This window comes from Taudactylus pleione, unplaced genomic scaffold (genome assembly GCF_031769625.1).
Source record: "Taudactylus pleione unplaced genomic scaffold, aTauple2 ptg000706l, whole genome shotgun sequence".
NCBI classification, from domain to species: domain Eukaryota; kingdom Metazoa; phylum Chordata; class Amphibia; order Anura; family Myobatrachidae; genus Taudactylus; species Taudactylus pleione.
This window is the reverse complement of record NW_028285108.1, coordinates 910,795-1,054,973: the sequence shown is the minus strand read 5'-3', so window position 1 is coordinate 1,054,973 and position 144,179 is coordinate 910,795. Positions and strand designations below refer to the sequence as shown.

At 42.6% G+C, this 144,179-nt stretch overlaps 1 protein-coding gene and 1 pseudogene across 2 annotated transcripts; one reads left to right on the top strand and one right to left on the bottom strand.

The window, feature by feature from the left end:
• The first annotated feature begins 23,490 nt into the window (after window positions 1–23,490).
• CNTN2 (contactin 2) lies at window positions 23,491–142,289 on the top strand. Of its 2 annotated transcripts, XM_088456464.1 has the most exons (24): window positions 23,491–23,592; window positions 40,267–40,352; window positions 59,929–59,990; window positions 61,279–61,420; window positions 65,755–65,930; window positions 66,021–66,116; window positions 73,364–73,573; window positions 83,744–83,843; window positions 95,002–95,177; window positions 95,983–96,119; window positions 101,726–101,855; window positions 103,768–103,918; window positions 104,073–104,200; window positions 110,711–110,886; window positions 113,003–113,123; window positions 113,278–113,436; window positions 114,745–114,894; window positions 116,450–116,520; window positions 126,775–127,009; window positions 130,822–130,931; window positions 136,930–137,116; window positions 137,303–137,415; window positions 141,033–141,201; window positions 141,859–142,289. In XM_088456464.1, the coding sequence occupies exons 1-24, from the start codon at window positions 23,530–23,532 to the stop codon at window positions 141,963–141,965; spliced, it is 3,255 nt and encodes a 1,084-aa protein (XP_088312590.1). In that variant the 5' UTR covers window positions 23,491–23,529; the 3' UTR covers window positions 141,966–142,289. The 2 variants fall into 2 exon arrangements, with proteins under 2 accessions (XP_088312590.1, XP_088312591.1); XM_088456465.1 differs by lacking the exon at window positions 23,491–23,592 and having other exon boundaries at window positions 40,270–40,356.
• Window positions 76,872–76,990, bottom strand: LOC148477616 (5S ribosomal RNA; annotated as a pseudogene).
• Window positions 142,290–144,179: the final 1,890 nt, after the last annotated feature.

The window sequence follows — 144,179 nt, the reverse complement described above, 5'->3', positions numbered from 1 at the left end:
GACTGGAATCATTATAGTATTTGAGATTTTGTCTACCTGCAACATGAATTTGTGACTATTGTGACTTCAGTCTTGGATTGGCAGACAACCTTTATCTGGTTTGGATTATTATATTTTGACTAAAGATCCCTCCTTTTTTTGTTGAATTATTTACATATAAGAGTCAAATTACTGTTGTGGTGAAATAATGTGCTTATTTTCCCTTGTTTTACTTGAAACATATACCAAATAATTTTTTTTAAATAAAAGTATCTATTAAAAGTTATATTTTATTACATTTCTATAATTTCTACATTGAAAGCTGTGCCCTCACAAAGGGTTCTTCCTTGGCCTTTGTTGTCACTCTTTACATCAAATGCCCTTTAGTATATGTTTGTACTGCTGTTAACCTAGGGGAGCACCACCAACCTACATAATTGATAGCTAGATCCTAGCACCTCATTATATAATCTATAAGTTGGTTTACCTTTATACATACCTTTCCAAAATCTTCTTGGGCAGGATAGCCCAAACCTTTTTGACTAAGCTAAGCTACAGCAGTGTGTGTCACAAACATGTGGCAGTTCAGCTTCCAACAAGGCACAGAGTGGCACTGCAGTGGTAGACAGTATGGCAGTTTAATAAACAATATGACCCCATAGAGAAACCAAGAATGTTTTCATTAACCAAGAACTAGATTAGAGGCCAGAGGGAGTTGGAGTATGTTTATGGAGTAGTTGAAGTCAGGGAAGGATGGAAGGATTGATTAGTTTGTACATTTTTTAAATCACATTTTTTGATTCTGAAGAAAATTTATGAGGGAGCATCAAGTTTTTCAGTTCCTGAAAGACATCTTTGATTTGGAGGAGGTTTGGTATTTTTGAGCATGCAGAGCCGGCCCTAGGCATAAGGGAACTAAGCAAATGCCTAGGGGAATCCAGGCCCACCAAGGCCAGTAGAGGCTTGGGGTAGGCACAGCCGGGGCACCTGCTGCCGGGTGGGCAGAGACTCTGGCAGCTGCTACTGCCACTGCGAAGGTGTCCACGATTGGAGCTCAGCCAACAGCTCCAATCAAGCCTGAGATCAGCAGTGAGCGGGCAGCAGCAGTTTGTGGGGATGGGTCACCTGGAGGTGGCTAGTGGTTAGTACTGGGCCAGCTCTGGTGACAGTGGTTGGTGGTGGCCGCGATCAGAATGAGCTTCTGTGCATGGGCAGAGGCTCATTCAAAACTATAAGTAAATGGCCGTGGGAGGGCTGCTGTACCAACAACAGCTCCTCCCATAGGCCTCTGCAGAGCTTGGAGTAGTGACTCCAGGCTCTGCCTCCAGCAATCATCACACACAGCTGTGGCCTGCCAGACTGAGCAGGAAAAAGCAAGTCCGCTGCCCGCAGCTTGCCATACCTCAAGTCTGGAAGGGGACTGGATGAGGGTGGGTGCTGACACTGTGCTGTGTTGGGAGAGGGGGGTGCTGTGCTGGGTCAGGGGTGTTGGGCTTGGTGAGGGGGGGTGCTGTGCTGGGATTGGGGTGCTGTGCTGGGATAGGGGTGATGGGTGCTGTGATCTGTGTCATTCTCTGGGAGAGATGATGTGTGCTGTACTGTGTTTGGTGATGAGTGCTATGATCTGTGCTGTGCTGGGAGATGGGCACTGTGATCTGTGCTGGGAGAGGGGTGAAGGGTGATGTGATGGGTGTAGGGTGCTGTGCTGGGGGAGAGGTGATGAGTGCTGTGATCTGTGTTGTGCTGGGAGAGAGGTGATGTGTGGTGTAGTGTGTTGGGTGATGAGTGCTATGATCTGTGCTGTGCTGGGAGATGGGTTCTGTGATCTGTGCTAGGAAAGGGGTTAAGGGTGCTGTGCTGGGGGAGTGGTGATGGGTGCTGTGATCTGTGCTGTGCTAGGAGAGAAGTGCTGTGCATGGTAAGGGGTGCTGTGATCTGTGCTGTGCTGTGAGAGGGGTGTTGTGCTGGGTGCTGTGTTGTGCTGTGAACTGTGCTGGTAGATGGGTGCTGGGAGCACAGCACAGTGGGGGAAGAGGCTACCGCTCAGTGAGGCCACACCCCTTTTCAGGATCTGACTGGGTGGGGCACCACCCAAAATCTTGCCTAGGGCACTAATTATGCTAGGACTGGCTCCATGCTCGTGGATAGTTTCTCAGAAGATATAATGCAGTGTCTGCACCATCGCACAGAGATGGTTGGGGCATATATGGAAGCAGGCTCACTGAAGCCCACTTGTGTCCAATCCTATGTGAACCAACTACCTAAAGCCTGATCACCGGAGTGACATCTGCAGAGCATCTATCACTAACAAACAGTGAGGGCAGCCATTTTGTACCACATCCTCACTGAATATTGTTTCAGCCCATATATGCTGTATATTTTTTATACATCTAATAAAAATGTGGTGGCCTTGCTTGTGGTGGTGTTGCTAAACAGTACACATTGTAAATAGGCATTTACTTTGTGCTCAAGGAGGTTGTTGGGGATAATGGGACCAAGACTTGCTCTTTGCATCATAGGAAAGCAGCCTGTGGCTCTCTGGCTGAACTACAACTCCCGTCATCCGTGATGTTTGCGGGTCTGCTGGAAGTCGTTTGTCAGGTTACCTCAGCCTGCTTTACTGCACTGTATGTAACATGTAAATATGTATGTAATGTGACCAATATACAAAACTAATTTTGTATTAATTGCACTTTATTGCAAACATCCTGACAGGAAGATGCTCTGTGCTGCTGCTCATATTTCTGGACTCTCACATGACACCCACCATCTACATTATACAGTTATTCCATTTAGAGTCACCTACATACAAAGCAGGGCAGGGGTTTATTGAGCTTATTTATAACAGCCTATCAAATGACCAGGGTCCTGGGGCAAATGGATAAGGTTTGGGGGGGGGGGGGGGAGCTATTAAAAAAAGTGGGTAAAATTGAAAATCTACCATGTTTTGCCCACTTCAACAACTTGGTGGTTCAGAATTGGAAAAAAAAAATGAAAGGGGCATATAGGAACTGCTGTCTGTGGCCATAACAATTTCTGGAAATTTTTGGGATTCATCAACTGTATGTAGAAGATCTCAGCGGCTGTGGCAGTGCGATTTCATGGCCCGTATAGGAAACAAGAGTGGCACTGCAGTGGCAGACAGAATGGCAGTTTAATAAACTATAAAAGTGTTTGTCGTCTATACAAAAAGGCAGTTGACAATGCCCCAAGCAGTGAATAATGCAAAGAAAAGAGGTGCAAGATGGAATTGTCCTTGGGCCCTTCCACCCACCCTAATGTTGTATACATGCAAAATTTAACAAACGAATCAGTTCAGTGACAGGGACTGCCAAATGTGGCTAAAGTGATTGGTTTGTTTGGGCCCCCACAAAACAAGCTACCAATGGGCAGCTGACATTGCTGGCAATGATCTCTATGTACACAAACTGGCTCTACAGATGCCATTATCATCCTATTCCTCACCCTTATCAGTGTGTACATCATCTTTACACGGAATGGTATTGTAATGCTAACACTGTAAGCCAGACAGATGGAAATCCTGACAGCGTGAAGTAAGTACTCTAACCCTCCCCTCTCCCCCCTATCCCTAACCCTCCTTTAGGAGTGCCTAACCCTAACCTCCCCCCCTAGTGCCTAACTCTAACCTCCCCCCAGGGGTGCCTTAACCTAACCCCCCGACCCCGCACCCTAAACCTAACCCTCCTGGGGGGGCGCCTAACCCTAACCCCCCCTTCCACTACCCTAACCCCAACCCTCCTTGGGGGTGCCCAAACCTAACCCCCCCTCCCACGGCTAAAAGGTAACAGGACGGGCGCCCCATACTCACCTCGTTCAGGCCCGCGTTGTACTGAGTTCCGGCGTCGGGATTATGACAGGCATCGGTATCTCGACAGCTGTCATAAATCCCTAGCTGGCATTCTGCTGTCAGGGCAACATAACTACATACCCTTTACACAATATTAATTTTTCACCACTGGAATCCACCATTACAGGTGCCTCTGTATTTTTTGGACGTAATTGGCTTTAACGGTTTTCCTCATGGAATTTGCAGATTATAATGAGCATCATCTTTTCCACATTTTGAGGAAGTAGCCTCCTACATCCATTGCTGACAAGGTTCCCGGCTATACTGAATACTCTTTCTGAGTACACACTGGAGGGTAGGCAGCTTAAGTAGAGCAAATCCAGTTTGTGCAAGGGCCTCCAAATTGCCTTTGCAAGCTGTGTTTTTTCCTGGCAGCCGCACTTGCTGGAGAAACTGATAGAGAAACAGCCATCGCTGCATCATGTGTTGCTTGAGCTGAAAATTTGCTCACAACAGCTCTTTGCATCTTTTCAGATCTGTGGGCCTGATTCAGTATGGGTCACTATTGCGATCGCAGTTGCGATGACACATACCTTCTCACTGCGAAAATATGCTAATGATTGCAATCGTGATGACATTGCAGCCAAACATAAGGACACCACCTTTGCCTTACACACATCCGTAATACTTTGCAAGACTGCAAAACCATCGGTAACATTGATTACAATTGGAGCCTCACGCACACTTGCAAAAGCTCTGACCCTACTCAGAAATTGCTAACCTCATCGCATGCAGTGAGAGCCCAAGCTGTGTATGGCATCGCAATGGCTAATATATGCACACCCTGTAACGGCGTTCAAATTCACTGCCATGCCTACATTTCGCTGGCCACCCCCTGTCACCACACCCAAATTGTCACTTCCTGTCAATCACTCTGCGATGGGTCTGCGTAGTCACTACGTTCACAGTCCCAATCGCAGTGGATTCTTCGCGCATGTGCACTGCGATGCATACGCATGCGCAGAACATAACAATCAGCTGATTGCATGCGTAATCGCAGTTGTGATCAGTAATAAATCAGGGCCTGTGTTCGTTGGGAAGAAAGATACAATGTATGACTTAAACCTAGGATCGAGCATGGTCACCAAATGTATTGCTCCGATTGGAATATCCTGACAACCCTTGGATCCTGGCGAAGCGAATTAAGGACTTGATCTAGAAGTCCGACATACTTAGCAGAATAGCTCCATTTCAGCTCCTCCTTCAGTTTCTGCTTTTCCAACAGTCTAATTAGGGGAATTGCCTGACTCAATCCGGCAGTGTCTGAACTCACTTCACAGGTGACTATTTCAAAGGGTTTCAGCACTTTGCTCAACACAGAAAGTATTTTCCACTGAGCTTGAGTAAGGTTCATTCCCCCTCCTCTTCCTTAGTCATAGTTTGTTGTGTAGCTTTGGATGGCTTTTTGCTGTTCCTCCATCCACTGAATCATATAAAGGGCGGAGTACTACCTTGTTACTACCTCTTGCTTCAGCTGGTGGCAGGGCAAATTCAACAGTTCTTGCAGGTGCTGCAATCTTCTACATGCAGCTACTAAATGCTGAATGGTGAAAATGTCCAGAAATTTTTCGGGCCACAGAGAGCATCTCCTGCACAGTCCTGTCATTTAAAAAAAAATTGTCACCACCAAGTTGATAGTGTGAGCAAAACATTGGATGTGTTGGAATTCAGCCAGCTGTGATGCTCTCACAATATTGGTGGCATTGTCAGAAATCCCAAATCCCAAAGAGAGTCCAAGAGTTTTTCTAAGAGGTTGTCAGCGGTATGCCTCTTAGGGAAACCAATAATTCACAAAGCAGCCTGCCTCTAAATGAGCTGCTGCTTCTTAGATGCTGCTGCTGCTGCTGCTGTTGGTGCCGCTGAGGGCAATACACCCACCCAGTGGGCTGTTACAGTCATGTAATCTTTAGTTTGTCCTGTTCCACTTGTCCACATATCAGTGGTTAAGTGGACAGTGGGCACAACGGCATTTTGGAGGACACTAATTAAGTTTTTTTTAATGTCCCTGTACAGGCTGGTATTGCTTTTCTAGTGAAGTGGAATCTAGATGGGATTTGGTAGCCGGGACACAGGACCTCATTTAACTGTCTAAAACCCACTGCATTAATGGTGGATAGCAGTGATCTGCTGTACAACTGGGTGACTGCTGTCATACTTACTCCCCATTGCAAAGGATTGCTGAACAGCCAATTGTTTTTTAAACTATTACTAGTAGTCTTCTTGGTCCCCTTCTGGGATGAAAATCCACTCCCAACAGCAGCAGCAGGCGTAGCAATCAAGGATTATTCTGAGGAATCCTGGACAGGGGAGGATTCAGTTAGCCCAGGCTTGGACTGGGCTGCCGGGGAATCGGGTAATTCCCCGGTGGACCCCACTATGTTGTAGCCACGCCCATTTATGTAAGGGGGCGGGGCTTAGTGGGCCGCAAATAGGGGGCATGCTGCCGGATTAAATTAATGACAATGGAGCGGGAGCTCCAATACTTCGGTTTAGGCCCCTGGGCCCTGCCAAATCAGCCCCTCGGCCGTCTGAAGCACTGTGGAAGGACCAAGCTCTGCCCACTCATGTTAGCCCAAGCTCCGCCCACTTGTGGGTAGCAGGGGCTCCGCCCACTCACGGGTAGCTGAGGCTTCGCCCACTCGCGGGTAGCCGAGGCTCCGCCCACTCGCAGGTAGTCGAAGCTACTGCCATTTACCCCCACAGTCCTTAGTGCAGTGGAGCAGCACAGGCTAAGCTGGCCAGTGCCTACAGAAGGATGAACAGTCAAGGGACATACCGAGTAGAGGATTACTACATACATCTCCACATGTCAGTGTTATATCTGGTGCTGCATCACACATACACATACAGGTGCTGCATCACACATACAGGTGTGTGTATATATATATATATATATTGTGGCACTGAGAGGGAGGGGGGAGGGTACTGATTACCCGGGCCCGGCCATGCCAGGGGGCCCGGGCTGCAGCACAGCAGTAACCGTTTGCATTTTGTTTTTGACCTTTTATTTTAAGAAAAAATCACCTTTATTAAAACCTCTGCGGGCGGCAGTTCTGGTTGGGGAGATGTCTTGGCCACTGGACTGTGTGTAACTCACAGCCGCCGAGCCGCTACGGAGCGAATCTTTCCCGAGCCTGTTGAAGAGTGAGAGTCTCGCAAGATGATGGCATCATGTTGTGAGGCTCTCACTGTTCACAAGGGCAGGCTCCAGGAAGCGGGCGGGGACAGTCTGAGGGAGACAACAAAGAGAGGAAGGCTGGGCTGGGTGATGCGCCGGCGACTGAGTGTGACGGTGCTGTAGTTTGTATATTTTTAATTTATAAATATAATAAATGGATCCATCTTTGTGTATTATATACATAACATATAATCTATATATACACACACACACACACACATATATATATATATGTACATAGATATATCTAAATATGTGTATGTGTGTTACATATCACACATATTATATATATATATATATATGCACATATATAAACACACACATATATATATATATATATATATATATATATATATATACATACATATAAAATAGATGTAGGTGTCACTCTCCGGTCTTGGTAATAATCCACACAGGTAACTCTGTCACATATCAACGTTTCGAGTTTATTATCAAACTCGTCATTATTAATAAACTCGAAACGTTGATATGTGACAGAGTTACCTGTGTGGATTATTACCAAGACCGGAGAGTGACACCTACATCTATTTTATCTACTAATCAGTGAGCACCACGGCAAGCTCATCTTGGATTAGGAGTGCCTACACCCTGGAAATTATACATACATATATATATATAAATACAGTAAATTCAGTGCGCAAATCAATCAATCAATCAATGCATAAACACATATAATACTGTGAAAAGTTTTTTAGAATCCAATAAATAGATGGATTTTTGGAACAAAGTAAATCTGTGTCACAGACGCCAGATATAGCACAGGCCACAGGTACCACACAGGCCGGCGTCTTCCCCACGTTAAAACCCGGATCCAAGCGGGTATTGGTTTATCTGGAATTGAGAGCAAGAAAGAAGGGGCGCCACATAGTGCATGAAACTATTAAACAGATTTTATTGCAGACAGCGGACATAAAACTCGTTCAATGAATATGCATACCACAATCAGCGGTCAGATACCATCGCAAGTAATAAAAATGAAGAAGCCTGAATATCACCCGAACGTCTCCGGGGACTCCGTCGGCTATTCGACCAGTAATGGAAAGCAACGCCAAACCACGGGGCGTGGTTTGGCGTTGCTTTCCATTACTGGTCGAATAGCCGACGGAGTCCCCGGAGACGTTCGGGTGATATTCAGGCTTCTTCATTTTTATTACTTGCGATGGTATCTGACCGCTGATTGTGGTACGCATATTCATTGAACGAGTTTTATGTCCGCTGTCTGCAATAAAATCTGTTTAATAGTTTCATGCACTATGTGGCGCCCCTTCTTTCTTGCTCTCAATTACATATATATATATATATATATATATATGATCGCACTTGCGTGCACATTCTATACCGATCACCACCAGGTGAATAGACACCGTGCGCATGAGGGGAGAGCTTAGGGGGAAGCACAACACTGATGTAAGTTCCCAAGTGTGACGAATAGGGGCATGTCACAAGAACACGCCTCCTCCCCAGCCGGCCACATCCCCATTTCGGGAGCGCGCCCAAGGAGCTCGCAGAGACTCCCTGCTCGCACCCTCAGCGCCCTGCCCGCAGTCTAGCGGGAACACTAATCCGGGTGCTATGCGCTGCTGCCAATCTCTCCCCCTCCAATAGATGGCAGAAATGTCATGTGCTGTGTATGGCTGGGGTGGGCCCCAGGAACTTGCTGTACCAGGGCCCAGAATTTCTCTTGACAGCCCTTTGTAAATATATATATATATATATATATATACACATAGTATATACTGTTGCGAGTCTTAGCTACAACCACAGCCTGGATTTGCATAAAAGTGCTCCCAGCTCCATAGAGCTCCTAGCAAAATTATGCATTTTCGGGCTTGGAGCGGGCTGCCAGGGGTGCGAGATGCCATGCCATTACCAGCGTTTTAATGCTGTGATCCAATTCTGCTGTCATTATTGTTATTATTATGTATATATATATATATATATATATATATATATATATTTGAAACATATGCTGAGAAATATTGATTTGTATTATAATTGTTTTAATAGGGATACATTCAGTATCCTGAAAACAGGGGTGCCGACGGTCATAATGCCAACGCCGGGAATTTCGACACTTGCCAGAATCCCGGCGCAGACATCCCAACCACTGTCATCCCGAAGGTAAGTAGCAGGGTTAGGATTAGGCACTAGGGGAAGGGTTAGGGTGCGGGGAGGGTGAGGTTAGGTGTAGGCACTGGGGAGGGAGGATTAGGGTTAGGGAGAGTGAGAGTGTTAGGATACCGACCGACACCTACATTAGCACTTTGAGAATATTTAGGGACATATTTATCAATTATCAGGTTTTAGACCTGATAATTAAAATCTATTATCATTGCTAATCATGGTAATAAGAAATTGATTACCGCCTGAATGTATATAAAACAAACCACATGCAAAGACAGGGACGCTGAAAGGAGCCCATCCCTGCCATCTATTAGCAATGATGTGATTGCATTAGCAGTTACCTCATTACTATATTGAGACCCCCGGCACGCTACTGCGCATGCGCGGTGAGGAATCCTCTTCCAGTAAATTTTACAAATTGTAGCCCAAAGGTTACAGCGGCTAATGCCATCTTCAAATGGTGTTAGCTTGTGGGACCAAACTCTGGAATGGTAAACCTGACAGTTTTAGACACCTATGGGGGTTGCGACTACTGTCTGAGATATCTGCTGCTGTCCCTACTTTTCACATATGCCTGATACTTAATATTTGCAGGCATTCTACGAAACCGGGTGTTTACGGGGAATATGCCACAAATATTATATGATAATTAGGCCCTTTAATCACTTAACTGACAATTTTTTCACCACAAAACCGTTCAGTAGTGGTCGGGTTTTTCTATTATTCAATAAAGTTTAAAATGTATTTATAATAATATATTTAAATGTGAGAACAGTGTGATTAGGTCAGAGCGCCTCTAAGTGCTTTGAAGTACAGAGAATGTGCAAATATCACTAAATAAATAAATAAATATATCGATGGAACAATAAATACGTCTACCAAATAGATCTAGACCATAAAAAGGTAATTATAAAAATACAAATTTAATAGAAACAATCAACATAGAAACATGAATGGAAAGACATAATGACACCAATAAAAAAAAAACTGTATAAATAAATAGAATAAAAGATAAAGATAAATACAAAGTTTGATAAAAATGAAAAGCTTATCTTATTTCATATATATGGAGGGTATGGTCAGATGGGGTGCAAGCTCCCAACGCGTTTCGTCAACAGCGGACTTCTTCAAGGGAATAGAGATAAACAGCTAGATATGGCTATACTTATACCCCCAAACAATCAAAAACAATTAGCCGCACGTGGTTGTGATCGTAATCACACTTCCTGTGATGTCACTTCCGGTTTCTCTGATCGGCATTATAATCAGGAAAAAACTGACAATAGTAATGTAAAAAATATATAACTAATAAATAAACCCATCTATATAGAGCGGGGAAACTAAAGTAGAATGTAATAAATCAAGTGAGTCTTTGAAAAACATAAGTCCTGAGTCTTAAATTTTCACTTATTTTGCCCCACTTCCTGTTTGGAATATTCCTTGATATCGGCATATTCTGCCCCACTTCCAGTAGTACGCATCATCCTTCTCCGCGATCAGGTGGTGTTGAGTCATCAGTGTGTATCCGCGTGTTCCCATTACAACCCACTGTCCTTCACTTCCTGTCTTGGGGATCACAGAGTACGTCACATCCTATTGTTTGGAATGCGGAAGCGTGGGTGTGGAACGCATACGTCATCCAAATCTTAGCCCTCATGTATTTACGTCGGCCATGTTTTTGGAGTCCTTAATAGATCTTATATTTATAGCGATTAGCTGTAAAGTAAACAATATATATAAGAAAAAAAACATAATCAGTTTTATATTGCCAGATCTTTCTAGTGACATGTAAAGGAAACCAACGCATAGATATAGAAACCAAGAGATAGCGCATAAAAGAAACTGAAACAGGCTACTCTATAGCGCTGTAATACAGGTACATTTTTCAACGAGTGTCGAAAACACACCTACATGTAGGCACACAGACGGCCATAATCCAAAAGGAAAAAAGGTACACAAAGAAAAATATTTCAAATAACTGACAGCAAAATACCAAAGAATCATAAAAATAAAAGTGAAAATGAAAACAAAGATGAAAATAAAAAATAATAAAAAAAAAAATATATATATATATATATATATATATATATAAAAATTATTATATAAAAAAGATATGTAATTAACGAATGTTAAATATAGGTGGACACATGTGAATAGGTGCATGTGTACACATACTATGTATCCACTCTATACATAAACATGTAACACCAAAAAGACCTATGATGTATAACATAAAATAGTCAGGCAGACTGTATAATTTAAAAATGGATATCAAAAAAGTAAAATAATTACACATTATTACACATTATTTAACTTTTTTGATATCCATTTTTTAAATTATACAGTCTGCCTGACTATTTTATGTTATACATCATAGGTCTTTTTGGTGTTACACGTTTATGTATAGAGTGGATACATTGTATGTGTACACATGCACCTATTCACATGTGTCCACCTATATTTAACATTTGTTAATTACATATCTTTTTTATATAATAATAATTTTTTTTTTTATATATATATATTTTTTTTTATTTTTTTATTATTTTTTATTTTAATCTTTATCTTTATTTTCATCTTTGTTTTAATTTTTACTTTTATTTTTATGAATCTTTGGTATTTTGCTGTCAGATATTTGAAATATTTTTCTTTGTGTACCTTTTTTCCTTTTGGATTATGGCCGTCTGTGTGCCTACATGTAGGTGTGTTTTCGACACACGTTGAAAAATGTACCTGTATTACAGCGCTATAGAGTAACCTGTTTCAGTTTCTTTTATGCGCTATCTCTTGGTTTCTATATCTATTCGTTGGTTTCCTTTACATGTCACTAGAAAGATCTGGCAATATAAAACTGATTATGGGTTTTTTTCTTATATATATTGTTTATTTTACAGCTAATCGCTATAAATATAAGATCTATTAAGGACTCCAAAAACATGGCCGACGTAAATACATGAGGGCTAAGATTTGGATGACGTACGCGTTCCAAACAACAGGATGTGACGTACTCTGTGATCCCCGAGACAGGAAGCGAAGGACAGCGGGTTGTAATGGGATCACGCGGATACACACTGATGACTCTTAACATCACCTGATCGCTGAGAAGGATGATGCGTACTACCGGAAGTGGGGCAGAATATGCCGATATCAAGGAATATTCCAAACAGGAAGTGGGGCATAATAAGTGAAAATTTAAGACTCAGGACTTATGTTTTTCAAAGACTCACTTGATTTATTACATTCTACTTTAGTTTCCCCGCTCTATATAGATGGGTTTATTTATTAGTTATATATTTTTTACATTACTATTGTCAGTTTTTTCCTGATTATAATGCCGATCAGAGAAACCGGAAGTGACATCACAGGAAGTGTGATTACGATCACAACCACATGCGGCTAATTGTTTTTGATTGTTTGGGGGTATAAGTATAGCCATATCCAGCTGTTTATCTCTATTCCCTTGAAGAAGTCCGCTGTTGATGAAACGCGTTGGGAGCTTGCACCCCATCTGACCATACCCTCCATATATATGAAATAAGATAAGCTTTTCATTTTTATCAAACTTTGTATTTATCTCTATCTTTTATTCTATTTATTTATACAGTTTTTTTTTTATTGGTGTCATTATGTCTTTCCATTCATGTTTCTATGTTGATTGTTTCTATTAAATTTGTATTTTTATAATTACCTTTTTATGGTCTAGATCTATTTGGTAGACGTATTTATTGTTCCATCGATATATTTATTTATTTATTTAGTGATATTTGCACATTCTCTGTACTTCAAAGCACTTTAAGGCGCTCTGACCTAATCACACTGTTCTCACATTATTTTAAAGTCACTGACCAAGACTTAGACTGATTAGGTTGAGCTGACACCCCATTTGTTGTGGGGGAATAGGCTTTGTATTATTTACAAACTGTTATTTTAGGTACATCACATACCACTGGCGCTGTAAAACCTTATAGACACATAATATATTTAAATATTTTATTAAAAAAAAAAAATCTATCTATCTTTTTATATCTAGGGGGTGTTTTGCAACACCCCCATCCCCCGTGTCCATAGGCCACCATTCTAAAGCAACTTATCACCCCCTATTGGCAATAGATCCCCACAGTGGACATAAATCCCACACCCCATTAGTAGTAAAAAAAAAATCTGTTCTGTAAACCAACCCTCCCCATGCAAAAATATCCTTTATCTTTGCCCCCTTCCTCCTCCTACCCTGTGACTAAAATTTTTTTGTATTATTTTACCCCCTCCCTCTTCCAGCATCATATTTCTATAAATTACATCTCCCACACCCCCACTTATGCTGTATCCCGCCCCCCTGTTTACACCCAAACCCCCATAGGCATACACCCCCACTTACCCATATTCAAAGCGTAGTGGAGTGTATGACAGAAGGGACTGATGATCAGCCCTCCCTGCTGAAGCTGATTTCTGCACTTGCAGAGATCAGCAAAATAGTGCTTGGAGGGGAACTAAGGGGGAGCGATTCTGGGTAGCGATTCCGGATGTGATGTCGGTGGTCACAGACTGCAGCATCACTTCTGGTGGTCCGGGGAGTCAGAGCCAGGGGACAGCAGCTTGGAGAAGTTTTTGCATGTGATGTGACCTTGCCAGCTGAAGTACAGCTGGCTGCTGTCGCACCCATGGAACTAGCCACACCCCGTGGCATAACCACACACCCTGTGCTGACCACACCCACACAGCACTGGTGACGCTCCCACATAACTAGTCACATCCCTTGTAGTGGCACACAATAGGCCCTTAATAAATTTCAGCTCCAGACCCATGTGAACCTTAATCTGGTGCTATGACAACTATTTCTCTGGCTTTTTAGCGGTCTATCGCTAGTTAACTCCTCCTCCATCTATTTGCACATATTATTCCCACACCTTTCTATTCACTGGGTACACCCATTTTGGCAGATGGTTACACCCCTTCAGTGGGCCCCTACTACTGCAATCCCCTGGTGGGCCCTTCATGCCCCAGTCCGACACTAAGTTAGCCTTATTAAATTGGATGATTGAGGATATTGTTGCTGAAGGTGTTGGTGGTGGAGATGCCAGGTGTTTGGAAGTAGCAGAGAGAAGGGATCTAGCTGACACTGGACTCGTTGTTGTTATTTATTTAGCCAAAGTTTCTAAATTTGGCAAAAACTTTTGATGAATGCACTGCAGATGATGTAACAGGGAGGCGGTTCCTAGATGATTAAGGTCCCTACCTCTATTTACTCCTGCTTTACAAATGCTACAGATGGCTTGACAATTGTCCAGATTTGGGTAGAAATAATTCCACAAATAAAAGGTGGATTTTTTTGTCTTATGTCCAGGCATGACAATGGGCTTCTATTTTTATCATGGGCAACAACTGTTTCTACTGGTGCCTGATTTACACAAACAACATCCTCATCAACAACATCCTCATCATCAACATCCTTACTAGCTCCAACATCAGCTACACAAATATCCTCCTCATCTTGGTGCACTTCCACTGCAGCATCCTCATTTTATATGTCAGCATGTTGACTTGTGCTGCTCATCCTCACATTTGCAGAAGGTGCACAAATGTTGGAAGGAGGCTCCTCTTTGAGTATAGTACTGGCAATGTCAAGTTCATACATTGCACCCACGTATACACTTAGACTCTCCTCAGGGATTTGTGACGTTTCCTAGCACACAGCTGGTTCCAGTGCATTAGTGGTTTTAATTTTTTTGACACCTTTTCTAGAGTGAGAAGGGCTTACATCATCATAAGAGACAGAAGAACATGCCTCACTGGCAGTTGCAGAACCACCACACTTTGTGTGGTGGATGGCATATGGGCAATTTTATGTTTTTCTGCAGCCAAGTTTCCCTTTGATGTTTTTTTCTTTACCACTGTAAAATAGTTGCCCTGATTTAAACCCTCTATGCCCTTGGGCATCGGCTTTACAAGACGTTGAAGGACTATTATCGTTATGACTGGTGGCAGCAGCTGCACCAAAAGTATTTGGTTGTTGCTCCTGCTCTTCTCTTCTAAACTGATCATTATCTAAATCACAGCTCAGCTCACACTGAGGGGATTCAAAGGTCTTTGGTACACCACACAGAACAGTAGAAGTAACAATAGAACCAAATATATTTTTTTAAACTTTATTTTCTATTTATTTTTTTCAACTGACACTGCTTGAAGTCGCAGTGCTTATGCAAAGTTAGTAAATGCAGTGAGCTATAGCCTGTGGAGTCACCAGTCTGTGACAGGACAGGGAGTGGTTAGACACAGCCACTGAATGGACAACACAGCACAGCAACTGGATGGAACAGTATAACAAATATGTATTTTTTTTTACTTTGTATTACCTTTTTTAAATCTTTGTTCACAAATGACACTGCGATGTCACACCACTTATGTGAAAGCAGTGGGGTACAGCCTGCAGTGTCACAGTACTTACTGTATATGGATGGATACACTGGGGTATGGCCTGCAGTGTCACAGTGCTTATATGGATACACTGTGATCAGGGATGTTTCAAGAGAGGAGGGGCCCATGTGCAGTCTCTGTCCGGGGGCCCCCTATTCTCTCTTTGGCGGGCGGGTGCACACTGAGTGCAGCGCCGCACCAGTAGACTCTGGGCACTAGAGTGTGCCTACAGTCTACAACACATGTGCAGGTCACCGGGAAAATGGTGCTACGGCCATTTTCCTGGTGTTTTCCCTACTGCGCATGCACAAAAGAAGGTGCTGACACCAACGCCGACATGGGACTCCGGTGGCAGAGTGGTAAGTATTAAAAATATGGGTGCAGCGTGTGCATTGTGGGCCCCCCAAGACCCAGGGGCCCATGTGCCCCTTACAACCTACACCCACAATAGAAACGCCCCTGACTGGCATATGGAAACATACATTGGAGTACAACTTGCAGCATCACAGTGCTTATATGGATACACTGGGATACGGAAGCATCCATTGGGGGTATGACCTGCAGCATCACAGTGCTTATATGGATACACTGAAGTATGGAAGCATACACTGGGATACGGCATGCAGCGTCACAGCATAACAGTGCTTATATGGATACACTGGGGTATGGAAGCATACACTCGGATACGGCATGCAGCGTCACAGCATAACAGTGCTTATATGGATACACAGGGTATGGAAGCATACACTGGGATACGGCATGCAGCGTCACAGCATAACTGTGCTTATATTGGATACACTGGGGTATGGAAGTATACACTGGGATACGGCATGCAGCGTCACAGCATAACTGTGCTTTTATTGGATACACTGGGGTATGGAAGCATACACTCGGATACGGCATGCAGCGTCACAGCATAACAGTGCTTATATGGATACACTGGAGTATGGAAGCATACACTGGGATACGGCATGCAGCGTCACAGCATAACTGTGCTTTTATTGGATACACTGGAGTATGGAAGCATACACTGGGATACGGCATGCAGCGTCACAGCATAACTGTGCTTATATGGATACACTGGGGTATGGAAGCATACACTCGGATACGGCATGCAGCGTCACAGCATAACAGTGCTTATATGGATACACTGGGGTATGGAAGCATACACTCGGATACGGCATGCAGCGTCACAGCATAACAGTGCTTATATGGATACACTGGGGTATGGAAGCATACACTGGGATATGGCATGCAGCGTCACAGCATAACAGTGCTTATATGGATACACTGGGGTATGGAACCATACACTGGGGTATGGCCTGCAGCGTCACAGTGCTTATATGGATACACTGGGGTATGGCCTGCAACGTAACAGTGCTTATATGCATACGCTGGGGTATGGAAGTATACACTAGGGTATAGCTTGCAGCATCACAGTGCTTATATGGATACACTGGGGTACGGAAGCATACACTGGGGTACGGCCTGCAGCGTCACATCGCTTCTATGGATACACTGGGTGAGTACGACCTGCAGCGTCACAGTGCTTATATAGAATATACTGGGGTATAGCACAAAAAAACACTACTGTTTAACTTTTCTTTTTAACTTATCATTTATTTATTTATTTTTTTCCAACTTTTTTTTACTTTTTTGACAGACACTGGACGGACAGCACAGACCCTGGACGGACTCAGGGTCTCATTCAGACCTGCTCGCAAGCATTGAACGCTCGCAAGCGGGTCGATGTTGAGGCCCTGTGCACGCGCAGTGGCCGCACTGCACGTGCGCAAGCCCCGCAGCGAGAGAGAAATTCTCTCGCTCTGGTGCTCACTACAAAAGGGGCGGCTGTCGATGGTGATCGACAGCTCGCACCGTTTTGTAGGCAGGGTGGGGGGGTGGCTGGTCAAATGGAGGTGCTCCCAAAGGAATGCCTGCCGTTTGGGGGTGGCCCCACTGACATCACGAGTGATGTCAGTGGTGAGCATCCAGCTCTATTAGAGCCGAAAGCTCACTGGGGCGTGCGGCAGACGAGACCCTACCACAAGGGTCTCGTCGCAGGCCCCGATGATTGCGATGGTCTTGACCATCGCCACCATCAACCTGGTCCCTCGCTAAGGCTGTGGGTGGTCACCCACAGCTTAGCCAGCAGCCAGGAGGCCGGATTTTAAATGTGAAGCGGCCGCCCTCATTCAGATAGAGTGCTTGCATTCTACGAGCGGCTCTGAATGAGGTCCTCAGTGCACAGCTCCTGGATGGACAGCACAGCACATCCCTGGATGGACAGCACACCCCTGGATGGACAACACAGTCCTCCCTGGACTGACTCAGCAAGCAAATGATGCCAATCACCGCGGGAATCCAATGCGGGATTGATGATATTTTGCCTCGTTTTCAGATCTGAGTCAGGTGGGAAATCCCAAGCCTGACCCGGAACTAACTCAGAGAACCGGACCCGCTCATCTCTACTATAAGGATTTATCAGGCAGAAAAAGGAAAAAGACAATACAGATAAGGACACAGACAAATCACTCAGTAGTTGCAACATACTTACCTAATCTTCTGGAAGGTGATGGAGACTCACGATTTTCTGGAAGAGTGGGTTGATCTCCCGCATCCTGCCCACTTCCTAGTGAAGTGTGCAGTATCGGGAGATAATATCAGGAATCGCAGTTCTGTATGGAGGGGGTGGGGCTAAAATGATACAAAGACCCTGGCCCTGCCCCTGAAATGGTCAGCTGCATCTTCTCTCCAGGCTACTCCTAGAGAGGAGCAACTAAAAGTCAACGAGTATACATTGTAATAGAAACTTCCCAGTTCACCAAAACTTACAAACCAACACTCCTGACAGCTGTCGCTCTCCTACTAACCAATCTAATACTATAAGAACATATCCCTGCTTGTATAGGGCTGATTATGCAAGATTGCAAGTTTTCAGCTGGGTACAGTGCACTGGATTAATTTATTGCTGGATTTACAGTAAGTCGCCAGAAATCAATGAGACCCGCAATCGAGTTTCATACTAACCCTTACATAATTATATACAGTGACTTTGAGGGCCAAATACACAGAAATCCAAAATGTCATTGAAAATTCCTACCCTACAGTATGATATTTTCTCCCCCATAGTGCAAAACAGTGAAATCAAAAAATTCTAAATATAGTCTACAGAAGACGGACTGCAATAAAAAAATAGTACAGTTGAAAAAGTAAAAATTGAGATACAAAAACACAAGTCAAATACATAAAATATTGAGATACTTTAAAAAGAAAAAAAAGGAAAGAATATCCACCCAAAAATGATAGCCAGCTATTCTGACCAACTATAATTCCCTAAATCATGTGTCCCAGCAGTTATCAATTTACACTTGCAGCATGAGCCCCACTCCCTACATTAGTGGACAGGAGTCAAGTAGTGTTGTTCCCAGATATAATGTGAATTTTATAAATCAATGGACAGGAAGTATCCGCCTTTTTTTATTTTATATATATATATATATATATATATATATATATATATATATATACATATATATATATATGGATCCTGTATGAGAGACTGAGGGGTCCTTGGAGAAGATATTTCACTAACGAGCTTTGTCTCCTGTTTATCCATTAAACCCCTTACTCTCATCCTGCATATTCCATTAATCCACCTGCATTATTAATGGTACTGGGAGCAGAGCAGATGGGATGCAGTGTGCGTCCTTGTGACCCCCTGTTATGTTTCCATTGTAGTACTGCCTGTTGACACCTCCTGTCTAGGTCTGGGAGCCTTACACCCTGAAGTGTTCTGAGAATATATGCAAAGTAGGGAAGCAATAGCTCATAATAGGGAGGGAAGATAAGCATGCTGTGCAATGAGGGGCAGAAAATAGAGCTATAGTATAGTAAGCGCACTGATTATTTTATATCAGTTCATAAATATTCATGCATGTATGATTGTGATTTTTACTAAATTTACACTGTATATTCATGTGAGTACACATAAACTATATATACATATGCACTCATATAAGCGGCACTTGTGCTGTTTACATATGTGTTGTGTAATGATGTTATTTAGGGGTCTATTCATCATCACTTAATTTCTACAAAAGCAGGTGAAAATTAACATTCTCACCTGCAATTGTAGAAATTAAGTTATCGGGCCATTCATCAAATGGGTAAAGTAGGAGATATCACAGGTATATCTCCTGCTTACCTTCTTCTGGCAGAATGGCCCGCTGTCCTCATACACTAGTAAGGGGACAGAATTCATCAAGCTTCGAAAATACAATATTTTCGGAGCTTGAAGGCAGGAGCAGTCACCATCTTCAGATGGCAAGTGCTCACGCTACCCGCTCCTTCCCTATGAGAAGTCCAGTGTCGCAAAAAGGTATCCTTTCGGATCCTTCCGCCCCCGTCCGGCTCCTTCCGCCAGACATCAGGGCTCTTGTGCACATGTGTGACCTGTAGGTCACGCATGCGCACGTGTCTCACTTCTTCGAAAAGAGCAGTGAAGCCACTCGCAGAGACAGCTGGTTTTCGGATCAGCTGTCTCCGCGCCGGAACAACGATGAATTGCTCCAGCGCTTGCAGTGAGTTAATATGTCAATCAGGGCCAGTTCAGGCCGCGATAATCAACATAATGATTAGACCCCTTAGTAATTATCAAATAGTGAACAGGCTGTGAATTTAGGGCCTGATTCAGAGCTGAACGCTCTGACCAGAGCGCTCGCTCTAAATCAGGGCCCTCCTACCTGTTTTTGGAGCGTCCTCATGGACGCTCGCATAGCTGTGGGTTACCACCCACAGCTTATGTGAGCATCCATGATGATGGTCGCGATGGTCAAAGACCATCGCGACCATCGGGCTTGCGACGAGACCCTGCGGTAGGGTCTCGCTGCTGCAAGCCCAGGAGTGATTTTGGCTCTATCAGAGCCAAAGTCACTCACACTGACATCATTACTGATGTCAGTGGGGCCGGACTCAGACGGTAGGCGTTCCCATGGGAACGCCTCCGTCTGGCCGCCACGCCCCCGGCACGCCCACCAAAGGGGGCGTGCTGTCAGTCACCATCGACAGCATGCCCCCTTTGGTGCGAGACCCCGAGCAACGTATTTCTCATCGCTCGCCGGGTCTCACGCATGAGCACAACGGAGCTCCCTCCGTCGTGCGCATGCGCATTCGCCAAACATCGACCCGCTTGCGAGTGAACTTTCCTCGCGAGCGGGTCTGAATGACCCCCTTAGGCCCTGATTCAGACCCGCTCGCTAGATGCGATTGCTCACATCCAGCGTATGCAAATTTGTCAAAGCGACGTCATGGGAAGCGCTCGCCAAGGCATAAGCACACCCACTTTGGCTGTGCGAGCGATCGCTCTGTGTATGCGTATGTAGAGACAGGCCACTAGTGCACGTCATCTCCAGGAAGTTTATTAAAACATTGGTACATCGAGCACCATCGGAAGCTAACGCAGCGCTTGTGGTTGCCTTACCCTACCGCAAGCACTGTGAGGACTTCAATGTAAAAAACAGGCATATGACGTGTACTATGACGCTGCCTGTTAATTATGCGCACCTTAAAAACGGCGTTGAAACACCCAGGCACGCTTGCGTTCGCACCTCCACACCCCCGTTATTAGTGTCCTGCCCCTGTTACCACCCACAAACGGCCTCTCCTGTCACTAATTTCATTGGGCTGTCTTTGCTGGGTGAGCGAGCTGCCTGCAATCGCACAGAGTAGTCCACGCACGCGCAGAACGAAGCGTGCACATGCGCGTTCACAAACCATCGGGCCGCTTGCGAGCGCACGGCGCTCGCAAGCGGATCTGAATTAGGTCCTCAGTGTTACTGTGCTTCTCTGTGTGTTTCACACCTATTGCTCGATAATTTCACACCTATTGCTCGATAATTTCGCTCTATAATTTTGCTTATTGCGCCTATGAACGTTCCCATTTTTCGCACAATTGCAAAAATCGTGTTATAGCATTTGCTCGATAAGTCTTCGAGCTTTTACATGCGAAAAGTATAGGTGAAAATGGGGAAAGCTGCCTGTACCCCCAAAAAAGGCAAAATGATATAGGATAACAGTATTGAAGTCTATTAGTGACCCTTATAAAACGTTTATATGCATTTTATTAAAACAGCCTATTAATGATAGAAAGTGATTATTTTTTTTACAAAACAAATGTTCTACTTAAATTGGGGGTGCATAAAAATGCCTAAAATTATATATTTGTGCCATTTAAAGACCTTATAAAAGACCTTCAAATCTTAAAAACACCCACCTGCAATTTTAAAAACACCTGTCCCTCTCATATAGCACCCCCATATACCTATCCCACATCAATTAGGCCATTTTTCTGCATTTTGCACTTTATTACCCCAAAAATGACATGTCATTATTGGCCAAATTAAGCTTATTAAATTTTTTTTTCCTAATTAGTCATTAAGGAGGGTGTCCCAGTGGATCTGAACAAAGGTCCTTATTCAGCAGTGCAGATTCCTGATGTTCGGGAAGCTGCTCAGACGCATAACCCATTCTGCGCATGTGCAGAACGGATCTGCAATCCCGCACGTGGACTGGCAGCAGACTGTCAGTGATTGACAGTCTGCTGCCATTTGTGGGCGGGGAGGGGATGGCGATGGCCTCCGTTTTTCCGAAACGGAGATGTGATGCTGCCGTTGGGGGGGAGGAAATAAGCCAGGATCTACGTCCGCTGATGGAGTTTTCCTGGCTTCTTCCTCTCATCCGCGGCGGCCGGCTGCGTGACCCCGTGGGTCACCTTAGCTGGCCGATGTTCCGCAGAGTATCCGATGCTGCATTGGACAACACAGATTGGATACGTAATGCAGCAGGAAGCGTGATGTCTACATTACCATATCTGCACAGACGGAATTGCAAAGCTGCCTGCGAGCAGCTTTGCAATTCCATTCGTAACTGAATAAGGCCCCAAGTCCTGACATTTCTACCTTAAAATGGGTATTTTGATTTCCCTGCTTAGGAGGTGGTAAATAGAAATTTGCACAAAATCCTATGAAGAATTCATACCCACGAAAACTGTGACTTATAGGATTGTGCAATAAGTGTTTATTCGCACTATAAGCCTTTTTTTTTCGGAAAAAGACCCTTATTGTGGCTAATTGAATTCCCACCTTATACAGGAAAAATTCAGGGATAGATATTTAAATGCTCAGATTGTCCCTGAAAATTATTATTACCAAGCATGGTATTTCATATTCTGACAGGTACTCTGCTATGTGACTTCTTTATTAATTATTCCTACTGTATATAACAAATAGAATATATACTTCATTGACATGGGACAATTTATGTTTTATAATGACTTCATAGTGCCAATATATTACACCGTTCTGTACTTTTTTCAGTCATACAAGCCACTGCCAAGTAACTTCTCAGTATGTCTTTATACCATGGGGGGGAGCAAAAACCTGCAGGAGCCCACTGATCACAGAGAGGCAAACTCCACACTGATAGCACTTGGTCAGGATAGAATACTTAACAGGATGTACAATAATAAATGTGTGAGACATATCTGTATGCCGAGTGTCTCCATATACTATTAATTAACATGTTATTCAGTTTATGTTGAGTTCTGCTATATACACTGACTCAAGAATAAGGAAACATAAAATGTTAGCATCCACATTTATCTCTATGATGATGTCCTAGAAAGAATGAAACTGTCACAGTCTGTGCAAGTGCATCTGCCAATGTGTCTGTGCTACTGCCCTGTCAGGGAGATCTCTGGAGAGAAGGGAGGGAGTTAGAGAGAGAATGGGAAGAAGGGAGGGAGGGAGAGAATAAGAGAGAGAGGCAGAGAAGGAGAGATACAGGAGGAGCATATACTGATGCAGTCAGCTTGCAGCATCCTGATACACACACACGTATATATCCACACACTCTGAACCTGCACCCTCCCTCCTCGCTGCAGATTTCTATGTGTGATGTGAAGAGAGAGACAGAAGTACCCGCTGGTGTAGCACCTGTCTTTGGCATTCAGGTAGGATTTGTGATGTGTCACTGTGTGTGATTGGCATGAAAACATTTTTTTTGCAGCAGGTCATCCTTTTTTATTCTAAGTCATTTATGAGTGCTTTTATTTGATTTTGGAGCACCTGGTATCTTGGCAAAGTATGTTTTATTAAAGTGATTTTTCTGCATTAAGACTCAATCATTTAGATGGACAATGTTTCACTTTAAATGGTAAAATGATTGGAGGTGTACAGGAATGCATATCTTGGCAACATACATTAAGAGGAAGCTTGGCACTAAGTCAGAGATTCTATAGCTTAGTGAATACAGCAATAAACTCAGGGTCTTCAGCCTGGCCTAGGAGCCTCAGGAACAGCTTCTAATAGACAGGGCAGTTCTGGTGGATGCTGTGCTGCATGGAAGTGGCATGGAAGTGTTCAGGCTCAACTCGGAAGCAATGCTTTGATAACCTGACAACTGTGTTGCAAGAATAGAACAGACAGGTACAGAACACCTGCAGAACATTACATGGAAGACCATAGTACCCAGGTGACTGAAGTAACTGATCACAATACGCCAGGCTTGAATAAGTTTTAAAATGTTTACCAAATGTATTAATATGAATAGTAAGTAGGAGTCTGATAGACTGCAAATTACGGGGATGTTTTACAAAATATGAAGTTGTTTGGTTCAAATTGTAACTGGGTCAAAGATCAATAAGGCCAATACCTGAAAGATTAAATATGTGTTTGCCCCCCTGACACTTCAGTTGTTGTAGAACTGGATAGCGATTAGATGATGTGTGTTGATTGGGTGGATCATTTAAGAATAAGACAAAAAAGTACAAGAACAAGTTTAAGGTTATTAAACAAACTAATAAGACACTGAGAATAAGGGAAGAGTGGACATACCTTGACCTTTGACCCATGTGCATTTGTACAAGCTCAACTTCGAATGATTTTGGCTAACCATAATAAATTTGATGGATTGGATGCTATGACTGCACTAAACTAGATGCAAAAGTAAACCCCCACTTCAACATGGAAGTTCTTACCTAGATGAGAAAAGATAATATAATGTCCAGTAAATGTAACAATAGTGTTTGTCCTTATGGAAGTGTACCTACTGTACTAAACATGGCTATATTTATCAATATACAATCTGTAAATTAAGTTTAATCTAATCTATGCAATAAGAAAGATACACATTATTAAAGTGCAATATAATATCCAGGAGCTATTGCATCTGTACTCAGTATACAAATTTAAGATGAAGCACAAAAGTACCAGGCAATGGAAAAACAGCTGGGCATTTATTACAAGATGTAACCATTTACTACAGTACATTCTGATAGAAATGTTCAGCATGGCATTTGGTACCTCACTTCTTTAAGCGAAGGAAAAAATTGCACTAGAAAATAAAAACAAGTTAAGGAACTGTACATGTGCCTAAAAGGAAAACAGTTCTGATAGGGTTATAGGATATTAAAACTAAAGAGACATATTTTTCATATTCGTCAATTTGTGGGGCACTGTCATAAACAAGGGCTTAAAAGGGCTCCAAAAATTTTTCTTGGCCTACATGGAAAAAATGTCACTTCATCTCCACAATAAACATACCACATCTGACCAGGTTTGGGCCTCTTGGTTATTTTCCCAAATAAGTTTGTTGACCATGTCCACATCCCTGTAGCCCGTCCCCCTGGGACCTCTTTCGGCTCTCCCTCAAAAGGCTTACAGTATTTTCCTTACCCATGTACTCTTATTATAGCCTGCTCTCAGCCAACTCTACCATATAATGCATAAACTGTCCATACCCCTTCTTGAGCCTCTAGAAATGCTCCCTGCCACCCCTCCCCCTACACTACTCCTATCTATTATATATGTATCTATTGCCTATTATATTCACTTTCATACAGTTTGTAGTTTGATGTTTTAGATTCTACATTTAGTTTTCCTTTGCTTTCATCATTCATACTGATTGTATCCAATTTCTGTTCGTTCAAATTAAAATTATTTAAAAGAAAAGAAGTTTAACTTGATTTAAATAGGAGTTAAAATGTAGTAATATATGATGCCAACAGCAAGTTAGACCTCAGCTGAATCCAAGCATGTTTACATTGTATACTGTTTGTTTACCATAAGAATGAAGTTTGTATCTAATACTCTTTCAGAAGAAAATTTTCTAGCATCACTCCAAAACTGTTTTCCCATCAGTGCTACAGAATTACCTCTTTTGTATAATAGTGAATTTTATGTAAGCCTCATATTTTGTTTCTCATCTGTACAGGTTAAGATCCATGAGTTTTGTTATAAGCCGTATGTTTAGAAACATGCAACATTTTGTAAGTCTGTCATTGCCACTTGACTATAATAAACTCCATGTATCCTACAAAACCAGGAAAGAGCACAAATAAAATCAATTGCCTACACAACACCAAGCACAATGAATGCCAATAAGCCAGAGGCAGGTAACATGTGGCTCTCCAGCTGTTGTGGAACAACAAGCCCTTGTAATGTGTTGACAGAACATCCAGGGACTTGAAGCTCCACAAAGACAGGAGAAATGTTGCCTAACTCTTCTATAATGATTCGTGTCTCTGATGTGGCTGTCTAGGCTCTACTCTATTATTATATTTGTATTTCTGTTTTCAACTTCTAGTCAAACTCCCTTGATATACACATCTCAGTTAAGCATATATAGATCAGCAGACCCATTGAACAATGTCATTTTTCCTTTTGGCTATGAAGTTGCAGCAGTTTGATGCTGTTAGACCCATCTGTTGCTGTACACCCTGCATATGAGTAACCTGGGGCAATGCGTGCCTTATAAAAAAAAAGCCTAAGAACTATACAAATACTCTTTGTAGCTAGCAACTGAGGAAGCGCTGACTCGGACCACACACACATCTCTTTATATGTGTGTGTGTTCTTATTTATATGTTATACACCCACTACATGCAAAGATAAACATAATGGAGCTATTAAAAAATAAGCTTCGCAATCTATATGCAGTCTCAATGTCAAATTGGCAACTGTTAGCCCTGCTATAAACAGCAAAATGATATCTGTAATCAGAATGATGCACCAAGATTATGCATATTTACTGTAACACATATGGTATTAGAATAGCTATAAGCTATGCTTATTGTGCATATTTGAATGCATTCCTGAAGTTGTAGGGCAACACCAAACTTTATAGATACCCAAACTAGAAACGTACACAACCAAGGAGGTGGTAAAACAAAATTCATTGCTCCTCTTTAATGGCAGACTAGATGGGCCAAGTGTTCTTATATGCCGTCAAATTCTTCTATCTACTACTTTCAATGTTATGCCATTTGCTCAGTCTAGGTAGTGCATAGGTAAATTACTCCAGCATTGTGTTTCTATCAAAAGAGACAAGTGCACATTGCTTTTAAAAATGCATACATACATTCATTCTGCAAGCATTTCATATCATTTTTTATAAAATCTGAAGCAAAATAAATAACATGATGTCAACAAAACAGCAAAAGAAACAAAAAGACACATTTGTACCCTGTATAAAACAACACCAAGTTTGGAGGGAAGACAAAAGACAACAATATATCATGTGAATACCGAGCATACAGATCAATGGCATAATAATAATAATAATAATAATAATAATAATAATAATAATAATAATAATAATCATCATAATAATAATAATAATAATAATAATAGTAATAATTATAAAAATAACAACAATCATAACTAAGCTAAAGTAAAAATATTTAAAATACCATCTTTTTCTCAATTTTCCTACCAATAAAACTAACATGTTGTGCCAAGGAATATATCGCTTCACCGTAATTTAAAAAGTAATTGTACAAATAATAGCAACATAAATACACTATGAAGTACAGGTTGAGTCTCCCATATCCAAAATGCTTGGGACCAGGGGTATTTTGGATAACGGAATATTCCGTATTTTGGAATAATTGCATATCATAATATCTTGGGAATGGGACCCCAATATACACACAGAATGCATATATGTGTTATATGCACCTTATACACACAGCCTGCAGCTCATTTTATACAATATTTTCAATAATTTTGTGGCTCAAGCAAAGTTTGTGTACATACATTAAATAAATTTATGTTGCATTTACACCCTATACACACAACCTGAAGGTAATTTTATACCATATTTTTAATAATTTGTGCCTTAGACAAAGTTTGTGTACATTGAACCATCAAATATCAAAGGTTTTATTATCTCAGTCATGCCAAAATTATTCCGTAATTCGGAATATTCCGTATTTCGGAATATTTGGATATGGGAGACTCAACCTGTACTGCTATAAATGAATAATAATAGCTACAACTCAGAGTGTATGCAAATAAATATCTATGAAAAATAATGAGGCCTCAAAAGATAAGTAGGTTATGTGCTGCAGCAAGCTATTGTTTATTTTGTGGTATACCATAAAACTAGTGGCAGAGCCAAATAGTAACCGAATAGAAACTTGGGGTAGTGCAACTGAAAAGTCTCAGGAGATACTGTATATTATTTGTGGTCTTAAATGATGAAAAGTACTATCCGTTTGTATGTAGACAGTACCTTGTAGTTGGTGGGACAGTCTAACAATTTTTCATGAACATGACAAGGTCTGCAATATCCTCCCCCTCCTCCCTGGGCAAGCAATGAGCTCTGGATATCTGTAATGCACCCAGATATTTACAATAGTAGCATCATGACAGTCAAAAAGGTTCTGCCCTGAAACAATGTGGAAACCCCCACATTTTGTAATATTGCATAGTAGGGCAAAATGTAGTAGTAGGGACAGTGCCAATGTCAGCTAGCATGAAGGTAGGTAGTGGGTACAAGTCAGGAGCTAGGCATGGGATAAAATGAATCGCTAGTCACCAAGACCCTGATCAAATGTCTATTGTATAGTGGTTAGTGTAAAAATCACAAAAAGGGGCTATGGCAAGATCAAGGGCAGGTTATCAAACCATGTATCTAATAGGGGCATCGTCAAATTGGGTGTGGTATATTTTGATGACATTCATAAAGCTGACATTCATTATATTGACATGGTAGTAATGTTGACCTAATGTAAGGTAAGCCTAATAGAAATGTTGACATTTCCGATGTCGTCATTTTGCAGGTGTCAATAGACTTACCTACTTTAATTACCTTCTCTCCGGGAGAAGCCTGGTACCTGACAGCTTCAGGGGGGCACTCCATGTCATTAGGAATTCGCTGATCCATAGGAAAGGGCAGGGCTTAAATTATGTGAATTGTGTCTTTAGCCCCACCCCCTCCTCACCGACCCGTGTATCGCGCCATTTTGCACAGACAGAGCTAAACCACACAATGCACGTAATTTTAGTCCCGCCCCTCTCTATGCGAGTGAATTCCCTGTCCTCCCTATACAAGTGAATTCCCTGTATAAGGAATTGGGCAGGATGCGGGAGATCTATCTAATCTTCCAAGGGTGTGGGGAGCTGCCCCAAAAATTGTGAACCTCCTGCAACTTCCAGGAGAGTAGGCAAAGTGTGTCGACAGCCTAGTCACTGCGTTCACAGTCCTGATCGCAGTGGCTAGTTCGCGTACTTGCACTGCGATGCATACACATGTGCAGTACGCAGCAATTGGCCGATTGCATGCATAATCGCAGTTGCGATCTGTAGTGAATCAGGCCCAGAGTAAAAAACTTTGCTGAAATGTATGAAGCATTGCATATGAAACACACAAAAAGACACTATGTACCATCTGACACCTTCAAACAAATATGAACTGGTTTGACCCAAAACTGTAAGTTATCATGGACGTGGTTCTCCACCCTCTTGGCTCTCACCCAGCACTATCCTCACCTCCAGTGCTTCCCCACTCAGCAGCTCTGATCCTTTTTGTCCACCCTTCTAAAGTCATTGGGCGATTGAATGCTACTGTCATCTGTCACTCACTTATTTATATAGAAATCTCAGCTTGATTTGTCCACCTGTACTGTCTGTTTGTATATATTGTATTATATGGGTGATATATATATATATATATATATATATATATATATATATCGTAATTGTCCCTGTACGGCGCTAGGGTGAATGTTTGGTACCATATATAAAAAAGATGATAATAATATAAATAATAATAATAATAATAATAATAATAATAAAAAAAAGCTTGGTCCCAATTATGTGGCTGTATGCACTGCACAGAAGGGAAAAGCTCCCTAAGACTTACACAATGTTTTATTTTTTTTAACAATTTCTTATAATCCATTAGCTCACAAGGTCAGCCTATATTTGCTGCCAAAATATTATTAATCTTTTTATATGTACCACATCTTTCTTTTATATATGAGAACGTACAGCCACAAAAGTAGTAACATCAGAATAAAGACAAAGTGCCATATCTTAATCATTATAAAAGGGTACTTTGTAAAGTGGTCTATGATGAAATTAACTGCAAATGGAGGGGGTGCTCTCTGTAGTATTAGATAGATAAGATACAGGGTCGTGTGTCATCTATAACTTCGACAAACACTAATGGAAACCCATAAGTCAGACATGCTCAGCTTTGTCATTACACACTAATGTAGCATCTCGTAATCTCAGATGAGATCATAGAAATTAATTAGGAATGTGCTTTAACGATATGATGTATGATGACTAAGTTATAGGTCCAACTAAACTACAGCTGATATCTTTTATACTGTTCATTAATGCAGATTCATTTAATATTTTTAATCACTTAAACATATTTCATGCCAATTTAGGAACGTATTTTATCTTAGGTCAAAGTTTTTGAAACCTAATTTGGCAAAGAAAAGATTAGTTCCTTAGTATGGCAGTGACATAATGGAAATTACCGTTTCATCTTTATAAATAGCATTTAGATTGCCATATGAAAAAAAATGTGCATTTTAAAATATAAGTTACAGCTGCATGTGCCGAAATAATGACATATAAAGTAACGTCAATGAATGAATACTGCATGTGCATACTATGTAGAGTGATTTGTGACTGTGAAGTTTTATATCGGTATCATAATAAAAGACATTCATTATTAATCAGCGAAACATACTTTGTATATCTTCATCTCCAAACTGTACTTCTAAACGTGCATATTGTTAGATGTAGCTCAACTGAAATTACAATCTGGAACATTAAAACCAGTGACTTTAGCAAAATAAAAAAATAATATATATATATATATATATATATATATATATATATATTCCTATTTAAAGGAATAAAATTTACATAGGATGCCTAATATTTAATATTGAGTTTTGTTAGATAGTTGAATGCAACCTATTGTCTTAGTTTTATTGTAAGCTATGCTGTAGTATGCTACAAGTATGCTGTAGTACAGTATATTTGCAGGCAGAAAGTCAGCTCTGCAATCAAAAATGCTTCCCCCATAATTGCTAGACTATCGCCTGCAGCTTTTGCATGCATATTTGTGAAAGTTACTATTTGCATACAGTATAATGTAAGTCAGTAAATTTCAACCTTTTTCAACTCGAAGCACACTACACAAGATTTTAAAATTGCCAAGGCACACTATCCGGCGATGCGGCATGTGTGACCAATGAAAAAACATACACATTGGCTTCCACATAGAAAAATACTCACACATTGGCCTCCACAGGAATAAAGCACACTACATTGGCCATCACAGGAATAAAACACACTATATTGGCCTCCACATGAATAAACACACTACATTGGCCTCTACAGGAATAAAACACACATATTGGCCTCCTCAGGAATAAAACTCACTACATTGGACATCACAGGAATAAAACACACTATATTGGCCTCCACATGAATAAACACACTACATTGGCCTCTACAGGAATAAAACACACATATTGGCCTCCTCAGGAATAAAACTCACTACATTGGCCATCACAGGAATAAAACACTATATTGGCCTCCACATGAATAAAACACACTACATTGGCCTCTACAGGAATAAAACACGCTACATTGGCCTCCACAGGAATAAAACTCACTACATTGGCCTCCACAGGAATAAAAATCACTACTTTGACCTCCTCAGGAATAAAACTCACTACATTGGCCTCTTCAGGAATAAAAATCACTACATTGGCCTCTACAGGAATAAAACTCACTACATTGGCCTCCTCAGGAATAAAACTCACTACATTGGCCTCCACAGGAATAAAACTCACTATATTGGCTTCTACAGGAATAAAACTCACTTTGTTGGCCTCCACAGGAATAAAACACATTGCATTGGCCTCCACAGGAATAAAACTCATTACACTGGCCTCCACAGGAATAAAAATCACTACATTGGCCCACTGAGGAATAAAACACACTACAGTACAAGTGCGCTGAGCTGACTGCCGCGGCACACTTAACAACCGCTCGCGGCACACTAGTGTGCCTCGGCACAGTAGTTGAAAAATGCTGATGTAAGTTGAATTTCATAGTTCTTCATTGACTGAGCACATCGTGGCTGAAGCGTGATCTCATTTCCGCAAATATATACTCAATTAAAATTCACTACTAGAAAAACCATTAATTCAGGACAATGATAAAATGATAGTCCAACTGCAATGAAGAGAACTTGTATCTCTGTACTTTGACAACATTAACATTATTGAGGAATTTGCCATTTCCTGTTTGTCTGTTTAATAATCAGTTTGTATCAAAGTTTCATTTGCAGCTTTAAAGGATGTATAAATACTGTACGTGCATTCTTAGACCTGGTTCTTATTGGTGAAACCGCTCATACCATGTGTTCTAAGCATGATGCCTAAATAAAGGTGCCTGATTCTAGGGTGAGCTCACATAGGGGCCCATTTATTATCAATCGCATTTGAATGCGATCTGGGCATGATATTAGAGGCCCAGAATGCGATTACATCCCCGGGATGTATTATAGAGCACCCGCAGGGACAGGGGTTCCCTTGGCATGTGCGGTCCCACTGACCACATATGCACATCTCCCAATTCCAGGGAGGGTTCCAGGGGAACAGTCTGCCGGCTGAATCCGCGAATTGTAGCCCATAGGCTACAATGTGCTACTGCAATCTTCAAATGCGGTAGAAATCTATGAGAGATGTGGCTGCCACCAGGAATAGAGGGATTGCAGCAAGTATCAAAGATAACTGCTGAGGTCCCTCTATGATACATCTGGGGGAAACTTAATATGTGCGGTTAACCCAAGAAAACGGGTGCTTTCGGGGATTAAGCCGCAAATATAGAATGATAAATGGGTCCCCAAAAAACAAAACTGTGGCCTGAAAGTAGCAGCAAAAATACATCTTAAAATACAAGCTACTGTACTTGAAATATGACTTACCAATATATCCAGAGGTATTGGGTACGGGATGCCAACGCTCAGGATCCTGGCATTCAGAATGCCGACACCGGCATCCCGACAGGGTTAGGATACACCTGCAGGTAAGTATCCTATCCATACCCCTAAACCTAACCCTCCCTTTCCACAGCCTAAATCTAGCCCTCCTCCTAGTGCCTAACCTTAACCCTCCTCCTAGTGCCTAACCTTCCCCCTAGTATCCACCGACCGAGACCCTGGCCTCGTCCCTCCCGGAAAACGGGGGAGTTGTGCCCCTGTTTCCGGGAACAGTTACCACGCTCCCGCTCCGTCCCCTAAATGCTGAAGCATGTCAATCATGCTGTGGCTTGGGAGGGTCTGCGCAGTCCATTCACCATCGGAGATGTGCGCTAACCATCGGGTTAGCATACATCTCTGAATCAGGCCCTCTGTGTTTAAAATCATAATCAAAATCGCAGTTTGATAATTCCTAGCCTATAGGGGCCTATCCGATATATCATTTAGTCGTTCAATTTATCTGCTAATGGATAGGCCCTGAACGATGACAGATGCGCACTCCCGCGGCCGATAAATTTTATCTATCATCTCTCCAACATGTTGGTCAATTATCGTATATCGCTGCCAGATATTAGAAATATCTGGCAGTTTTTTGCGGTGAACGACGAACGATATTAACAGCAGCTACAAAGCACTGGAGAGAAAAAAATCCACTCCCTGAATGATGTCATGCAATATCGTTTATCTTTTGCAAAAATCTGTCATGTACATGACAGATATCTTTCAGCACAGCCACCGGAATTTTCAATAGATATCTTTTGTCTTTCGTTGTTCAGAAAAAGATCTGATAATGGATATGCCCCTTTAGTCATATGTTCTCACTGTGTTGTTCCCAACTGAATAGCACTACAGCATATGGTAACTCCAGTCTTCCCCAAATGTGACTGTGACATTGTAGGCTGATTCAAATAGAACGTACATACTAAATGTATAAGGCATTACACATTTACTATTCACATCGTTTAAAACGCCAGATTTCCAGTATTTCTCTTGTACAGCATTTTTTTTTAAAATCACATTTACTGGCATCCTGTGCTATACTTAGAGGAAACAGTATTATTTATTACTGGGAACTTGGCGCTTTTCTACTGCTGTAGGTAATTTATTATTCTCTGAATAATAAGGTAATTAGTTTGTATTTCTTATATGTGTCCAATCATAACTATTTTTATACTCTTCATGGGCCCAAAACTCACAGTATAACAGAAGATGCTAGAATTTACCACCTGAAAGATATAGTTTAGCAATAATGTAGCAGATCAAAAAAATCTCCCCTGTTCTAAAGGGTTTTACTGGTAGACAGTATATAAATCAGCTGTCCCACAGCATATGTCACAGCTGAGTGGGTCTGATATGTACAGTAACAACATGCTAATCACTACGATTATTATGCTAATTGCTCTGTTAGGCGGTGGCCACTTTCTACCACCTGCTATACATATGGATGGTCCAGGAGGCCAGCATTAGTGAAAGGATACTGCCCAGCAATTATTACTACAATACTAGGCACATTACTTTCCAAGACTTTTCCTAAATAAATGGGAAAGGGGAAATATTTCAGATCTGCATTTTACTATTGTCTAATTGATTAAACATCATTAAGTGTTTTGATTAATAAAATGATGTTCAATAACAAGTGGAAATCACTTACATGTAATTTTTCCCTTTTATTGTGATTGTACATACTTCCACAAACAAGGCCATAATAGAGGATATACGACCGGTGCCGCCACCCAGGGTGCAAGGCCAGAGAGTGGCACGGTCGCTACCCCCATGCATCCCAACACACCTTGTCGGGTGCCTGGAGAGGCACCTGGGTGAAAGGAGAGCAACACAATATGTCCTTGGGATGAACCTGCCAACCACCTTCCTACTCCTCCACAATGTCTGCAGCTCCTCCGGCACTTCTTATGTGACATCATGACGTCACACATACCAGGGGCAGAGGGTGCCAAACAAGACACATAGTCGCCCTGCCGTATCACTGTACATAAATATAGATGGCACTTAGCACCACTGCGAATTTGTGTGTATCTGACAAATTAAAGCATATGTTTATATAATGATCAAAACATTTAAACTTGCAGCCCAACTTCAGGGGATCCCCAATCAGGGGCGTAACTAGGTATTTGAAGGCACCATAGCAAAAGTTTGTAAGGGCCCCTATGTACCACCCCTATGGCAGTTACACCCATGTCCCAATCTCTGCACGTCCCTACAGTAGCTTATATGGTTCATACTGCAATAAATTGCAATTAAGATGCACTAACATCTCATATACAGAGTGTAACATCCATACAAGTGCTGGCCTGTCACTGTGAGCCTACACCCCAACAAGCCTTTTAGAACCTAGATTGACAGCAGCTATTACAACACCAGACAGAATATGCCTGTACTGGGTTTTACCCATTATACATGTTACCAGCTGCTAGGTAATGCTGCAAATCTGTGTGTACAGTATCTACCAAATAAAAGCATGGACATTTTCTTCATATTTTGATTAAAACATTTAGGCTTGCAGCCCAATGTCAAATCGCTGCAAATCCTTACACTAGCATATATGCCTGACTCAGTTTTCCCCACTGTTAACACCGCACTATAAAAATAACCATAATAATTATTTAAAAAAATCAATATATTTTTTTAAGAAAAATCTGTCAATTATGTTTTTTTGGAACTAGTGTTAAATCTTCTGCTTCACACTATGTAGCTATCCATATACTCATAGCTATACGTTTTCCTCTTGTTTTTACGGCACTATGGAGCACGTTACTATCCTATAAATAAATGATGACATGGTGCAAACACTTTGCTCTCATCCTCTAAGAGCTTGTAAATGAGCTCCCTCTGACTCTTCCCTCTTACACTTGTCCCATAAGGAAGCTTTGGCAAAATAAGTATGTTTTTTTTAATAATGGGGGGGGCAAGTGGGTGGGGTGCAAGGAAGATAGACAGGGTGCCTAGTAGAAGAATGGGGTCTAGATTTCACTATAGAAGAGCACTGTGTGACCTACTGTAATGGATCCAGTGACCCCTCAAGGGAGCAATAAGAAGGAATTAGCAAATAAGGAGGAGGGAGTGTATGTCTCAACATCAATACTCGCATCAAACCACCCTAGGGAAAAGGTCATTAGAAATAAATTTATTAACAGTCCTTTTAGTCTGGCAGCTTGTACGTGCTTACTGTTCTTTGTATTCAGCTGCATAAATGTAGTGATAGAGAGATTACAGCTAAGGGTTATATTCAGGGGCCGTGCAGGGTTGACAGTAGGTACCAGTTTGCCACATGATCAAAAGACTATTCGACGTCATGTTTTATAGCTCCTTATTTGTGAAGTAGGGAAATATTGTTTATATAGGAATTTTATCCAGAGAAAGCCTACTTCCTTACTTTTGAAAAACCATTTCAAGGAGATTGGGAAAGCAACACCTACATGATGTCAAAGTGGGCGTGTACTGTTCTACCTAAGGGGTGTGTCATAAAATTGGTTTGCATCCAAATGTAAACGAGTCCCCAAAGAAGTTACATAGTTTGGCACATATAAGTGGCCACGAGAAACCTTATTTGAAATGCATGTAGCCATAGGGATCATTGTGCCTTATAGCCAATGCTGGGAAATGACATTGGTGATCACATTTGAATATATATACTCATATCTCTGATATATTTTTTTCCATGTATATAACAGCTACATAATAGTTGTAATGTGCAATCAAGGAGATTGTTAGACTCTTCAGGGAGTCAGGGAGATTGCTGATATTTCAGAGAGTCTCCCCAACATTCAGGGGGCGGGATGCATCAAACAATATTTTGCGGTCAAACTTCCAAAATTTAAATTTCCGGAGGTTTGGCCGCTTACCGTATATATACACCAAGCTCCGAAATGCGATAGCTTCTGAAACTTGGATGCGGTGGGCAACGTCATCTTTATCAATGTCCGCATCAAACCCTAGGGAAAAGGTCAATATAAATAATTTGTGACAGCAAACGATCTGGGTGGGGGGGTGAAACTTGCAGAACCATTTGGGATAGTCCAAGGTCAATGTTCCCCACTCCCTTTTAACTCATGCAGTATGGCTAATTTTTGATAAGTACAGTCTCATTATTTAATAGCCACACCTCATATATAAAAATATTCTGCAAATGTTTCAGAGAATAGTACATGTTCTATAGCTAACTCCTGTCTTAAACTCATAGAGATCGATTCATTATGGATCACTATTGCGATTACGCATGCAGTTCTGCTGCGCAAATATGCTAATGTTTGCAACCACTCAGCCAGCATAGAGACGCCCACTACCACTCTCTCACATCCATAAAACCTCTCAGTCCTGCGTATACATAAGTAACATCGAGTAACTTTAGCCCCTCTAGCAGAATTATATCAGGTCTGACCTGTCTCAGAAATTACAAGTCTCGCCGCAGGCAGTGAGTACAGAAGCTGCGTATGCCGTCGCTGTGGCTAATTTATGCACACCCATGAAACGGCGTTCAAACGGACAGGCATGTCTGCATTTCTCCGACCCCTCCCCCATCACCACTCCCAAACATTGATGTCCCGTCATTCACTCTGTGATGGCTTTCTGCTTGCGTGATCGTAGTGCGCAGCATTGGATAATCTGCGTACGCTGTTGCAATTGCGATCCATGCGGAATCAGGCCCTATATCTTAAACTTCTAGAGATCTATTTGCTGGAAATTGAAGCATGTAGCCCTTATGTAGACCAATGCATAGGCTTCCCTCAGTTTGGCTAGCAGCTGAAATCATCACCACAACAGTAGATTTTACTAGAGCTGCGGGCACAACATGCAGTATAAGGGATGGAATGGAGCTTCTGTATATGCCAATTAGCGGCAGCTTCTCCTACCAAGTCACTGTTTGTGTGGATGTGAGCATTCAATCAGCACACCAGACCAGAGAGCAGCTGCCAGCAAGAAGAGATCATGAGGCGGGAGAATGGGTGCTTGAAAAGCTCAGTTTTGTCTCCACCTGGGTATATTATGTATGTATATTTATTATAGGATGTTTAACATTTTCCTGACCACTTATGTAATTTACAGATGTAGCCACACTCATATATGCCGACTCACTCCCCTACAACATTACATTCACTGCACTTTGTTTGAGGCAGAATACAGATTGTTAAATGCTAATTTAGTTAAAAATGTAACTACTGTAAAACAAAAATGTTTTATTTGCAGTGGCAAAAGTCATGGCATAGCAGTATGTAACAGTAATGGTAGGTTATCTCCTCTTGCTCCAAAGTACGCTGTCTTGTAGTTATCCTGGACTCCTCCCTCTCTTTCAAACCACTCATTCAGCACCTCTCACAGGTGCATCTGCTGCAGTCCCTAGAAGCCGGATAAGGCTTATGGCAAGGCAGAGGAGTGGCTTTGCATTGGAAGCGCTCTCTCTCTCTGCTAATCGCAGTCTGGACCGGCAGTTTCAGTGGGAGAAGACACCACCCCTAGGACTGCCTGTCTGGCTGATTATCAGATAGCATTTCTAATAGGAAGCCACTACCACTGCCAGGGAATACTCACTTGGGGTGACGGAATTTACTTGGGGGGACGGCAAGGGCAGGGCCATCTCTTCCATTGGGCTTGTTGGGCAGTTGCCCAGGGGCCCGAAGCTTGTAGGGTTTAATTTTATTGATCATTTACATTTTTTTTCCCGTGAATGGGCCTTGCTTTGCCCAGGGCCCACACTGCTGTTAAGACAACCCTGGGCAAGGGCAGCCCCTAGGTAAAATCCAACACTGGAGCACTAGCGAGTGGTAAGGTTCTAGCGAACAAGGGGCCTGATTCAGAGCCGCTCGTAAGCGGCCGCTCGTTCGTTCCGAGCGATGTTAGCCCAACTGCGCATGCGTACGGATCGTTATACGCATGCGCTAACCAGTCAGTGCGGCCGAAATTCATGTGCTCGCAAAATAGCGTATGCCTGCTATTTTGAGTGACAGAAAGAGGCGTATGTGGGTGGTAACAGGGGAAGGTGCTTGAAAATGGGGAGTGGAAATCAGAACGCAGGCGTGCTTAAAGGTCAAAACGGGCGTTTTATGGGTGTGCATATTTAAAACAGCAGCGTCATTGACCACGTCACTGGGTTATTTTATAGTCAGAACTGCTCGCAAAATTGTGGTAGCAAACACCAACCCCAAGAATAGCGAGCAGTTCATACCCTTGTCGATGTACTCGATTAATCTAATAAATAGCGGACATGACGTAGGATGCGAGCGGCCAGGGGACGTATTTTTCCAAAAAACGAACGCAAGTTTTGTTCGCTCGTTCAGACATAGAGGCGTGAACAGATCGCAAACAGCGAACAGTTCATTTTAATAGCCACCCCTAGTTTTAGAACGAACGACCGCAAATAGCGAGTGGCTCTGAATGAGGGCCAAGGTGCCAAGTGTGTTTTGTGATAGTGCAGTTATACTGTAGTTCTAATGCATCTTGCATGGGGGAGGTGATTTTCCAGTGTTGATTAATTTAATGAATGTCTGCATTTTCACAGATATGGGGAATATTAACTACGCTTTGCAGTTACAATATGGTAACATGGAATAGAAATACACTACATATACTGTAGGCAGGAAAGTGTTTTAGTGGCAAATTTTTACATTTATGGCAACTGGTCAATATTCTCGTATGAATAACTGAGTAGTTTGTGTTAGCAGTTCTTGGCAATGCTTTCATATTTCACAATGTACATGTATTGCTTTCAGAAGAAAATAATGTACCTATTTACCATTTCTGGGTCGGGATGTAATATCCTTCAAATTTGCAAAAGTGGGTTTCATGCAAATTACCATCTCTATTATTTCAAGCCTATATATAGAGTGTAATTTTTAAAGTCACCAAATGCCAGAAAAAAATGGTGAAAGTTAAATAAACAATATATATATATATATATGTATATATATATATATGTATATATATATATATATATATATATATATACACACACACACACAATTTTATTTTTTATTTATTTATTTTTTTAAGTGTTTGTGCCCCCCCAGAAAAAATTGAACCAGCATCAGAGCTGAAAGCCAAGAATGGTACCCGCAAAACTAGGAGCCTGCTGTTCCACTCCCAGAAAGTGTACATCCCTAGGCTTGTGCCGTACGTGCCTACTAGAGAATCTGCCACTGTTCCTGGCACACACACTGTTTATGTCTATTACCTTAAAGAAGCTACGGGTGCACACGGCCATTAACGAGCGCTCAGTCACCTGCCTCTATGTGTGTGCCTGTGTCCCTGTCCTGTCTCTACCTCTCCTACATTCACCCCATCCCCTCTCATGTCTTCCATCTGTTGTTATTTACAGAACGCTGTCCAAGCAAAACCAAAAGACCAGGAGACTATCAGACGATTTCCAGAGGATCCAGAGGATCCAATTCCACATCAACTTCAGTAGGTAATCCACTTCTTTTGTTCTAACAGAAACAAATCCAATCTTTGAAGTTATTTTTATCTTCTTGTTACAAAGGAAATGCCTATTGTTTAATCCATTTTAGATCTTAATACATGACCTAGATCAATATAATTGATTAGATTACACAGTGTGCACGTAAACAATGAACTAACCCACAGGGTCTTTTCTGGTGAACGAAAAAAAATCAGAAATCTAATCAGCATCTCAATTTTGGTGCACTTTACTTTGAACTAAAAAAATTTCAAATGTCAAATATTATTGAACATAATTGGTTCAGTTTTTATTGTCATGTCAATTAAATGAGAATTATACAGTCAACAAAGCCTTACCGACCTGTATTTATGTATCCCAGTGAAAATTATATGCAGTAGAATAAAAAGGCTTGATGAAAACTTTAATATATTATATACTTAATGGCAAATATTATTAAAAGTGAGATTAATTAAATTAAATTAATGTATTCATTAATTAAATGATCAGATGTCTTGCAAAATATCACTAATTTTGCAGCTAAGAAGATGACATGTGACAGAAAAGTTGAAGGCAAAATATATTTTTATTATTCATATTTATTTTTTCGTAAATTATACAAATATTCATATAAACAGAAATTAAACTTATCAAACTTCCTGATAACGTTAGTTTGGGTAAATGCCATCTGAGAATGCTGTTATGAAAACAGGGTGTTCTGTATATTATATCTGTCTCCGGTCAGAGTGTTGTCATTAGGTCAGTTGGAAATATGTGTGTATACTGTAGTTTGTAGGTGTAACAGAGTTCCGGTACACACCAGCGGATGTCTTGAGACCACGAACAGCCAAATTGCTTAACCAGACTCCCATTGGTTAGTTGACACAGGAGTATAAGGGGCTGGCAAAGAGACACCAGGAAGCTGCTGATACCCGGTGAGCTTATGTTTCCGCAGACAATATTTAAAAAAAAATGTTTGCAGGTACAGTTAGTAGTTATGTTTTATCCAGCTCTCCTCTCCTACTTTTGGTCTGTGCTGATGCTCTGGGGTTAGCAACCACCATTGCCTGTGATAGTAATGCTGTTCCAGCATCCTGCACTACTAACTGCTAACAGCATACACTCACCAGCTGGTGAGCTGTACGAAATCCCGCTCCGCTCCATCCACCAGTGTATATAACAGTGAGTACAGCTGTACCTGTTCTATCTTTTATAAATCACCACCACTAGTTAAGTAACTGGGCTGTTCATAGTTTGAATCATCCACTGGTGTGTGCCTAACTCCTTTGCAACATCAACAACAGGTTATGGGCCCAGGCACCCAAGCTATTAGGATGCCCAGATCATCACACAGGTGCCATCTTAAGCACATGTGTAGTGCTGTCTGCATAAGAACATAGACTGAAGACAGCACAGTCTGTTTCCAGCGCAGTATACGAGTAGCAGCAGTAAAGCTGATTTGAGTACAGAAGCTGGACAGTTGTGTCTGTAAGAAGTATGAATACAGATGCTACAACCATAACGGGGTTTGTCAAGCTAAAATTATACAACCTGGAAGTTTGCTATGGAAATTAAAGCATTAAAGGTTGTGGAAGGTCACCGTAGACTCAGGTGCAAATTCAAGCTTACTATATATATGATGGGAGGTGCTACCTGATGAGACTAATTGCAGGCACAGAAACAGTGCACTTTTCTTACTATGGTGGTGCCCTGGGGCGGCTTGGCTGGGCCAGTTTTGGGGGTCCTGTGCTCTGGATTTGAACCCTAGTATGTTAGGGACCTACCCGAAAGAGGTTACCTGGATATGGTGGGTAGGCCCATAACCTTGGCCATGGGCCTATTGGACCTCTAGCGTCTATTAGGCTAGGGCATAGCATCGGGAACCAGGGACATAGCTAGGCTGTCCCGTGCGCTCCGCCTCCTCCTCATAAGTGTCCCTATCAAACAAGATACCCCCCCATGACCCTGGTGACCTGACCTCCCCCAATAACTTTGATGATCGTTGCCTTCAGCCGCCTCAGTCCAAAAGGAGCAGTTGTGCAGGGGGAAGAGACGGGCATCAGCTGCGCGGAGGATAGCAGGACAGGAATGGTTAGCAGCAGACAGAGCACAGGATTCCCTGGGCTAGAGGGGGGTGGTACGGCTGGGGTGGGCACGGGGTAGCGGTTCCAACCTTTCCTTACCCTGCAGTCTATGCTGTACATGTGCCAAATTGTCAGTGAGGATCACAGTGAGAAGCCAACGTGTACTTGTGTGAGGGGCTTTTTAGTACTGGCAGCCTGGATCCATGTGTATATGTACAGTATATGTATATATATATATATATTAGGGATGTGCAGGCTCGGTTCTACTCGGTTCCGTTCGTTTTTTTTTTACCGAATCTTATTGGGTATCAGCTGTCACGAGTTTTGGATAGCCAATAAGATTCGGTAAAAAAAAACGAACGGAACCGAGTAGAACCGAGCCTGCACATTCCTAATATATATATATATCACAGTGTATGTGTGTATATATATATATATATATATATATATACACACACACACATGCACATACACACACAGTATATATATATATATGTACACATGCATACACAGTATATACTTATGTATTTAAGTATGTAGAGATAGAATTCTGCTCCACTGCCACTGCCTTGCATTACCCTCTTCTTCACCTACTTTTTACTTGATGTTACCCCTCCTTTTTAATTTGTTCAATTTACAAATGGGGACAGGCCTGATGTTGAGTGTGGGGCTGTGCTGTCATAGGGGAGGGCCGGAGGAGTTGGGACCCCCCTTGTTGCTATTTAATATCCAGTAACTAATTAGATTTCAGAGACAGGGGGTCTTAAGTGCCTTAGGTCCCCAAAGGGCTTAATCCAGTCCTGAATAAGGGGTACTACTGTGTGGCTAATATTAATTGGGGGTACTATAGTGTGGACATGCTCTTTTTTTGGTCTGTGCGTCTGCAGCACGCACTGTCCCTATTTACAATTGGGGGGTGGGGGCACCAAAGCTTTTTCTGGCACAGGTCACCAAAATATCTAGTTATTGCTCTGCTAGGAACACTGGCGATGCTGGGAGAAAATGCAGAAAGCTGCATCTTCTCTCGTGAAACCCCTGGCAACGAGCGTAGAACCCCTAACAACGAACATGAAAGCCCTGGCAACAAGCATGGAACCCCTGGCAACAAGCATGGAACCCCTGGCAACAAGCCCTACTGTGGGGCATAAAATGGTGTCAGGGGCAAATATGTAAGTGGCACTTTGGCAATAGGCATTAAAGTGTGTGGCTTAATGTGTAACGGGCATTATGGTGTGTGGAAAAAATTTGAAAGGGGCATTACGATGTGTGAAATAATGTGAAAGGGGCATTACGATGTGTGGCATAATGTGTAAGGAGGATTACTATAAGGAGGAAAAATTACAAATACTGTAAACTGTCTATAGGGGTTGGGAGCACATTATTTATTTTTTCACTGGGAGCAAAATTGCATATAAATGGCCCTGTATTAGTTTTACCAAAATGCCATGGGGGGCGTCAGAAACTTTTTTAGCAGGGCGGAGCACAATTTATAGTTACGCCACTGGCTGCATACCAAGATGAAAGTCTCATGAGTAAAATTAGTACAGTAGAATTAATTTAAGATGTTTATTATACAATACCAAGTTATGTGAATACAACGGTATGAGTGATTACATAGACAAAGTTATGTCTGTCTCTCAGCAACTAACATCTGTGCAAGTGAATGATGCAGAGATTGCTGCAGCAATGTGCTGCAGAACTTGACGCCTGAGCTTGACTTTCTGGTTGTGGACACAGTTAGAGCAAAGTTATTACAGTTTCAAGAATGTGTGTCATGTGATTCATGTGCTGAGACTACTGCATTACATACAAAAAGTGAAAAATTCTGAAAATGTAAGTTCATGTGTTACAATTGTCACAAGATAGATCTGAATGCAAACAGAAGAATGTAAATTCTGTACAAAGCAAGAAAGCAGCAAAGGTGAGTCAGCCATGAGTTTTAAAGATAGCTGCAGAAAAGATTTCTGGTATATTGATTCAGTGAGGAATGGTTCACCAAGTTAACCAAATGTGAACCTATCATTATTAAAGGAATTGGCAATCAAGTCTTTACAGTTACTAAAGTTGGGACAATGAAAGCTCATTTAAAATTTGGTACAAGAACAACAGTCACAGAGATCCAAGATGTGCTTCATGTGCCAGAAATGGGAATAAATCTTATTGTCTTCAATGTCCTAAAACAGAGAGACAACAGAGTTAACTTCACTAAGAGAAAGAGCATTGTAAGAAACAGAAGTGGGACCGTCATAGCTATGGACACAAGGTGTTAGCAATTGTACACCCTTGATAGACAGCACTGTTACACGATGATGTCGCAGTCATTGGAACTCTGGCAAAGAAGATTTGGCCACCTTGGATATGACAGTGTTCAAAAGTTACAGAATGGGATGGTCAAAGGACTGTTAGTGACTGACGTAGATAAACCCGTATGTGAAAGCTGTTTTGCAGGGAAACAAAGTTTTCAGCCTTTTCCATAATCAACAAGCAAAGCTACAAAGCCACTTGAGATAGAACAATCAGATGTGTGTGGTCCAATGAAAACAAAATCTGTGAGTGGATACAGATACTTTGTGATGTTTATAAATGAACTCACAAGAATAACACATATAAACTTCATCAGAGAAAAGTCTACAGTGGAGAAAAAGATTGCAGTCTGCAAGAGGCTTGTAGAAATCAGACAGGTCAAGGAGTCAAGACCCTGAGATCTGATAATGGTGGAGAATGTATAGCAAAAGAAAATATGGAATAGAGCATCAATTGACCAATGACAAAATGTGTCAGTATACAGGCAATCTGTACACTAGTGGAGAGAGCAAGATGTATGCTATAGGACGCAAACCTTGACGAGCTGTTTTGGGTGGAACCCGTGTCCACAACAGTTTATCTCAAAAACTGTTCTTCTGCAGTTGCCCTAGAGGACACAACACTTATTGAAGCATGGTCAAAGAGGAAACAATGTATGAAACATCACAGAACCTTCAGAAGTACGGCCTACGTGCATACTGTATATAGTACCAAAGGAGAAAAAAATGTAACCTGGATTCAGAATCAGTAAAGTGCATCATGCTTGGCTATTGCCATGAGAGCAAAGGTTACAGATCCAAAATCCAAATACCAGGAAGTTTGTTAAGTCAAAGAAACAGCACAAATTGAAGAAAATCTGGAAGTTGATATGCAGAACAAGTATGTATCACTAGACATGCCAGCAGCTGGAGATGTATCTGGGCCAGAGACTATTTAGCCACAGAAAAGCTCTTCTACAAGATCACATATGGGCAAGCAACCTAAAAGGTAAGATGAATAATTTGCAAACACTGCATTCAGTGAACATCTAAAGATCCAGATGTCAACGTCAAGATCCGATTGGTGTGTATGGAAATCCAAGATAGGTATAAAAGCAAAATCAAGTAGTCAAAAACATCAAGAACTGTGATAGTGACAGCAGTCCCAAGTTTGAGAGTCGAGAGACTGTTGTTATTGCCCATACTGTCCCTCGTACCAAGGTGGCCGCCGAGGTTAGTACTGCGCATGTGCGGCACCATCTTGTCACTGTGTTGAGTGTCACAGTGGGAGACATATGTCTCCTACTTAGCTCCATATAAAGACCCACGATTACTTGCAATAGTAACGCTGTTCAAGCATCCTGCACTGCTACCCATTAGCAGCAGTATGAAACCCTGCTCCACTCCATCCACCAGTGTGTATGGCTGTACTTGTCTTCAATAAACCAACAACACTGGTTAAATAACTGGGCTGTTCATAGTTCAAGTTATCATCTGGTGTGTGTCTATATAACTCTGCAATATCAACACCTGCACACACATCATTTCCAACAATATATACACATACACACATACAGTATATATAAATTTGTACTGAATATATATATATATACATACAGTACATACAAATCTGTGAATGTTACAAGGTGGCCCACCAATTTTTATTTATTTTTTTATATAATATGGACTCTTTTAAATAAAACTTTTCTTGAAAAGTGAAATAACTTTAGTTAATGGAAACATGGATAATTAATAAAAAAAAACTCTAAATAGTACTTTCCTTATGGTGTCAGTGATGTGTTGTGGGTAACAGTTATTGTCAATATAACTGTAAATGCCTACATAATAGTATCATGAAAGGAAAAAATTTAATGTTCACAGTGTGCCTAACAATTTTCATCAACAGCTTGGGCTTATGAAGGTCAGTTCCATCAAAAAACATTGTAGAATGTATGTTCAAGGTCATTGCACAGAAACTGCAGTTCATTCAGTACAGATTACTCATGGACTTCCCTTGAGATTGCCTCCATCTGCAATCTAAACAAGTTCTATTTACAGCAATGCTAGCAGCGCGTCATGCATTTAGCAGTGGCACACACAGCTGGAAGCTTTGGACCTGCAGAACTGTACAGTACAGGATCTTGCCCAAAGAGGGCTGGGCTTCTAGAGACTGATACAGAATCTGACCCAACAAGCCCTGCCTCTCACCAAAAGATCCACTTCCTGTCACCTGGCAGAAATTTGCAATTCAGATAATTTAATGTTGATGATTTCTGTGTATTTTGTAAAGTAAATATCAAGTTTACATAACAGTTAACAGTACCTCAACAGAGGATTACAATGAAAAATGTCCTTCTCCCTCATCCTAGTTTCCCAGCTCTGAGATAACACCTCTTAGTCCTCTCTCCTGTCACTTAAGCTGGAACAACTATCGATGCAATATATCTTTACATCATGTCACACTGTCATTCAGGTATATACTCAGCTTTACTGGTCATAACTGTTCCCAACTGCAACAGCCTGACCATGCCCCAATGGTGACTATCACTCTCATGTCACCAATGGCCACAATACAAACTCACTCTCAAGAAATTTCTACACTTATGTGGATGTCTATTTGTTTCCATTTGGCTCTCCTAATTTCCTGTAGCAGAATCTTACACACAGAGGGGCTGATGTGAAATGTGCCCCCAAAAAAGAAGCATTTAGCGCTGCTTGCAGAGTTTGGAATATCCAGTTTTATTCCAGGAGAAAACAGTACTGAATATGCTTGGTTTTAGCCAGGAGATCTTGTCAGGCAGTAAATTATTTATTTCCATTCATTTATATAGCACACACATATTCTGCAGCACTTCACAGAATATATATTCACCACCGATCCCCGTGTTTTGGTTTTGGTTTTGGATCTGTATTTTCTCCATGTTTTGGATCTGGATTTGGTTTTGGCAAAACCGCCCTTGCGTGTTTTGGTTTTGGATCTGTATTTTTTTTTCAAATAAAAACAGCTAAAATTACATAATTTGGGCTTGTTTTTGTTCCTACAGTATTATTAACCTCAATAACATTAATTTCCAGTTTATGCCCATAATTTGCACAAAGATTGCTGGCTGACTAAGATAAGTGGTAGCACAAACACGTGGCAGTTCAACTTCCATAAGGAAACATGTTTTCATTAATCAAGAGGCCTGACGGAGATGGACTATGTACGTATGTAGTTGAAGGCAGGGAAAAGGTTGATTCATAGTAAATTTAATTTAAGTTTTTAATTCCAAAGCAAATTTATGAGGGAGGGAGGGAGGTGGGGAGTCATTTTCAAAGAATATTTGACTCATTCACATCTGTCCTTGCCCCAGTTGAGCAGAGGGATTTTTAAAGTCTGGTACTAAACATCTCTTTTCATTGTGTTTCTGGGATTATGGATGGGAAGGCTGGGAGGGCAGAAGAGAGCGAACATCTCCAGATACCATCATAAAATAACCTTTCCATTTGGTGTTTGAGTTGCATCTGACCAAACATGGCTGTTATGATAAAGGAAACCAAGTCCACCAGGTTGGTATCTATAAATCAAGGTTGAAAATGACATAGGAGTATTTTGCAAGTATACCTATTTGTGATTTTAGTTGAAATGAATACAGTATGAAACTATAAAAAAATAAAGTAAGCATCAGAGCAGCAGCACAATAGCACGGCAGTTTAAAAAAATATAGGACATCTATTAAACTTTTGCAACACAGCAGTGGCAGACAGGATGGCAGTTTTATAAACTATAAAAAAAAATGTCAGGCAGCAATGCCCCGAACAGCACATAATGCAAAGAAAAGAGGTGCAAGATGGAATTGTCCTTGAGCCTTCCACCCGCCCTTATGTTGTATATAGGATATGCACAGTTTATCAAACCAATTACTTCAGCGACAGGAACTGCCAATTGTGGCTGAAGCGATTGGTTTGGTTGGGCCCCCACAAAACAAACTGCCAATGGGCAGCTGACATTGCTGGCAATGATCTCTCCGTGCACAAACTGGCTTTACAGAGGCAAGATGTTGTCGCCATCATCATCCGATTCCTCACCCTCATCAGTGTGTACATAATCTTCACACAATATTAATTTGTCCCCGTGGGAATCCACCATTACAGCCTCAGGTGCTTCTGTAATTTTTGGACATAACTGGCGATAAAGGTCTTCCTTGTGGAATTTGTAGTTCATTTTGATGAACATTATCTTTTCCACATTTTGAGGAAGTAGCCTCCTATTCTGATCGCTGACAAGGTTCCTGGCTGTGCTGAAAACTCTTTCTGCATTCACATTGAAGAGTGGGCAGCTCATGTAAAGCAAAGCCAGTTTGTGCAAAGGCCTCCAAATTGCCTTTTTTTCCTGCCAGTAGTCAAACGGACTGTCTGACATGCCTATTTGGACACTAGCATTACAATAGTCCTCAACCATTATTTGAATGGTGACCGTATCAGATGGAGTCACGGTAGAGGTCTCATTAATGGTAGGCAATTCTTTTAGACCCGACCAGATGTCAAAACTTGAACTTGAAAGTTTAGTTTTTTAATGGCAGCCACACTTGCTGGAGAAGCTGAAGGACAAGCCATCACCTGCCATTTGTGATGACAATTTGCTTACCAACATCTCTTTGCATCTCTTCAGATCCATGTCCGTTGGGAAGAAAGACACAACATTTGACTTAAACCTAGGAGTGAGCACAGTCGCCAAAATGTATTGCTCTGATTGGAAAACTTTGACAACCTTGGATCCTGGCAAAGCAAATAAAGGACTTGATCTACAAATCCGACATGCTTAGCGGAATCGCTTTGTTTCAGCTTCTCCTTCAGTTTCTCAAGCTGTTTTTCCAACAGTCTAATGAGAGGAATTACCTGACTCAAGCTGGCAGTGTCTGAACTCACTTCACAGGTGGCTACTTTGAAGGGTTTCAGCACTCTGCACAACACAGAAAGTATTTTCCACTGAGCTTGAGTAAGGTACATTCTCCCTCCTCTTCCTATGTCATACTTTGTTGTGTAGTTTTGGATGGCTTTTTACTGTTCCTCCATCTGCTGAAGCATGTAAAGGGAGGAGATCCACCTCGTAACTACCTCTTGCTTCAGCTGGTAACAGGGCATATTCAACATTTCTTGCATGTGCTGCAATCTTCTACATGCACCTGCTGAATGACAAAAAATGCCCAGAGAGCATCTCCTGCATGGCCCTGTCATTTTTTAGAACATTTTACACCACCAAGTTAATAGTGTGAGCAAAACATGGGATGTGTTGGAATTCACCCAGCTGTAATGCTCTCACAATATTGGTGGTGTTGTCAGAAATCACAAATCCTGAGGACAGTCCAAGCGGGGCAAGCAATTTTGCAATGACTTCCCTGAGTTTTTCTAAGAGGTTGTCAGCAGTATGCCTCTTAGTGAAACCAGTGATACACAGTGTAGCCTGTCTCTAAATGAGCTGCTTTTTCTTAGATGCTACTGCTGTTGGTGACGCTGAAGGCAATACACGTACCCAGTGGGCTGTTACAGTCATGTAATCTTGCATTTGCCTTGTTCCACTTGTCCACATCTCTGTGGTTAATTGGACAGTGGATACAATGGCATTTGGAGGACACTAATTAAGTATTATTTAACGTCCCTGTACAGGCTGGGAATTGCTTTTCTAGTGAAGTGGGACCTAGATGGGATTTGGTAGCGAGGACACAGGACATCAATTACCTGTCTAAAACCCACTGCACTAATGGTAGATATCGGATGCACATCTAATTCCAGCAAATATGTTATGGTGTCAGTGATCCGCTGTGCAACTGGGTGATTGCTGTCATACTTGCTCCCCCTTGCAAAGGATTGTTTAACAGTCAATTGTTTTTTTTGAACTACTAGTAGTCTTCCTGGTCCCCTTCTGGGATGAACATCCACTCCCAGTAGCAGCGGTAGCAGGCATAGCTCTCAAGGATTTTTCTGAGGAATCCTGGATAGGGGAGGACTGGGTTAGCATTATCAAATTGGATGCAGGACTACTTCTGATCATGATTGAGAATATTGTTGATGAAGGTGTTGGGGATGAAGATGGCAGGTGCTTGGATCTAGCAGAGAGAAAGGAGCTAGCTGACGTTGGACTGCTTGTTACTTTTTTCGCCAACGTTTCTTAATTTTGCCAGCACTTTTGATGGATACACTGTAGATGATGTAACAGGGAGGAGTCTCATAGATGGTTAAGGTCCCTACCACTACTTAATCTGGCTTTACAATAGGTACAGATGGATTAACAATTTTTGTCTGGATTTGGGTAAAAATGATTCCACACGTAAGAAGTGGATTTTTTGTCTTATGCCCAGGCATGACAATGGGCTTTCCCTTATCATGGGCAACATCCTCATCAACATCTTTATTAGCGTCAGCTACACAAATATCCTCTCCATCCTGGTGCACTTCCACAGAAGCATCCTCAATTTCTATGTCAGCATGTTGACTTGTGCTGTTCATCCCCACATTTGCAGAGGATGAACAAGTGGCGGAAGGAGGCTCCTCTTCAGGTACAGTTTTGGAAAGGCCAGACTCATACATGGCACCCACTGACACACTCTTAGACTCTCCTCAGGGATTTGTGGCATTTCTAAGCACACAGTTGGTTCCTGTGCCTTAACTATTTTCATTTTTTTAACCATCTACAGGTAGAAGGGCTTACATCATCATAAATAAAGGTCAAGGCCTTAGCCTTTCCTTGCCACTTCGTGTGGTGAAAGGCATATTGCCAATTTTATGTATCTGCAGCTAACTTTCCTTTTGATGTTTTATTCTTTACCACTGTAAAAGATTGCCTCATTGATTTTAGATGCCCTGACTTAAGCCCTTGGGCATCAGCCTTCGTACATGACGTTGAAGGCCGTGTATCGTCATCATGACTGCTGGCAGCATCTGCATCACTAGTATGTAGTTCCAGCTCTCCTCTCATTTGATCATCCTCCATATCAACAAACATACACTGTGGTCTGGCCGGCAGTTTCACCGAACAATAATAGTGTAGCTAACACACAAAAACCCTTTAAAATAACTTTTTTTATTTTTTGTGGAATGATAATTTTATTTAACTTTTATTTTTTTTACATTGGGGATGAGCACCCCTGGACGAGGCAGCAGCCCCTGATGAACAACACAGCACCCCTTTATGGACAACAAAGCACCCCTGCAGAGTGCGGAAAGACCACCTGCAGAGTCACAAATATGTGAATGATAAACTGCGGTCTGGCCGGCAGTGTCACCAAACAATAATAGCGTAGCTAACACACTGGGGAAGAGCACCCCTGGATTGATAGAGCACCCCTGGATGACACAGCACCCATTTATGTACTGCAGTCCTAGCCCCTTGATGGACAGGACAAAACAGCAGCACCCCTTTATGTACTGCAGTCCCCCTTTATGGACAACACAGGAGCACCCATTTATGTACTGCTACCCCAGCCCCTTGATGGTACTGCAGCCCCAGACCCTTGATTGACAGGGCAACACAGTAGCACCCCTTTATGTACTGCAGCCCCCCTTTATCTACTGCAGCCCCAGCCCCTTTATGGACAACACAGCAGCAGCCCTTTATGTACTGCAGCCCCAGCCCCTTGATTGTACTGCAGACCCAGCCCCTTGATTGATAGGACAACAGTGACACAGCAGCACCCCTTTATGTACTGCAGCCCCCCTTTATGTACTGCAGCCCCAACCCGACAACACTGCACCCTTGAACAACAGAAAGAGAAACAGAGAACACGTACACAGACAGAGCAGCACAGAACACGTCTGTTTTGTACACTCTCCACAGCCGGAGTGAAAATGGCGCCGATTACCAGGACTTTTATACGATCCAAAACCTGCGAGAATTTGACAGCGGGATGATGACGTTTTACCTCGTTTTGGGATCCAAGTTAGGCGGGGAAACACGATCCTGGATCGGGAAGTTCGGGTGGGTCCGTTTCTCTGAGAACCGGACCCGCACATCTCTAATTTTTACCATTCACATCAGTCTCTGCCCCAGTAGAGATTGCAATCTATGTTCCTTTCAGTGGTGTGTCCAATATACTGTACAATACTTTTTTTTATTGTTTCAATAATCTGTTAGGAGCCAATTGCCCTACTAGTATGATTTTAGTGTGTGGCAGGAAACTGGAGCACCTGGAATAAACAAATGCAAGCACGGGGATAATATACAAACCACCCAGTTAGGGCCATGGTGGAAATTGAACCAAAGAACTCAGAAGTATGAGGCAATGCTAACCATTACATCATCCATGCTGCCCAAATGGTAAAGTTACAGTACTATATTTATATACCTATACCACTAGCTAGGAAACCCAGGATGAAGAAAGGACCTTGAAGTATATCTGCAGCCATCATTTTTTTACATTGTCCTCGTCTCTAACCCATTTCCATTGATCCTGAAAAGGACCCCACTGTTTGCTAACATCGTTTTAGTCCTGAAAGGACCGGTCTATCCATTACTGTTTGGAATGGGGTATATCAGGACAGAAATCAGTATAGCGTCCCAGATCACTGAGGTTTCAAAAATCAGTGCAGAACAGAAATGATTGCCAAGCAGAAATCTCTGCAGACCAACATTGGAGACCTTGGGGGAGATGTAATAATCCTTAGAGAGAGATAAGATACCAACCAATCAGCTCCTAACTGTCATTTTACAGGCTGTGTTTGAAAAATTAGTTTGGAGCTGATTGGTGGTATTTTATCTCTCTCCAAGGCTTAGTAATCTATGCCTATGGCATATGAAAATGTGCATGGAGGAAATGAGTAACTGACAGTACAGGTGCAGTGTGACAGCTGATCCTCCGACTCACTGCTTTTCTGCTAGAGCTCTGCATGTCCCCCCCACTGGTACATATCAGTGCAATTTTAGGCACTAGAAGACATCCTGAGCGAACTTGCTTAAACAAAAATTTCAAATTAGAGATTGCACGGCCTACTTGTGGGCACCATGTAGACCTCCATGACCTGGCGAACTTTAAACATAGACAAAAACCCAAACCTGGTCAAATTATACCGCCATACCAAATTTGGTGCAGCTAGATACAAACCCCTGGCCATGCATAAAGCTCAAAAAGACAGACAGACACACACACACACATGCATACACACATACACACTTTTTCACTTAATATACTATGTATATATATATATATACCATATAAAATACAATTAAATATAGAGACAAATATAAAAGTACTAAATAAGTAGTTCAGTTAAATATAAATATCTGTATTCTGCTTTAAATGAAAGGGAATCTGCTTTCTTGCTATGAACCAAATGCAAATATGAAAAAATTAATACTAAATAAAATAAAATGTGAATAGATAAAAGCAGTCACAATAATATTAGTAATGTGGTATCAATGGGAGAGATCAAAACACACTAAGTCAATCAGAAGCGGTCATTGTCATTAAGTGTATATTTTCCATTAGTGGTCGAGCCTCCTGACAGGCACATATGTGTCTTTATTGTGATCTGAATAAAACAGATTTGCAAAAACATGCCCTCCCAGAAAGAGCCATGAGTGCAAAACGTGACTGAACCTACAATGTGTGAGCTTCAGTCAGGGGCGGATTGGGATGGAAAACCAGCCCGGGACATTTCAGGAAGCAGCCCTAATGGAGGCGGGGTTTGTCTAGGGGGCGTGGTCTGTATAGGGGGTTTGGAAAATTCCTTTCTCAAAAGGCATGATTCTGAGTCGGAGGCAGTCGTGCTGATCCTTGTGTGTTTTGCTGCAGTGGAGTCTGCGACTTTATGCTAGTGCTGCTACAAAGCCCTTCCCTGGTTGTCATCTGTGTGACTGAGGGCTTTATTCAGAGGCGGCCGTACGGTCTACGACCGCACGGCCGCCTCGATGTTTGTCTAGTGCGCATGCGCATGAGGGAGCCGGCTCCTTCGTGCGCATGCGTGAGACCCGCTACGACCAACAGCGCCGGTCGTAGCGGGTCTCTTTCCAAAGGGGGCGAGCTGTCGATGTTGATTGAGGGGGTGGCAGCCCAAACGGAGGCATTCCCATGGGAACGCCTGCTGTTTGGGGGAGGCCCCACTGACATCACTAGTGATATCAGTGGAGAGCTTCCGGCTCTGACAGAGCCAGAAGCTCTCCGGGGCTTACGACGAGTGAGACCCTACCCTAGGGTCTCGTCGTAAGCCCGGATGGTCACGATGGTCTATGACCATCGCGACCATCACCCTAGCGGTCGTTAGAGCTGTGGGTGTTAACCCACAGCCTAACGACCGAAACAGAGGCGGCCGGTCAGGTTGCAAGCGGCCGCCCAGTTTCTGAGTGACCGCTTGCATCCTCCGACCGCCTCTGAATGAGGCCCTGAATGTGTAAGGACTTAGACGCCCACTGTCAGTGTCTACAGACACTGTAATTATGAGTTGTGCATATTTATACGCCACCATAGGTCATACTATTAAACTTGCATCAGCCTTATGCTAGATGCAGATTATCTGTCTTCATATGGTCTCCAATTTGAGTGATCGGGTGTCTCTGTACGCAACCACTTTCAGCAACACATCCATGTCACTCAAATAATGCCCATACTATACTACATCTGCGTACGAACGGACCACGATAATTAACATTCTAAATAGCCGCAGACGCTGTAGCAACGCATCATTGTGAAAATCATCTGTCTCTGCGAGCGGCTTCACTTTCTTAGCAGTGAGACTAGTGCACATGTGTGACCTACATGTGTACAAGAGCCCCGACGTCCAGCAGAGCTCTGATTCAGCAGAGGATGGAAATGCAATTGCTACTGCATTCTCTCATGGATTACAGTTGCTGAAATATGCTAATGCCTTCCAAAGCACAGCCGATCATAGCAAAGCCCACTGCTGCCTTCTCATATCCGTCCAACGATGTGCAACATCGTAATCATTGTACCATCATCGCATATCGGCCAAACATTCAGCATGAAGTCTGCCAACCGCAAACACTGCAGCTGTCCTGACACACAGAGAGCTCTCATACTCTGAATGCAATCTCTATGGCTAATTTATGCATGCCCATGAAACAGCGTTCATACACTCAGACCTGTCTGTGTTTTTCTGACCACCACCCCCCAAATGCTGACCTGTCACTCACTTTGCGCATGGATCCTCTGTGCGAACATAATTGTATTGCAATTGCTGTCCATGCGCAGTGAGGCGTTCGTGCATGTGCAATAGTAAGCAATTGTTTGCTCTGCGTAATTTCACCATTGCGTCCTCTGCTAAATCAAGCCCAGTCACATGGTTTTTATCCAACTTTATACAGGCAATGGCTGAGAAAGTGAGAATAGTACATTAAACTGCACATAAAATATGAATGTAGTGTCAGACATCTCAAGTGAAACTTTTACATATACATATTGAAATGTTATTTGCTATTTTATTTACTTCCTTGTCCTTCTGTGAAGAGAGCAGGGAGCCGGGAGAGTCAGTGCGGTGAGGACAGGGGCGGATCTAGACTCTTGCTCTAGGGGGGGCGGTGTGTGTGTGTATATGCAGTGGTAAGTAACCTATATTTAGGCGCTAATCAATTCAAATTATATTACTGGTAGCAGCAGCCAACTAGTGAGTTGTGCAGACTCACTATGGTCTCATAAAAAGAGAAAAAAAACCTAAAAAACAGAAATTTGGTTGCGCTTATCAATCCTTGTAATGGCAGAAAATACCATAAATATATTAAAGATACTTTATATCAGACAAATAAATAAAACACTATGACATACAGTATATATAGAATTAACAATGAAATTAACAATATAGAACAGAATAATTGACAACACCTATGTGGTCAAAGCTATTAATATGTGTCGACACAAATATTAAAAAATATAGGTAAAAATCCAATTGATATACTAGATCCTGGAATGGAAAAATGCCACAAGCATTGTAGCAATCCTTGCTGTATTTATTCCTTTAGGCTATTTAGCTGGTGAAATATTGAATTAGCAATAATATCAAAGTCTCTGTGAATATACCTGTTCATAAAGTGTTTGTGTGCTTATATAGCACCTGCTGTGCAGCCATCTCTTATCTCCAAATATTTAACAGGGATTTTTTTATAATAAAAACACTCTGCTGGCTGTGCTTCTTATAGTTATCCCAAAGATGAGTTGTTCTAACTGAATGGATACTCACAGTCTCCCCCAATAATGAAGCAGGAGATCTCCCCGACTTGTACAGCAGCGTGCCTGTGAGGTGGATCCTGGTTCAGCGGCACCGTAGGAATCCGGGCTAGATGTTAGCATTTTAATGTACCTCTGCACGCCAAGGAGATGGTCACTTGGGGTAGAAAAGCAAATTTTTCGGTTGTAATCGCTGTGTTCTTTCAGAGAGTCGACGTTGGTAAGATAATTGTAAGTTAACCAGGTAGACTGACGCGTTTCGCTCCGCCCAGAAGCTTTATCAAAGAATCCTCTCTGAAAGAACACTTGATACCCTGAAGACAGTGATTACAACCGAAAAATTGGCTTTTTTTACCCCAAGTGACTATCTCCTTGGCGTGTATGTATGTGAATTCACAGTAATAAGCCCAACAGGATGTAACATGTCAAGTAGTAAGCCCAAAAGGATTTTATATGCCAAATAATAAACCCAACACAATGTAACTTGCTAAGTAATAATCCATACTGGATGTAACATGCCAAGTAATAAATCCAACAAGATGTAACATGCCATGTAATACACCCAACAGGATGTAGCATGCCAAGTAATAAACCCAACAGATGTAACATGCCAAGTAATAAGCCCAAAAGGATGTAACATGACAAATAATAAACCCAACACAATGTAACTTGCTAAGTAATAATCCACACTGGCTGTAACATGCCAAGTAATAAATCCAGCAGGATGTAACATGCCAAGTAATAAATCCAACAGGATGTAACATGCCATGTAATACACCCAACAGGATGTAACATGCCAAGTAATAAGCCCAACAAGATGTAACATACTGAGTAATAAGGCCAACAAGTAATAAGAATAGGATGTAAAATGAAAAGTGATAAGCGCAACAAGATGTGACATGCCAAGTATAAACCCAACAGAATGTAATATGCCAGCATACCCAGTGAGATGCTCTGGGCCTGATTCAGACCCACTCGCGAGCGCTGAGCGCTCGCAAGCAGATCGATGGTGCCCAAGAGGCGGCTCCATCGTGCGCATGCGCGAGACCCGAATAACGACGGCCAAGCCATCGTTAAGGGTCTCGCACCAAAGGGGTGTGTCTGAGGAAGCCGCTGATGGTGTCTACTAGGCGGAGAAACGCGTTACACATGGTACCTGGATTACAGAAGCGGCAACATATTATTGACAATTGTCATAGCGCTTTTTAAAGAAAGTGGAGAGCGGATTATAGGAACATTTAAGTGACTATCCGTTACAGTGGTCAGTAGCAGGGAACATTATGCGCATATGTGCTGAATGGAAATAGGAACGGATGGCCACTGATCAATGTTTGCATGCATGTGAATACTAACACTGCTCCACAAGCGCTTACTAACCGCATGGACTGTTTATACTAACCAACTGGCTATATACACAAGGAGATTTTGTTGTTCGCCACAAGGAGAATAATTGATTGCAAAAACAAAAGTTGCCAGTGACAAGTTGTGGATAAGTCCTGTTTATTTGAACTATATGAGATGTCTAAATAAGACACAAGCTACTGTTTTTTCATCAGGAGTAAAGCCCTTCTACAGTGCATACTAATTAATTATATTGATATATGGCTATTGCTTAAAACCGTATATATTTCATTAATTATTTTTATTGTCATGGTATATAATATTAACCATTGAATTGTCGGCTTCTTATGTGTGGTCAATTAGTTATTTAATATATTTTTTATGTCAATATATGCATTTTAATTTTATGTGAATAAATAATTTTTGTATCTCAACCAATCTAACAGCGCTCTCTGGTTAGGTTTTAGGCCTACATATTTTTTTCAGTATTCAATTAGGTGTGAAAAGTCGCTTTGGCGAAAAGCATTTGCCGGTGCAAACTTTCTGTGCATATGTGCGTTTCATGCTATCCAATTGCCGGAGTGTTTGCATGTGCAAAAACTCCATAGGCAGAAACCGGCAAAAAGTTTTCACCATCTAAGAGCAAGTGAATAATTGTGCAAAATCTCTATTTTTGGCTACAAATGTGGGTTTTGGGTCAGGATCCTTTGGACACCTCTCTAATGACTAATTAGGCAACAATAAATAAATAAAATTAGCTTAATTCCCCCTAATATTGACATTTCATTTTTGGGGTGAAAATGTAAAAATGTAAAAAGTGTTGTAAAATGGGTTTAAAGTACTGGGTCAGGTACTTTGGGGGCTGTATGATGGGACAGGTATTTTTAGGATTGCAGGTGGCTGCAGCAGGTGTATTTTTAAATTTTTTTTTAAACTGCACTTTATAGACAGAAAAATATACTAGCACCCATTTAATGTACCCCCAATTTACCTACAGCAATTATTTTTTTCCAAAAGAAATTGCTTTATATAATTTTTCCATACTTATGCAAATATACATATAACAGCCATTTGACTCACTTTAAGAACCCAAAATACTTTTATTAGGGCTATTAATACGCTTCTATATTGATTTCCAGTCTCAGTTAGGCTTTTTATGGGGTACAGACTGATTTCCACAAAATCTGCTGTACTTTTTGCTAGTTTTGCCATGTGCAATTATCGCACATATGTATTTTTGTGTGTTTTGCAATTGTATAGGGCGAAAAGCAGAATCGCGCATTGCGAAAGTGCGTGACTAGATCACATCAAAACTGGGTGCGATAACTTGGCCAATGCGAAAGCTTTTCGACAAACGTCACTTTTGAATACAGTCCATAGAGCTGTTACTCCCTCAGCACTATACAACATACCTACCTACAGTCCTGATGTGTACAGAACTCCTAAAATACTAAATAGTTAAAAGAGTATTGGCTTTCTGGGGCATGGTCTATACAGGGACTAAATTATTCATTATAAGCTGTGTCATAGGTTTGGGGTAAAAGTGGCATATAACACTAAATGTGTATTTACATATACAGATGTGTTCTCATACACCTAGCATCTATACACAATACAGCGTGACTGAAGCCACAATGTATGAGGACACATTTGTAGATGTATTTTCCTCTTTCGCATCTTGCTTTTCTCTCCCCTATCCACTCACCAATGTATTTTCTCCCTGTGCAGAAACACCATGCTGCCTCCGTCCTCTGCCTTTCTCATGTCCTCTGTTCTCCTCTCTTATGCAGGTACGTTGAGGGAAATTGAGCTATATTTCCACCATACTTACTATTCCTTGCTTATATTTTGCTCTGTCCTTTTTCTTTTACATAGTACCTCATATGCCACATTATCTTTGCAGGTTTATGGTATATATTGTTTTCTATTCTCAGACAGTAAAGCTTTAAGGGGCCTATTTATAACCATTTTCTCTGTAGTTTTGGACAGAAAAAGGGGTTTATGCCACTTCTCTCAATTTACAAAGACGTAAACCATGTAGAAATCACAGACATCTGTGGGTACGGTGAAGTGGCTCAATTTTACAAGCTATGCAAATTTATGTTAGTGGCTTTTCGTCACTAACAACAAACGCCATCCTGAGATGATGGTAGCTATACCCAACCTGAGAGGCTTTTCTGTATCACATATGGGTAAAACATATATGCATATGTACGGACATTAGCTCACGTGCGCATATTGCTATTACCAAAATCTTGAGGAGTAGGGTTTTAACCTGGGCTTCAGGTGGAGTCCCAGCAGTAAATTGTGGGATAACTCCAATCTTTATCACTGTGACAGGTGATAATAGAGATAGGTAGAGATCTGTGATGATACCCCTGACTTTTTCTTTGCGAATGGATTTTAATGACCACAAGAAAAAAAAAGACAAGATGATACAATGGGGTCTATTCATGTACATTAGTGGTTCAGGCATGACATGTCGCTCTATTTTGATGCAATATATAGATGTTTTATGTTGTAGTTCATGCATACTTACCTTTTGGGCGAAGTGAAACAATACAGAGGCGCCTGGGGATCCTGTCTTCTCTGCGGTCCTCTGATCTTTCGTGGTGTCAGAATGGAGGCAGTGTATGCGCATGTGCCAGCGTCTGTTAGCAGGACCTTTCTCCCCATCTCCTGATATCTGGTCCTGTGAGCGCATGCACCGGCACCTGAGACTAGCAGGTCACGTCAGACTAGAAAGGGGGCGGAGCAAGTGCCAAGTGACAGGCAGAGAGCAGGGACGTATTCAACTTCCTTGCTCATTTTGTTTTGTAGTACAGTTTACGCCGTCCTGAGATGGCGAATCTGTACACAGCATGGGAACGGAAAGCTGAGTCTATGAATCGCTCTCCCCATACTACTGTATGGGGAAATGAGCCAGCCACGGGGTGGGGGCTCCGTTGGAGAATTTTCACCTGCTTTTGTATAAATTAAGTAATGATGAATAAGCCCCTAACAATTAATACTTTACTACAAGACAATTATATTCCAAGTGAACTGTTCTTTTTACATGTAACCTATTTTTTCTATTAGCCTTGCACCCTACTAAAGGATCCATTGGAGGATATGGTCCAGTCTTTGAGGAGCAGCCCCAGAACACATTGTTTCCTGAAGGTTCAGAAGAGCAACTCACCCTGTCCTGCCGTGCACGGGCCATCCCATCTGCAACCTACAGGTCAAGAGAACAAACTTTCTGAAGCTAGTCATGGGGGGGGAATGTGCAAATATAATACATACATCAACACCTGGGGTAAAATTACTAACCATCTGTTTTGATTCTAAACCAAAACTGGCAGTTACTGATGGATGTAGACGGCATGTTGTTGTCTAAACAATGTGTATTCATCATTCTTCATGTTTCAACTTCAATTGAAACCCAACATTAGTAAAAGGTCGGTTTGCAAAGCAGACAAAAAGCCAAATTCAACCTTAAGTCAATATACCCTCTACTATTTTTTTTATCTGCTAAGCAATCAACAGTACCAACTTTTTTATGAGTGCTAAATCGGTGCACCCATTTCATAGCTAAATGTTATCTATACAAAACACAAATATAAAGCTTTTAGCACAGCCTATTAATGTGAAAACTGTGGAATGAAATTCTGTATCTATTATCATGATTAAAGGTTTATGTCCAGCATGTTCTGTAATGACTAAATGCAGCATATATTGTTGGAGGAACAAGGTTTTCTATATCTGTACATAACAAACGTTCCCGAAGTCATTGCTTTTTCTAGCAGACACTGATGCTACTAATTGTTTTATTTATTTATTTATTTTACCTTGCTAACCAATATATTACCTATCTGTACTGTAGTAATGTAGATGTGATTTATCTTCATTATACATTCCATTTGCACAGGGTGGTCTGAAAAAAGTCTTTTGTCTGAATAAGTTGAAGAACCTGCAGGACCTCATCTTTCCCTTACTTTTCATAATATTTATTCGCCCATTATTTATTTTTACTAATATCTTCAAACTCTTGCAGAATGTTGCCCATTTCCAACCATTCTGTACCAATCCGTACAGGTGTGTCTTACAGAACTTCACATACCCTAAAAGTAGAAGTAGGCCCAATCTGGATTTTGGGCATGATTCAGAAATGTATGTAAACCCAATGGTTTACGCACAGCTTACTCAGATGGCCAATACCGGATGCATTGATGGCGCGATATTGATCTGATGCTGCGTCCACATTCAGATCTGCGATGCCGGTTGGCGGTGTCTTTTTCCCTCAGATGCCTCCTGCAGGCATATTAGTTGTACTGTATTGCACAGCAGGTTCCCTGCGGCGGTGCAATACCGTACATACAGTATATGGATCAGGCCCTATGTTTAGTACTCTCCACTGCTTTATTCAATGAAACAAGGTTCCACTACTCACCTAAAGTTACCAGCTGATACAAGATATAGTAGCTGCCACAATAAGTGCTCAGATGCTTATTTTATTCATTTCTGAAATTAAATCACTAATTTTCCTCCTGTTTCTGGAACTGATTAGAAGAATTAAAAGAATCAAAAAAAGGTGTATTCTAAGTTACTGTATTCAATACAGAGTTTCATATAATGAATCTCTTACTGTCCAATCTGTTCTATTTTCTACAATCATGAGACAGAAGCTAATGTTATATAATACACAAAACAGTTATGACAGTTGCATTTTCAAAAACAATTGTGGTACTTTCTAAGCACTACATTTTGTGAAACCTATATTTTCTAACATCAGTGGCCTAGCCAAATTGCTAGCATTTAGGTTAAATAGTGTCATGACTACCAGACCCCAAAACTCAAAACCTCCAAATAAACCATGGGAAATCCAAATACATAAATATGTGTGTTGCCCATTTAAGATTCTCCTGGCAAATGTGTGTTAGAGGGTAATGGTGTTGTTAGCTGCCTGTAGCTATTTGGGTCTGTCCATTGCACATATTGTAGATCAGTGTTTCCCAACCTCGGTCCTCAAGGCACACTAACAGTCCTGGTTTTAGTGATATCCATGATTGAGCACAGATGGTTAAATCAAAATAACTGAGGTACTAATTAAGTCACTTGTGCTCAAGTATGGCTATCCCCGAAACCTTGACTGTTAGTGTGCCTTGAGGACCGTGGTTGGGAACCCCTGTTGTAGATGGTTATTCTAGGGGTGATATGAATTAAAAATAACCAGGTTGCGCCATTGACTCACGGCCATTGGATAAGCAGGGTGTCCCCTGTCCTATCCTTTATGGCCTTTTCTACAGAGCAAATGCATTGTGTAGTCCATCTCTATAATAAGTACATACAGCAATACCTGAATCCACCAGCCCATCATTTCTAGGAATTAAAATAAGTCTAATATTTCCATTTCTGTCCAAGATTATTCCCCTGAATCTTACAGGACCGTGATGTTATAGTGAGTACCCAACTTTTGTATACTTTGTCTAGGGCACCAGGACAGTTTCTCACAAACGAATATATATCTTATGGTCAAGCAATTAATGTATAAAATTAATTCATTAGTGTAAAAATCCCCCATACATATTCCCCAATAATTAGTGTAGCTTTTAAGTCCTCCAGCAAAGATGCGACCTCCAAAATAACAACTCCTGCACCCTTCTACTGAGTCCAGTGGACACCCCCTTCATGATGATGTATTTTATCTTCATGACAAACAGGCCTCACAGCTAGCCTCTGCCGAATCCATTAAAGATGTCTATGCAACCTGGGATAAATGTAATCTCCTGAGCCATCATATATATATATATATATATATATATATATATATATAAATATATATATAATTGATTGGTCTGTTTGTTATGCATTCGGACACCCCATACACTGATAGGGATGAAACCAACCCGAGGTGGTCCAGTTGGATCCTGGCCAGGTTTAAGAGGGGTTAGGGTCCAAGTTGGACCTCCCGTTGGTGTACGCTGGGCAGAACTTAGACCCAGGGAGCCTGTTCTGAGCCTTCCACTGGATGGATTTGAACAAAAACTTTACAGAGTGGTAACATTGGATCCCAGAAGACATACTAGGGGGTTGAGGTCCCGGTCAGACCTCCCATTGGTGTATGCTGGGCAGAAATTTGACCTGGGGAGCCTGTTCTTAACTTTCCACTGGATGGATTTGGAAGAAAACTTCACAGAGTGGTAACATTGACTCCCAGAAGACATAATAGGGGGTTGAGGTTCAGGTTGGACTTCCTGTTGGTGTACACTGGGAAGAACTTTGAACCGGGCACGCTGTGCAAAACTTTGACCTGGAGAGCCTGTCCTGGGCCTTGCACTGGATGGATTTGGATTAAAACCTCACAGAGGGGTGAAATTAGTCTGGGATGCCTAATGGAGTGGTTGGATTCCTGGCTGGACCTCATGGCGGAGTAAGCCCAACAGAACTTTGGCCCAGGGAGCCTGTTCTGGGCTTTCCTCTGGAAGGATTTGGGCGACATCACATAATTTGGATGAAAACTTCACAGAGTGGTAACTTTGGATCCCAGAAGACATACTAGGGAGTTGAGGTCCCGGTCGGACCTCCTGTTGGTGTACTCTGGGCAGAACATTGACCCGGGGACGCTGTGCAAAACTTTGACCAGGGAAGCCTGTCCTCGGAATTCCACTGGATGGATTTGAATGAAAACTTCACAGAGGGGTGGCAGTTGGTCTGGGATGCCTAACTTTATATCTTGAAGATTAGGTCCTGGTCAAACCTCTCGTTGGTGTACTCGGGGCAGAACTTTGACCCGGGGAGCCTGTTCTGGGCCTTCCACTAGATAGATTTGGATTAAAACTTCACAGAAGGGTGGATATTGGTCTGGGATGCCTACAGTAAGTCAATAACTTGCAGATTTAAATCCAGGCAACACCGGTACTTCAGCTAGTTTGTATATAAACAATATCCTTATAGTTAAATAATAAACTGTTATATGGCTTTTGCCTTTGTAAAAGCCATTCCTTGCCACTACATGGAGTTATGACAGTTTCATAGCAATCCATGGGTGCTGCAAACTAATTCTAAAATGCTGTTTCACATATATCCAACAGAATTACACAACATACAGTAATGCGGTAATAGACTATTCATCCAAAATGAGTACAGGTATCCTCTGAACCAGCAAAGGTGCCTACTTTATTAATACACTGCTATAGCAATTATCTACCTTTTTCTCTCCCTATTTATGAGTGCAGAATCGTTGGCACAGGCAGAACGGTGCATCATTGAGCCCCAGAGCACAATTTGGGTGGGGTGCACTGATGATCATAATGAAAGTGGGTACATCAGGACAGCATGGCACTGCCGAACACCTTTCACATCCAAATCCCCATAAATGTCACTCGTTCTGCACCTAGTGAAGTGCCCCACTGAAACTTATGGAAAAATATACATTGTAAATGTTTGTAGTTCTGCATACATACAGCACAAATACATGTATGTGAAAAGTAGTTTAGTGAACCTCCATTATATATGATCATTAGTATTGCAGCTATTTATTTAATCACTAATTCTGCCTTCCTGACATACTTTCAGATGGAAGCTCAATGGGACAGAGCTGAACCTGGTGGAAAACCCCAGTTACCAACTGGTGGGAGGGAATCTGGCCATCTCTAGCCCTACACAACCTAAACACACAGGAACCTATCAGTGTGTGGCCTCTAACCCCAGGGGTACAGTGCTCAGCAATGAAGTCTCTCTGCGCTTTGGATGTAAGTAGGGTACACCAAATAGCGTATTCCTTTTGTACTGGCTCCTGAGCTCCTATCAACATAAGTATACTTCTCTGTATCATGTCTCAGACTTGCACGAATTTCCCGCTGAGGAGAGGGATCCAGTGAAAACAACTGAGGGATGGGGAGTTATGCTGCCATGTTACCCTCCGCTGCATTATCCAGGTAATCCTTCTAGCTGGTCATATTTCCGCGCATAGAGGGTTTACAATATACATACAACTGTCTGTCTGTCCTCCCTCCCATATAAATGTACAATATGCATACAACTGTCTGTCTGTCCTCCCTCCCATATAAATGTACAATATGCATACAACTGTCTGTCTGTCCTCCCTCCCATATATATGTACAATATACATACAACTGTCTGTCTGTCCTCCCTCCCATATAAATGTACAATATACATACAACTGTCTGTCTGTCCTCCCTCCCATATAAATGTACAATATACATACAACTGTCTGTCTGTCCTCCCTCCCATATAAATGTACAATATACAGACAACTGTCTGTCTGTCCTCCCTCCCATATAAATGTACAGTATGCATACAACTGTCTGTCTGTCCTCCCTCCCATATAATTGTACAATATGCATACAACTGTCTGTCTGTCCTCCTTCCCATATAAATGTACAATATGCATACAACTGTCTGTCTGTCCTCCCTCCCATATAAATGTACAATATGCATACAACTGTCTGTCTGTCCTCCCTCCCATATAAATGTACAATATGCATACAACTGTCTGTCTGTCCTCCCTCCCATATAAATGTACAGTATACATACAACTGTCTGTCTGTCCTCCCTCCCATATAATTGTACAATATGCATACAACTGTCTGTCTGTCCTCCCTCCCATATAAATGTACAATATGCATACAACTGTCTGTCTGTCCTCCCTCCCATATAAATGTACAATATGCATACAACTGTCTGTCTGTCCTCCCTCCCATATAAATGTACAATATGCATACAACTGTCTGTCTGTCCTCCCTCCCATATAAATGTACAATATGCATACAACTGTCTGTCTGTCCTCCCTCCCATATAAATGTACAATATGCATACAACTGTCTGTCTGTCCTCCCTCCCATATAAATGTACAATATGCATACAACTGTCTGTCCATCCTCCCATATAAATGTACAATATGCATACAACTGTCTGTCTGTCCTCCCTCCCATATAAATGTACAATATACAGACAACTGTCTGTCTGTCCTCCCTCCCATATAAATGTACAATATGCATACAACTGTCTGTCTGTCCTCCCTCCCATATAAATGTACAATATGCATACAACTGTCTGTCTGTCCTCCCTCCCATATAAATGTACAATATGCATACAACTGTCTGTCTGTCCTCCCTCCCATATAAATGTACAATATGCATACAACTGTCTGTCTGTCCTCCCTCCCATATAAATGTACAATATGCATACAACTGTCTGTCTGTCCTCCCTCCCATATAAATGTACAATATGCATACAACTGTCTGTCTGTCCTCCCTCCCATATAAATGTACAATATGCATACAACTGTCTGTCCATCCTCCCATATAAATGTACAATATGCATACAACTGTCTGTCTGTCCTCCCTCCCATATAAATGTACAATATACATACAACTGTCTGTCTGTCCTCCCTCCCATATAAATGTACAATATGCATACAACTGTCTGTCCATCCTCCCTCCCATATAAATGTACAATATGCATACAACTGTCTGTCCGTCCTCCCTCCCATATAAATGTACAATATGCATACAACTGTCTGTCTGTCCTCCCTCCCATATAAATGTACAATATGCATACAACTGTCTGTCTGTCCTCCTTCCCATATAAATGTACAATATGCATACAACTGTCTGTCTGTCCTCCCTCCCATATAAATGTACAATATGCATACAACTGTCTGTCTGTCCTCCTTCCCATATAAATGTACAATATGCATACAACTGTCTGTCTGTCCTCCCTCCCATATAAATGTACAATATGCATACAACTGTCTGTCTGTCCTCCCTCCCATATAAATGTACAATATACATACAACTGTCTGTCTGTCCTCCCTCCCATATAAATGTACAATATGCATACAACTGTCTGTCTGTCCTCCCTCCCATATAAATGTACAATATGCATACAACTGTCTGTCTGTCCTCCCTCCCATATAAATGTACAATATGCATACAACTGTCTGTCTGTCCTCCCTCCCATATAAATGTACAATATACATACAACTGTCTGTCTGTCCTCCCTCCCATATAAATGTACAATATGCATACAACTGTCTGTCTGTCCTCCCTCCCATATAAATGTACAATATACATACAACTGTCTGTCTGTCCTCCCTCCCATATAAATGTACAATATGCATACAACTGTCTGTCTGTCCTCCTTCCCATATAAATGTACAATATGCATACAACTGTCTGTCTGTCCTCCCTCCCATATAAATGTACAATATGCATACAACTGTCTGTCTGTCCTCCCTCCCATATAAATGTACAATATGCATACAACTGTCTGTCTGTCCTCCCTCCCATATAAATGTACAATATGCATACAACTGTCTGTCTGTCCTCCCTCCCATATAAATGTACAATATGCATACAACTGTCTGTCTGTCCTCCCTCCCATATAAATGTACAATATGCATACAACTGTCTGTCTGTCCTCCCTCCCATATAAATGTACAATATGCATACAACTGTCTGTCTGTCCTCCCTCCCATATAAATGTACAATATACATACAACTGTCTGTCTGTCCTCCCTCCCATATAAATGTACAATATGCATACAACTGTCTGTCTGTCCTCCCTCCCATATAAATGTACAATATACATACAACTGTCTGTCTGTCCTCCTTCCCATATAAATGTACAATATGCATACAACTGTCTGTCTGTCCTCCCTCCCATATAAATGTACAATATGCATACAACTGTCTGTCTGTCCTCCCTCCCATATAAATGTACAATATGCATACAACTGTCTGTCTGTCCTCCCTCCCATATAAATGTACAATATGCATACAACTGTCTGTCTGTCCTCCCTCCCATATAAATGTACAATATACATACAACTGTCTGTCTGTCCTCCCTCCCATATAAATGTACAATATGCATACAACTGTCTGTCTGTCCTCCCTCCCATATAAATGTACAATATGCATACAACTGTCTGTCTGTCCTCCCTCCCATATAAATGTACAATATGCATACAACTGTCTGTCTGTCCTCCCTCCCATATAAATGTACAATATGCATACAACTGTCTGTCTGTCCTCCCTCCCATATAAATGTACAATATACATACAACTGTCTGTCTGTCTTCCCTCCCATATAAATTTCCGTTCAACTCTCCATGTTTGCTTCTGAACTTGTACTACATTAATTTTAGATACCCAAAAGGTACAAAATCAAAGTGCCATTTTTAGTGCAAATGTCAAATTCCGAAACCTGAACAGCACATGCAGAGTATACTAAGGAAAAATCAAATTAATATATGTAGTAATATGAAAATGATGTCAATTAAAGAATAAAAAGTTATTGCTAATACAACACACTGAATAAAATGATTTTGGTATGGACTGGCCGAGCACAGATGTAAGGAAAAGGCCTGATAAATAACACATAACATTTATTCTTTAAATAGAGTTAAGACAGTGCAAAATGTATATCCCTATTATACAAAGTATATACTGTAGGTCCTTATAAAATGAGGAGACCCAGGGCCGTAGCCCTGTGCAGCCGGTGCCATCGCACAGGGCAACACAGGTCAGGGGTCGATGTTTGGGCCTGTCAAATTTCTGTTTATTATCATTCTTGCTTGTAGACTCCTCTTATTTCATCCCCAGCATCTCCTGGCCTCTCCTATCTCTTCCCTGGCCCTTCCCCATGATGCCATGGCCCTTTTTTTGAGTGCATTATGTCCCTTTGAGAAATGAGGGGGTGTCAATGCTCTTTCTGGCACAGGGCACCAAAAAGTCTAGTTACGGCTCTGATGGAGACCAGTCATGTTGTCATTTCAGAAGAATCCATGTACTTTCTCTATTATGTATATACATTAAGGGATCTATTTACTAAGCAGTGTTAGGAGACAGAGTGAAAAGTGATAAGGTGCCAGCCAATCAGCTCCCAACTGTCATCTCACAGGCTGTGTTTGAAAAATGACAGTTGGGAGCTGATTGGCTGGCACCTTATCACTTTTCACTCTGTCTCCTAACACTGCTTAGTAAATAGACCACTTAGCCAGGTATTAACTTTTAAAGAATACATTTTATGGGGCTCCTGTACAGTTCACTGTATTTTGCACCCAAAACAAAGGCATAATGTGCCCTAAAAGAAAAAAAGTGACCTTTAAGAATCATGCAGAGGTCTGTAATGGTACAGTAGCATGTACACCTGGTTCACATCAGGACACTGTTAGTAATAACTGTTAGTGTTACAGAACACCATTTTCTACACAATATAATCTTTGTACTGAACAGTGTTATTAATAAATAATAAAGGGACATTTTCCATGAAAAATACAATTACACAAAGACTAAAATTCTAAATAAGATTACTAAGTAGGTTTCATTAAATATAAACATCAATTTAAAAAATCTGTGGTGGACTGACTGCAATGTCTATTATGTGCTCTCTATGAGACACAAATTTGTAAATATGCCCTTACTGTACTTTGCCAATGCTTGGACATCTCATCCATCCTTTCCCTCTAAGGGGCCCATTTATTAATGATTGCTTTTGCAATGCAATCAGGGCATGCTGGTCCGCCCATGATCGCATTGCAAAATGCGATCATAGCGGCCGGATATATCATCCGGGACATGCTGGGACACGGGCTCCATCCCTGCGATGTCTCCGGAGAGCTGCCGGCCAGTGCAGGTAGTGCTGCTCATGCGCAGTCCCGCGGACTGCACATGCACAGCTGCCATAGCCGTCTGAGTCTGTGTATAGCTGCACTTACTAGCGGATGTCTAATTGAATTGACCCCTCTGTGTTTTATTTATCTTTACCATACATCTGTGCCCATATGTCAGTGTGAAAAAATTATAAATAAATATAATGCAAAAATATAATCAAGCTATCATGGTGGACATGGTCAAGAAGTTCAGTTGTTGTGCAGATCAAACAACTGAATGGGAAATATATGTTGTCTTAGTGATGGTGATCGTGTAATGATTGTTGGTGACAGGCAGAGTGACTTAAGTATCTCAGGAATTGCTCTGTAAAGATTACAGAGAATGGTGCACAAAACAAAAAAACATTTAGTTCTGTGGGCAAAAGCCCCATGTTATTGAGAGTGGTGAAACTGGTTCAAGATGACAGGAAGGTGACAGTAACAAAAATTACAACAGTGGTATCAGTGTCAGACTGGGGCATGAAGGGCCCACCGGGGGAATGCAGTGATAGGGGCCCATACTTAGGGGTGTGGCCAGCCTTCAGAGGGGGTGTGGCCAGCCTCCACAGAGGCTTGGCTAACCATTAGAGAGAGCATGGTCTGGGCCCCTTTAAAAAAAATAAAATAAAATACTGCTAGATCATGCATGATAACATACCAGATTGATAACAGCAATGCATTGTAGAACATACATCATAGTCTTGTGCAGTATAATGTAATATGCACATAATGTATCATTCAAAAGCGCAGCCTGTAACCTGTTCCCTAGAGGAGGGGTGGGCCCTCAGGCAGTGGGGCCCACCGGGGGTTTCACCTGTACCCCTGTGGGCCAGTCCGACTCTGAGTGGTATGCAAGAGAGCATCTCTGAATGCACAGCACCAAGAACCTTGAATTGTATGGGCTGCAGTAATAGAAGACCACATCAGGTTCCACTCCTGTCAGCTAAGAACAGGAACCTGAGGCTACAGTGAGCACAGGCTAACCAAAACTGAGCAGTTAAAGAAATAAATCTCCTTGTCTGGGGAATTACAGTTCAGTATTTTACCATAGATTTGTTACTAACATTAAGTGAAATGTTAATGAGAATTTGCAGTATACCCTTCAGAATTGTCATCAGGGGTAAATTCAGTCCCATGATGATCAACATGTACATCATCCTCACCCTTATCAGCAGTCACATGCCAGCGGTTCCACTATTTAAGTACAGGATATTGCACCTTGTTTGAGCTGTAGGGGGAAAGTTACTCAGCGCTGGGTTTGGGTATTTACATCCCGTCAATTTAATAAACTCAAATCTGCCACAAAAATGCAGAGAAATCACACTTGAGAACAGAAAACGCTGTTTCAAGTTTTCCCATTAAAATTACAGAACGTATTAGATTTACTAATACTGCTACTGTAAACTGAAGTGGTAACAGTTCTTTTATTTATGCACATAAATATTTCTTTCATCTTATCTAAGGTGACATTAACTTTACCTGGATCTGATCCGATATTTAAAACACAAATTAACATTGGGTCTGACTCAGCAAGGATCGCTATTGCTAAAGCGTACGCAGGTGGCCGATTGTTGCGTACTGCGCATGCGCATGCATCACAGTGTGCATGCGCTAGGGCACCACTGCAATCGCACTGCGATCACGGAGACCTCGTAGAGCCATTGCAGAATGATTGACCGGCAGTGAGCGTTCGGGGGCGGTGATGGGGGGGGGGGGTGGAGAAATGCAGGCGTGTTTGAACGTTGTTGCATCGGCGTGCATAAATTAGCCTCTGCGATTGCATACGCAGTTTGTGTACTCACTGCGTGCAACGAGGTTAGCAATTTAGAGGTAAAGTCAGGGCTGCTGTAATTCTGTGTGAGGGGTCGATGGTACTCGATGTTTCCGATGTTTGAGGATGTTTGCAAGGTATTACGGATGTGAAAGAGGGGAAGTGGGTATCTGCATGTTGTGCTTGCAAGTATTTTGTGATTGTAAGAATTAGCATACTTTCACAGCAGACCTGCGTAAGCGAATGCAGCAGCAATTGCATCAGAGATCCTTGCTGAATCAGGCCCAATGTCCACAGCAAATTCCTCAGAGGAAGCATGAGCAACCAAAGCCTGTATTTGACTCTGAGAAACTGCCATGATAATTTTCAGCAGGGGGCCAGCCGCAAAGCTTGGACAGCAGCTCAGGCTCCTGAATATTAATCAACTACTATTATGCTTACAAAAGGAATCAGCATATATATTTCCTAGTGAATACAAAGAGTACGATATTCATTGTCTGCGGAGATAACCATGGATGTGAGGATACAGGATACAGCTGGTGGCGTGGCTGTCATTGCCATCAGAAGTTGCTGACTCAATAGATTAAAAAATATAAAGTATATGTCCTTTCTGAAAGCGTGCCTGAGGGAGTAGATGTCAGGTAGTCATAGCCACGGTTTCCTTTTTTGGGGCCATTCAGGATGAATCAAGTAAACCAGTTGGTGGTTTTATTGACAACATAACCAATTTCTTGCAGCTCTGTCATACCGCTGGCTACTGAATGAGTCTCCTACATTCCTGCCTGCTGATAGCAGATACTTTGTGTCCCAAGTGACAGGAAATTTGTACATCTCGCACACAAAGACGGAGGATGAAGGGGGATATTCCTGTCTGACTACTAGCCACATCGCTTTTACCACCAAAAGTGTTTATAGCAGCTTCACCCGGCTCAGCATCACCCAAAACGGTTAGTGGCTCAGATAAATTGTGTATTAAGTGTTAAGAACTTTTAGTATGCAATTTGCAGGTGTAACTACACAAAACAAACCCATTACGCACCCATTATAAATACTCCCCTGGTCACAGTCAAATTCTCAGAGATGACACCAGCTGCGACTCAAATCCACCGCTTTGCATAATGTCACACAATTGCCACCATCAGACTCACATCGGTCGCACCATCGTTCATTAGTGCAGCCCTATGGTTGCTCAGAATGTCGATCAGAACATGGGGCCTAATTTAGCCGTGCTCGCATGCTGGGATCGCAAATGCAGCAGGGGGTGTCATAAACCTCCTGCTGCAATTGCATAATAGCAAGGACGGCATAGCAAAGCTGCCTGCGTGAAGCTTTTCAATTGCAATCCTTGCTGAATCACCCCCATGGTGCCAGGGCAACTGCAAAAAAAAACGTAGCCACTGGCCGGGAACACCCGCTTCTAGTTAGCCACTTCCACGCTGTAACACACACTGAAATTGTCTCTCTCTGAGTCCAAGTTTGTTCCGCTGTGCCAGGCAGTAATTATCAGGCTGCATGCACAGTGCCACTCAGACACATGCACAGACTGAGAACATTGGGCGCTTGCGACATAAATCAACACTGTGTCCACCTCTGAGTCAGGCCCATTGTCCCTAATGCTGTGCAGATTATGCAGAATGATGATAACTTCTCGTGGGCATTCCTCACTGCTGTAGGTTCAATCATTTAAGAAATAAATAATGATCTGACAGTGGTATTAACCTTTATTGTTAAGGCTATTGCATGATGTACTCATTAAAGCAGTGTCTTTAATGGCAGCAGACACTGCATTTTAGCATGCCTAGGCTTAGGCCTGGCCACACAGGCAGATAGAATAAATAAAGAGGTGAAAGTAAATGTCCTAGTTAGTCTGCTTCAATGGCCTGCAGTCACAGTCTGCCATGCTCTTCCAGCATAGCCAAAACCATCACTCCTTGGCACTACAGAACTTTTGGCCTACTAACTGGCCGCTTGCCGGCATCAGTGCTTAGAGCAAAACCCGGAGTTCCAAATCTCCCTTGTTGCTGCAAAATGCACAGGCTCCACTCTAGCCTCCCTTGGAGAAAGCTGATCCCACAAGAATGTGGGCAATTCAGGTGAGAGACAACCCCTCTCACCACAATATATAAAACCCTGCTTGCTTTTTCTGTTTTGAAAAAGTGGAAAAATGTCAAAGCAAGAAAACAGAAATATACATCATTTGCCTGAAGTTCACTTTCTTGCACTTTCATGAATATAAACAGTTGTTGGGCTATTTTGGGTATATATTATTTGCTCTTTTAAAAAGAGTTAAGGTGCGTACACACATAACGATGTTAGTAACCAACGATTTTCGTTAGCGATTTTCGTTCAGATTTTCCAAATCGTTTACAAAATTCGTTGGTTACTATATTAATGAATGATTTTGTGAACGATTTTCAAGAATGACGAACGCTTTTTTATTCATGCACACAGTGAATGGACATCGTTCATCGTTCATTCTGTACAACATGAATGATTCTGAACGAAAATCGTTTGTTGAACAGTCAGAATGGTCAATGAACTACAACCTACAAATGGGAGCGCGCATGAACGATTATCGTTCATCGTTCACCCAAAAAAATGAACGATTTTTTAAACGATTTAACGATAATGACGTTGTTTTAGTTAAATCGTTTACAGAATCGTTACGTGTGTACGCACTTTAAGTTTTATTTTATTATGAAAATTCAAATCAGTGGCCAATGATGTGCCAACATCGGTGGATTCGTGCCGCAGCCTGTGGGCATCTCAATAGGACTTTTATTAGCTGCGGCATCAGCATGAAGATGCAGGAGTGGTTGCGACAGAGTCCATCTCTTACTCACCTCCAGAGACTAGCAGTGGTATTTAATTACCAGGTACAGATAAGATAGGTACATAGTGCCTGATTCAGAGCCGCTCGTAAGCGGCCGCTCGTTCGCTCCGAGCGATGTTTGCCCAACTGCGCATGCATACGGATCGTTATACGCATGCGCGAACCAGTCAGTGCGGCCGAAATTCATGTGCTTGCAAAATAGCGAATGCCTGATAATTTGAGTGACAGGATGAGGCGTATGTGGGTGGTAACAGGGGAAGGTGCTTGAAAACGGGGAGTGGAGATCCGATCGCAGGCGTGCTTAAAGGTCAAAACGGGCGTTCTATGGGTGTGCATAATTAAAACAGCAGCGTCATTGACCACGTCACTGGGTTATTTTTTAGCCAGAACTGCTCGCAAAATTGTGGTAGCAAAAACCACCCACAAGAATAGCGAGCAGTTCATACCCTGTTCGATCTACTCGATTAATCTAATAAATAGCGGACATGACGTAGGATGCGAGCGGCCAGGGGGCGTAGTTTCCCAAAAAACGACCACAAGTTTTGTTCGCTCGTTCAGACCTAGAGGGGTGAACAGACCGCAAACAGCAAACGGTTCATTTGAATAGCCACCCCTATTTTCTGGACAAGCGAGCGCAAATAGCGACCGGCTCTGAATCAGGCCCATAGAGCATACATTTTTGTTTTATAAATATTATAACCACACTTCATTTCAACATCATAGAAACAAAATTAATATAAAATGAAAAATAACCTTAACTACTACAGTATATGGCACTAAAACCATATCTAAGCATGCATTTAATACTTAATGCAGAATGTCTAATTATGATATGTACATACTATATATATACAGCCATGGCCAAAAGTTTTGAGACAACACAAGTATTGGTTTTCACAAAGTTTGCTGCTTCAGTGTTTTCAGACCTGTTTGTCAGATGTTACTATGGTATACTGAAGTAAAATTACAAGCATTTCATAAGTGTCAAAGGCTTTACTTGACAATTACATAAAATTTATGCAAAGAGTCAATATTTGTTTAAAAAGAAAAGAGAAGAGAAGGGCTAGTTGTTGGTGCACTCTTATATATCAATGTATAGTTAAAATATAACCTTTCTTGTTTGTCAGTAAAATGATTAGGTACCCACACAGAAAATAGTTGCTAATAAGTATTGTACATTAATCACCTGTCATAGACAAAAACTGTATCATAAAATTACTATTACCAATCAAATATTGGATCTTTTTTGGCAAAATATCTATCAATAGATTTTATATTGAACACAAAAGATTATAGCTTGCAATTTATGATTTAATCACATGATGATCCATTACAGGTTTTGGATGTAGCACCAACGAACAATCTTATAATGCTCGCTTATGTGTATGTATAGTGCCAGAATATATTCTTTTCACCTACAGCACCTGGTATTCCCAAGTGGTCTCCCATCCAAGTGCTAACCAGGCCTATTACTTTATAGCTTCCAAGATCAGACGAGATTGGGCAGATCAAGTAATGTATTGCTGTAGGTATGGTAAGGGAAGTGGTAATCGCACATGCACAGGGTTAGAGCAAGAAATCTAGGACTATCATGGTTGAGTAGTCCATTTTATTAACAAAATACAATATTCAAAGAAGATTATGCATGAGCATACTTCATTTGTTGTACCTACAAGTAATAGATATTGCTTAAGTTACATTGTATATATATTTGTAATTCTTATGCAACAAAATAGTGCGTAAATATGCAGAGATTATCTCAAAAATAATGAAAAAACAATGTATCACACATCCATGTGTTTCATCCTTGTTTTGCAATCATCATATCCTTACTTAAGTGCTCGGATATACCATTCACATCATAAAGTCTCAATGCCCAGTTCATTTCAGATGGAATCTGCAGTGTATCATGTGAAAAATCATTTAGTATCAAGTCACATGTTATTAAGAGCAAGTCTTTATAATCATATATTATTTGCCATAGATAGCATACCATGTGTTGAAAACACCATAGGCATTGTCAGAATTTGTGGGTTTTTGTTTGTCCACCCACCTCTTGAGGATTGACCACAAGTTCTCAATGGGATTAAGGTCTGGGGAGTTTCCTGGCCCTGGACGAACAATGCCTTTTCCAGCATGATGGAGCACCTTGCCATAAGGAAAAAGTGATAACTAAGTGGCTTTGGGAACAATACATTGACATTTTGGGTCCATGGCCAGGAAACTCCCCAGAACTTAATCCCATTGAGAATTTGTGGTCAATCCTCAAGAGACGGGTGGACAAATAAAAACCCACAAATTCTGACAAACTCCAAGCATTGATTAGGCAAGAATGGACGGCCATCGGTCAGTATGTGGCCCAGAAGTTGATTGACAGCTTGCCAGGGCAAATTGCAGAGGTCTTGAAAAAGAAGGGTCAACACTGCAAATATTGGCTCTTTGCATAAACTTAATGTAATTGTCAATAAAAGCCTTTGACACTTATGAAATGCTTGTAATTTTACTTCAGTATACCATAGTAACATCTGACAAAAAGGTCTAAAAACACTGAAGCAGCAAACTTTGTGAAACCCAATACTTGTGTCATTCTCAAAACTTGTGGCCATGGCTATAGATAAGTAAAAGCATGGGAACATTGAAAAGAGACTGTGGGTAACAGACATGTTAATCCCATCTGCACACTAATGAGTCTATTCATGATGTTAATTATCGGGGTCCGAACAGACACCGATAATTAACATTCTAACTCTCCGCAGATGCCAGAGCAATTCATCATTGCTCCAGTGCGGAGACAGCTGATCCGAAAATCAGTGAATCTTTTCACTGTGCCTTTCACAGCAGTGACACTAGTGCACATGCATGATCTACAGGTCACGCATGCACACAAGAACCCCGACGTCCGGCGGAAGGAGCTGGACAGGGGTGGAGGGATCTGAAATCCCTCTTCGCAACCCGGCACTCCTTCTCATAAGGAAGGAGCGGGTTGTGAGCCCTGTATTTTCGGAGCTTGATGAATTCTGTCCCCATACTAGTGTATGGGGACAGCGGCCATTCCGCCAGAGGAAGGTAAGCAGGAGATATCTGTGATACTAGTGTATGGGGACAGCGGCCTTTCCGCCAGAGGAAGGTAAGCAGGAGATATCTGTGATACTAGTGTATGTGGACAGTGGGCCATTCCGCCAGAGGAAGGTAAGCAGGAGATATCTATGATACTAGTGTATGGGGACAGCGGCCATTCCGCCACAGGAAGGTAAGCAGGAGATATCTGTGATACTAGTGTATGGGGACAGCGGCCATTCTGCCACAGGAAGGTAAGCAGGAGATATCTGTGATACTAGTGTATGGGGACAGCGGCCATTCCACCACAGGAAGGTAAGCAGCAGATATCTGTGATACTAGTGTATGGGGACAGCGGGCCATTCCGCCAGAGGAAGGTAAGCAGGAGATATCTGTGATATTAGTGTATGGGGACAGCGGCCATTCCGCCAGAGGAAGGTAAGCAGGAGATATCTTTGATACTAGTGTATGGGGACAGCGGCCATTCCGCCAGAGGAAGGTAAGCAGGAGATATCTGTGATACTAGTGTATGGGTACAGCGGGCCATTCTGCCACAGGAAGGTAAGCAGGAGATATCTGTGATACTAGTGTATGGGGACAGCGGGCCATTCCGCCAGAGGAAGGTAAGCAGGAGATATCTGTGATACTAGTGTATGGGGACAGTGGGCTATTTCGCCACAGGAAGGTAAGCAGGAGATATCTGTGATACTAGTGTATGGGGACAGCAGGCCATTCCGCCAGAGGAAGGTAAGCAGGAGATATCTGTGATACTAGTGTATGGGGACAGCGGGCCATTCCGCCAGAGGAAGGTAAGCAGGAGATATCTGTGATACTAGTGCATGGGGACAGCGGGCCATTCCGCCAGAGGAAGGTAAGCAGGAGATATCTGTGATACTAGTGTATGGGGACAACGGCCATTCCGCCAGAGGAAGGTAAGCAGGAGATATCTGTGATACTAGTGTATGGGGACAGCGGCCATTCCGCCAGAAGAAGGTAAGCAGGAGATATCTGTGATACTAGTGTATGGGGACAGCGGCCATTCCGCCACAGGAAGGTAAGCAGCAGATATCTGTGATACTAGTGTATGGGGACAGTGGGCCATTCCGCCAGAGGAAGGTAAGCAGGAGATATCTGTGATATTAGTGTATGGGGACAGCGGCCATTCCGCCAGAGGAAGGTAAGCAGGAGATATCTTTGATACTAGTGTATGGGGACAGCGGCCATTCCGCCAGAGGAAGGTAAGCAGGAGATATCTGTGATACTAGTGTATGGGGACAGCGGGCCATTCTGCCACAGGAAGGTAAGCAGGAGATATCTGTGATACTAGTGTATGGGGACAGCGGGCCATTCCGCCAGAGGAAGGTAAGCAGGAGATATCTGTGATACTAGTGTATGGGGACAGCGGCCATTCCGCCAGAGGAAGGTAAGCAGGAGATATCTGTGATACTAGTGTATGGGGACAGCGACCATTCCGCCAGAGGAAGGTAAGCAGGAGATATCTGTGATACTAGTGTATGGGGACAGCGGCCATTCTGCCAGAGGAAGGTAAGCAGGAGATATCTGTGATACTAGTGTATGGGGACAGCGGGCCATTCCGCCAGAGGAAGGTAAGCAGGAGATATCTGTGATACTAGTGTATGGGGACAGCGACCATTCCGCCAGAGGAAGGTAAGCAGGAGATATCTGTGATACTAGTGTATGGGGACAGCGGGCCATTCCGCCAGAGGAAGGTAAGCAGGAGATATCTGTGATACTAGTGTATGGGGACAGCGGCCATTCCGCCAGAGGAAGGTAAGCAGGAGATATCTGTGATACTAGTGTATGAGGACAGCGGGCCATTCCGCCAGAGGAAGGTAAGCAGGAGATATTTGTGATACTAGTGTATGGGGACAGCGACCATTCCGCCAGAGGAAGGTAAGCAGGAGATATCTGTGATACTAGTGTATGGGGACAGCGGGCCATTCCGCCAGAGGAAGGTAAGCAGGAGATATCTGTGATACTAGTGTATGTGGACAGCGGGCTATTCCGCCAGAGGAAGGTAAGCAGGAGATATCTGTGATATCTCCTGCTTTAGCTTCTTGATGAATGGCCCGAATACTTAATTTGTACAATTGCATGTGAAAATGTTAATTTTCTCCTGCTTTTGTAGAAATTAAGTGATGATGAATAGACCCCTAAGAAACATGATGCTTATATTTATGGGAAAGAGAAAATGAATTTAACCATATATAAATATATGTGGATTAAATAGTATATAAAAATGCAATGCTGCCGTGATGTCAACTGCATTCCTCCAACACAACAGAAAAAAAGATGTTGCTTACTTGGAATCACATATTTAAATGATCTGACAGGTGGAGGTTATTGGGCATATATTTAAAGCAACATATAAACAAAAATATCAAATTAAAATATTTTTCACTTTAAATAAAAAATTTATTAAAAGAAAGATAGTTTAATGACAAGGGAGGGACAGATGTGCTTTGTTTCATGTTATTCATTGTGCAAAATGTGCATTTTCAACATTGCATTAATCACACACATGGGCATATGGCAGAGGTTCCCAAACACGGTCCTCAAGGCTCCCCAACAGTTCAGGTTTTAGAGATATCCATGGTTGAGCACAGGTTGTTAAATAAACTTGACTGAGGTGCTAAAATACCCCAGTTTGGGGTAACGTACTTAGTGAATTATCTGCTCAAAGAGTATTTTTTCTTAAAATTTGCATCTTATTCACACCACTAAAAAAAAAAAACTACATTACAAATGTACCCTGACCACTGGTGCTGGCAGTGCTTGTATATCTGTGTGATAGGAATGGCGGCGGGCATTAATTCCACCACATTTCATCATGCTTAATCTCTGACTTTATACACATTTTAAACCAAAAGTAGTAACAAAAGCAGCAGCCTAGTGTCACTGGCACACTGCGAAAGATTTTGTATGTGGCAATCAATGTGACTAAGACGCAATATTTAGGAAAACAATTTTCGCTACCTGTGGTGGAGCAGTTAAGTCACGTGAGGCATCCCGCGCCATATGGCAAAAAGACGATAGATGTATGAGGACACATCTGTTTAGATGAGCTGTGCTACTGAATCCTCCTAAATGACCCCACCAAAATAAAAATTAAGGAATAAAAAAGATTGTACTTTAAATTAAATTAAATTGTATACGTCAACACCTTATCAATGTGGTTTTCAGAACATGAACTGTTAAATTACAGAATGTGTGTATATATATATATATATATATATATATAAACTATATGAACATATATAAAAGTATGTGCAATTGCAAATGACTTGTGAGCAGAATATATATATATATATATATAGTATGTACATATATATATATATATATATATATATATATATATATATATATACATATACTGTCTGTGTGTATATAATATATATATATATATATATATATATATATATACACAGTCAGGTGCATAAATATTGGGACATTGACAGAATTTTAATATTTTGGCCTCTATTCTCCACCACAATGGCTTTGAAATGAAACAGACAAGATGTGCTTTAGCTGCAGACTTTCAGATTTAATTTGAGGGTAATTACATCCAAATCAGGTGAACGGTGTAGGAATTACAACGGTTTCTATATGTGCCTCCCACTTTTTAAGGGGCCAAAAGTAATGGGACTATCAACTCAAAAGCTATTTCATGGACAGGTGTGGGCTATTCCCTCGTTATTTCATTATCAATTAAGCAGGTAAAAGGTCTGGAGTTGATTCTAAGTGTGACATTTGCATTTGGAATCAGTTGCTGTCGACTCTCAATATGAGATCCAAAGAGCTGTCACTATCAGTGAAGCAAGCCATCATTAGGCTGAAAAATCAAAACAAACCCATCAGAGAGATAGCGAAAACATTAGGTGTGGCCAAATCAACTGTTTGGAACATTCTTAAAAAGAAAGAATGCACCGGAGAGCTCAGCAACACCAAAAGACCCGGAAGACCACGGTAAACAACTGTGGTGGATGACAGAAGAATTATTTCCCTGGTGAAGAAAAACCCCTTCACAACAGTTGGCCAAATCAAGAACACTCTCCAGGAGGTAGGTGTATATGTGTTAAAGTCAACAATCAAGAGAAGACTTCACAAGAGTGAATATAGAGGGTTCACCACAAGATGTAAACCATTGGTGAGCCTCAAAAACAGGAAGACCAGATTAGCGTTTGCCAAACAACATCTAAAAATGCCATTACAGTTCTGGAACAACATCCTATGGACAGATGAGACAAAGATCAACTTGTACCAGAGTGATGGGAAGAGAAGAGTATGGAGAAGGAAAGGAGCTGCTCATGATCCAAAACATACCACCTCATCAGTGAAGCATGGTGGTGGTAGTGTCATGGCGTGGGCATGTATGGCGGCCAATGGAACTGGTTCCCTTGTATTTATTGATGATGTGACTGCTGACAAAAGCAGCAGAATGAATTCTGAAGTGTTTTGGGTAATTTTATATGCTCATATTCAGTCAAATGCTTCAGAACTAATTGGACGGTGCTTCACAGTGCAGATGGACAATGACCCGAAGCATACTGCAAAAGCAACCAAAGAGTTTTTAAGGCTAAAAAAGTGTAATGTTATGCAATGGCCAAGTCAATCCCCTGACCTGAATCCGATTGAGCATGCATTTCACTTGATGAAGACAAAACTGAAGGGAAAATGCCCCAAGAACAAGCAGGAACTGAAGACATTTGCTGTAGAGGCCTGGCAGAGCATCACCAGGGATGAAACTTAGCGTCTGGTGATGTCTATGCGTTCCAGACGTCAGGCTGTAATTGCCTGCAAAGGATTTGCAACAAAGTATTAAAAAGTGAAAGTTAGATTTAGGATTGTTTCGTTTGTCCCATTACTTTTGGCCCCTTAAAAAGTGGGAGGCACATATAGAAACCGTTATAATTCCTGCACCGTTCACCTGATTTGGATGTAATTACCCTCAAATTAAATCTGAAAGTCTGCAGTTAAAGCACATCTTGTTTGTTTCATTTCAAAGCCATTGTGGTGGTGAATAGAGGCCAAAATATGAAAATTCTGTCAATGTCCCAATATTTATGCACCTGACTGTATATATATATATATATATATATATATATATATATATATATATATGAACTGCAGTTCTCATAGGATGCTACAGTGCGTTTGTAGAATTTTCTGTGAAATAATGAACTATAGCTGTTTTGTCTTGCTGCAGAGCCACGTTTGTATGCCCCGAGTATTAAATTGCGCTTCCCTGCTGAGACATATACTCTTTCCAGACAGTCAGTGACGTTGGAGTGCTTTGCTTTTGGGAAGTAAGTTACCTCCATTTTGTATTTATAGTTATACAAAAGAAGATTAATTGATTTTTGCAAGCATTAGTCACCATTATCTCTAAATATAACTTTCATTTAAAAAAAATAGATGCAGATGATGATCATATAGAGCGGCAACTAACACCATAGTGTTCCCACATCAGTATAATAGAACTATTAAAATAATCTTATGAGGCTCAGAAAATGAATATTCTATTTGTTGTCCAAAAAGAGAAGTTTCCCTACTCAACTAAAACAACTTGTGGTAAAGAGCCACTGTGCGGTATAATGCTACAGTCTAAGCACCTGTACACTCTAAACTAATCAAATGGCTTTATTTACTGTAATCATCAAGTAAACATATTTATTAAAACAGCAATTATAATTAATTATATGTTGTTTAAATGGTATGCAATCGGGAAGCCGACTGCCTAAATACCGGCAGCCGACTTCCCGACTGTCATATCCCGGCAAGGGTGAAATGCCGGGCGTCTAGATGTAGACGCCTGCATTTCCCCGATGCCGGGAGACCTGCGCCCGGCATCCCGATCGTAGTGATGCCAGGCGCCGTGAGCGGACAGCCGCGGGGGGGAGGGTTAGGTTTAGGGCTCCCGGGGGGACTTAGGGTTAGGCACCCCCCCCGGGAGGGTTAGGGTTAGGCTAGGGGGAGGGAGGGTTAGGTTTAGGCACCCCCGGGGGGGACTTAGGGTTAGGCACCCCCCCGGGGGACTTAGGTTTAGGCAGCGGGGAAGGGGGTGGTTAGGGTTAGGCACTTGGGGGGAAGTTAGGGTTAAGGGGGTTAGGATAGGTTAGTAGATACTCACCTTTCCACGATCAGGATTTCCAGCGCTGTTGGGCTTCCTCTGCTTCGAACTCTGCTCATGTCGGGCTGCCGCTGACGGGAATCGAACCGCCGGACATGCGGCCGGCGGCATTTCATACCCATTCCGTTTAAATACTAAGAACTAAATAATTTTAGCTAATCATCTTCTATAATCATATGAGAGCCTGCTGTCAAAAATATCTATCAAGATATAAATACATAGAAGTTGAGAGTCCCATTACCATTTTAATCTCCCGATGTACAACTAATCATTCAGGCTCCTATTCAAGTCTGAGTGACAGGAGGCTTGTTATACGCCTGGCGAGGGTTTAAAGACATGAGGCTTTGGTCAGCTGACACGGACCAGACAGGGTTAATTGTTGTATTGTTAGCTGATTAGCATATTTGCAATTTCATTGCCAAGTAGTTAGGGGTGTGTTTTGAGGGCATGTTTATTCCCTATGGAGCTTTCTAGTTCCTCTTGCCTGTCGGACATCCCACTCTCCCTCCCTAGTTGTTGTAGGCTGATTCTACCCTACTGGGGTCAGTGGCACCACTGGTCCAGGTGGGGCTTATGGGTTTGTGTCATTGGAAGGGGAGCCGGATACCTTGAGTGGAGTATTATGGGCTGGCAGAAGGCCCCCATCTAGGCCTGGTAGTGGAAGTTTGCAGATGGTTTGCCACCATACTTTCCCCTTTTTCAATTAATTATAATTTAAAATTAAATAAAAGCTGACTCTTTTTTCCCCACCAATATCTGCCTCTGAGTCTTTATTTTAGATAAGTTTGTCAACTGTCTGGGAATGTGCAGGCTCAAATCAGCCGATATATACAAACTGAGAGTTTTTAAATAAAGACAGTGATAAAATCTGATCCTACTGCAATCCTGTAGATGTAATCAGCACAATACGTGCAGTCAGGAGTATGACAGAGCCTCCCCTGTCGTACTCCTGAGATTTGATATGAAAATGATTAGGATAATACAAAGAAGATATTTATAACTTATAAACTTCTTCTTTGTTTATTGTAATCATTTTTATAGTTAACACTCACCAGTTTTGTGAAACTCCCATGGACTCCCAGGGACTGCAGGGAGGCAAGAGATGAGGCAGTAACAGCTCAGCCTCACCTCTGTATAGTCAGACACTGCTTGCAGAGCTGGGGACGAAGCCATACCACGGGCATTAAATTGCACAGAAAGAGAGATAATAGAGGCATGCCTCTGAGTATGGGGGGCATGCCTTGAGCACTGATGGATACCTTGGATGTCATATGGCCAGGAAATGCACTGCAGTGTTTAGAGATCAGAGCTCAGTCAGTAGATGCAAGAGAATACACAGTGAAGCAGGTAGGAGAATCAATGGCCATTGAAGCTTAGTGTAGTGAGGGGAGAGTTAAGGTGAGTAGGGATGAGACAGGCTCCCAGCACTCAGACCCATCTCCATGTGTTCCTCCCCAGCCATTGACCTCACTGCACTTCACTGTCACTACATACTTGCCAACTTTCACCTCCGAGGGAGTGCCCAGAGGGAGGATGCAGCTGATTACTGTCTGCATCTTGTTATTAATACACTCTTCTCTCTTGCTGCGTAGTGTCACCAATCTCAGTTCATTGAAGAGGGAATGTGCACAAGATGATGCGATTCTTTGAGAATCATGTCACCGCACCTCATCTCTGCTCCACCCATTTCACTAGGCAGTGGGTGGGTTACGGGAGGCTGACCTACTCTTCTGGGAGTCCATGGGACGCCACAAGAATTGGTGAGTGTCACAGACATTCTGGGAGAAAAGGTTGCAAGTATGGATCACTATCATTTAATTCCAGATAAGATGGCAGTACATTTCTTCACACTTGCCTCCATAACCACATACATAAAGACTTGCCTTCACTAACATAACCACACAAGTGGACAGGTTGCTGCCCCTTATATGATAAGCACAGGGCCAGATTCTAGGCAGAGTGACGGGCGGTCGTCCCATGGGTCCGGACAGCTATTATCCAAAACTGGCGTAACCGCTCTGATCTGTGGTCTCCTTCTCAGCGGCTCAGCTGTTCATTGTTACACAGCGGCCTCCGAGGAGCTTCACATCAGGAGTACAGTCTTGCGAAAGTAGACGTCATGTCGCGAGACTGACAGTTCACAGTGGCGACGCTGTGTGTAGGGCATAAGCTGAGAAGCTCAAGGATCTGTTTTCTCTGTTCCCCGGCGGGAGTCCGGCTGAACAAGTAAGGCAGCCCGCTGTCCCACACATTATATCATTATAAACATATGAGGCATATACACTACCCTACCCTGCAACATGACCTCTTCCATCAGGTACAAAATGCTCTGCTCCTGGACTTCCCACCTAATCAATTATTGCAGTCACCTGTGTTGAACTAGGTAATTGATGAGACAGGTGTTTCCCCACCGGTGGCTGCAATCATAAATTAAGAGGGAAGTCCAGGAGTAGAGTACTTTGTAACTAACGGAATGGGTCATATTGGAGGGTCAGCACTACAAGTCTCCTGATTATATGTGTGTGCATACTGTATGTGTGTGAATGTATATATATATATATTTATTTTTTTTTGTATTTTTTTTTTTTTTTTTCAATCACAGTTTATTACATTTTACAGGAAATGTAATAACCTGGAATTGCATAACTATATATGTAAATATATATATATAAATATATATATATATTAGGGGTGTGCACCGGCCACTTTTCGTGTTTTGTGTTTTGGTTTTGGATCTGGATCTTTCTTCGTGTTTTGGATCTGGATTGGTTTTGCCAAAACCACCCTTCCGTGTTTTGGGTTCTGGGTTTTGTGTTTTGGATCTGTATTTTTTTTTTAAAAAGCATAAAAACAGCTAAAATCACAGAATTTGTTGGTTTCTCTGCTCCTATGCTATTATTAACCTCAATAACCTTAATTTCCACTCATTTCCAGTCTATTCTGAACACCTCACACCTCACAATAGTGTTTTCATGTCCAAAAGGTTGCACCGAGGTAGCTGGATGACTATGCTAAGCGACACGAGTGGGCGGCACAAACACGTGACCCATCTAGGAGTGACACTGCAGTGGCAGACAGGATGGCAGTTAGAAAAACTAGGCCCCAAACTGTACATAATGCAAAGAAAAAAAAGAAGTGCAAGATGGAATTGTCCTTGGGCCCTCCCACCCACCCTTATGTTGTATAAACAGGACATGCACACTTTAACAAATCAATCATTTCAGCGCCAGGGTCTGCCACACAACTGTGGCTGAAATGATTGGTTCGTTTGGGCCCCCACAAAACAAGCTGGCAATTAATGTGTCCCTGCACAAACTGGCTCTACGGAGGCAAGATGTCATCCTCATCCTCCTCATCCACCGATTCCTCACCCTCTTCAGTGTGTACATCCTCATCCTCACAAAGTATTAACTCGTCCCCACTTGAATCCACCACCACAGGTCCCTCTGTACCTTCTGGAGGCTGGTCTCCCTGGAAGAGCTGATAATTCATTTTGATGAACATCATCTTCTCCACATTCTGTGGAAGCAACCTCCTACGCCTTTCGCTGACAAGGTTCCCGGCTGCACTAAACACTCTTTCCGAGTACACACTGGAGGGGGGGCAACTCAGGTAAAATAGAGCCAGCTTGTACAGGGGCCTCCAAATTGCCTCTTTTTCCTGCCAGTACAGGTATGGACTGTCTGACATGCCTACTTGGATGCTGTCACCGATGTAATCCTCCACCATTCTGTCAATGGTGACAGTATCATATGCAGTGACAGTAGACATGTCAGAAATTGTTGCCAGGTCCTTCAGTCCGGACCAGATGTCCAAACTTGGTCCTGCCTGCCCTGCATCACCGCCAGCGGGTTGCTTAGGATACCTAAGTTTTTTCCTGGCAGCCCCAGTTGCGGGAGAAAATGAAGAAGGAGCCGTTGACGTGTCACGTTCCGCTTCAGCTGACAGTGTGTTCACCAGCAGGTCTTTGCACCTCTGCAGGCTTGTGTCGGCCGGAAAGAGAGACACCACATAGGCTTTAAACCTAGGATCAAGCACGGTGGCCAAAATGTAGTGGTCTGATTTCAACAGATTGACCACCCTGGAATCCTGGCAAAGCGAATGAAGGGCTTCATCCACAAGTCCCACATGCCGAGCGGAATCGCTCCGTCTTAGCTCCTCCTTCACTTTCTCCAGCTGCTTCTGCAAAAGCCTGATGAGGGGAATGACCTGACTCAAGCTGGCTGTGTCTGAACTGACTTCACGTGTGGCAAGTTCGAAGGGCTGGAGAACCTTGCACAACACGGAAATCATTCTCCACTGCGCTTGAGTCAGGTGCATACCCCCTCCTTTGCCTATGTCATAGGTGGATGTATAGGCTTGTATGGCCTTTTGCTGCTCCTCCATCCTCTGAAGCATATAGAGGGTTGAGTTCCACCGCGTCACAACCTCTTGCTTCAGGTGATGGCGGGGCAGGTTCAAGAGTGTTTGCTGGCGCTCCAGTCTTCGGCACGCAGTCGCTGAATGGCGAAAGTGGCCAGAAATTTTTCGGGCCACCCAAAGCGTCTCCTGCACGCCCCTGTCGCTTTTCTGAAAATTCTGCACCACCAAGTTTATTGTGTGAGCAAAACATGGGACGTGCTGGAATTTGCCCAGATGTAATGCCCGCACAATATTGGTGGCGTTGTCAGATATCACAAATCCCCAGGAGAGTCTAAGTGGGGTAAGCCACTGGGCGATGATTTCCCTCAGTTTCTCTAAGAGGTTGTCGGCGGTGTGCCTCTTACTGAAACCGGTGATACACAGCGTAGCCTGCCTTGTAACGAGCTGGCGTTTCTGAGATGCTGCTACTGGTGACGCTGCTGCTGTTGCTGCGTAAGGTGATACATCTACCCAGTGGGCTGTCACAGTCATATAGTCCTTAGTCTGCCCTGTTCCACTTGTCCACATGTCCGTGGTTAAGTGGACATTGTGTACAACGGCATTTTTCAGGACACTGAGGACACTTTTTCTGATGTTTCTGTACAGTCTCGGTATCGCCTGCCTAGTGAAGTGGAATCTAGACGGGATTTGGAACCGGGGACACACTACCTCCATCAATTGTCTAAATCCCACTGCACAAATGGCGGATACCGGACGCACGTCTAACACCAACATAGCAGTCAAGGCCTCAGTTATACGTTTTGCTTCAGGATGACTGCTGTCGTACTTCATCCTCCTCGCTAAGGACTGTTGGAGGGTCAATTGTTTAGTAAAAGTAGTGGTGTTCCTACTTCCTCTCTGGGATGATGAACGACTCCCAGCAGCAGCAACAGCAGCAGCGGCAGCAGTAGGCGTAGCAATGCAGGATCCTCCAGAGGAATCCCGGATAGGAGAGTCAGTCATGCCAGTGACATGGACTGCAGGACTACTTCCGATCCTGACTAAGGAGGAAATTGACGAGGAGGGAGTTGACGGTGTGGTTTGCAGGCGCTTGGATACAACAGGACAACGGGATTTAGGTGTCCCTGGACTGCTTACGGTCTTAGCCAAAGTTTCTGAACTTGACAGTAACTTTTTATGAACGCGCTGCAGGTGCCGTATAAGGGAGGATGTTCCTAGGTGGTTGACGTCCCTACCCCTACTTATTTCACCTTTACATATGGTACATATGGCAAGACAGTTGTTGTCCGGATTTGGATAGAAATATTGCCAGACCAAAGAGGTGGAATGTTTGGTCTTCTGCCCAGGCATGACCGTGATGGGCTTTTTCATCCCACGGACAACAACTGTCTCCCCCGGAGCCTGATTTAAACAAACCACATCACCATCAGAATCCTCCTCGCCAACTTCCTCCTCAGCGCCAGCTACACCAGTATCCTCATCCTGTTGTACTTCAACAGTGACATCTTCAATTTGCATATCAGCAAGTGGACTGTGGGTGCTCCTTTCAGCACTTGCAGGGGGCGTGCAAATGGTGGAAAGAGCCACCTCTTCCCGTCCAGTGCTGGGAAGGTCAGGCATCGCAACCACCACCACACTTGGACTCTCCTTGGGGATTTGTGATATCTTCTTAGAAAGCACAGTTCTTCGCTGTGCTTTTGCCAGCTTAACTCTTTTGATTTTTTTAGTGGGAGGAGGGCTTCCATCGTCATGTGAAGCTGAACCACTAGTCATGAACATACTAGGGATCGACCTTAGCCGTTCCTTGCCACTCCGTGTCGTAAATGGCATATTGGCAAGTTTACGTTTCTCTTCAGCTGATTTAAATGTCTTTTTCAAGGTCATTTTTCTGAACTTTGCCATTTGGGATTGTATGTGCCCTCTACTATGACATTGGGCATCGGCCTTGGCAGACGACGTTGATGGCATGTTATCGTCTATGTCATGACTAGTGGCAGCAGCTTCAGCACTAGGAGGAAGTGGTTCTTGATCTTTCTCTATTTTATTTTTATCGGAGAAAGTTTGGTCCTCCATTTATGTTATATCGATTTGATATATACGTGCGGCTAAACACAGAAAATAATTTTTTTTTTGGTTTGGACTGGAGTGTACTTTGGGGGTTACAGCACCCTTTAACGGTCAAGCCAGCCGGCCCTTATGACACAGGCGCACTCTTGGCACTACTTTGTTGATGCACGTGCGGCTACTGCGCACACAATTCACAAACACAGAAAATAATTTTTTTTTTGGTTTGGACTGGAGTGTACTTTGGGGGTTACAGCACCCTTTAATTGTCAAGCCAGCCGGCCCTTTACTTATGACACAGGCGCACGCTTGGCACTACTTTGTTGATGCACGTGCGGCTACTGCGCACACAATTCACAGACACAGAAAATAATTTTTTTTTTGGTTTGGACTGGAGTGTACTTTCGGGGGTTACAGCACCCTTAACGGTCAAGCCAGCCGGCCCTTTACTTATGACACAGGCGCACGCTTGGCACTACTTTGTTGATGCACGTGCGGCTACTGCGCACACAATTCACAAACACAGAAAATAATTTTTTTTTTGGTTTGGACTGGAGTGTACTTTCGGGGGTTACAGCACCCTTAACGGTCAAGCCAGCCGGCCCTTTACTTATGACACAGGCGCACGCTTGGCACTACTTTGTTGATGCACGTGCAGCTACTGCGCACACAATTCACAAACACAGAAAATAATTTTTTTTTTGGTTTGGACTGGAGTGTACTTTCGGGGGTTACAGCACCCTTAACGGTCAAGCCAGCCGGCCCTTTACTTATGACACAGGCGCACGCTTGGTACTACTTTGTTGATGCACGTGCGGCTACTGCGCACACAATTCACAAACACAGAAAATAATTTTTTTTTTGGTTTGGACTGGAGTGTACTTTCGGGGGTTACAGCACCCTTAACGGTCAAGCCAGCCGGCCCTTTACTTATGACACAGGCGCACGCTTGGCACTACTTTGTTGATGCACGTGCGGCTACTGCGCACACAATTCACAAACACAGAAAATAATTTTTTTTTTGGTTTGGACTGGAGTGTACTTTCGGGGGTTACAGCACCCTTAATGGTCAAGCCAGCCGGCCCTTTACTTATGACACAGGCGCACGCTTGGCACTACTTTGTTGATGCACGTGCGGCTACTGCGCACACAATTCACAAACACAGAAAATAATTTTTTTTTTGGTTTGGACTGGAGTGTACTTTCGGGGGTTACAGCACCCTTAACGGTCAAGCCAGCCGGCCCTTTACTTATGACACAGGCGCACGCTTGGCACTACTTTGTTGATGCACGTGCGGCTACTGCGCACACAATTCACAAACACAGAAAATAATTTTTTTTTTGGTTTGGACTGGAGTGTACTTTCGGGGGTTACAGCACCCTTAACGGTCAAGCCAGCCGGCCCTTTACTTATGACACAGGCGCACGCTTGGCACTACTTTGTTGATGCACGTGCGGCTACTGCGCACACAATTCACAAACACAGAAAATAATTTTTTTTTTGGTTTGGACTGGAGTGTACTTTCGGGGGTTACAGCACCCTTAACGGTCAAGCCAGCCGGCCCTTTACTTATGACACAGGCGCACGCTTGGCACTACTTTGTTGATGCACGTGCGGCTACTGCGCACACAATTCACAAACACAGAAAATAATTTTTTTTTTGGTTTGGACTGGAGTGTACTTTCGGGGGTTACAGCACCCTTAACGGTCAAGCCAGCCGGCCCTTTACTTATGACACAGGCGCACGCTTGGCACTACTTTGTTGATGCACGTGCGGCTACTGCGCACACAATTCACAAACACAGAAAATAATTTTTTTTTTGGTTTGGACTGGAGTGTACTTTCGGGGGTTACAGCACCCTTAACGGTCAAGCCAGCCGGCCCTTTACTTATGACACAGGCGCACGCTTGGCACTACTTTGTTGATGCACGTGCGGCTACTGCGCACACAATTCACAAACACAGAAAATAATTTTTTTTTTGGTTTGGACTGGAGTGTACTTTCGGGGGTTACAGCACCCTTAACGGTCAAGCCAGCCGGCCCTTTACTTATGACACAGGCGCACGCTTGGCACTACTTTGTTGATGCACGTGCGGCTACTGCGCACACAATTCACAAACACAGAAAATAATTTTTTTTTTGGTTTGGACTGGAGTGTACTTTCGGGGGTTACAGCACCCTTAACGGTCAAGCCAGCCGGCCCTTTACTTATGACACAGGCGCACGCTTGGCACTACTTTGTTGATGCACGTGCGGCTACTGCGCACACAATTCACAAACACAGAAAATAATTTTTTTTTTGGTTTGGACTGGAGTGTACTTTCGGGGGTTACAGCACCCTTAACGGTCAAGCCAGCCGGCCCTTTACTTATGACACAGGCGCACGCTTGGCACTACTTTGTTGATGCACGTGCGGCTACTGCGCACACAATTCACAAACACAGAAAATAATTTTTTTTTTGGTTTGGACTGGAGTGTACTTTCGGGGGTTACAGCACCCTTAACGGTCAAGCCAGCCGGCCCTTTACTTATGACACAGGCGCACGCTTGGCACTACTTTGTTGATGCACGTGCGGCTACTGCGCACACAATTCACAAACACAGAAAATATATTATTTTTTTAGCACTTGGGGGGAGCACCCCTGATGGACAGAGCACCCCCTGGACAACACTGCAGCACTCCTTTAGGACTGGGACACTGCACAGGACTTTGGAGTGGACACAGCCCCTATGGAGAACTGACTGCACAACACAGTCCAGCCAGCCCCTATGGACTTTGAAGTAGTGGACACAGCCCCTATTAACAACAGCAGCACAGCACAACACAGCCAGCCCCTATGGACTTTGAAGTAGTGGACAACAGCAGCACTACACTACACTACACTACACAGCCCTAACTCCCACCCTCCCTCTTCACTGTCCACAGCCGAGTGAGAAAATGGCGCCGACGTGGGTACCTTATATAGGATCCAAAACCCGCGAGACTCGGAAGGCGGGATGATGACGTTTTGCCTCGATTTCAGATCCGAGTCAGGCGGGAAAAGTCGAGCCTGATTCGGATCGGACTCGGATCGGGGGGGCTCGGGGGGGTTCGGATTTCAGAAATCCGAACCCGCTCACCCCTAATATATATATATATATATTAGGGATGTGCAGGCTCGGATAGGTTCGAGTTTGCACGTTGAGTTCGGATTTTTCCCTCAAAAAAAACGGAACTCAGAAAGAGGCTAAACCTCATCTTACATGGACGAACATCATCATTCCTGGACAAAAGTCCAGGAATGATGATGTTCGTCCATGTAAGATGACGTTTAGCCTCTTTCTGAGTTCCGTTTTTTTGGAGGGAAAAATCCGAACTCAACGTGCAAACTCGAACCTATCCGAGCCTGCACATCCCTAATATATATATATATTTATAAATATATATATATATATATTAAATTCCAGATTATTATATTTCCTTTAAAATGTAATATACTGTTATTTGGAATATATATACAGTATGTAGTTGAAGGCAGGGAAAGGGTTGATTCATAGTAAATTTAATTTAAGTTTTTGATTCCAAAGCAAATTTATGAGGGAGGGAGGGAGGTGGGGAGTATATATATAATATATATATATATATATATATATATATATATATATGTACCAGTTTGTTGCCCAGGGGCACACACAGACCTTAATACGGCCCAGGATAAGCATATGGTACTCACTCAAATTCTATGTGCATCTGTTGACAATCCAATGATAAAAACTACCCCAGACAAGCAGGAGAGTGGGACGTAATGCAATAAATTGTCCAGTCCTTATTTAAATGTACCTTAAAAAATTGCCTTATTAAGGATTCGAGATAAAATTACTTTGCTACTGTTATTTTCAGTGTTCATAATACGTAATAATTTTCAGCCCAGAGCCTAGCATTCGATGGAGAAAGGTGGATACAACACAGCCCCCTCTGTGGTTTGCTTCAGACCCTGTTCTGCATATTCAAAGTGTCAGCTTTGATGATGACGGAACCTATGAGTGTGAAGTTGAAAACTCTAAGGGTCGAGACACCTACCAAGGACGTGTGATAGTACAAGGTGAGGTGCCAGTGTGCATAATATTAATTGTTAGCTCATATATTCCTTTATTATAACCATGCTTGAAAACTCTCAGTCTCACACAATGGGCCTGATTCAGGTTGGATTGCAACTGCGATTACGCACGATATGGAACGATTGTTGTGTTCGGCGGATGCGTATGCATCACAGTGCATGTGCGCGAACTAGCCACCTCGATCGGGACTGCGATCACAGACACTATGCAGACTGATCGCAGAGTGATTGACAGGAAGTACCGTTTGTGGGAGGTGACAAGGGGGGGTTGGCGAAACGCAGGCGCGTCAGTGCGTTGAACGCTGTTGCAGGGGTGTGCAGAAATTATCCACAGCAATGGCATACGCAGCTTGGGCTCTCACTGCATACCGGAAGATTAGCAATTCCTGAGTAAGGTCAGACCATGTGTGAGTGTGCGTGAGGCTGCGATTGTACTCAATGTTAGCAATGTTTTTGCAGTCTTGCTAAGTATTACGGATGTGTGTAAGGTAAGGTGGGTGTTCTTATGTAGTGCTGCAACGGCATAGCGATTGCAATGGATTAGCATATCACTGTGTGCATAATCGCAGCCGTGATAGCAGTTGCGATCCAACCTGAATCAGGCCCAATATCAGCTGCAATATTACAGTATATATTGCCAAAAGTCAAGTGGACAATGATACTGTATGTTTATTAAACTGCTAGAATTTTGTTCCTTGTGAGCCATGTATATTATACTCCCCACAGAAAACGAGCTGCTTATCTATCTCTGTATAAAAATTCTCAGCGTCATTCCTTCTTTTCCTGACAGCCCAACCAGAATGGCTACAGATCATCTCTGACACTGATGCCAAGATTGGTTCTGATCTTAGTTGGAACTGTGCAGCCTCTGGAAAACCACGCCCTACGATTCGTTGGCTGCAGGACGGTAAACCACTTATATCGCAGGTGAGATAAAAATATTTACCTACAGAATATACATGTTCTACTAAAGCTATTACAGGGCACAATACTTGTCTATTTCTGATAGATAGTGTGTAAATGAGTTGGGAGCAAAGCAAAATAAAGCAAATACCTTTGCACATTGGTGAAACCATGTTGCACTGCAGCAGGGGCAAATTTAAAATGTGCAGAAAGATTTCGATTTCAGAGGGGCGTGTCCAAACTCAAAAATAAAAATTGTAGTGTAAAAATAAAGCCGCCCAGCATTTCTGGGCTACATGCAAAAGCAGCCAGTATTTACCCTGCATGTAAACACAGCCCCCATGTGCGATAGTAGGGGTGAGTCTCTTCAGTAACAATATAACAATGAACAGGTATTGTAACAGATTCAGAGATCTTGATGAAGATTAAGGGATTATTGGTGGCAAAGTGGGAGCACTATAACGTGGTATATCACAGTAGCAGCAGCATATATCATCCCGGGGCTTCACTTGGAGTCCTGGCAATAACCCTGCCCTTATACAGAGATTTTGTCACCCTCATCAGTAGCCTAACACTGCCATCGAAAGGCTGCAGAGAAATGCATGGCTATGCATGTACATATACATTTGACCCAGAAGGGATGCAGTAAAGCCTGTCCTGCTTTACAGTTCCCCTATTGTTGGGTATAGGTAACGCCATCTCAAGTAATTAGCAAAATCACAGGGACTGCAAGAGAAATTGGCTATGTGGGTTGTTGTAGTGGGTGAGTATCATTATCCTTTATTTATATGGCGCCACAAGGGTTCCGCAGCGCCTTACAAAGTACAGAAACAAATGAGCACACAAGACAACAATTATTAACAGTACAGACAATGCAGGACAAGTACATGATTTATAAACAATGATGCATAACACCTAAATAAGCAGCAGGGTGTCAGTAACCAAGTTTTAGGTGCCATTGTAAATGAAAGTAAAAGTAATGCAAGAAGAAGCACGTGAGGGAAGAGGGCCCTGCTTGTGAGAGCTTACATTGTAAAGGGGAGGGTCAGACAAACAGGGTGGCACAGATGGGCTTAGATAGTGAGGAAGGAGCATAGGGTGTCATTCAGACCCACTCGCGAGTGGCAGTCCGCTCGCAAGTGGGTCGATGATCCCCACTGCGCATGCGCACGACGGAGGGAGCTCCATCGTGCGCATGCGTGAGACCCGACGAGTGAAGGACTTTCCTTCGCTCGGGGTGTCTCATCAAAGGGGGCGTGCTGTCGATGGTGACTGACAGCACGCCCCCTTTGGTGGGCGTGCCGGGGGCGTGCCTGCCAGATGGAGGCGTTCCCATGGGAACGCCTACCGTCTGAGTCCGGCCCCACTGACATCACTAGTGATGTCAGTGGGAGTGATTCTGGCTCTGATAGAGCCAAAATCACTCCAGGGCTTGTGGCTGGGAGACCCTACCACAGGGTCTCCGTCGCAAGTCCGATGGTCGCGATGGTCAAGACCATCGCGACCATCTTTTTGGCCGCTCGCATATGCTGTGGGTGGTCACTCACAGCTATGCGAGCGGCCAGGAGGCCGCTCCATTTTCATGGAGGAGGGCCCTGATTCCCAAGGGAACGCCTACCATCTGAAGCCGGCCCCACTGACATCACTAGTGATGTCAGTGGGAGTGATTTTGGCTCTGATAGAACCAAAATCACTCCTGGCCTTGCGGTTGAGAAACCCAACCGCAGGCTTTTACTCGCAGTTCCGATGGTCGCGATGGTCAAGACCATCGCGACCATCATTTTGCACGCTCGTATATGCTGTGGGTGGTGACCCACAGCTATATGAGCGTCCAGGAGGACACTCCATATTAATGGAGGTGGGCCCTGATTCAGAGCGAGCGCTCTGGTCTGAGCGTCCGGCTCTCAATCAGGGCCATAGAGTAGTGGGTTAGGATGAGCACTGGAAAGCATTGAGGAAGAAATGGGTCTTGAGAGCCCATTTGAAGATTAAGAGCCCGGAAGCCAAGTAATGGAGGAATTTTGAGTGAAGGCCAGGGAGACGAAAAAAGGCAGCTACTTGAAGAACTTAGAAGAGGCCAATGTCATGAGTGTTGAATGGAAATAATGAGATGGAGGGTACAGAAGGTAAGAGTTGGTAGGAGTGACCCAAGGATAGAAGGACCCCAAGACCACCACCATGGGAACCTCCAGGCCAGGGTGTGTGAGAGAATGTGAGGCCCCCAAAGGAGATACCTGCAGAAGCAGTGGTGTCAGATGGGTAAATCCAGGGTTTGGTGATGGCAACAAGAATCAAGGCATTGCAGATGAGGCGCTCATGAACAGGGACCAGTTTATTATAGACAGAACTGGCTTTCCAGAGGGAACAGGAGAGAGGGACAGAGTTAAGAGGCAAGAGGAGAATGAGATTATTAGGGTTGATGTAGTGTGGAGGTGATATTGATCTAGAGCAGGGGGATAAGGAGTGTGGGGGTATGTGGCTGGCTTCTGAATGAGGAAGGGTGACAGAAGGTGGTGGGTAAGGTGGAGGTTTAGTGTGGTGTGGGGGAGGGAAGAGGACAGGTAACTTGGAGAAAAGAGAGGGTGCAGGGTTTAGTGGTGGTGCAGCAGGACCATGGTGGAAGAGAAGTGAATAATACTAGAGTTGTGGGAGATGCAGTGGAGAGACTTATATGTGATGAAGACAGACAGAGGAGGGGGAGAAGGTAGAGGGGACTATGGATGGAGAAAAGAGGTGAAAACTGGTGGTAGAGGAGAAAATAATGTAGTTGCTGAGTGAGGGAGGAGTAGAAGAAAATAGACATAGTGTAGATGAGGCAGTTGCAGGTGTGGGAAGGAAAAGTCAGTAGTAGTAATGAGTGTGAGATACAGGAGCAGTACAGTTCAAATGTCAAAATCAGATAGAAGGAAAAACAGTGCTGGAAGATGTAAAGGCACAACTACAATAGTATATTATAAACAAAAGGAGTTTAGAGCTGTCAAGCTTGCAGGACTTTAAAATTACTATAAAGTATGATTATTAAAAAAAAAGGTATAGGTGTGAAACAATGGTAGATTCTACAGTGGTATAGAGATAAATTGACAGTGGTACTGGAATGATTTAAACAGTGTGCAGTCGCAATACGAACATACAAGAATTAAATGTTCAGCAAACAGGTAGTTGCTTGCAATGCTGAAGCAGGGTATTGGCAAAAGGTGTGTCTAGGTTATAATGAAATCTGGTGGCGGAGTTGCAGGGTATCCAGAAGCTCAGAAGATCCTTTGCAATTTTTTCCAGGTTATAGAGAGTTCTTTTAAAATGTTGTCCTCCTGTCTTCCTCCTGTTTAACTCTTTAAGTTATGCTGTACATGTAGTCCCACTTAGAAAAAAAACCCACTTTGAAATAAAAACCTATGCAGCCTTGTAACCTACTGAGTATATAGTAAAGCATAACATGTGTAGTCACTGATTGAACCCACCCCCAATAACCTCACCCACACCAGATATAAGTCATAAAATTCTAATACAAACAAATAGAGCCTAAACAGCATCCCATAAATCTAGGAGATAATAAATAATTATATAGTTAGATCGTAAGTCACACTGGAGTTTACAGATATCAATTAAAGACAATGGCCCTCATTCAGAGCCGCTCGTTAGCGGCAGTACGCTCGTTCCGAGCGATGTTTGCACATCTGCGCATGCGTACGGTTTTTAGTACGCATGCGCGAACCAGTCAGTGCGGCCAAAAATCGTTTGTACGCTATATAGCGAGTGCCTGCTATTTTGAGTGACAGAATGAGGCGTATGTGGGTGGTAACAGGGGAAGGTGTTTGAAAATGGGGAGTGGAGATCCGAACGCAGGCGTGCTTAAAGGTCAAAACGGGCGTATTATGGGTGTGCAGAATTAATACAGCAGCGTCATTGACCACGTCACTGGGTTATTTTATAGCCAGAACTGCTCACAAATTTGTGGTAGCAAACACCAACCACAAGAATAGCGAGCAGTTCATACGCTGGTCGATGTACTCGATTAATCTAATAAATAGCGGACATGACGTATGGTGCGAGTGGCCAGGGGGCGTTTTTAACAAATAAACGAGCGTATGTTTTGCTCGCTCGTTCAGACTTAGAGGTGTGAACAGACTGCAATTTGCGAACGGATCATTTGAATAGCCACCCCTTGTTTTTGAACGAGCGAACGGCTCTGAATCAGGCCCAATATACCTAGAAAATCAGTGTATTCCAGACAGCATTGGTATTTCTATAATAGATGCCTGGTGCAAATAGATGCATTACTGAAGTCTTGGGTTTGATTCCACCAAGACCCCATCTGGTAGGTTAATTGGCTTCTGACAAGAAAAAATAACCTTAGTGTGTATGTTTGTACAGGTTGCAAACTTGTTAATCCTAATGATGCTGTTAAGGCAGTATAGCGCCATGTGGCTTTGGTACTTTTGCCCTGTTCGCAAATGCCATTGCAGTTGGAGGTCGGGCCAATGCTTGAGAAGAGATGCAACTACTTCTTTGATAGTATAGATGATTACCTTCTATGTTAATCAATTGTTAATGTGCTTGTGCTGGAAAAAACATCTGTAGCGGTCTTCGATGTGATGTGGACAGAGAAGCAGACTAAATACCTCCTATGTTAATCAATTGTTAATGTGCTTGTGCTGGAAAAAACACCTGTACCGGTCATCGATGTGATGTGGACAGAGAAGCAGATTAAATATGTGGAGCAAGTGATACAAAATTGTATGAGTGCTCCTGCACCCAAATCCTTATGTGTTGCACTCTTAAGGTGGGTACACACCTGACAGATATATCTGCAGATGGAGTGATCTGCAGATATATTTGTAGATGATGGTCGTTCATACACACTGAAAGGCCATCATCTATCCGGCAGCCGCGGGTCCCTCCCTGCGGAAGCTGCTGCTGCATGTGTACAGGCAGTCTGCAGACATATCTGTCCATCGGCTGTGCAGCACAGCCAATGCAATATATCCATGAACAGAGTCGTATACAGACATGGCCGACACACTGGCCGACGTGCAGCAGATATATTGGCCGATCAATTGATCAGCCAATATATCGGCCAGTGTGTACCCAGCATTAAAGGCCTTCCTCAAGGATCCTGCAGATACTATTATTTTACACAAGCCCATAAACAAACAGCAGCTCAGATAGACAATAGTAAATACATATCTTGATATCCATCTTTGAAACATATATATTTTTTAAAAATCACCTGTTTTGCATTGGCCTTGACATCCAAAGGTGGTGGAGATTTATCAATAAACCATTTGCAGTTTTCCTTAAACAACATGTGATTTAATTGTTTGGGATTGCCACACATCACCGGCAAATTGAGCTTTAACCACCTAATAGCTGCATAATTGCTAAAAATGTGTAAGTCATCTTAAACCCGACATGAAGAGGTACAACAACTTCCAACCCTCATCTCCACCCTCTTTGAATTGAGACAGACGTCCTGATTGCAGGACCACATGAATTTGTCCAAAATCATGAAAGTGATACAGGTGAGAGGTATGCAAATATTGTACTATGCAATTACAGGGGTAAATCATTATGATAAGGAAATAATCCTTTCTGTAGCTGCTTATGCCACATTTCTTTAAACCCTGGCTCAGGCTCGAGTGGAGATAAACAACGGACAGCTGAGAATCACCAATCTGAACCTACAGGACTCGGGCATGTATCAATGCGTAGCAGGGAACAAACATGGTACCATCTACACCAGTGCAGAGCTCAGTGTGCAAGGTCAGTAAGAATAGGATATTACAGACCTCCTTAGTAGAATATTGATTAACTCTCCATCCCTGTAAGATACTCCTTAGTCCCTAACATTGCTTCCCTGCTAAATTATACGCACCCACCAAGATTTGCTCAATCCTAAAACAATACCGAACAACACATGTTTAAAAGTCTGGTCCATGAACTGTATACTACTGTTTTTTTTATAGCTTGGCTAAGTTATTACTGAATTTGATTGCTGCCTAAATAATTCAACATACAGTACCAACAGGCTTTTTACATTATAAGGTTTGCTATGAAGACTGAGAAGTTTGAGAATATGAGGAAAGCTATGAGTAAAACTGCATTATAGCATTGCTCCACCCATAAGTTATCGTACTGTACACTGTAGTAAGAAAAAAAAAGCTTATAACTAGTTATATTGATGATCAAGTGCTACTTGGCCACAAGATGGCTCTGTGACATATGACTGTCCATGCTATTTTTCTCATTTCCATTCACCTCACTATACAGTAAGTAACTGCAATGCTTTTGTAAGTGTTGAAAGGGTACAAATTTGTCTGCCAAGCAAATTACTGTATTTGGAAGCATCTCTGTAACAAATTTGCGCCAAGTTTTACAGGTTGGTTTATGCTCCAGAGAATGCGCAGAATGAAACAAATTAAAATGTCACATTTAACCCAATATCAGTTTAGGTCCACCATCTTACTTTATATCAACTTTTCCACTTCTCCTCAAATACTACTCCCTTTTGCCTTAAATTAAGCATAACTAAAGGGGACATTTGGACTTTTCTTTATTACAAATGCCATTTTTTTTATGTTTAAAGCTTTTTCCCATATTGATCAATTCGTTACTAAAAATGCTGCCCCAGAGAAGTGCCACTGAAAGGTCCAAAATTGTGCCTCATTTTAAGAGTTTCACTCTCCTGGACCTCACTGCTGGCAGAGAGTTCCATTCATTTTTTGCGGGGAGCAAAAGATTATGCACCTACACCTGTCTAAATGTTCACTCTTAACTTCTCTATATATGTCATTTACATAATCTGACTCACAAAAAATGGTGTGCACCTAATCCACACTTAAGGGCCTATTTATCAATCAATATTTGTGGCATATCCCCCGAAAACACCAGTTTTTGGGGGATACCTGCAAATATTAAGGATCACTCGAATGTACGATGGGGGGACCACAGCAGATATCTCTATCCAATAGCAGCCGCAGTCCCCATAGGTCTCTATCCAAGCTCTGGAATGCAAAACCATTTCTAATGGGATGACAGCGCTCGGGATCCCGGCGGTCAGAATCCTGACTCCTGCATCCCGACAGGGTTAGGATACCGACACTTGTCGGTCAGTATTCTAACCCTCCCCCTCTCCCTACCATAACCCTCCCTCCCTGGTGCCTGACTCTATCATCCCCCTAGTGCCTAAACCTAACCTTTCCTTCCCACACCCTAAACCTAACCCTCCCCCCTTAATGCCTAACCCTAATCCTCCCCCTAGTGCCTAAAACCTAATGCTATCCCTCCCTGAAACCCCGTTACTTACCTTTGGGATTCTGGCTGTCGGGATTCTGGCTGTTGGGATGCTGGCACCGGAATCCCCGTGGTCAAGATATTGACCGCATCCCAATTCTAACACCATCTGAAGATGTTGTTAGCTGCTGTAGCCTATGGGTTACATTAATCATAATTTACCAGGAGAGGATATCTTTGGAACCCTCCTCGGCAATGGCCGCTGCACATGTGTGGTCAGTAGACCGAGCATGTACAGGAGTGCTACAGAGATCCCCACTCCCAATAGAGCAGTGAAGTGACCGCTGTCCGAAACACATTGCAGGAGTGGGCTCCTTTCTTGTCTACCTGTCTTACCAGTATGGTATTTTCTCTTATGCTGTTTATTATCTTTGTCCTGAAGCGTTGGCCCCTGACTTTCGTCTGTCACCAGTGAAACCGCTGATTCCTGCAGCACGTGGTGGGGAAATCACTATACAGTGTAACCCACGGGCAGCACCTTCCCCAGTCATCCTTTGGAGTAAAGGGACTGAACTTTTGCACAACAGCAGCAGGTAACAGTGTAATGCATGTGCTGCAAGCAAAGATCATCTATTCATGCCAAATATATTGTTCTTGCTTTGTAGTAGATCAGTGTCTGTCTACTGTAATAAATGTGAGAGACTTCAAGTATAATAACTCTTTTTGTCTCGCTTAATTGTTTAACAGAGTAATGATCACAGCCAATGGAACACTAATCTTGAAGAATATTTCACGATCTGATGAAGGGAACTATACCTGTTTTGCTGAGAATCTCATGGGAAAGTCAAACAGTACTGGCATCCTGAGTGTGAGAGGTAAGATGAGAATATATGTTTTTAGTAGGGGTGTGCACCGGCCACTTTTCGTGTTTTGTGTTTTGGTTTTGGATCTGGATCTTTCTTCGTGTTTTGGATCTGGATTGGTTTTGCCAAAACCACCCTTCCGTGTTTTGGGTTCTGGGTTTTGTGTTTTGGATCTGTATTTTTTTGAAAAAAAGCATAAAAACAGCTAAAATCACAGAATGTGTTGATTTTTCTGCTCCTATGCTATTATTAACCTCAAAAACCTTAATTTCCACTAATTTCCAGTTTATTCTGTACACCTCACACCTCACAATAGTGTTTTTATGTCCAAAAGGTTGCACCGAGGTAGCTGGATGACTATGCTAAGCGACACGAGTGGGCGGCACAAACACGTGGCCCATCTAGGAGTGACACTGCAGTGGCAGACAGGATGGCAGTTTGAAAAACTAGGCCCCAAATGGTACATAATGCAAAGAAAAAAAAGAGGTGCAAGATGAAATTGTCCTTGGGCCCTCCCACCCACCCTTATGTTGTATAAACAGGACATGCACACTTTAACAAACCAATCATTTCAGCGCCAGGGTCTGCCACACGACTGTGGCTGAAATGATAGGTTCGTTTGGGCCCCCACAAAACAAGCTGGTAATTAATCTGGCCCTACACAAACTGGCTCTACGGAGGCAAGATGTCGTCCTCATCCTACTCATTCACCGATTCCTCACCCTCTTCAGTGTTGTGTACATCCTCATCCTCACAGAGTATTAATTCGTCCCCGCTGGAATCCACCACCACAGGTCCGTCTGTACGTTCTGGAGGCTGGTCTCCCTGGAAAAGTTGATAATTCATTTTTATGAACATCATCTTCTCAACATTTTGTGGAAGCAACCTCCTACGCCTTTTGCTGACAAGGTTCCCGGCTGCACTAAACACTCTTTCGGAGTGCACACTGGAGGGGGGGCAACTCAGGTAAAATAGAGCCAGTTTGTACAGGGGCCTCCAAATTGCCTCTTTTTCCTGCCAGTACATGTACGGACTTTCTGACATGCCTACTTGGATGCTGTCACCGATGTAATCCTTTAACAGACAGACGCACGCTTGTCGCTGCTGCTTTGAGGATGCAGGTGCGGCTACAGCCCACACAATTCACAAAGACAGGAAAAAAAAGAAGAATTTTTTTTATTGTTTGTGGAGCGCACTTTGAGGGTTACACCACTCTTTAACAGACAGACGCACGCTTGTCGCTGCTGCTTTAAGGATGCAGGTGCGGCTACAGCCCACACATTTCAGAAAGACAGAAAAAAAAAGAAGAATTTTTTTATTGTTTGTGGAGCGCACTTTGAGGGTTACACCACCCTTTAACAGACAGACACGGACTTGTCGCTGCTGCTTTAAGGATGCAGGTACGACTACAGCCCACACATTTCACAAAGACAGAAAAAAAAAAAAGAATTTTTTTATTGTTTATGGAGCGCACTTTGAGGGTTACACCACCCTTTAACAGACAGACGCACGCTTGTCGCTGCTGCTTAAAGGATGCAGGTGCGGCTACAGCCCACACATTTCACAAAGATAGAAAAAAAAGAAGAATTTTTTTATTGTTTGTGGAGCACACTTTGAGGGTTACACCACCCTTTAACAGACAGACACACGCTTGTCACTGCTGCTTTAAGGATGCAGGTGTGGCTACAGCCCACACATTTCACAAAGACAGAAAAGAAAGAAGAATTTTTTTATTGTTTGTGGAGCGCACTTTGAGGGTTACACCACCCTTTAACAGACAGACGCACACTTGTCGCTGCTGCTTTAAGGATGCAGGTGCGGCTACAGCTCACACATTTCACAAAGACAGAAAAAAAAAGAATCATTTTTTTATTGTTTGTGGAGCGCACTTTGAGGGTTACACCACCCTTTAACAGACAGATGCACGCTTGTCGCTGCTGATTTAAGAATGCAGGTGTGGCTACAGCCCACACATTTCACAAAGACAGAAAAAAAATTTTTTTTATTGTTTGTGGAGCGCACTTTGAGGGTTACACCACCCTTTAACAGACAGACGCACGCTTGTCGCTGCTGCTTTGAGGACAGTATCATATGCAGTGACAGTAGACTTGTCAGAAATTGTTGGCACGTCCTTCAGTCCGGACCAGATGTCCAAACCGGCCCTTGACTTATGACACAGGCGCACGCTTGGCGCTGCTACTGTGTTGGTGCACATGCGGCTACATCGCACACAAGTCACAAACACATAAAAAAATAGTTTGTTTGTTTTTTTGAGCACTTTGAGGGTTACACCACCCTTTAACAGACAGACGCACGCTTGTCGCTGCTGCTTTGAGGATGCAAGTGCGGCTACAGCCCACACAATTCTCAAAGACAGGAAAAAAAAGAAGAATTTTTTTATTGTTTGTGGAGCGCACTTTGAGGGTTACACCACCCTTTAACAGACAGATGCACGCTTGTCGCTGCTACTTTGAGGATGCAAGTGTGGCTACAGCCCACACAATTAACAAAGACAGGAAAAAAAAGAAGATTTTTTTTATTGTTTGTGGAGCGCACTTTGAGGGTTATACCACCCTTTAACAGACAGATGCACGCTTGTCGCTGCTGCTTTAAGGATGCAGGTGCGGCTACAGCCCACACATTTCAAAAAGAGAAAAAAAAAAGAAGAATTTTTTTATTGTTTGTGGAGCGCACTTTGAGGGTTACATCACCCTTTAACGGACAGACACACGCTTGTCGCTGCTGCTTTGAGGATGCAGGTGGAATCTAGATGGGATTTGGAACCGGGGACACACTACCTCCATCAATTGTCTAAATCCCACTGCACTAATGGCGGATACTGGACACACATCTAACACCAACATAGCAGTCAAGTCCTCAGTTATACGTTTTGCTTCAGGATGACTGCTGTCGTACTTCATCCTCCTCACTAAGGACTGTTGGAGGGTCAATTGTTTAGTAAAAGTAGTGGTGGATGATGAACAACTCCCAGCAGCAGCAATAGCACTAGGAGGAAGTGGTTCTTGATCTTTCCCTATTTTATTTTTATCGGAGAAAGTTTGGTCCTCCATTTATGTTATATTGATATATACGTGCGGCTAAGGCGCACACAAACACAGAAAATATTTTTTTATTTTTGCTGGAGAGTAGTGCACTTTGTGGGTTACACCACCCTTTAAGAAATGAGCCAGCCGGTTCTTTACTTATGGGACACAGGTGCACGCTTGGCGCTGCTCCTTTGTTGATGCACGTGCGGCTACAGTGCACACAATTCACAAACACAGAAAATATTTTTTTATTTTGTTTGGAGTTTACTTTAGGGATTACAGCACCCTTTAGCGGTCAATCCAGCCGGCCCTTTATTTATGGGACACAGGCGCACGCTTGGCACTACTTTGTTGATGCACGTGCGGCTACTGCGCACACAATTCACAAACACAGAAAATATTTTTTTATTTTGTTTGGAGTGTACTTTGGGGGTTACAGCACCCTTTAACGGTCAAGCCAGCCGGCCCTTTACTTATGACACAGGCGCACGCTTGGCACTACTTTGTTGATGCACATGCGGCTACTGCGCACACAATTCACAAACACAAAAAAATATATTTTTTTATTTTGTTTGGAGTGCCCTTTGGGGGTTACAGCACCCTTTAACGGACAAGCCAGCCGGCCCTTTACTTGTGGGACACAGGCGCACGCTTGGCGCTGCTCCTTTGTTGATGCACGTGCAGCCACAGTGCACACAATTCACAAACACAGAAAAAAAAATTATTTTGTTTGGAGTGCCCTTTGGGGGTTACAGCACCCTTTAGCAGTCAATCCAGTCGTCCCTTTATTTATGGGACACAGGCGCACGCTTGGCACTACTTTGTTGATGCACGTGCGGCTACTGCGCACACAATTCACAAACACAAAAAAATATATTTTTTTATTTTGTTTGGAGTGCCCTTTGGGGGTTACAGCTCCCTTTAACGGACTAGCCAGCCGGCCTTTTACTTATGGGACACAGGCGCGCTTGGCACTACTTTGTTGATGCATGTGTGGCTACTGCGCACACAATTCACAAACACAAAAAAATATTTTGTTTTATTTTGTTTGGAGTGCCCTTTGGGGGTTACAGCACCCTTTAGCGGTCAATCCAGCCGGCCCTTTATTTATGGGACACAGGCGCACGCTTGGCACTACTTTGTTGATGCACGTGCGGCTACTGCGCACACAATTCACAAACACAAAAAAATATTTTTTTTTATTTTGTTTGGAGTGCCCTTTGGGGGTTACAGCACCCTTTAATGGACAAGCCAGCCGGCCTTTTACTTATGGGACACAGGCGCACGCTTGGCGCTGCTCCTTTGTTGATTCACGTGCAGCCACAGTGCACACAATTCACAAACACAGAAAAAATATATATTTTTTTAGCACTTGGGGGGAGCACCCCTGACGGACAGAGCACCCCCTGGACAACACTACAGCACCCCTTTAGGACTGGGACACTGCACAGGACTTTGGAGTGGACACAGCCCCTATGGACAACTGACTGCACAACACAGTCCAGCCAGCCCCTATGGACTTTGAAGTAGTGGACACAGCCCCTATGGACAACAGCAGCACAGCACAGCACAGCACAACACTACACTGCACTACACTACACTACAACACTACACTACACTACACAGCCCAGCCAGCCCTAACTCCCACCCTCCCTCTTCACTGTCCACAGCCGAGTGAGAAAATGGCACCGACGCGGGTACCTTATATAGGATCCAAAGCCCGCGAGACCCAGAAGGCGGGATGATGACGTTTTGCCTCGATTTCAGATCCGAGTCAGGCGGGAAAAGTCGAGCCTGACTCGGATCGGCCTCAGATCGGGGGGGCTCGGGGGGGTTCGGATTTCAGAAATCTGAACCCGCTCACCCCTAGTTTTTAGTAATTACAATGTTCAAGGTGACTGTCACTCTTATGCCTGAGATACAGAGCACAATTCATACAAATGATGAAGGGATCATGTTACATGAGAGAAACTTGCATTTGGGTACTGAAAAAATATGCAAATGAATGAAAAGATTAAATTGCACCTAATTTATTAGTGTTATTAACTGATGTTAGCAAAGGAAATATGTAAAAGAGGGGCTAATAACAAGGCAAATGCTTTGGTCATACAAAAGCAGATATCCTGAATTTGAGTAAAGACAAAGACAAAGAAACCAGGTTCTAAATGTGGAAAATAAATAGTATATGAGAAATAAACATGCCAATGCTCACTCTAAGGGGTAAGTTTACTAAGAATCGTGTTTGACCCGTATCTGTCCATTTTTAATCACACCAATCTCCCATGTTTGTCAGGATTGTGTTTCCCGATGGTGTATATGATCGTTCCTACCCGTTTAATCCCCCGTGTTTTCTGCCCCTGTTTCTCTCCAGAACAAGCAGCCTGCACATTAGAGTGAGATACGTGCAGGTTGCTTGTGCGTGTTAGTAGTCATAAAAGGTTAATTTTGAATTAAAAAAATGACATGCCCCCCCCCCCAAAGCATATCCAGCCCCGGGCTCCTGAGCCAGTCCTGGTTCGAAAAATACGGGGGAAAAACCATGAAGGGTTCCCCCGTATTTTAGGAACCAGCACGGGGCTCCCAGAGCTGGTCCTGGTTTTAAAAATAGGGGAAAAAAATGCGTGGGGTTCCCCATTTTTTTAAAACTAGCACCGGACTCAAATCTAGCTTGGGTGTAATGCCACAGCCAGGGGACCCTTTCACCAGGTCTCCCCGGCCAAAGCATTAACACCCCAAGTTAGTCAGCACAAGCCGGACGTTTCAGAGGAGATGGGGACCTCAGGGGCAATAGTGGGAAAATTAGAATGATGCTATTGACTTTTACAGTAGAACTACAGGTGCCAGCGTGCCTGCCCTTTGGCACTTGTGGAAATGCAGGCGGCCGGCACTCATACCCCACTGTAAAAATGTGCTTGCTGCTTTAAAAATACTGGAATACTCGCATTGTATTCCTGCAGCGGCGCCGGCTCGCACTCTATTACATTTAGCCCCATGTGTGTCCAGAAACTTAAGGGCCTAATTCAGACCCGCTCGCGGCATCGGCACGTGCATACACATTGTCGATGCTGGCAGCAACAGAACAACGATGGGGGCCATGCTGCATTCGGCAGCATGGCCCCCGCTAATGATATCGCCCGTCAGATCGGAGGATATCGCTGACAACGTGCAGACGCGCGCATCGTCAGCAACATAACGGGTACACACTGGCCGATGTGGACGATATGTCGGCCCAATCAGCCAGATTGGGCGACATATCGTCTAGTGTATACACAGCATTAGCCACTTTTCACAATATGCTTCCACTTGTATGGGCATTTTGGGTAGATTTTATTTGTTGTGCCAAAGTTAGCACATATTATCTTAAAATTCTAAATCTTCTTCAGCAGAGGGGAGGTTAAGCAGCCTTGGGGACATTTAATAAGAATGTATTCTGTATATGAAATGACTGATATGCTCATTCAGTTTTATCTTGCAGAAGCCACTAGAATCACCTTGGCTCCTTCTGGATCAGATATTAACCAGGGAGACAGTGTCACATTGCAATGCCATGCATCCCATGATCCTACTATGGATCTCACATTTACATGGGAGCTGGATGGAGTGACTATCAACTTTGAGAAGGAGGAAGTAAATTATCAAAGAGTATCAGCGGTAAGGGACTCTGACCTGATTATCTGCAAATCTAACGCAAACTGCTCCCCTATATACTGTATATTAATGTAATAATTTATGTGCAAAATGACACTTATCAAATATGAATATATATTAGCGGTCTTGCTAGGCTTCTTTCGTGGGGCACCATGCCCTGCCCCTTTTTTAGAAGTCAAAATGCACCCTGCCTCCTTTTCAGGCCCCCCGCTGAGTTCGCCATGCTGACAGCCTGCAGAGCTGTCTCAGCTTGCTCCGGCTGTCAGCTCTTCCCGGCTGCATGGCTCCCCCAGCAAGTGAACAGAAGCCACACAGCATCTATTCACACTGAGGGAGAGCTTGGGGGCAGCCCAGCATTGCCGTGATTGCTGGGCTCGCCCCCTGCAGTGATGAAAAGGGGGCACATCTCAAGGACACGCCTCCTTTTCTAGTGATCATGCCTCTTTTTCGTGCGCAGGAAAGTGCCTCTCATTGACATCCACCCTGCCCTCTGGCCACCCTAGATGCAACACTATTTATTATATATGTGTATATATGTGTTTAAACTGTATGTAGATAGATAGATGCTCATGTGTGAACAATAGACACATGCGCCCACCCACGGCAAGTCTCCACACGCCCAAAACCACTGACTCAGAGCCCCACCCTCTATTGTTGGAGGGCAGGACCTAGGGCGCTGCTGCTCAGGGTCGGAATCTGGATAACCTATTAGACAGACCACTAGGTAAGATCGGCACAACAATCCTCTCCCCTGACCTTGTCAGTGCATCACAGCGACATTCACACTGACGATGCACACAGGTCAGGTGGTGAGCCAGTCCACTTTGATGGCCTTGCAGCAAAGACAGAGGTAATTTAAGACAGCAGGTGCAGATTATCCGCCTGAATATGGCTTCCTATGTAAAAAATGAAGCATCTCTGTAATGAAACACTTTCAGCGACACGCCCACTATACGTTACCACCCAGGCACCACCCTAGAATGCCCCATACATTTCTGTTACAGTGCATCTACATTTATCAACCAACTGCGTGCGACATCGACGCTGCATCCGACTCAGTATCAGGCCCTATCAGTGGAATAAAAAACTAGTGTATAGAGTAGGTGCTATTGGTCCCCTGTCTGAATATTAGGCACAACACACCAGCCTGGAGCTTTCTTATTCCAATATATAGGGTGGGACCAAAGCAGTCAGTGGATCAAACCCAGATTCTACTTCTTGGGAGAGAGATTGTGCAATCCAGAAGGGGGCTATGAGACAAATAAAAGGGAATGAGGAGGCTCCGGGCTGGTATATAAAGGGACATGAGGGAACACTAAGGCATATAAAAGGGGCATGTTCGGTGACCCCCTGCAAAATATAAATAAACACCCTCCATCCTATTTCTTATAAGGGGACAGAGTGCACTGGAAAAAGGGGCATGGCCACACAATAGTACCCCCCAATTTGAATTTCCCCACACAGTAGCACAATCTTATTAACATTTAATCGCACATAGGGCTGGATTCAGACCCGCTCGCTAGATGCGTTCGCATGCTAGATGCGTATGCAAATTTTGGCAAGGCAAGCGATTGCGCATCAAGGCATTACCGGCCCACTATGTCTTGGCGAGCGTTCGCTCTGTGTATGTTGGCGTCCACCAGCCTGTCTTAAGATGCCCACTTGCGCACGTCATCTCCAGGAAGTGTATGCAACCATTGGTACTTCGAATACCATTGGAAGCGCTCACAGCGCTTGTGGCTGACCATACCCTGCCGCAAGCATTGCGAGTGCTTCAGTGTCAAATACAATCAAGTGATGTGTACCATGACACTGCCTCTTAATTATGCACGCCTCTGAAACGGCGTCTCCTTCTGTGCAGGGCCAGCCGAGCGTCTCGCACCGGCCCTGATGAGGGGGCTCTGAGGCTGATTTGTTGAAAGTAAAGGGGGCGCCATAGGAAATTTTTGCCCTGAGCTCCACTTGGTCTAAAACTGGTACTGTCAGCAGTTCTAGGTTTTCAGTGCAGTCTAGCAGTATTTTCTGTGGTATTTCAATATGCATATCTCTTGGTAGACAATATTGCACATAATACAATAATATCCACAGTGTGAATTTTAAAAGTACATTCTTTATGCAGGATGAAGCTGTTGGAGATCTTCGTATAGTCCATACTAAACTGAAGCATGCTGGGAAATACACATGTACAGCACAGACTGTAGTGGACCGAGCCTCAGCTTCAGCTTCTCTCCTTATCCGAGGTAATCGTTGTCTGCATGTTTACTTTATATCATCAACTTAGCAGCGATACACTGATCATTTATATTAACTGACAATAGCTTGTGATGACATTGCTGGGTTTTTTTTGTAACATAGAAATGCATTTGTCACATATTACTTCATTGTTTCATACAGGACCCCCTGGTCCACCAGGAGGTGTGGTTGTGAGGGATGTGAGGGAAACAAATGCTCAGATGACTTGGAGTCGAGGCTTTGATAATCACAACCCTATAAGTCGTTATATGGTGCAGTTAAGTGAGCCAGAAACAGAAGTGTGGAAAACAGCACGGACAGGTCAGTATTAGTTGTAGGTCACATAATAAAAATATGAACTGTCAAAGAGTGTAAAAATTAAACAGTACATCATATTGACTTTCAACTGGCCCTCTCTTATGTCTGATTTGCTGGGGGTGTAGTGCCAGGATTGCATCATTGGGCCACACTTCACTCCGCTGGTGTTCAAAGTCACTATTGGTGGCATTGTTCAGTGGTGGCCTGGGTCCGGGTGACACAATTCAATGCGAATCCCATCATCCCATCACCAGGCCGCCCACCTAATTCAGGAATTGGGCAGCATGTGGGAGACAGGAGAACTTTGTTTGGAGTCTGGGAGAGCCCCCTGAAATTCGGACTCTTACGAACATTCCAGGAGAGTTGGTAGTCATTGGAAATGCTGTGAGTTTTGTGGGAGCAGTAGATTGTATGGCCTACTCTTTGGTGAAATCAGGCGCATGGAAGATTAATCATAATACTCTACAACAGGATTAAGGACACAATAAGGAAATACCCTGTCTTGGGACGGTCACTGTTACTGGAATAATTGCACATGTATAGGAGATAGTAGGCCTTTATCATTGCGTAGGACAATTGAGCTCTAGCCTATCAGCTCCCAACTGTTATCTGTTTGAAAAATGACAGTTGGGAGTTGATTGGCTGGAGCACCATTTATCTTACACAATGATAATGATAAATGAATGATAAAACTCATTGATAAATAAAGCCCACTATTTGTAGACCCTCTAATGAAAAAAATCTAAAAGCTTGATTTTATTATTCTAAAGAGAATAATCACAGACTCTGGAAATGTTGCACTTTTAGACATGAATTAATCCTTTTCTTTATCTTGACAGTTTCATATCTCTTCTCAGTCCTTACACAACAATTGAATAGTTGTATTATGCTTGTGGAGACAGCTCTCCATTAGAACTGTCATTATGCTACATGTTTTCTTCTAGTCTAGCTTGTTAACAAAACAAGGAGCTGTGGCTGCAAAACAATAAAAAAAAATAAAAATACTAATATCATAACATTATATATGTAGTTAAGGGGTCTATTTACTAAGCTGTGTTAGGAGATAAAGTGAACGGTGATAAGGTACCAGCCAATCAGCTCCTAACTGCCATGTCACAGGCTGTGTTTGAAAAATGGCAGTTAGGAGCTGATTGGCTGGTACCTTATCACCGTTCACTTTATCTCCTAACACAGCTTAGTAAATAGACCCCTAAATATTTACAAAAATCGTTTTTTATTTTCAAGTTTTTTATTGATTTAGAAACTTGCATGCACCACTAAAGCCCTTTCATAATCTCTCTATCCATACAGATCCTCCCACTGTGGAGGGTAACGCAGAGTCAGCTCTTGTGGTTGGACTCACTCCATGGACAGACTATCTATTCCGAGTAGTTGCCAGTAATATTTTAGGAATCGGGGAACCCAGTGTTCCTTCTGCCATAATCAGAACAAAAGAGGCTGGTAAGACTTTAAAAATATATATTTTCTGCAATACTACATTAAGAATGTGTCTATGGTTGACACTAGAATTACAGATTTATGTAGTAGATTGTGTTTGCTACCAATTGTATCTCTTTCTATGCAATCTACAGAAGAGTCCAACATACATCTATCCTCAAATTGGGCCAAATAGCCTCAATTGGTGCAACATAATCTTTGCGACTAACGTCGTCCCATGCTTCTTGCCACAGACTTTTGAAAACATATGCGTCTTAATTACAACGCTAATATGGTGGAAACGAGTGAGGCGAGCCATGCTTCATGTCACACATCATTGTGCGACTTTATACCAATTACTTTGTGACAAAAACACTAATACTCTATAAGCGAGTTTGTATATGGCTACAATGAGAATAAAATGCAAAAGTACGAAAGTCAGGGAATCGTTACCCATGGTGGAGCATCAAAGTCACTCCATGCATCTTAAGCCATATAGCGCAAAAAGCATGGATGTACGAGGACACATCTGTAGCATTGCAGTGCAGGTATGTGATCTCTTATCTGGAAATTTGTTATCCAGAAGGCGCAGACAACTACAAGGAAAACGAATATGTTTTTCATTGAATGGCAGTCATTGATTTACTTACATTTATCACTGAGAACCATATTCCTAGAGCTAATACAAAGATTACTGGTAAACAAATGAATAAGAAGTAGGATGCCAGGGGCAGTGTGGGGAAAGATATGGGTAATTTAAATTAAAAATATCTTAGTCATGATGATACCGGAATTTCCAGAGAAACTGAGGCCCTGATTCAGAGCCGGACGATCTGAAAGAGCGCTCGCTCTGAATCAGGGCGTTTTTTTTTTTTTTTTGTGCGGCCTCCTGGCCGCTCGCATAGCTGTGGGTGACCACCCACAGCTATAGCGAGCGGCCAGGTTGATGGTCGCGATGGTCAAGACCATCGCGACCTTCGGGCTTGCGACGAGACCCTTGTTGTAGGGTCTCGTGGCCGCAAGCCCCAGAGAGCTTTCGGCTCTAACAGAGCCGGAAGCTCTCCACTGACATCACTCGCCCCCAAACGACAGGCGTTCTCATGGGAACGCCTCCATTTGGGCAGCCACCCCCCCGGCCCACCCACCAAAGGGGGCGAGCTGTCACTCAACATCGACAACTCACCCCCTTTGTTGCGATACCTGGAGCGACGGAGTGCCCGTCGCTATCCGGGTCTCGCGCATGCGAACGACGGAGCTGGCTCCGTCGTGCGCATACGCTCTGGGCCACCATCGACCCGGTCTGAATCAGGCCCAGAGTCCCAAGCATTACAGATAACAGATCCAAACCCTCCCGTGTACCACAGCACATACTTACTTGCTCTAAAATAAAATAAAACTTGTGACAAAAAGTTGTAAGAAGAAACAAATTGTGGTAAAAGATTTTGGTATTTTTATTGCTTCAAAATAATCTAATGGCTATTATAATGGCTATTGACATCTTATAAAAAAATAATCATTTTGAAATGTATGCTATAATAAATAGTATTTAGTTATTGTTTTCTCAATCATGTTTCTGCAGCTCCCAATGTTGCTCCATCAGGGGTTACTGGAGGAGGGGGTGCACCAAATGAGCTCACAATTAACTGGACGGTGAGTGACTGCATCACACAGCTAATATATATATATATATATATATATATATATATATTCTTTCATTCTTTTTTAAATAAACATATGTACAGATTTAACAAATATGACAGATGCAAAGAAAATACATATTATCTCAAATGCTTTATGCTAGCATCATAACTGCTCAGTAACACAATTCTCCCAAAATCCCAATCTCCACCCCATCTTCACCATCCCTCTATAATAACCAGTCACAGCTGAAGGATTTTTAAAAAACAAAACAAAAAACAAACCTGCCCCTTGTTTGGGAGTTGTAGGACTAGTACCACGCCCAGGCTACCACTGTGCATGGATGTTGGAGATGGGATAGATCGTAACAAATTATTATATATGATGTAAGTGTTCTTCTACTGGCTTGGATAAGGAGCCTAACCAATATTTATTGTGTACCTATTGCCTGTGTTATTAATAATTCACAAAGAACCAATGACATAACTGAAGCACCACTATTATTCCCAAACTAGACCCTGGGGGGTAAATTTACTAACGTTCGATTAGAGATTCATTTTTATGAATCTCTGAAATCTCCTGAGATCGAATTGAACTCGAATAGCAAAATCCTTTAGCAAATCTTAAATTTACTAATAATATATTTTGCTTTCGATTTTCAACTCGAATTCGATCTTGTTTCAGTTTAAGAAGGGATTTGCTGTTTGATTTTGCATGTTCATGTCCAAATCGAACAGCAAATCCCACTCCAACATGAACTTCTTAGCCTGAAATGAATAGAACTGCTTCATGCTTTCATTTTCAGCATGAGCAGTTCGATTTGACACAGATACTGTACATGTATACATCAGTGAGATGCATGCATGTATCTTAAGCCGCGTGTCCACTAGCAGATACCGGCATGACAGTATGATTACGACATTGTAATCGTATCGTCGTTCCCCTTCCCCCTGCAGTGCCTACACTGAACGATTGATCGTTCAGTGCAGGCACATCAGTCATTTCTGAACATGGGCAATCTGTCGTTATCGGCAGATTGACCGGCATGTTCAGTAGATAATTGATGTCGGAAAAGACCAGTGGGAGCGCGCATCGATGGTCGTTTCCGACATAATAGTGCCCGATTTGTGCACTATTAGTGAGGGATTGCACGATTATGATGTCATAATCGTGCAATCGCTCAGTAACATCACGTATTGGATGCACGACTTTACTGTAAAAATCTTGTTAAGTGTTAATGTTAAAAAAAAATGATGTGGGGTCCCCCCATAAAAACACAGCCAGCTCCGGACTTTTCATAGCCAGTACTGGTTGTATAAGTACAGGGGAAAGATTGCGTAGGCTTCCCATGTACTTAGCGCAACCAGCACCTGGCTCTGATCCAGTCCTGGTTCTGGAATTGGAGGGGGAAAATGCGTAGGGTTCCCCTGTAATTTCCAAAACCAGCACCGGACCCTTTCTAGCGGGGGAGTAATGTCACAGCCAAGGAAACCCTATCACCGGATTCCCCAGCCAAAACATTACTCCTGACCACTAGTCATCCCTGGCCAGGGATCAATGGGGAGTTGGGGACCACCCCAATAAAGGTGTCCCCTTCTCCAGGGCACCCCAGGCCTAGGCTGATAGCCCGGGACTATCCCCGGCACGTGTGGGCAGTGGGTGCCGGGTTGATAGTGGTGTAAAAGTGTAGTGTAAAAAGAGAAATGTGAACAATGTCTTTACGAGTAGAACTGCAGGTCCCAGCAAGCCTTCCCCCACATGCTGGTGCTTGGAGAACCACAAGTACCAGCATGCGGGGCATTAAGGGCCCGCTGGTACCTGTAGTTCACCCGTAAATAAATGTTTAAATAAAGACAATACACACACACTGTGACAGTATAGGTTTAATGCATACATACTCACCTACATTACCTGGACTGGTCCTCTTCTCCCTGTAGGCATCTTTGGTCTTCGCAAAATAAAAAAACTAAAATACCGACCCACGAACTAGGTATCCTTGAAGCATGATACCTCCCGAATGACAGGCTCAGACGTGGCTTTTCCCTTTGTAGTGCCGTGTCTGAGCGGTCATTGGCTGAGAAAGGTCAGCCCCCACCTCTCTCAGCCAATGAATGGCTCACACCATTGAAGTCAATGGTGAGAGCCGCAGGGTTACTAGAGGTTAGCCTGCGACTCTCACCATTGACTTCAATGGTGAGAGCCATTCATTGGCTGAGAGAGGCGGGAGTTGACCTCTCTCAGCCAGTGAACGCTCAGACACGGCACTACAAAGGGAAAAGCCACATCTGAGCCTGTCATTCGGGAGGTATCATCCTTCAAGGATGATACCTAGTTCATGGGTCGGTATTTTCTTTTTTTTCTTTTACAAAGACCAAGGATGTCTACAGGGAGAAGTGGAACAGTCCAAGTAATGTAGGTGAGTATGTGTGAGTGTGTGTTTACTGTCAAAGTGTGTATATTGTCTTTATTTAAACATTTCCTACAGGTAAACTACAGGTACCAGCGGACTCTTAATGCCCCGCATGCTGGTACTTGTGGTTCTCCAAGTACCAGCATGCGGGGGAGTCTTGCTGGGACCTGCAGTTCTACTCGTTAAAACAATGTTTACATTTCTCTTTTTACACTACACTTTTACACTATCAACCTGACACCCACCACCCACGGGTGCTGGGGATAGCCTCGGGCTATCAGCCTAGGCCTGGGTGCCCTGGAGAGGGGGACCCTTTTATTGGGGGGGTCCCCAACTCCCCAGGGATTCCCAGCCTGGGCTGACTAGCTAGGAGTAATGTTTTGGCTGGGGAACCTGATGATAGGGTTTCCCTGGCTGTGATATTACTCCCCCGCTAGAAAGGGTCTGGTGCTGGTTGTGGAAATGACAGGGGAACCCTACACATTTTTTTCCCCTGTAATTCCAGAACCAGGGCCGGCTCAGAGCCTGGTGCTGGTTGCGCTAAGTACAGGGGAACCTTGCGCAATTTTTCCCCTGTACAACACAACCAGAACTAGCTATGAAGAGTCTGGGGCTGGTTGTGTTTTTAGGGGGGGACTCAACATCATTTTTTTTTGTAACATTAACGCTTTTTACAGTAAGATACATGCATGCATCTCACTGATATATGCATGTATCTGTGTGAAATCGAACTGCTCATGCTGAAAATGAAAGCATGAAGCTCTTCTATTCACTTGGGGATTTACAGTTCGATTGTGAGTTTGTTTTTCACTTGATTTGTAAATCGAATGTTAGTAAATGAAGGGATCCTATAGTCCTATATGGGAAAACATCGATGTTTTTCAGAAATTCGATTTCATTTGAAATTCATTTTTCTGTTCGATTTGACATTCTATTTGGGCTTTAGTAAATCCTTAAATAAAAATTCAAAAATATAAAAAACACAATGTATCAAAAACCTTTTTTATTATCTCACTCCTTGGAATCATCTCTAAGGCTACTACATCCTTTACTCTCCCTACAGCTCATCCTTCTGTACATATTACTGCCTCATTAATCTACTCTCCTCTTACAAACACACATGAGCTTTTAACTTATCTATACACATTGACAATAACATCCACAACCTGTCGTCATAAAAATCTTTCATACAAATCCCACAAATATATTTATATCTCTCTCCTGCTGCTTCTATTAGCTGGTGGTATTAGCTGCTTCTATTAGTTCTCCCACAGGTACCTTCACTCACATTTACATCATTTGAAGTACATTCTATCAGGACTTTCACCCCTTTCTCTCTGTGAGTTGCTGCTATCTAGTGCCCACATGGGCCACCTCAACAATTTCTGGAGCATTTTTCTGCCTGGCTCCCTCACTTCCTATCCTCAGACATCTCCACCATCATTATGGGTGACTTCAATATCCCCATTGACAGTCCACAATCTCCTCATGCCTCCAACAACTCTCTTTAACCTCCTTTTTTGGCCTCTCCTAATGGACTGAGGCCCTGATTCAGAGCCGGATGCCCTGACAAAGCGCTCGCTCTGAATCAGGGCGTCTTTTTTTTTTATGGAGCGGCCTCCCACAGCTAATGCGAGCGGCCAGGATGATGGTCGCGATGGTCAAGACCATTGCAACCATCGGACTTGCGACGAGACCCTTGTGGTAGGGTCTCGTGGCCGCAAGCCCCAGAGAGCTTTTGGCTCAAACAAAGCCGAAAGCTCTCCCGCTGACATCACTTGTGATGTCAGTGGGGCCACCCCAGATGGTAGGCGTTCTCATGGGAATGCCTCCGTCTGGGCAGCCACCCCCCTGACCCGCCCACCAAAGGGGGCGTGCTGTCACTCAACATCGACAGCACGCCCCCTTTGGTGCGAGATCCGGAGCGACTGATTGCCCGTCGCTATCCGGGTCTCGCGCATGCGCACGGCGGAGCCGACTCCGTCGTGCGCATGCGCTCTGGGCCACCATGACCTGGTTGCGAGTGCTCAGGGCTTGCGACCGGGTCTGAATCAGGCCCTGACTCCTCTACTCATCAGGAGGGCCACTGCCTTGATCTTGTATTCACCAGACTATGCTCAGTTTCTGATTTCACTAATGCTCCTTTCCCTCTCTCAGATCACAAACTTATCACCTGCACACTCTCCTCCATTACATCAACCTCAATGTCATTGAAATCAACCAAACCTTCTAAAACACGCAGAAATATTACTGCTATTAACTTTCAACAACTATCTAGCTCTCTACAACAACTACTCTCATCAATTTCTATATTCACTTCTCCTGAGACTGCTGCATCACACCTAAACCAGATTCTAGAAAAAGCCCTCGATGAAGTAGCTCCAGCTACCCATCACACACCACGTAAACTTAGACGTCATCCATTGCATTCTAACGTAACAAGGCATCTACAAAATCTCTCATGTAAAGTAGAACATTAGTGGCAAAAGTCTCATACTCCAAGTGACTTCTTCTTCTTCTTCTCATACTCCAATAAGACTATCTACAACTCTTATCGTACTGCTCTGGACGCTGCCAAACAAACATATTTCCAATCTCTAATCTCTGCTCAAGACTCTAACTCCAAGCGACTTTTTAATACATTTAAACTTCTTTTTACCCCTCCCTCACCCAACCCACCTGCTACTATCTGTGCACAAGATCTTGCTTTCTATTTCAAGAACAAGATTGATAAGATCCGAAATGAAATGGTATGCTCTTCCTCAGCTAGTGACCTGCTGAATTCCCTACCTGAACCCTCTGGGACATTCTCTTCATTTGACCCCACAAACGAAGATGAAGTATCTACACTCTTCTCATACACCGACTCTATTACCTCTCCTCTAGATCCTATACCCTCACAAATCAGTAAAGCTCTGTCTCCTGTGCTCATCCCAACCCTAACTAAAATCTGTAATCTCTCTCTCTCTACTGGCATCTTTCAATCACTTTTTAGCATGCAGTGATTACTCCCATTCTGAAAAAACTAAATTCTGACCCTAACACACTCTGAAATTACTGTCCTATCTCCCAGCTCCCATGCCCCTCCAAGCTACTTGAGAGACTTGTCTACACCCGCCTCACACACTTTCTTAACTCACACAAATTATTGGACCCACTTCAGTCCGGCTTTCGTTCCCAACACTCCACAGAGACAGCACTGACTAAGGTAGTAAATAACCTGGTCACTGCCAAGGCTAAAGGCCATCACTCACTACTAGTTCTTCTAGATCTCTCTGCTGCTTTTGGCACTGTTGACCAGTGCAAACACTACAATCCCTAGGTCTTCTCATACAAACACTACAATCCCTAGGTCTTAAGGACACAGCTCTTTCTTGGTGCTCATACTACCTATCTGCTCATACCTACCTACCTAGCTTTTTTACTGTTTGTTTTTCTGATTCTGCCTCCTCTTTGCTACCTCTATCAGTTGGAGTGCCACAAGGCTCATTCTTAGGTCCTCTGCTATTCTCAAACTATACCACCTTTCTTGGCAAACGAAGCCGCTCTTTTAGATTTCAGTACCATCTGTATGCGGATGATACTCAAATCTACCTATCCTCCCCAGATTTATCACCATCTTCACCGTGTCATTGGATGTCTTTCTGCCATTTCATCTTGGATGCCATCTCACCACCTGAAACTTAATATTTCTAAAACAGAATTAATTATATTTCCATCGGCCAATAACAGTTACCAACCTGATCTCTCTATCACTGTTGATAACTCGACAATCCATCAGAAGTCAAGGTAGGGGAAAGTGGGAAAAAAAAAAAAACTTGACAATCCACCCTGCCCCACAAGCTTGCTGCCTAGGTGTCATCCTTGACTCTGAACTGTCCTTTGTTTCCCACATTGAATCTGTCTCAAAATCATGTTACATACATATCCAAAATTCGACCATATCTCACACAAGACACTGCAAAAACTCTAATCCATGCACTCATAGTCTCTTTACTGGAATTCCCAAAAACTGGCTATCACCATTATAATTCATGATGAATGCAGCGGCGAGGCTTATCTTCCTTGCCAAGCATTCATCATTAGCTGACCCGCTCTGTCAGTCCCTCCACTGGTTGCTGGTTTTCTACCGCATTCAATACAAAATAGTTTTACTTACACATAAGGCCATTAACCAAACCACACAAACATACATCTCTTCACTCATCTCAAAACATCTTCCAACCCGACCTCTCCGCTCAGCACAAGATCTGCGTCTCTCATCCCCACGCATTACTTGCTCCCATTCACAGTTACAGGACTTTCTTTAGGCTGCACACACTCTATGGTATGCCTTACCACAAACAATAAGACTTTCCTCTAGTCTCCAATCCTTCAAGCGTTCCCTGAAAACTCACCTCTTCAGGCAAGCTTATCAGATTCCAGAACCGCCCACATAACCTTCATAGCTTCCATATCTAATTACATCTCCTTTCACAGTCCACACATAACCTCACACATTGTCTTTCTTTCACATCCTCCTGATATTTGGCCGACATTCCTGTGTGACTGGATCATGCAGCCCACCAATAAACTCTGCATTCTGGCTGGACCAAAATGCAATGTATAGCACTTATCCTTGTGTATCAATGCCTATTTCCCTATAGATTGTAAGCTTGCGAGCAGGGCCTTCCTACCTATATATCTGTCTGTTATTAGTTTACCCATTTTGTTATTAGTTTACCCATTTTTGTTCTATTAATGTTCCCAACGGAATATGCTGTGCTATATATGAAACTGTTATTTATAATAATAATAATAATAATAATAATAATAATAAAAAATCAAACCAAAATCGAATGCAAAATCAAACAGAAAACAAAATCGAACTTTTGTGAATCTACCCCTGGATGTCTCCTGTGTTTAAAAATGATCATTTTAAGTGATCATTTAAAAAAAAAAAGTTTTCTAAATTGTGTTTTCCCATTTTATTTTCACATACCATGTACAATATTACTGTATTCTGTAGCCGTCATTATTAGGCATTGCAAATTGTATTTGACAAAAGGGATAGATTTACTAATCCGAGAATTGTCAAAACCACTGATGATCGGTAGCTTTGACCACTGGATTTAAATTAAAGTCAGATATAAATGGCAAACCATCTTTGCTTATCATTTATTACATTTGCAACTTTTAATCCATTGGTCAATGCAGCTGATCATCAGCGGCTTTAATAAACTGAGGGTCTGTAAATCTACCCCATAGACTTCTTCACATACAACAGCAGTTAAGAAAATAATGATTTTTCAGATTTTTTATTTTTAATATTGAAACCATTAGCCACTTAAACCTAGGTCTGTTTGTTAATGAATATCTAATCAGCCAATCATGTGGAAGCAACTTAATACATAAATGCTAAGAGGTTCAAGAGATCCATGGTCAAGAAGTTTAGTTGTTTAGAACAAACAACAGAATTAAAAAAAATTGATCTAAGTGACTTTGACTGTAGAATGATTGTTGGTGCCGGATGGGGTTGTTTGAGTATCTGAAAGACTACTGATCTCTAGAGTTTACAGACTATAATTTACAGAGGATATAGTTAAAATACCGACGACCGGGACGCCATCAGCTGAAATCCCGGCGTCGGAATCCCGGGGGGGGTGAGGCAGGGTTAGGTGTAGACACCCGCCGGGGGGGGGAGTTACTGTTAGGCTGCGGGGAGGGTGGGTTAGGGTTAGGCACCACTGGGTGGAGGTTAGGGTTAGGCACTAATCAGCCGCTGGTATTTCATACCCAACCCATTTACAGAGAATGGTGCACGAAACAAACAATGACAAAAACCAGTGAACTGCAGTTCTGTGGCCAAAAGCAGCTTGTTAATGAGAGTGGTCAGAGAAACTAATAGGAAGGCGACAGTAACTCAAATAAGATCACTTGTTCTGACAAATCCTGGCATAAACAACATGGAGCCACAGATCCATCCTGTATTGTGTCAATGGTTCAGACTGTTGTTTGTGATATAATGCTACAGAGAATATTTTTTTGGCACATATTAGGCCCCTTAATACCAAATGAGTAAATGCTCACAGTCTACCAATGGTTAAATAACTACTTCCAGCATGATAACACTTACTGTCATAAAGCAGATGTTATTTCAAGCTGGTTCTATGAACATGATAATGAGTTCAGTCTACTCCAATGACCTCTACAGTCACCAGATCTCCAATCCAATAGAGCACCTCTTGGATGTGGAAGAACAGGAGATGCAGTATGAATGTGCAGCCAACAAATCTACAGTCATGCTGTCATGTCAGCATGGACCAGAATCTCTATGGAATATTTCTAGCACCTTGTTGGAGCCATGACCTAAGGAATGGAGGCTGTTCTGTGGGTAAAGGGGAGTCAGAACCAGTACTAGAAAGGTGTACCAAAATAAGTGGACACTGATTTCACATCACCCATTTCACAGATGGCTGTTTTTTATTTTTTGTTTTTTCAAATTAGTGAACCATCCAGTAATGTAGCCATAAAGTGCCTGTGTCGCAATGCAAATTCTGATCCAGAGCTCCCTGACACCCTCCCAACATTAATTAAATGTATATACAGGCATCATACATACCTCATCCACAGACATTTTGTCCATGCTGCCTGTACTTCTGGGCTTTTTTGAAACCTATCATTATTTGTCTTGCCTCTGTCCTAGTCTCTTTTTGTCTACATCCTTTCATGTCGACCACACCCCTTGCGTCCACTTTACAGAGCCTTTATTGTCTACCTTTTTTTTCCATGTCAGTCTTCCATGGTCAGTCCCACTTCATGCCTCTATATGGCATCAGTCGCACAAGCTCAGTCTATTTAATAGATTTAGGAAACTTTGTAATTCCGTATTCTTGCTGGAGTGCTCTATGCTGACATCCTCATCCTACAGAATTTTACATTGAGAGACCTTCCTGTAATTCCTAAACAGAACACTTTGGTAATTCTGTTGAAGTAAGAAGGGGAACATATATGAGAAGTCCTGATTCTGTATGATACTTAAGATAAGGGGTGGGTGCAGTACCATAATAGGGCTTTGCATATCCACACACCCCGACCGCATGGCGTCTTGCCAAGAAGGCAGAGCTACCAGCAAGGGTAAGATCAGCAGCATCGCAGGAGCATCCGAGGGGCTGTAAAGGCTGCAGGTTACATGTCTGGAGCATCCAAAGGACCCTCCAGTGGCTCTGCAGCAGTGACACTGGCTGCAGGGTGCTGTTCCAGGCACCCTGCTAGCCAGATGGTTAGTGCCGGTTCCAGGCACCCTGCTAGACATTCATAATGTTGACACCAGAATGTTGAACGTTATGATGTCAACATGGTTGAAATGTCGACACCTGCATAATGTCGATATGGACAAAATGTCAATATATGAAATGTCGACATTACCTTTAGAGTTCTCTAAATTGTGACCAGTCAACTCTTCATCAGTGTCGACATGATGCATGCCAACATTTGCACCAGGTCAAAATTCTCAAGTTATCAACATATTCACTGTACATCTAATATATTGAACCCAGGGGGGCACCACTTGTCCAGCAGTGCCCTATTTATAAGTGCTACCTGCTTCTGAAAGGGGTGAACACAATTTATAAAACAGATTGCTAGATCACTATGCTGATCCCTTTCAATAGTCAGTGGAACCACTGACGAAATGGCTTCTATGGTTATCACCATAAAAAAAAACACAGACCTAATTCCATAAAACTGCACAGTGGCTGCTGGCCATAGGTACTCCAGTTGTTCATTTCAGTATATTTTAGTTGAGTCTGTGTTACAGTATGTTAAACTAATTATTAATGCACATATTCTGATCTTTGTTATCCTTGGTGTAACAGCCTCTGGGGAGACAGTACCAGAATGGAGATGGTTTTGGGTACATCATTGCCTACAAGAGAAAGACTGAGGACTCCTGGCAGATGGTTAAAGTTTCTGGGGCACAGTCTCAGCACTTTGTATACAGAAATGAAAGCATTGCAGCTTACACTCCTTTTGACGTAATGATCAAAGCATTTAATCGGAAAGGAGAAGGGCCTTACAGTCTGGAAACCACTGTTAACTCTGCAGAAGAAGGTAGGCTATTCATAGCTGAATTTAGTTCTGGCTCTGCCATAGTATGTCCTAATTAGCACTTATATACCCTTCATGTTCATACATTTCTTTCATCCTGGGGCAGGGGTGTAGCTAGACCTATGGGGGCTGCATAGCAAAATTTTTATGGGCCCCCCGCCTGCCATTATGCCACACAGTGCCCCATTATACATATTATGCCACAGTGCCCCCCCAGTATAAACATTATGCCATACAGTGCACTAAGTATGTCACACAGTGCCCACAGTATGCCACACAATGCCCCCAGTATTATTAGGCCACACAATGTCTCCACTATGCCACACAATGCCCCCAGTATTAATATTATGCACACAGTGGCTCCAGTATTAAATTTAATGCTCCACAGAGCTCCCTTCAGAATTATTATGCCCCAGTACTAAATAATAATCCCCACAATGTCCCCACTATACCACACAATGCCCCCATTATTAGTATTATGCACACAGTGCCCCCAGTATAAAATATTAAACCCCACAGTGCCACCTCCATAATTAATATTATGCCCCCAGGATTTAATGTTATGCCACCCAGTGCCCCCTCAAGTATTAATGTTATGTCCACAGTAAGCCACACAGAGTGAAAGCCCCCATGTACTTACCTTTTGTGATGGGCCCTGAGTCTGAAAATTTCCAGGGATTCACTGTCCACGGGGTTCACCGGACTGCCGCTGTATAGTGCATACGGAGCAACTTCCGAGTACCTTAAGCATTGTGGACATAACGTCAAGCTTAAGAGACTCGGGAGCCACTCTGTATGCCACTCTGTATGCTGAATGCATACTTGCACTATGCAAGTATGCATTCAGAGGCAACGGCACGTCGGCAGCCTTATGACCGTCCCGGAGCGGCACCTGCTCTCAGCAAACTGTAGGGTCAGATGCCCACCGTAAATCAGGCCCTAAGTCACACATACCAAAAGTGGGTGCAGGGGGGAGGCAGGCTCCTTTGCAACTGCACCCTCTGCACTCATGGTAGCTACGACCCTGCCCTCGGGTAGATTTAGTAAAGCTTCTCAAATGAAAATGGGTGGTATCCATAGCAATCAATCTCATTCTAGCGATCATTTCTAGGGATGGCCATCGGTGGTGTTATGATTGACGATTACCATCGATGGCAAAATAGCAAATAGCCATCAATGACTACAAACTATTCAATGGATGACCATCGATGGTTTCACCAATCAATGGTCATCTGTGTTTTGTGACTGACTGGCCCGTGGGCCAGTCAGAACCTGGGGTCAGGGCTTTGTGGGTGCCAGGGGTGGAGCTATTCTCTGAGTCCTGGCACCTTGTAAAAAAAAAAAACATTTGGTTATGCTTTGACGTCGATGGAGGAAAACCATCTGGTTCTCCCACGTCGATGGCAAAAGCATTCAACATCGACCATAAACCATCGATGATTATGAATCATTAATGATTGATGGCCATCCCTAATCATGTCTGTATTGCATCCTAGAAATTAATAGACATATTCTGACCACTTCTCATTTTTAGAACCTTTAGTAAATCTACTTCCCCGTCTGCCATTATAAGTATAGTGAAATACAGGAGGAGCCAGGGGCGTTACTAGGTATTTGAAGGCCCCACAGCAAAAGTTTGTAAGGGCCCCTATGTACAACCCAATGGTGAAAAATTGATATAGCACATGTAACTTTGAGAAGGAAGATGGGTCCCCCTCAGGTCTGGGCCCCATAGCAGCTGCACCCCTTGCACCTATGGTAGTTACGGCCCATGGCAGTGCTCATGTAGTAAAAGTGATTTGGAAAATGGTAGAAGGCTTACTTCTCTCTGCAAAATAATAACTATGAAATAAAAGAGGATCACTTATGACTGTGGATATATACAGATGTGCAGTGCACAGGACATTTCTCCCTGCTCTGTGATGTGCTCCAGCCATTCAAAAAAGCAAGGATAACTCAAGCGCCTATATCCCACCTGTGATAAGAGATAATGCCTGCTGCAGGAAATAAAGGGGAGAATTGCTAACCCCATAAACCATGAGTATCAAAAAAGATTACTGCGCTGGAAAATAACAAATATAGTCAATAAAAGATCTAAGTTAATAAGATCAATCTATCAGTGAAGTAATATACTAAATAGTACACATCCGGAATAATATGCAAAAATAAAGATCACATTTATTTTATTATATTAGATAGCAAACTTCAGAAATCCGATACAAATTAACAATTTAATTTTATACCATGTAACAAATCAATCACAAATGTAGCTCACCATAAACAAAAATTGCACATTAGAGTAAATTAGATATGCATAGGTTGATGTACACAAATTATAAAAATAGTAAAAATGATTATTTAAAAGTTCATATACTGTGTCCAGTTGATAACTGTCAATTAGTAATAAAAAATGGTGGTTTTTATCCAGTATTTAAGAAGAGACTGTCCATAAGCACAAATCAACCGATATACCGGTCAAGAATTCCAATATAAGAATAGTTGGATTATCTGCTCTCCAAATTAATGTCCCATAACTGTAGGAGCCAGACTGTTGTGGGATTAGATGTAAACACAGAGAGCGGCACTGTGTATTTTCCCCCTCTTGCGCTGTAATCACTAGTAGAGCCCAAGAGGCCGTCAGTTTTTTAGCAGTTGAACCTCTCGGTCCAAGGGCGGCTTCTTTATGCTGCTGGACCGTCTGCTTACTGGTAGCGCTAGCAGCAGCTGTCAGTAGTTTAGCCGCATGTCCCCTTGGTCCCAGGATGGATCACTTGTAATAGAAGACCCGCCGGCTCACTTCACAGGGGTACTTGTCGTCTGTAGTATACCAATGGCGGAGGGGGAATCCCAGAGAATTCTTTATGGTGCTTAGTGGATTGAAGTCTTTTAACAAGCTGGACACAGAAGTGGTGGGAAGCTGCGCATTGTCTTCCACGCCCGTGAACTTTTTCAAGCACATTATGATGATAATTGAAGGAGAAGTAATTTTTTTTTCTAATAATGGGCAGTGCCTGAAATCATTTTGTGAATCAAAATAATCCATATAGATTGTGGGATATCCTAAATAATATCCAGATTGCATATAAAATCAAACATAATATTTTTGCTGTCTGTGATGTTCTAATACTGTAAGTCCCATGTGGTGAAACTTTGCATATTTAAATGAGTTCATAATTAAGTGGGCGGCCACAGCTGCACAGAACTGGCATCTCATGGGTGGTGGTAATTGGAACTAATATAAGGCTGTGGCTGTGGCTCTTGAATTAACTGTAGGTCAGATGTCTCCTTATTTGCATGAGTTATAGAAGACCTAAATGATGACCAAATAAGCTGAATTTTACAATACAAATTTTTGTTTTTATAAATAAAATACTCGGTTCATTCACTTTAACTGCATTGCATCTCTGACCTGACAATACCGTTTTATTCAACAAGAATAGGTAAGACACATACTGTACTATTGCTTTTAGAATAAAACATATTTCAACATAATGAACATTAATTGTATGAAAACAAACAATTATTCTTTTGTCTCCCCACTAATGCTGTAGTTTAGGATACCACTGATTTTGGATTTTGATAATTGGAAGACTTCCAAACTCATTGGGAGAGTATCATGCTCTGGATTTTCTTGTAGTGTAATTAATATTTGTGTCAGTGTATATACAATGCATTTTATATCACATTTCTGTGTATTGTTTCTTCTCAGTGGGAGAGGCTGAAATGTAATCTACATGGGATGATAAAATATTGTATCGTTGCACAATTTGTTTTAGTTGCATTTGAATTTATCGGCTTCCTTTGTTGATCCTTAGAGCCGAGCGTTTATCCTTCAAAGATGAAGGCCACAGCTATATCATCATCTGAGATTGAGGTGGAATGGAAAGCTGTGGCTACTGTCAATGGAGTCTTATTGGGTTATGAGGTAAGAAATGCACAGTGGTCAGTGTCAAGCTCTTCATGGTCCTAATCGTTCTGTCATTAAGAATGAAATGTATCAAACCTTTTAGGAATTTCACTTCACTACCAATGTCTATTAATAAGTGTATGTACGAGTGTCTTTGATGGATGTTGCATAGCTAAACAGTAAAGTGTATGGAAATATTGCTTCCATTCAATCCACAAAGTCAAAAATGTTAACTTTGTGATCAGGGCTCTTCATGTCACGTAATTTATTCTGTCTGAGCACATGATTTAGATCATTTCAAATTCAGCTGCACGATGGTTAAATTCAGACAGCCAAATGTGGCTCTACGATTGTGAGAAGCTGAGGGGCTATCCAAAAGTGCCTATTGTTTTCAAAGTGCAACCTGGCTAGACATTTACAACTGCTCAGAATACACACACTTGGGAAGTCATGTTTTCAACAAGCCTCAAACAAAGGTCCTTCCTCACTGGCCGGCGCTTAGGAATAAAATATAAAGGTTACAGTCGGTTTTGGACAAATATATATATTTTCTTAATTAGCCCATATGAGCCATTTCTACCAAACATACCCTATATCAGTGATCACCAACCATAATTGAGGTGTGAGCTACTTTAGTGAAAATGAAACCTCCTGAAGAGCTACTAAAATTGTAGAAAAAAAATCTGGCCAATAACTGAACAATTGAAGTTCATTTAAGGAATTTTTTTTTAAAATTTTCATAAAAAACAACAATGCATTTAATTATGACAGTGATATTGTTGTAGTTTGTAAATAAAATTTAAGCACAGGCACATTACATGCAGTAGAATAGCAAAAGATACTGTATAGGCAGGGCTGCTGTGTGATTTTCTAGCAGGGCTGGGCAGGAGTCACTCGCTCTGCCATAGCGTAGATGCCGTGGGTGGAACCAAAGGTAAGCACAGCTGCGGCAATCACCTGACGTGGGAGCTACAGGTTGGAAACCACTGTCCTATATGGTATGAATAGAAAACCATGGACCTGTACCCATTATTTAAAGAGACTTTGAAATGTGTTTCATTTATCGGATTGGCCATACACTACTTCAGAGTTTATTCAATATATCTCCTTATCTTTTTAGCTTATTTCTGTACATGTGTTTATATCGCCAGGCAATGTATTTTTTTTTCACAGCTGTTGTGCCCTCTACACTGCTATAATTACTGTATATCCAGTACAGCAAACCTAAACAGCTCTACCTGAAGACATACAAGCATGGCTATAAATCATAGGGAAGCTAGGATTAATAAGCCATGTATTTAGCAAACGTTGCAGAGTGGACTTTATCTGATGCAGTGGCATAATACAGAGTAGCGTACTATTAATGTGTTTACTTTAGGGGTGAGCGGGTTCGGATTTCTGAAATCCGAACCCCCCCGAGCCCCCCCGATCCGAGGCCGATCGGAGTCAGGCTCAACTTTTCCCGCCTGACTCAGATCTGAAATCGAGGCAAAACGTCATCATCCCGCTTTCCGGGTCTCGCGGGTTTTGGATTATATATAAGGTACCCACGTCGGCGCCATTTTCTCACTCGGCTGTGGACAGTGAAGAGGGAGGGTGGGAGTTAGGGCTGGCTGGGCTGTGTAGTGTAGTGTTGTGCTGTGCTGTGCTGCCGTTGTCCATAGGGGCTGTGTCCACTCCTCCAAAGTCCATAGGGGCTGGCTGTGTTGTGCTGTGCTGCTGTTGTCCATAGGGGCTGTGTCCACTCCTCCAAAGTCCATAGGGGCTGGCTGTGTTGTGCTGTGCTGCTGTTGTCCATAGGGGCTGTGTCCACTCCTCCAAAGTCCATAGGGGCTGGCTGGACTGTGTTGTGCAGTCAGTTGTCCATAGGGGCTGTGTCCACTCCAAAGTCCTGTGCAGTGTCCCAGTCCTAAAGGGGTGCTGTAGTGTTGTCCAGGGGGTGCTCTGTCCATCAGGGGTGCTCCCCCCAAGTGCAAAAAAAAAAAATTTCTGTGTTTGTGAATTGTGTGCGCAGTAGCCGCACGTGCATCAACAAAGTAGTGTCAAGCGTGCGCCTGTGTCCCATAAGTAAAAGGCCAGCTGGCTTGTCCATTAAAGGGTGCTGTAACCCCCAAAGGGCACTCCAAACAAAATAAAAATATATATTTTTTTGTGTTTGTGAATTGTGTGCACAGTAGCCGCACGTGCATCAACAAAGTAGCGCCAAGCGTGCGCCTGTGTCATAGGTAAAGGGCCGGCTGGCTTGACCGTTAAAGGGTGCTGTAACCCCCAAAGTGCACTCCAAAAAAAATAAAAAAATATATTTTTTTGTGTTTGTGAACTGTGTGCGCAGTAGCTGCACATGCATCAACAAAGTAGCGCCAAGTGTGCGCCTGTGTCATAGGTAAAGGGCCGGCTGGCTTGACCGTTAAAGGGTGCTGTAACCCCCAAAGTGCACTCCAAACAAAATAAAAAATATTTTCTGTGTTTGTGAATTGTGTGCACTGTGGCTGCACGTGCATCAACAAAGGAGCAGCGCCAAGCATGCACCTGTGTCCCATAAGTAAAGGGCCAGCTGGCTTGTCCGTTAAAGGGTGCTGTAACCCCCAAAGGGCACTCCAAACAAAATAAAAAAATATTTTCTGTGTTTGTGAATTGTGTGCACTGTGGCTGCACGTGCATCAACAAAGGAGCAGCGACAAGTGTGCGCCTGTGTCCCATAAGTAAAGGGCCGGCTGGCTCATTTCTTAAAGGGTGGTGTAACTCACAAAGTGCACTAGTCTCCAACAAAAATAAAAAAATATTTTCTGTGTTTGTGTGCGCCTTAGCCGCACGTATATATCAATATAACATAAATGGAGGTCCAAACTTTCTCCGATAAAAATAAAATAGGGAAAGATCAAGAACCATTTCCTCCTAGTGCTGTTGCTGCTGCTGGGAGTTGTTCATCATCCCAGAGAGGAAGTAGGAACACCACTACTTTTACTAAACAATTGACCCTCCAACAGTCCTTAGCGAGGAGGATGAAGTACGACAGCAGTCATCCTGAAGCCTAACGTATAACTGAGGCCTTGACTGCTATGTTGGTGTTAGACATGCGTCCGATATCCGCCATTAGTGCAGTGGGATTTAGACAATTGATGGATGTAGTGTGTCCCTGGTTCCAAATCCCGTCTAGATTCCACCTGCATCCTGAAAGCAGCAGCGACAAGCGTGCATCTGTCTGTTAAAGGGTGGTGTAACCCCCAAAGTGCACTCCAACCAAAATAAAATTATCTTTTTTTCTGTGTTTGTGTGTGAAATGTATGCGCAGTAGACGCACCTGCATCCTCAAAGCAGCAGCGACAAGCGTGCGTCTGTCTGTTAAAGGGTGGTGTAACCCTCAAAGTTCGCTCCACAAAAAATAAAAAATTCTTCTTTTTTTTCTGTCTTTGTGAATTGTGTGCACTGTAGCTGCACGTGCATCAACAAAGGAGCAGCGCCAAGCATGCGTCTGTGTCCCATAAGTCTGTTAAAGGGTGGTGTAACCCCCAAAGTGCTTCAAAAAATAAAAAACAATTTTTTTTCTGTGTTTGTGACTTGTGTGCGATGTAGCCACACGTGCATCAACACAGTAGCAGCGCCAAGCGTGCGCCTGTGTCATAAGTTAAGGGCCGGTTTGCACATCTGGTCCGGACTAAAGGACGTGCCAACAGTTTCTGACAAGTCTACTGTCACTGCATATGATACTGTCCTCAAAGCAGCAGCAACAAGCGTGCGTTTGACTGTTAAAGGGTGGTGTAACCCTCAAAGTGCGCTCCACAAACAATAAAAAAATTCTTCTTTTTTTTCTGTCTTTGTGAATTGTGTGGGCTGTAGCCGCACCTGCAACCTCAAAGCAGCAGCGACAAGCGTGCATCTGTCTGTTAAAGAGTGGTGTAACCCTCAAAGTGCGCTCCACAAGCAATAAAAAAATTCTTCTTTTTTATTCTGTCTTTGTGAATTGTGTGGGCTGTAGCCACACCTGCATCATCAAAGCAGCAGCAACAAGTGTGCATCTGTCTGTTAAAGGGTGGTGTAACCCTCAAAGTGCGCTCCACAAACAATAAAAAAATTCTTCTTTTTTTTTCTGTCTTTGTGAATTGTGTGGGCTGTAGCCGCACCTGCATCCTCAAAGCAGCAGCGACAAGCGTACGTCTGTCTGTTAAAGGGTGGTGTAACCCTCAAAGTGCGCTCCACAAAAAATAAAAAAAATTTTTTTTTTTCGGTCTTTGTGAATTGTGTGGGCTGTAGCCGCACCTGCATCCTCAAAGCAGCAGCGACAAGCGTACGTCTGTCTGTTAAAGGATTACATCGGTTGCAGCATCCAAGTAGGCATGTCAGACAGTCCGTACCTGTATTGGCAGGAAAAAGAGGCAATTTGGAGGCCCCCAATTTGGTGGTGTAACCCCCAAAGTGCGCTCCAACCAAAATAAAATAATCTTTTTTTCTGTGTTTGTGTGTGAAATGTATGTGCAGTAGCTGCACCTGCATCCTCAAAGCAGCAGTGACAAGCGTGCATCTGTCTCTTAAAGGGTGGTGTAACCCTCAAAGTGCGCTCCACAATATATAAAAAATTCTTCTTTTTTTTTTCTGTCTTTGTGAATTGTGTGGGCTGTAGCCGCACCTGCATCCTCAAAGCAGCAGCGACAAGCGTGCGTCTGTCTGTTAAAGGATTACATCCGTGACAGCATCCAAGTAGGCATGTCAGACAGTCCGTTCCTGTATTGGCAGGAAAAAGAGGCAATTTGGAGGCCCCTGTACAAACTGGCTCTATTTTACCTGAGTTGCCCCCCCTCCAGTGTGTACTCCGAAAGAATGTTTAGTGCAGCCGGGAACCATGTCAGCGAAAGGCGTAGGAGGTTGCTTCCACAAAATGTGGAGAAGATGATGTTCATAAAAATGAATTATCAACTCTTCCAGGGAGTCCAGCCTCCATAACGTACAGAGGGACTTGTGGTGGTGGATTCCAGCGGGGACGAATTAATACTCTGTGAGGATGAGGATGTACACAACACTGAAGAGGGAGAGGAATCGGTGAATGAGGAGGATGAGGACGACATCTTGTCTCCGTAGAGCCAGTTTGTGCAGGGACAGATTAATTGCCAGCTTGTTTTGTGGGGGCCCAAACGAACCAATCATTTCAGCCACAGTCGTGTGGCAGACCCTGGCGCTGAAATGATTGGTTTGTTAAAGTGTGCCTGTCCTGTTTATACAACATAAGGGTGGGTGGGAGGGCTCAAGGACAATTCCATCTTGCACCTCTTTTTTTTCTTTGCATTATGTACTGTTTGTGGCCTAGTTTTCAAACTGCCATCCTGTCTGCCGCTGCAGTGTCACTCCTAGATGGGCCACGTGTTTGTGCTGCCCACTCGTGTCGCTTAGCATAGTCATCCAGCTACCTCGGTGCAACCTTTTGGACATAAAAACACTATTGTGAGGTGTTCAGAATAGACTGGAAATGAGTGGAAATTAAGGTTATTGAGGTTAATAATAGCATAGGAGCAGAAAGCCCCACAAATTCTGTGATTTTAGCTGTTTTTATGCTTTTTTTCAAAAAAATACAGATCCAAAACACAAAACCCAGAACCCAAAACACGGAAGGGTGGTTTTGGCAAAACCAATCCAGATCCAAAACACGAAGAAAGATCCAGATCCAAAACCAAAACACAAAAAGTGGCCGGTGCACACCCCTAGTTTACATACCAATATATGAATTGTGCGCACTGACGACAAAGCATTAATGAGATGTGGCTTATGATCTGGGTAGTTTGTTGTGATTTACCATTTAAATAAATTTGAACAAATGGGATTTAAAAACATTACAGAAAGGCATGTACGAGAAAATACATTAACAGTATCTCAAAATGGAAACTGATTTTAAACCTAGCAAACTAGTCACATGAGTGTTGAATAATTCTATTATCTCATCACTGCCCTGAGTTGTGTAATGAAAACATCAGTGCCAGATTTCCTTTCATGCCTGGTGGCTCACTTGTACATCTAAATCTCCCCACAGATCCGATACTGGAAGGCGGGAGATAAAGAGGCAGCTGCTGATAGGGTGAGGTCACCCGGCTTGGACACTGTTGCCAGGGTGAGTGGTCTGAAGCCAGATACTATGTATCATGTGACAGTTCGTGCTTACAACAGAGCTGGAACTGGGCCACCTAGCCCCACCGCCAATGTTACTACCAACAAAGCAGGTAAGTACAGCACATAAAGACATCTAATAGCTAATCACAATATCAATCGCTTTGCTAAATAAACAATTTAAAGCATAACTGATTCACAGACTTGCAAAAATAAGATATGCACAGCTTTTAGAGCAGGGTGTTTGGCTTTGCTACTACATTATAAGCAGGGACCACTAACTCTTTGTCATTCTTCAGCTCCAAACAGGCCCCCTGGAAATATTTCCTGGACAGTTTCCCGTTCCACTATCAGCATCAAGTGGGATCCCGTGATAGCAATGAAAAATGAGTCGTCTGTGACTGGATACAAGGTAATTGTTCTAAGGAGTCATGCACTGCATAGGGTTACTTGTTGGCATTATTTACTGTTTTGTTCTGTGACATCTGACATAAAACAAATATACATGTTACAAGTGACATCTGACAAGTTTACATGTTATAAAGTAAGGGAAAGAATGTAGTGCTTTCACCGAGTATGAGCTATATAGAAGATATTTAGTTGTTCCATGACTATACACAAGCAGAAGACTGCAGGCCAAATGCTTTTATACAGTGCACAACAATTCAAGGTGACATAATATTTCAGAGAAGGGGTACTCTTTTTATCTTGTAATATTAAGGGGCAGACTCAATGCAACACGAGCGCTTGTCGCATCTGCCAGCTACACTGTGAGCAGAATCTGCCTTCTACATTTAACGCACAGAAGTCACCGGGGCCTATTCCAGCGACTTCCGTGAATGATTGAATTTGACCCATAGTGTGACTGCTGGCTTTAGACAAAGAACATTTTAGTATTTTTAGTAGCATGTAACCCCTTCATAACTTGAAGTAATTTCCAACATAATGACCAGCACAATTTGTGTGGTTTTAGGCTACATTCACCTGACCAGGTTTTGTTAACTAATAGAATTTTATATATATATTTATTTTCCAGAGCAGATCAATATTCCATGGTGTGGATTTTTAGGTTATTTCTTTACAAATTTAGGGAAATTGGAAATCCAAAAATGGGGAAGAAAACTATTTCAAATATCAAAATTCTTTACATAGTAACTTTAATTTAATTAGCACCAGTGACGTAACAGGGCTCAAATGCTCCCTGTGCCGGCCCGCCCCGACGACATGACATCCGTACATTGCGCAGAGGGGGCAGGTAAGTGCAGCACTGACTGGAGGAAGCTCCGGTTGGCTGTACTGGCTGCAGGGTGCCTGTCTGGAGCATCTAAAGGACACTCCAGAGGTGCTGCAGCAGCGATCCGGGCTGCACGGTGATGTTCCAGGCACCCTGTTAGCAAGGGGCGTGGGGCAGCGATGGTGCCGCCCACATAGTCCTGCATTCTGTGTTGTTGGCACTGCTTGCACACCCCTAGTTATGACCCTGATTAGCACTATCCAGGAAATTACCCCAGAATTTTTTTCTAGTTCTTCCAAGTATAAAGATACCTACTATGTATGCTCTTTGCAAGGTTTGACGTTGTTATAGTACCCACAACAATAGTTTGTTTTTCCCTTAACTAACCTAATAACTAAAATCACATAAAGTCTTCCAAATTAGGATAGAATAGGTGAAGTTTATTATGATAATAATATATTTTTTTCTTAACATTGTTGAAGCTAGCTCACATCCATAACTCTTTCCAGCAAGTAAAATGGCTAGTTAGAGTATGCCAGGTAAAGTTTGTTACTGTAATACAATTTACTGTGATGTCTGAGGTTCATTATCATATTGATCAAATTGATCACATGACTAGCAACAGTGCCAATTGGTTTACAGACATTGCTTTATTTATGGCCTGAGGCTCTCCGAGACCGCCAGCCACAAAGTTCTAATTGATTGCTCCTTTGTAGGAGTTATCATTATACATGTTAAGAGCACTCTAGGGTTTGTTATGGGCAACATAATCTGGCTACTGTAACTGAGATGGACAAATGAAAAATGTTGCAGAGAATTTGTATATACAGTATATTGTCTAAGCAAAAAGTAAAATAGACACTATAATGAATGATAATGTTATCTATCTCTAATGTCACTAGTCCCCAAAATTTAAGGCTAGAACCAACAGTTGTTTATACACGTATGTATCATAGGGTACTTTATAAACATGTGTTATTTGTCAAGAGCACATAAAACCTTAGGAACTAATGTTATTTTGTATTAGAATTTTAAACCATTATGTCCTAATAATGTGTATCATTAAATCGCAAGAAACATAAACAGTTATCCACAGTGTTGGCTGTTTCTTCCATGAGTGTTGTTTTATTACATATAAATTCTGGAATACGTTTTCTATTTACTTCAATATGACAGCAAATTGCCTATAAATATAGGGCCTGATTCAGAGCCGGACGCAATTAGCGCTCGCTCGTTCAGAAAAAGGGGGTTGCTATTCAAATGAACCGTTCGCTCTTTGCGGTCTGTTCACGCCTCCATGTCTGAACGAGCGAACAAAACATGCGGACGTTTATTTGAAAAATACACCCCCTGGCCGCTCGCATCATACTTCATGTCCGCTATTTATTAGATTAAGTACATCGATCAGCGTATGAACTGCTCGCTATTCTTGTGGTTGGTTTTTCCTACCACTATATTGCGAGCAGTTCTGACTATAAAACAACCAGGTGACGTGGTCAATGACGCTGCTGTTTTAATTATGCACACCCATAAAACGCCCATTTTGACCTTTAAGCACGCCTGCATTCTTAATTCCACTCCCCGTTTTCAAGCACCTTCCCCTGTTACCACCCACATACGCCTCCTTCTGTCACTCAAAGTAGCAGGCATTCGCTATATAGCGAACAAACGATTTTCGGCCGCACTGACTGGTTTGCGCATGCGTATTATAAACCGTACGCATGCGCAGATGTGCGAACATCGCTCGGAACGAGCGTACTGCCGCTTACGAGCGGCTCTGAATCAGGCCCTTAGTCTGATAACTGCCCAAACAAAGGAACGCTATACAAAGAATCAGTGTAATATATATTTTTTGTGACAATGTTTGGAATTTTTACTATTTATTATATATATTACACAGATTCCTTGTATAGCGCTCCTTATTTGAGCAATTATAATCAGATTATATTTATAGGAAATTCTCTATCATATAGAAATAAATAGATAACTTAATCCAGAATTTATATGTTGTATGTTTTTGGGGGTAACATTATTTACCCTGTTTTAGGAGCAGCTTGCAGGAATATATTATTATTATTGTGAGATGATTTAATGTTACGCCTGATTTATATTTAATTTTTTTCTAGAATATATTGAAATATTGTATGTTTTATTACATACTGACTGAAGTTTTGTTTTTTGTTTTTTTTATAATGGTTTGACTATACGTTTGCGTCACTGGGAATAATGGTTTTCTTTTTAGCTTATCCAACTAACTATTTATAGATTTTTTCAGGACAAATAGTGTGTGTTTTGGTAACAAATTGAAATACATTTATTTTTATACATGCAAGGTTTTTCTTTCATTTAAAGGCATAGTGCAACTGCAAAACAGACAAAAATGCTGAAATCTGCTTGATTTCACCAATATGTTTGAATGACCATTTTTGTTCGCTTTCCGGCGTTTGGCTGCATATGGTCGATTGTTAATTGCTACTATATACAGACAGATTTTCTCTCCAACCAGCCAAATAGTTGGTTGGAAAGAAAATGTTAAGGTGTATGGCCAACTTTACTCAGCAAGGAACTATCCAATCAGTACAGCTTATTACATCTGCAGATACAAGATTTGCAGCCACTGATTACACATTTATGTTTACAATTGGAAGTCTCTAATTCTAATGTTTCTTTGCCTCTTGCAGATAGGTTTCATTGTGGTAACTTGTCTCTTTCATATGTTTTAATTTGGCAGAGTGTAACTGGATAATGCAGACGTTATCGATAACATGCACTCAGTAATTCAATTATTTCTACAGATGCTTTATAGGCTAGATTCGCACTCCACCCCCACTCTCTATGTAACCAGCAAGACACGTGCAGAGCTTCCACTCCCAGAGGGTGCTAGTCATGTGACTATACAGCTGCGTGCCACTGGATTGGGAGGAGATGGGGAGTCAGCAGAGGCGCACATTCCCACAGATTCAGGTACAGGTTTCATAAAAGTGTAGCAGCAGCTTTTCATTCAGCCTTTGTATATACAGTCCAACTCATATGCTCCCTCAGTATGGCATACAGTCTGGGATCACTGTAACCTGAGCTGACATACAATGCATGACACACAATGAACTGAGGTAATGTAGGACTGTATCACTATTGTCAGTTATATTACAGTGTACTGCCTGGGATGCTATTTAGTAATACTTCCTCCTAATGTACAGTAGCACTAATACCAGTATATTGCAGTGAGTTACAATTAAGATGTACCCAGAACAAATGCTATATGGAAAGCACAATACTATATGGTGGCTTATGGGTCTCAGTACTTGGCATATACATTTGGGAAAAACAGTGTTAATATTTCAAATCAATCTGTGTAGTCGAATAAAATGTGTAGGATTGAAGATACTGTATGTAAATTAATCTATATATAAGTAAGACTAGTGGGTATGGGGTGTGAAATGCAAGCAATGTTTATAGCAAGCAAGAGTAGCTTTAGAACTTAACATTTTTGTTTAGAAGCCCTTTAAATGTGTTTTTGTGTAGTATATTTATGCATTTACCGTTATGCTCTCACATAAGTTGTTTTATTAACTTACACTCTATTGTCTTTTCATTATAATTTTTTTTTCCATTTTCTTCCAGGCACCAGTATGATGGTAGAAAACTCTGGTTCTAATGTACAGACTCACCACGCCCAGGTGGCTAACTCAGTTGTAGGTTTGGTCCTGATGAGATACCTTGCAGTCTGATACTCCACATCTATCACTGTGGGGATGGAAGATTTGAATGTAACCTACAGCCTCTCGCCTTTTTGACGTTGAAAATCTACTAACAGCAAGAGACGTCATTCTTTTGTAGAGTACAGTTAAAGAAGGGGAATAAAACTATTGTTGTGAGAATACAAGTGCATCTAGAAGCAAATGGGAGTCACAAATGTTTTCTTAAAAATTAGGGGATTCACTTTTAGAATTTGGGGGAGGGGTATGCAAGCACTTTTTGATGGGACACATTGGGGAGTTTTGTCTTATTAAGCCATGTGTACATGCTTTATAAATAGTGAGATTTCTTTTCTACAGTTGCCTTTCTTTTTGTTCATTCCTGCCTCTAACAGATCAGGTATTCTTTGGAGATCAACATCCTTGGGGTTGAGATGAAGATAAACCAATCTAAAGTTCAGGGCCATAACTAGGGTAGTGCGACCAGTGCCATGGGCAGGGGCGCTGTTTGGGCCTGTCAATTTTCCTGTTTATGATCATTCTCACTTGTAGCTTCCCCTGCTTTTATCCCCAGAATCTCCTGGTCTCCCCTACCTCTTACCTGGCCCTTCCCCATGAGGCCATGGCCGTTTTTCAGGTGCACTCTCTTATGTCCCTATTTAAAAAACGAGGGGGGGGCGCCAATGCTCTTTCTGGCACAGGGCCCAAAACGTCTAGTTATGGCTCTGCTAAAGTTGCTTCCGCAATTCTACGCTACTGTAGGCAGACATAAAAAGACTTTCAAGGTGATACATTTTAAAAATAAGCCTCTACAAATGAAAGGTCTCTGGTATTGCCATTTAAACTGTAGCCCTGTGAGTAAATGCCCCACCAAGCACAACAACAGCTTATGCTGACACAGAGCATACATTTGCAGAAAGAAGCGACTTGGCCTCAGTACAGAACTGATTGCTCTATTCAGCATGTGAAGAACCATAGAAGCAGCATCACTAGAACTATGAGTACAATTTCAGGCTATACTCCTTGTGGCCAGGGCCGTAACTAGGGGTGTGCGAGGAATGCTGTTGCATAAGTCAAGGGGCCCTGGAGGCCGCACCATTGCTGCCCCATGGCATCTACATGTGGCTTACAGAGTGCCTAGAATGGCACCCTGCAGCCAGTAGCAGTGCTGCTCCCTAGGTGTGATATCAAGGGTTTAGGAGACGGGCCTGCACAGGGTAGCTTAGAGCCCTGTTCCTGCCTTGTTGTGACAACACCCCTCCATTATATAGAAGTCCTTTCTCTTTTTGGAGAGGCGCTCTATTACATTTTGGTCCCAGTAACAGTAGACTGAAGCTCTCTCTCTCACTCATTTTTCATTGTTCTAATAAAATTAGAGATGTGCGCGGACCCGTGTTTTAGTTTTCGCAAAACCACCCTCAAATGTTATTGTTTTGGTTTTTGCAAAACCACTCTCAAGTGTTTTGGCTCAGATTTGGTTTTGGATTTCTTTAAAATTGATAAAAACAGCCAAAATCAGTAATTTGGACCTGTTTTCATGCCATCCAAAACCCGAGTTTGGCTTTTAAATCTGAGATCCGAATTTACAGCAGACCGAAGCCAGGACTCGGTTTTACTGGGAACCCCAAAAGTGATCCGAGCTGGGATTCGACTTGAAGCCTCAAAGTACGGGTGTGTTCGGTTTTCAGGAAAATAACAGCTCAAAAGCCAGCTACTGTACTAAATAACTCCCCCATATGTAAACACTATGAATCACAGTAATATACAGTTTAGTATTTAGATGGTAAATATAGAGATAATAAATAAAAAACTAGATTCTATTTTGGCAGGGTTCTCACAGTGCCAAAAATGAGGTATGGGGGTACATAAGCATAACTTGGAACAAAACAGACAGATCTTAAATATCCATGTAAAATGTATTTACTCATATTTTTCAAAGTGATACAAAAGTATTATACCGTAGATAGCTGTATCTCAGGAGGCATGGTTACAGGAGCCCACCGCATCATTTAATAAATATTCCCCTAAATACATTAAGGCAAAAACGGTCTAGTTCGCTAGTAAATGTTCTGAATCAACACAGAGCAGATGAATTGAGCAAATAGACTAACGGACAGAGGATATAGAAAATGGCAGAGCAAAAAATGATTAAAAACTGATAAGATTAAAACACATTCATATTTTAAAATCCTGAGCAACAAGGAAAAACATATGAGATTGGACATTTTTGCAGAGAATGAAAGGAAA

What these genes read in the sequence shown, in the direction of transcription:
- CNTN2 (XM_088456464.1), top strand. Translation starts at nt 23,530, where the DNA reads ATGTGTGATGTGAAGAGAGAGACAGAAGTACCCGCTGGTGTAGCACCT. An exon ending in AGGACGTGTGATAGTACAAG is followed by an intron (nt 95,178 to 95,982) that starts GTGAGGTGCCAG and finishes TTTTCCTGACAG; the next exon opens with CCCAACCAGAATGGCTACAG. An exon ending in AGCTCACAATTAACTGGACG is followed by an intron (nt 116,521 to 126,774) that starts GTGAGTGACTGC and finishes TTGGTGTAACAG; the next exon opens with CCTCTGGGGAGACAGTACCA.